Genomic DNA, 141,309 nt, shown 5'->3' on the forward strand with positions numbered 1-141,309 from the left:
GTTGAGCATCACATTCAGGCTCAAGATAACTAGGTTGAGCAACAGAGCAAGAAACTATCTCTACCTCATCATACACCACATCATCATCAATTACCAGGTTATCTAAAGATCCAGGAACATCAGTGAGTTTCTCAATGTAGAAATTCACAATATCACTCCCACTGTGCTCATTCAAGAACCTCAACACATCTGCATCATCAACAAAGGGTCTCAAACCATTTTGAAGACCAAACCCAGGTTGAAGGTACCAGACTTTAAATGAGCTATAACCTAGACCCTTTGCAATACAGTTCAACCCAATTGAGTTTAGGGTATCAATATCACATGTTTCGAGCTTCTCACATTCCCCATCAATATATTCAGACCTAGGGTGAGTCACAAACTTCCCTCCATGAAATATATTCACAGGTAAGTACCTAGAAGCCAACAACCACAGTAAAGACCTTCAATAAATTAACACCACCAACATATTCTATGTAGGAAACGACAGAGAAAAGGCCATAAAGGTACCTCGGAGGAGTGACCGAGTGGACCACAACAGGAGCTACAGGGACCGTTTGCCTTGGATTCCCTTCGACAGAAGATCCTCGCCGTCCACGACCTCTCCCTCTCCATGCCACACGCACCATCTTTGGCTGAGCACCGTTGGATTCGAAGCTTGAAGAAAAACAGAAACTTCAGGGGTTGAAGCCGCACCAACCTCTCGATCTCTCTTCTGTTGCTTGCTAAGTTAGGAATTGAGGTGAAATTAGGGTAAAATTTGGGGGAATTGGGTTTGTGTATTGAGTGGGAAATTCTTGGGTCAAAAATTTAATGTTAAACTAAAAAAGAAAATCCACGTCAATTAATGAAAGGGCCTCAGTTTGGTCAACTAACGGAGCTTAACAGAAGGGGTTGGATCGCACGTTTTTGAAACGTTGGGGTGCCTGACCGCTACGTTTAAACACGGGGGGCCCCGATCGCTCATTTCTGAAACATCATGAGCCCAAAGTGGAATTAAGCCTTGTTTTAATTATTTGGTTCAATTGTTTAGAAAGGTGATTGGCAATTTGGCACGAGGCAGTTACGAAGCTACGTGTAAAAGATGACGAAGATAACATCACGTTGTTTTTCAAGTATGTAGCTTTCTGTGTCGTGTTCTTAATTTTAGCACATAATATCAGTTCAATTGCCTGGAACATGTGGCAATGATTAGTGCTGGTATTTATCAGCTTTGTTATGTTTCTTTTTGTTTGTTTCAAGGAGCTTTTAGATCCTTTGTTTCACTGTACTATATATAATTCTTCTTTGACAACTTGCTTTCCTTGCACAAGATTGAAAAGGAAGATGCATGTCTCTGAAAGTCCAAATTAGCCATCTAATTCCACTGACCTTATTACTTTTCTTAAAATCTTTCACTTTGAAATCATAGTTGAACACAGATACAACTTTGATAACTAAGAGAGCAAAAATGACCCAAATATAGCCACAGGTCTGGAAAAGAAAAACCTACAACAGACAGAAAAAAAAAAAAACAGCAACTAGATAACACAGGAAACACGACTTTGATCAGCACAAAGGAACACAGAAAATGCAGCAAAGAAGACATAAAACTGTTCTGTTAGGATAGATAGAAAAGAAGCTTGAAGACCTGCTTTCAAAACATCTTCATAGGTATTAAGAAAGAGCTCCCAAAGCAGAGAGGGGATCGTGTAAAACACTGGTGTGTGTGTTTATTTCTTCCGCCTTAATGTTTTTAATCGCAAGTAGAAGCCACATCACATGTAAATTGTGGAGAAGAGAATATAAATCAAAAGGAATAAAGATAATCAACTTAATGAAGAATGAACTAAACCATGTAACCTTGGTCACATTTTGTTAATCTTGCTCAGTTAGTATCTAACATCTCTCATCTTGCTCCCAGTGGCCTTTATAGGGCTATTGACGCATATACGGAGGTAACTGTTCTTGGAAGGAGAATTCCTTGACTCAGATTAGCACACTTCAGTTTAAATTCAGCATACTATTTTCTACATTGTTATGTTTTACTATATTAAAATTCTATGCTCAATATCCAGTATTCACCACTAGCTTATGATATTGGCCCTTTTAGAAAGTCGTATGTGGAGGTAAATAATTCATTCCTTCTGTTTTACTTTGCATCAAAACATTACAAGAGCACCCTGGGATCAGGAAAGGTAAAAAAAAGAGGATATGAGATTTGATGATTGAAGAAAGCTATTAGTTGATGTCGCTTTTCATGCAGTGAAAAAATGAGAGGCTATCGTTATGGGTCGTTTTTCAGGTACTATATTCTTAGCACTTGGGGACTGCTGCATGATCAGGTGATACCACTCCTGACATACCTAAAGGAATCAAAGATTTTAGCAATGGATCCAATGGTAACTCAAGGTCAGAGACATCTAACCCAAATGATGACTTGGATGCAGTGGCCAGAGCTGAGGAGCTGAAGGCATTGAGAAAGAAACTTGCATCATTGAGGCCGAGCAATGGAGTTGGAAGCAGTGAGAACGATGGAGATAGCAAACCCAGCATAAACAAGGATGTGATTGGCAAGATGAAAGGGTTTCTCAAGTCAAAAAAATCCTTCATAAAGCTATGTTATATTCAAGGGGGATATGGGGAAAATCATCAGAGTATTGATTCTGCTAACTCAGAAGAAGCCAAATCTACCCCATCCAGTAATTGGAGGCATTCAACTTCCTTAAAGTAGTTGGTCCATTTTCGTTTCTTATATGCTCTTTCTTTTCTTTTTGTTAGTTTCCTACGGTTAGATCTCTTCATCTTGAGGCCTTGATTGGAGGTGTTTAACATATAGCTTTATTTAAATTAGTCAACTTATATTTATACATTAAATTTTTATGCAGTGAAACTGTTATTAGACTCTTTATTAATTTGTTTGCCTACATAAAACTCTCTTAACGATTTGACATATTATGATATTATGATTGAATGACTACATCTTAGAAAGTACAATAGGATTCAATAAAACTTGGTTAATATTTTTGGCTGTTTCATTGTGTGCAGGCTAAGTGCTCTCACAAATCAATATTCCTTTCTTGAACTTATCCAAATGCCTCAAACTTCGACCCAACTGATATAATGATGATGGAAAAATGTCTGGTTGAAGATGATTGATAATTTTGATAAAAGATTAGTTGGATTAATCATGTCACAAAATAATAACAAATTCATTTCCTTTTAAATAGTTATAAATTTTGGATGCATTTAACCTCGATTTAACTTTTTTTAATATTTCTAGGAGATTATATCACAAAACCATTTATTCCCCGCGCATCGCGCGGGTTTGAGTCTAGTTTTCATTATTCTGGCTCGATTTAGCTACAATAGTGATTGTTATCCTTCGTCTTCATTAATTTATAAGTCACTTTTACTTAATTCTCTAAGATTAAAAAAATAATTAATTATAATAAATTTATAAAAAGATTTATTAGTTTTCCTTAAGGTAATGAGTTTAACCAATATTAACGTCACGTCTTTTTTAAAGTCTTTACCTCACTAATACTTAATTAATGTGGGGTTGTCTAAATGACCAATGATAAAGTTTGAGTTAAATAACCCATCATCCAATCACATTGGAGATAAATGAGTTGGAAATAAATTAATAAATAAAATATAGAAATTCCAACTCACTTATCTTCAATGTGATTGGATGATGGGTTATTTAACCCAAACTTTATCATGGGTCATTTAGACAACCCCATTAATGTGGAGTTCTAAACTTTCAAAAATGTGGAGTTCTAAATCACACACTTAAAGATCTTAATTCTCAACATTGAGTTTGATGGGAAGCTAAGTGGCAGAACTAAGTTCAATGCGTGGTGTGGTAGAGGAGATGGCCCTTGAACTAGAGGAGGTAGTAGATATAGTGAACAAGTGGAGGCAATTTGGATTGAAGAAAGGGTTGTTAGGCAACAAGGTCTTTTAATACGAGAGATAGAGGAGATTGGCTTTCTATTATTTAGCTAATCATTTCAAAATGTTGAGTAATGTGGTGATTGATAGTAAGTGGAAAGTAATTATTATTAGTGGAATATGTGACCCTACCGTTTGTGCATATTTCTGATATGATCTGGGGTTGTTGATTTGTGGGATAATGAGCAGTGAAATTTCGCCCAGTTTTATACTGCTGTTTATTTACAAATTCTAGATGAATTTCAAAATATCATGATACTCGATGCAGCGAAAGGAAGATGCTTTGCGGTGGAAATGAACACAAAATGGCATATATAGTACGTCATCATCTTATGATTGGTTGACTAATGATGGGAATCATGGTCACATAACATGCAAAATGATTTTATGAGGCGTGGGAGCCTAATAAGGTTTACTTTTTCCTATGGACTATGGTTAATCTGGAAGAATGCTCTTCCAATTATCTCTTGGAACACTCCAGTTGATACAAAGAAATTAAAAGATGGATTAGAGTTGGTTTTTTATAATTCCCTTTTATATTTGCACTCTATTTTCCAAGTTATTACAAATTTCTTTAATTTCATCACCCGCACGTCCTCCCTCATTGACAACATCTAAGATGATCTGAGCCCGTGACGGATCCAGAAAACTTCATATGTGGGGGCAAAATATATATAACAATGATGAAGATTAAAATATTAAATTATATGGTGTTTTTAAGTGGTTACGTGATTATTAAATAACTTCTGGTATTCACAATTATATGTAATGATTATGCTTTCTTCAGTAAAATTAGCATAATAATATTCCTAAAAAAATATAAATGCATTCATAACAAAAAAAAATTCAAAGGAATATATGGTCTTCATAGTGTCTTAGATAAAAAAGAGTGAGTGACGAAGAAAAGCCTTAAGAAGTAAAAGTTAAAAAAAAAATAGAAGAAAAGCCTTAAGAAGTGAGTGACGAAGAAAAACTACTGAATGAAGAAGTAAGAACAAAATAATTCAAAGAAGAGGAGGTGAGGTTTTGGGGGCTATGCAGTTCATACGGTTGAAAGAAAAAGTAAAGGAAAGAAGTGTGGGATATACCCAGTGGATATTTGGAGAAAAAAAAATCAGAATAATTGATAAATTTTAACAAAGGCACAAGGCCATGGGGGCACTTAACAAATCTGTGGGGGCATTTAATCTCACTTAATATTATAATAGTGTAGTATATCATTGTAAAACATTGAAAATTTGAAATTCACGTGGGGGCACTTGACCCCTTAGCTCCTAAGCTGCATCCGTCCCTGATCTGAGCTGGTCATCATGTTGAGCTGGTCAACTTTTTTCCTGCGTTTGCTGGAAGGGGTGCTTGGAGGTATGAAATTGAGGATCTTAACTCATCGGTGTCATTGAGGTCAGTGACCTCGACGGTGGAAGAGGGAACATCGCCCCTTTTTCTTCGTCGGCGAGGGAGGGGTGGTGTCTCTTTTTTCATAATCATCGGAGAAGGGTTTTGGATTTTGGTGATTGATGATTCAGGGTAAGTGCTGCTCACTCTCTCATTTTGCTTCGATTGCTTATGATGCAAGTCTCTTAAATGCATTGTCACTAGTAGCAAATATCCCTAAAATTAGCCAATTAGGAATGAGAGTTGGATTGGGCAAATGATTTTTTTTCTCCTCTTAAGAGATAAACAACTGGCAGATATCAGACTAATCTTTTCAAGACTAAGAGATTACATTAAGTTGACAGGTCTCTCCTAATTAATCATTCTTTATACACACCGCCCAAATATCAAACCATTGACTAAATATTTGAGAAGTTTAACTATCTACCAAGTGTGATCTACTCTATTAATTGACAAATAAAAATTTGAGTACAAGGAAAACTATATCGCAACTTGAATTAAAAAATACATGTAAATAGGAAATTTTGGTATTAGAATTTGGTGCTGTTGGTAGAAGTTCATGCTTCCAGGATATTTTTTTTTTGTAATATGGAGGGGCATGACCCCGAAGTGAAAACAACGCTAGACTACATGAGCGCGAAGCGAGGCCAAAGCCTCATCAACGTTCTGGTACAAAATATGACGGCATTCCGCTATCGAAAACTGCAACATCTGAGTCTCAAACCCAAATACATGGGCTGATTTAGATAGAATATCCGCCACAGTTGGCTTCACGGAGAACCAGGTTGAACCGAACCTCCACATTCTGCGGGATCACACGGCGAATAGCACCCACCATGTCCAAGAAAGGACTAACCAACGACGTCGAAGTTGTAATAGCCGCCACAGCTTTCGCCGAATCTCTCTCTATCACTAGCTTAGTGAATGATTCCCGGCACACAACCTCCAGCGCAGGACGAATGCCCCATAGCTCAGCTAAAAGGGGGTTAGAGGTGCCAAGGCGCCTACAAAACCCCTGCAACCAGTGGCCAAAGCTGTCCCTAAGAACACCGCCACACGTCGCCTCACCGGTGCCCCAAACCGAGTCATCAACATTATACTTGACCCATCCAAACGCGGGAAACAGTCAGCAGGGACTTGAACTGCTTCATCTGTTACAACCATGGCACTGTCGTGAATACTCGAGTTCACTCACCAATGGACCTGATCAATGTCCACCGAGAGTGATTGAAGATCACGTCGTTACGCATTCGCCAAAGGCACCAAATACTAACTGCAAAACGCTGCACCCATAGCTCCTTATCTCGTGCTGCAGGTCCTCCCTGCATGTTCCAGAAAATCCAGTCGCGCAGATTCATGGAGAAGAACTGGTGGGTATCTGCACCCAACAACGCAAGGTGCCAAACATAACTCACAAAGGAACAATCACGAAGGGCATGTAGGACCGATTACACTCAGAACCACAGATGGGACAAAGGTCATCATCTTCAAGTTGGTTGAATCTTGAAACTATTTATTCCGTAAGTCAAATTAAATTTTTTTTAGGATCAAATTAAATATCAAGTAAAGACTCAAGTCGATAAAACCAAGAATTCAAATTATAATATGTCAGAAAATGTCTCAAGTTTGTTTTGATCGGTTCAATATACTCTCTAATCTTTCCCTGTATTGAAAAAACTGGACGGTAAACATTACTAACTTGGTTTTAAGCACAAATAATTAACGCTTTGGTGGCATCTACTTCAAAGTGGAGGATGACATTACCTTCATTTTTGGTTCTGATGGTTCTAGTGTGCTTATGGCGCATTTGTCTATAGCCTTATAGTAACAGCTAAAATCACCCACTTCATGAAACTCTACTTCTAACACTTGTTGCAGCCATAATTGAAATTAGGAGTTCAATAACCGTAATTGAAGCTATATCCACACCTGCAACAAAAAATAGTCGAAAATTCAAGCATCTATACATTGTTATTGCAAATACAACTGAATTAATATTGACAAATATAATGCAACAAGAAATGAAAGCGTGATGGACCTGCATCTAATGAAGCTGCAGCCACTTATTTTGGCAACATAGTATTTGCAATGGGGGCACCTCTTCCACCTCTTATCTTTAGCAAGCTTCATCAGCATCATATCTTCCTTCCCCCTCTCATCCTTACCCAGCTTCTGAAACTCATCGCACGTGACCTCCGCGTGCCATGGTACCTTGCACTGCGCGCAGAACAACCTCCTGCAATTGGGGCACTCCGATTCCCTGACCTTCTCCTTCCCGTCATTCACCAACAGAGCAGAGCAGTCCGGGAAGGGGCAATAGAATTTCTCCGACGCCGCGATCATCGCCTCGCACGACGCCATCAGCCACCGGTCCAGCACCTCCACCGGGAGAATGGAACGGCAATTCTCCGCCTCTAATTGGCCTGAGCATCCCGGAACGGGGCACTGGTAGAAGGCTCATGGGCTTATAGATATTGGGCTAAAATATAGTTTCATACCATATCTCTTTTATTATTATTGTTTTATGATTCCAGCCTTTTATTATATTTCATGTTCTAGAGTATTCTATTACTTAGGATGGTGCCACGTGTAAGGTCACTTTTCATTCCTTAAGTAAGTTAGTTACTATAAATTGTATTGCTTCCATTATGAAAGGTTAACAAGAAAATTGACAAACTTTTATTTTATCTTCTTTTCTTAGTTTTCTTTTGGTTTTCTTCCTTTGATTTTGCTTGGTAGAGTTTCTCTCTACCAATTTGGTGCTTTCATCATTCTGTACTCATGCATCTACCAACAAATCTGTATCAGCAAGCTCTGCTTCACTCGGATTTGATACATGATCCAACCATGATTTCACTGTGGCTTTCTAACATGAACAACAAGTTTTATGGGCACACTACTACTGATTCTGGGTTCAATGATACAGTTATAAATTACCCACATATTCCGCCTCAACCCCCACCACCCACACACCCATCACCATCTTCCACCTACTACCCACCACATCAACCCTCTTTTGCATACGCACAACATGCATCCCACCAATACCAACAAATTACTCATACACATCACCCACACCCAGATATGTCTTTCTACCATTCAAAACACCCAGCTTATTACTCACCGCCACAACTCCCACCAACCCCATATTATTACCCAAACCATAACCCACATATTTCACGAGTTCAGACGCACAAGACCAAGGATAGCTCAGAACTTCCCTCATTCGATGGAGCAAACCCAAGTTCTTGGCTATTGGAGGTTGGATTATACTTCCTTCAGAATCCCTACCCATGGGAAACCCGTTTCCAGCTGCTTGCTCAGTGCATGAGAGGACAAGCTTTAACATGGTTTGAGATAGTGCATGATCAGATTGACTCATGGGAGAAATTTAGGGATGATTTCAAGTGGCAATTTATAACAAACAGTGTTGTCTTCAACAGTAGAAACAACCGATCAAAGAAATCTGCTGCAAAGCCATTTACGAATTTGTTCCACTATGCAAACTCGGTTCCAACTTCAAGCAGAGCTGAAAAATCTCACAACTCTGGGTTTCAAACCACATCAGAGGTTGCATTTTCCACCACATCTGACCAAGCTATTCCTCAGCGTGTTGCTTTGTGCAGTGGGACTCTACAGACACCTGATTCTCTCTCCGAACCTGTGGACATTTCCCAAGATGATCCTCAAATTAAATCTGCACTCGTTACATCCCTAGATTTGGTTATGGAGAAGTCTAAGGTTATCTCTGCTCCAAACTTTACCCAGGTTCTTTCCATCCCGTCCCAGCTTAGGTCTGATACTATTTTCCCTATATTAGACACTGTTTCACAAACTGCACCCCAACTGCTTGATCAAATGCATGAGAAAGAATCTGAAAAGAAAAATGTTGTTGCTAATTCCGAAAATCATGTGATGACTGAGTTACGTGAAATGGATAACAAACTATTTGATCCTGGTATTTTCAATGCTACTTTCACTCTACCCGATGATGACCTCTCTCAGTGCGTTCTTGGAAATTCACAAGTGGTTAAATCTCGACGCGGCAAGGATCTCTTGCTCCAAAAGGAGGTGGAAGCACTCTCTACAGCTAGATCAGAGGACGAAAACAATGATGACTCTAGCCAGATTTCAATGTTGATAAATTCGTTCCCTGACTCTCGAGTTCAATCTGAACACTTTCTCGTCCAGGACAAAAATTCCTACTATGTGGTTCTGGCAGTGACTAAACATCAAGAAAAATCTATGAAGTCTTCTAATCAGATGATTGATAAGGGCCTTGAAATTGCATCCTTAGTGGATTCTCACCTGGATTCATCTGCGCAGTTGGTTCATTTTGGGTATGAGGATATACCAATGGATAAGACTAAGGGTAGGTCCTAAAAGGTTTCTGACCAGGTGATATCTAATTCAATTCCTAATACACACAACCTGTTTGAGAAAATGCCAAAAAGAGGGAATGCACAGACACACATTGATCACAACATAGCAGACCTGCTTATGGAATTACCCTTTACTAGTTTTCTTTGGTGGCAATTTCCTCACTTTATGCAATTAGACCCTCACTGTGAAGCTCTAATATCTGGATTACTTGAGCTATCCATACTACAGTTTGATCCTGGAATTCTTGTTGCAAGGTTTATTTTCTCACTGCCTATGCCTCAAATACTTGGTTTAATTCAGAAATTGTTTGATCCGGAGATTACTTTGATAACATGTGGTTCTATCTCTAATTGGCTTGATTATCCTACGTTGTACTTGACCCTGCACATGGGAGACTTTGCATGCTCCCGTTCACACACACTTGAGTTCATGGAGCTTAAGTTTGGTCTGTCTGATGCTGATTCTTCTGTCCAACATGGACTATCTAACTCTACATTTGATCCTGGTATATTGAATGCTCCTTATTTTCAAGCCTGTGACCACTATGCAATGCTTCATTATTTGCCAACCCCAATTCAAAGGCTTTCTCTACTAGCCAAGAGTGAATCTAATGGTATAGTCCCTAAATTGAACTCTGAAGCAAAAGCTGAGCAGGAAACAACTCAGAAGGCTGATTTTGTTGTGGAACCTATGTTGGTCGAAGAACTTTCTACTAGCTATGAGATACTTTCAACAAAGGTTTCTCTCTTACCTTGTGCACAAAGCTCAATTGAGGAATTATACAATACTGGTATTCTTGTTCATGGGTTGTTTGCATCATTGCTGATAGCTCCTAAGTTCACAGAATTCATCCCAACATTGGAATTGATTCTGGAAGTGTTTGATCCTGATGTCTCAATGTTTGAGAAGTATCCTAAAATTGATTTTCATTTTAACTCACTATTCACGCATCTGCACCTGGATGAAGCTATACAATTGTTGTTGGCCTATGGTGACTTCTTTAAACATGATATGGGAGATTTATCAAGTTACCTGAGACAAGATCAATTGGTTTATGAAATTCAGCATGCACCTTGTATTACCCAATACCTTCACTGGTATATGAGGCAAGCATATTCTGACCCTATGTTATATGTTTTTGTTGCTGGTGGGGACATAGTGCTCTGGCATAGCACAATATTAAAGGAGTTAAGTGCGATAGCAGTGGAGACTAGAAAGATACAACAATTGGCATCCTTCATTGATTTGTATGGTCCAATTCTGCTGCCATTTGATCCAGGGATATTAGCTACATTAGATAGAACTGACAGTATTTTTTTTCTGCTCTTTGTTTCACACAAAGTGCTACTCTCAGCAATGTCATCTCAACTCTTTTGCTACTGATCGTGCACACTTCTACAAGACTCGTGGATTACCTTTGACTATCCGAGATTTCCCCCACAAACATGACCCACCTGATCTTCTCCCTTGCCAATCACAGTTGGGTCACAACTTCTCTTCACATGAAGCATTGATTGAGCGATGGACCGCACTTGGGCTTTCCTTTTTGCATCAGCTCCTTGCAAATGGCCTGCACTATAAACTTGCTTCAACACACTTATGCAAGTTCCGCCAGTTGACCTTCATTAGGTGTTTCTATTGCAACAAACAGGAGACTGCAGAACCTTCCTCACTAACATACAGAACATATTGGGGAGACAACTGCTATTCACGTGGCTCACTTATGGAGCACTGGACCTATCTCCTTGGGTTCCTCGTTGACCGTTGGGATGCATCACCTGAACTATCTGTTACTTCTCAATTGAACCATGGCATTGTTTTCCCCTGGGACATGGTTCACCATATTACTTGTGTTGCTCTATCGCTATACCATGCTCCCTTAAGTCCCCCATTCAGCATGCTGGCCATTTCTTTTATATTTAGCCAAGTTGATGGTTCTCTTCTGACATGGATTCTACACATTGCTTGGTTACACTTGTGTTGGATATTGGGTCAGCTCGTTTGGATTCATTTTTTTTTCCAACCCATCCTTGAGGACAAGGATGCTCTTTGAGGGGATGGTAATGGTAGAAGGCTCATGGGCTTATAGATATTGGGCTAAAATATAGTTTCATACCATATCTCTTTTATTATTATTGTTTTATGATTCCAGCCTTTTATTATATTTCATGTTCTAGAGTATTCTATTACTTAGGATGGTGCCACATGTAAGGTCACTTTTCATTCCTTAAGTAAGTTAGTTACTATAAATTGTATTGCTTCCATTATGAAAGGTTAACAAGAAAATTGACAAACTTTTATTTTATCTTCTTTTCTTAGTTTTCTTTTGGTTTTCTTCCTTTGATTTTGCTTGGTAGAGTTTCTCTCTACCAGGCACCTGATGTTGGTCACGTTGTCCTCAACCTTGGTTCCGATGTACGTGGAAACACAGTCGGAGCAATATGCATGGGAGCAACCGGTGATGGTGAAGGAGTCCCTAGTCGTTTTGGTGTCCGTGCAGATTTCGCAGACGAACGGCGCGTCCTTTGAACTCTCTCCTCTTTCGAATTTTCTGCGTTTGGTGGAAGGGGTTTTTGGAGGTATGAAACTGAGGACCTTAACGTCGTCGTCGTCGTCGGAGTCACAGAGATCGATGACCTCGGCGGTGGAAGGGGGAACGACGCCTCTTTTTCTTGGTTGGCGAGGGAAGGGTGGTGATGGTGTCTCTGTTTTTAGACTCATCGGGGAAGGGTTTTGGATTTTGGTGATCGAGGATTCAGGGTAACTGAGTAAGTGCTGCTCACACTGCCACTTTACTTTGATGGCTTATGATGCAAGTCTCTTAAAAAAAAAAAACTAGAAGCAATCCCTAAATAGCCAATTAGGGTTTTATCAAGATATCGACGCAACTATGAGATTAATTCTTTCGAGCCATTACATTAAGTAAAAGAGATCTTCCAACAATCATTCCTCATACAAACAAATCAAATCTTGAGTGATTAAAGAGCTCAACCATCTACCGATCTACTGTGCTGGACTTGGTTAGTAAATGATAATTCCGGTATAAGGGAAAACTATATACCAACTCAAATTAAGATATACATAAATAGAAAATTTTGAAATTAGAAATATATTAAATTAAATTAGGATTATATACGGTAAATTAGATTAGTTTTCATATATTCCTTCTTTTTTTGAAATATATTCCTTCTTATTTAATTAGATTTGGGTGGTGTACATTAGTGTCAATACAGAAAAAAATTATCTTTCCGTTAAATATTTTAACCTTTATAAATAGAATTTGGAGCCTGTTGGTTGAAGTCCATGTTTCCAGGATCATTTTTTTTTTGTTACAAAGGAAAAGGATAAATTTCTTTGAATCTTGAAACTAATTATTCCGTAAGTCAAATTAAATATCAAGTAAAGTATTTTCCAAGTGTAACAAAAACTATCAAGTAAAGACACATGACGGTAAAACCAAAGATTTAAATTAGGATATCTCAAAAAATGACTCAAGTTTGTTATGATCGGTTGAATATACTCTAATCTTTCCTTGCATTTGAAAAACTGGAGGGTATACATTACTGACTTGCCTAGAGGATGATATTACCTTCATTTTTTATGTTCTATCCTTTAACTTCTTTTCATGAGCATAAAACATGGTTGAACTTGATGCCTAATTGTAATTGCTATTAATCATCTTATTCGGTTGTCCTCTCTATAAATATTAACTATATATCTTGATGTAAAAGTAAAAAGCTCCCTCATCGAAATCCATACAAACGACAGAAAAGTAGAGGAAAGACCATTCTCATTATTCTGGCTCAATTTAGCTACAATAGTGCTTGTTATAGTCTATCAATGAAAGTAACCAAATGTAACTACGATCTATTTCGTCTTCATTTTTAAGGCACTTTTACTTAATTCTCTAGGATTAAAAAAGTAATTAATTGTAATAAATTTGTAAAAAGTTTTATTAGTTTTCCTTAAGGCAATGGGTTTAACCAATGTTGACGTCAAGTCTATTTTAAAGTCTTCACCTCACTCATATTTAACCAATGTGAAACTCTAACTCACACTTAAACTCTTAATTCTCAACATTGAGTTTGATTGTAAGCTGCGTGGCAGAACTAAGTTCAATGAGTGGTACCCCTTGTTGACTTTGTATTGGGTGGCACCCCTTGTGCCTTTTAATTGATTAATTGCTTACCCAAAAAAATGAGTGGTGTGGTAGAGGAGGTGGCCCTTGAACTAGAGGAGGTAGTAGATATAATGAACTAGTGGAGGCAATTTGGATTGAAGAAAGGGTTGTTAGGCAACAAGGTCTTTTAATACCAGAGAGGAGAATGGCTTCTATTATTTAGCCAATCATTTACAAATGTTGAGTAATGTGGTGATTGATAGTTACTGGAAAGTAATTATTGTTAGTGGGGACAGATTATTGCTATTAATGTTAGTGGAGATAATTAGTGGTTATTGGAGTGATTTAGTTAGGGATGGCAATTTCCATCCGAAGATGGAGATTCCCGTGGGGACTGCCCCGTTTGTGGCCCTGAACTTGGGGAACTTTTCGCCGTGGGGATGGGGACGGGGATGAAAATGCCTCCGATAAGAATTTGGGGACGGGGATGGGGATCACTCTTCCTGCCCTGTGGGGCCCCCGCCCCGTGTATATAAGTAAAAAAATACAATAACGTACTTCCAAATATTGAATTACCTACGATGAAGACTTCACATTTTGGATGAGTTAAATGGAGTTAAATGCTTGAGAGAATATTTTGAGTTTTATACTTCCCATTTTAAATGAGTTTGATTTAGTACTTTACGTTTTAAATTGTTTATTTAGTAAACTTCACATATTGTGTGATGAATTTCATTTAATATTATTTTAACTTTGTTATATATTTGTATGGAATTTGATGCAGTTGCATTATCAATTGTATTTTTTAAATTTGTTAAATTAACTTATGTATTTTATATATTTAATTTAAAATTTTAATGACATATTGGGGATTCCCGTGGCCCGTGGGGACCTGTGGAGAGATAGGAAACGGAAATGAGGTAAAAATTCACCCCGCCATGGGGAATGGGGACGGGAAAAGAGGAAAGATGTGGGGACGGGGAGCGGGAAGGCTCTCCCCGCCCCCGCCCCGCGCGGGTGCCATCCCTAGATTTAGTGAATAGTTGTGATTCTTTAATAATTGTAAGTCTAACAGTAGTGAAAATAAGAAACATTCAGCCACTAAATACTTTCTTATACTATAATTTTCTGCTAAATTATGTTGCAGATATAGGCAACCATATTCTGAATTTCTTTGAGTGTGGTAGTTTCTATTACCACCTCTAGAATACCAACAACAGATACAACTAGTAGTAAACAAGAGGAGCTTAAATATAAGCTCACAAGTCTGTTCTTTATAAGCTATGTCATATAGAACATAATACAAGATAAGGAAGTATTGTTAGATGATAGCAGAAGATAAGGAAATGATAAGTGAATGCTTCTGCAGAGTCACATCATCAGGTCAGCCCCTGTTCTTGCTACACTTCCTTGCTACTTTGCATCTTCTTCACAACACTCACAAATTATTTGGATAGCAAAGAGGGGAAATTAAGAAAGAAAAATCTCATAATGGATTTGGAACTGAGTGTTTGATGATAATGAGCATATAGATTCTAGCAATGTGTTTCATTTCACAGTCAAACTCTAAATATTTTCTGGAAGTTGCAGAGCACAAAAGCAACTTAGTCACCATCAAATTTATGAGAGGAGAACAAGATTAACAGAAATTCAAAAACAATTAAACCAACAATCGATAACTAAACAGCTAAGTAAGCCGCAACTGAATAGCAATTAATCACATAAATAAGTTCATGATTAAGTTTAATTAGGCTAAACTAAGATGATGTGAGCTGGTCATCATGTTGGCCCTAGATTTTGAGCTTGACAGCATCTAAGTTGGGCGGCTGCACTGTTGGCCCAATTGTATCTCCATATCTGCTCAATTCCTGTCACTGAAAGCTTAGTTTTTTGAGAAAAAATAAAAGAAAAAAAAAACTGAGTTCAGATCAGAATCAGCATGAGAAAAGAGGCATGGATCTGGTTGTATCTTCAAATATCTGAGAACTTTTTACAGTTGTGGTGTAGCATAACTGATATCTGGACTTGCTGTAGATACAGTATTCTCTAATGCTTGTTGAATCTTGTTTTTAGGCAAAAAAACTATTATATATCTGAAAAATGAAAAAGCAAATGATGTTATGGGCTGATAAGATGCTATTGTCATCAACCTTAAAACAAACAAACTCTAGATTGCTTTATTGCTGCTAAAGATAATATTGACATTACATTAGGCACTCAAACTCACCCAAAAAAGGGAATTGTGTTTAAATATTTACAAAGATCAAAACAGGTATAATCTTTACATGATAATAGACAACATAGAGTCAATAGGTGTGATTTAGTAGGAAAGAGTTCAGAATTCGGATAACTTGCATCTGGTTATAGGTTTAACTCTACTTGCATTATACGGCTTCACAAAACTTAGTGTTTTTCGTTCCACGGTGCAAAACCTCATAAACAGAACGTAGGTTTTAGAGTTACCGTGCTTTCAAGTGTCCTTAGTACGTACGCCTACAGGTGTCGCAGTAATGGCTCTTCTTATTTAAGTTAGGAGTTCCACAGTTATAACAGAAGGTATGTCCACACCTGCAATTCAAAATAGAAGAATATTCAAACATCAAACATATATTCATATTGCAAATGTAAATGGAACACTGACAATAATCCACAAATTGTCCATTTCTCTAATAGCAACCAGCAGATAATAATCACATGTAGCAAAACATGCTAGCATCCAATATTCCAATGCTTTAAAGATGCTTCATATTAAGAATGTGAAACAGGTCCCTGGTTCTTAAGCACATAGAAACAAAGCCAACATGCTAGCATCCAATCCAAGATGGAATAACTATGTCATGTATCATATGTATGGTTAGTCAAAATTGGTCTGCGAAATTCAACAAGAAATGAAAGCATGACCTGCATCTCATGTACATGCAGCCTTCAGATTTGGCAACATATAGTTTACAATTGGGGCACCTCCTCCATTTCTTATCCTTAGCAAGCTTTATCAGCATCAAATCTTCCTTCCCCCTATCATCCTTCCCCAGCTTCTGATACTCAACACACGTGACCCCTGCGTGCCACGGCACCTTGCATTGCGCGCAGAACAACCTCCTGCAATCAGGGCACTCCGATTGACTAACCTTCACCCTCCCATCATCAATCAACAATGCAGAACAGTTGGCAAAGGGGCAGTAGAACTTCTCCGACTCAGCAATCATCGCCTCACTCGCCGCCTTCCCCCACCTGTCAAACACCTCCTCCGGGAGAATCGCACGGCAATCCTCCGCCTCCAACAGGCCTGAACATCCTGAAACAGGACACTTAATGTTGATCACATTCTCCTCAACCTTGGACCGCACGTACATTGCCACGCAGTCAGAGCAATAGGCATGCGAGCACCCGGTGATTCCAAAGGACTCCCACGCCGTTTTAGTCTCCGTGCAGATTTCGCAGATAAATGGCGCCGCGTTTGACGACTCTCCTTCTCCGGCGGTGTCACTGCACTCTGCATATCCACACCTGCAACAAAATTACCCAAATTAGAAGCAAAACCAAACCTACATTCACACAATCTGCAAATGTTACAGAAAAAAATCCACCAATTTTCCACAAAACCTGCATCGAATCACTTCACAGTCATCAGATTTAGCAATGTAGAATCTGCAATTGGGGCACTTCTTCATCTCCTTCGCAAGCTTCACCACCAACCCCTTCTCCTCCTGATTCATCTTCTGAAACTCCTCACACGTGACCTCGTTGTGCCACGGCACCTTACACTGCGCGCAGAACAACCTCCGGCAATTAGGACACTCCGATTCCGTAACCTTCTCCACCCCATCATCGATCAACATAGCAGAGCAATCCACAAACGGACAGTAGAATTTCTCCGACGCGGTGATAATCGCCTCGCACAACGCCGTCAGCCACCGGTCAACCACCTCCGGCGGGAGAATCGCGCGGCAATCCTCCGCCTCCAACAACCCCGTACATTCCGGAATGGGGCAAGTGATGTTGATCTGATTCTGTTGAAGCTTGGAGCTCACGTAGGTGAAAACGCACTCGGAGCAAAACGCGTGGTGGGAGCATGTGGTGGTGGTGGCGGTGAAAGACTCCCACGCGGTTTTGGTTTCCGTGCAGATTTCGCAGATGAACGGCGGCGCGTCGTTTGAACTCTCTCCGATGACGTCTTTTTCGGAATTGAGGACCTTAACGTCGTTGTTTTCGCCGTCGTAGTTAGTTTTGGAGTGGTCAGTGACGGTATGGAGGCCGTTACCGGCAGAGGTAGGTGGGAAGGTGTTGGTGCCGGCGGCGGGGGTGACCTTGACGGCGGAAGAGTGAGCAGCGACCCTTTTTCTTGTACGGCGGCGAGTGAGAGGGTGGAAACAAGAATAGGTGAGACCCATTAGAGTAACCAAAACTAAAGTGTATGTTTGGTTTCACGTTTGGCTAGTCGGATCGTAAGGCGGATTCTTGAATTCAAACTTCTTCCTTCTGAAAATGTGGATCCTAGATCTGTGTGAGTTTTCCAAAGAGTAAACACAACAAGTAAAATCAATCATTAATGTGAATTATGAATTGTGAAGTAATGAAATTCAAAACCCCATAGTTGTGAGTAGGGTTTTGAATTTTAGTGATTTATTTCTTTTTTTGTTTTGTTTCTGCTACAAAGTGTGAGTGTGTTATGATGGCTTGTTATGCAAGGAACTTAAATGCATTATCTTTCTACTTTTTGAAAATAAACAAAGTGTCAGTGCATTATTACTAGTAGGTAGTAGCAAATTAGGGAGTTGGGTTGGATAAAGCCTAAAGGAGAGTGTGGACAAATATGGACACATGGAATATAATATCTCAGCCCAGATAAGAAATATATGGTGAATTAGATTAGTTTTTCATATATTCCTTGGAGATATTGATATGTGTTAGGTTTTTTTTTACAAGTACAGCGATATGTGTTAGGTGATTCTTATTAAGGTATTGTTTAGCCCAATTTTTTTTTAGCTTAAAAGCTCATTAAAAGTAAAAGTTGGGCCAAACAAAATTTTAAAGAATATCTTAAAATAAAAATTACTTAATTTTAATAAAAAAAATTGATAAAAGATCTAAAATTAAAAGTTAATCTGAGTAACTTTTATCTAGGCCTGTCCAGATTTTTTTGGGCCGACCGAACCCGTCCGGCCCGCTGCCAAAAAAGGGCCTCGCGGGTGGGCCGGTTCGGGTCGCGGGTTCACGGGTGAAAAAAACCGGTCTCTAATGGTTTGGTTCGGTCGAGTTCGGTTTAATCTCTGAGCCGACCGAACCGACCGAACCAACTCTTTTAAAAAATAAAAAACTTTTCAGCCCAGCCCAATCCCACTAACCCTAACCCTATTGACAAAAAAAAAACCTAACCTTAGCCATATAAATATGCTCTCACTTCTGATTCACTCATCACTCTCTCACTCCAGCCGCCGCCACCTCTCTCACCTCTCTCACTCCAACAGCCACCACCTCACAAGCCTCAACCCTCAGCCGCCACCACCACCTCTCAAGCTTCAACCCTCAACCGCCACCTTCTCTTCCTCTCCAGCCGCCACCACCTCACAAGCTTCAACCCTCAACCGCCGCCACCTCTCAAGCCTCAACCCTAGCCTCCAACGATCGTGTTCCATTAGCCACAATCCGCACCTCCTCCTTTTCTGCGGTGGAGAAAGCGATCTCCGGTGAAGACCTTCGACGTCGACGGTGAAGATTGCTAGAGCGAGGACATGCAGCACCACCACGATGAAGATCTTCATCGATTTCTTATTTCTTCATAAATTGTCTCTGAAGATTGTATATTTTTATGTATTTTTTGAGGTATATATTGTTCATTTGTCATGGAAGTAAAATTTTATGTTTCTGGTGGATGTTATATTCTCTAAATTTCCTGGAACTCCTCCTCTCCTCCTCTCTTTTTTGTGATTTTTTTTTTTGGATCTGCAACCGTGAAAACCGACTGAGGTAACCGACTACCCGACGAAACCGAACCCGACAAATCCGATGCTACTCGGCGGTCGGCGACGGGCTAGATTTTGGTGTAATTTCACCCGTCCAAAACCGGGGTTCGGGCCCAAACCCGCCCGAACCCGTCCGGTGGACACCCCTACTTTTATCTAAAGAGCTACTTATTTTTTTTTAGCATATGCCTCTATTTCAACTGTTCCCTAAACAAATCGATGCTGCTCTTTTCGTCTTCTCTCCCAAATATCTTTTTCTTTCCCTCTCCTCCTTCCTGCTTTCATGATAACTAGTGTTTTTTACCCGCGCGTTGCACCGGAAATATGTCTATTGTATTTGATACATTAATTAATACTTTGATTATTAAAAATATATTAAACAACAGATGAAATAGAAAAGTCAGAATTGATGAGTAAAGTGGGCATAAAGACTTCTCTTCTAAGCCCAATTGAGACCAAGAGGAACTCGTTTCACATTCTTCGTAAATATGAAGACGATAACACAAATCATAGATATAAGGAATTATCAACATATTAATCTTAAAAAAAAATTAATGTGATAGTAGCACAAATCAGGATTGTGTAAGATATATCATAAAGTATAACATTATTGTGTTTATTCCAACTAAGTAGGGATGACAATGGGTAGGTACTATAGTACCATCTCCATTCCCGCGTTTTTAAAAATTACATGTGCCCGTCTCCATACTCACGTGGGTAGCAACTCGAAGCTCTCCACCTTTAGACAATTCAATGTCATTACAGGAAGTTATCCATCTTTGCCAAAATCTAAATCTATGGATGACAATGGGTCTCAAAATCATAGGGTACCCGCAAAAAATACTCATTATGGGTAGGGTAAAAAACCACTAAATGGGTATGAGGTTGAGTATAGATAATTACCCGTAAAAAATAGTGGGTATGGGTGCGGGTATGGGCACTATAATACCCAACCAGCCCATATCCGCACACATATGTTATTATTATTATTATTATTATTATTATTATTTGGGAATATATTAAGAAATTAACTTAAGCTATAGCTTTCAAACTCACTCTTTTTAAAAAAAAGTTTGGGAAATATTAATTAATACTCTAAAATAAAATAATAAATAAATAATAAATAAATTGAGATAAAATTAAGAAATAAACAACCTAAATCCTAATCAAATCTAAACTTTAAAGAGGTACTAAACATATTGACTGAATAAGGGATGAGCCTATGGATTTTGCAACCATGAGGGCTAAACTACACGAAGGGATGGATAAGACTCTAGAACAATTTGAGGTTTGCATCTTTCATTTTATTTCACATGCTCATGTTATCTGTCAGTATCAATTAGCAGACATGTATGCATAATATTTGAACCATCTAACACATGATATTTGAACCATTATACAGCATGAGCTGAATAAGTTTGGTGATAGTTGAATAAGTTTCTTAGGTCATTGTTGCAATTCAATGATAGAAATGATCTGAAATTGCATAGTCGGTAGAATTAAGAAGAGTACCGTTGTAGGGATGGGATTGTCGCTTCGCAAAACAAGCCTACAAAACTTGGAGTTTCCTGGCCAACAGACATGAGTTTCAAGTTTCAACATCCTGCTGAGGATGCCATGTTTTGAGTACCAGTGCTTCACACGCGCGGGTTGTATGACATCTTACAATTAGTTGAAGAACAAAATCAATTCATGAAGAAGATTGAAACAGAAACCCAAAATGAAGTCTTGAATAACAAAATACCCTCCTTCACCAATTTGAAAGGACTGTGGTGAAAGAATTGTATTTAGTGTATTTGTGAATCTTGGGGTGGAACCCTTGTGAAACAAAAAATCAAAGGCACATTTCAGTCAAGAGAAACAAAAAATGGTGTATTGCCCCATATGTGCGCACCCCAACAAATTATCTATATATGTGAGAAAAAAAAACAAAATAATTCTCCCACCCAAAATAATTGTGGTTACTTCACCAATAAACTTATATTAACAATCAATTTAAATTGAACTTAAGGAAATATATAGAGCAAAGTAAGATAAGTCACCCAATTGGCATACTAAAACATGAGTATATGCAAAACTAATGAGTTTGAGAAAAACATGAACCAACCTTAAGAATGGGCTAAACATACTCATGAAGATTAAATGTGAGCTCTTCATATGCTTTCATCAATTTGACTGACCTGTGCATCATTAAAAAAAAAATTTAGTAAGTTGTGCATCATTCACATACAGTGCAAATAGTATGCTTATACACACAGCTCAAACATGATGAATAAAAACGGGCAAAATTTGAGAAATGAATATAAATTCAGGTTATCCTAAGTTTCTTAAATTTCTATAAATTATACCAAAATCTAGTTTAGAATGGCTTCACACACATAGATTTCTACAAACTATACTAAAATATGGTTTAAAAAAATACAAAAGCGGAAGAAGAACAATAGAAAAAACATTACATCAGAATCAAAACATTACGTCTTCAACAATGATTCGTTAAAGGGTCTATGCAAAAATTTGTAAACTTTTGGATCAAAACACACAAAATATGTGAAATTTAAGAATCCAGGATTGAATTACGAACAAAGGATAAACTGAAATGACACAAACCATCAATCACAACATGATAAACTCTTCTTCATGTAACATCATCTTACGACATACCTCTGTCCTGATCACGACATGTGGCAGAGGTAGAAATAACAACTATCAAATCTCTGCGTGTCCATGGTAGCTTTGTGGACCCTCAGCACCAAATCAACTCCCCTTTCTTAGAATTAGCATTAAATAAATAATAAGATAAATTAAGATAAAATCAAGAAATAAACAACCTAAATCCTAATCAAATCTAAACTTTAAAAAGGTACTAAATAAAGATAGATAAAAACTACCAAAATCTAGCAAATCACAATAAAAAACTCATAAAATCATGAATTAAATAAAAATATGAAAATTCAATAAAAATACCATAAAAATTCATTTATACTCTAAAAGTAACTCTAAAATAAAATATTTCATGAAATTAAAATTAAATAAATAATAAATAAGGATAGATAAAAACTATCCAAAACTCATAAAATCCCGAATTAATAAAAAATTCGAAAATTCAATAAAAATTAATCAATATATTCTAAAAATAAATTAAAAGACCAAATCTTATCTTTTAAAATAATATCAATCAATTATTTTAGAATATATAAAATTAAAACATATATCAATTGAAAATTATATCTTCTAAAATAATATCAATTAGTTAGGTTAGAATATATAAAATTAAAACATATATCAATTGAAAATTATATCCTCTAACAAATTGACACGTGGAATAATTTTTTATGAGAATTAATCTGGTGCTGACATGTCACTAAGAATTAATCTGGTGCTGACACGTCACTATGGAAGTTCTTCTTTTCTAATATATATTGATTGATATTGATTGATATTGATTGATTGATTGATATTGATTTGTTTTTTCTTTCCCTCTTCTCCTTCCTGCATCCATGCCCCATTTTGCTCCATCTATATATCTCTATGTCTGCAAGTTTTTTTGTTTTTTTGAGAATTGGATGGGATTCATCAAAACATAAAACCAGAGATCAATGAGCGGAATATATAAGACAAAAATTGCCCCTAACACATTCACAGAATTATTGCTTTCACCGATCACCATGGTTTCTCTGTTTTAAGGAAAAACAAAATTTTCATGGAAGACGGGGTAATCATATTATGTTTTTAACCTAAAATTTTGAATATATGATTTTTTTATTATCACTTAAGCAATTAAATTAGTTTCATTAATTTTCAAATTCTACTTTTAAATAAAATTACTGCTTTAAAAAATCTTATGTCAAACAACTTTTAACTAAAAAGTAGTTTTTAAGCTATAAAAATAAAAAATAGACAAACAACTTTTATCTTTTTTTTAAAGCTCTTATTTTAAACTTTAACTTAAAAGTAACTTTTAAACTTAAAAAAAGTTGGGCCAAACACTACCTAATAGTGAGGGAAGGCAGCTCGACCGTATACAGTATGAGGGATTCGCCTTTGCCTTTTGGCACTAAGGAAGGCAACCAACGAGAAATTATAATTGGATTATTACTAAAATCTCTTTCCGTTCAATATTTTTAACCTTATAAATAGGATTTGGATGGTTATATATGTTAGTGTGGTTAATTTTATTTGAACAAATCTGAACTAAGTGGATTAGATTAAGATCATGAAACGTTCCGTTAAAAAATAAATTTATATGTATATATATATATATATATATATTACATGAATGCAAATTTTGTCTCATTATATTATTATCATTGATCAATTAGATTTTTTGAATTGATATATAAAAATTTATGAATAATTAGATTATTTTAATCGATATAAAGAAAATTATAATTTATTCCTGAGAATTCACTCATTTAATATTGGTTAAGTTCGTTGTGTTTTTAATTGCAATGACTATAGGAGACTATATCTTAAAAATTGAAAGACTTAAATGTGACATTTAAAACATGAGGTGCTAAAAATTGAATATTAGACATTTAAGTGCGCAATAATATTCACCCAAGGCTTCCTTCCTTTTGACTTTTGAGTGCTCTTTGCTACTTATGGAACAAGGGATTCATATGTTTGGAAGTGTATCGTGAAGGATGCACTTCGTCCCTGTAGGATAGCTCAAGTGGTAGGAGCTGAGGGACATATGGGTTGGGTAGAGGGAGTTTCGGGGATCAATTTCTGACAGGTGCAATTAATCTTTCTGATATACAAAAAAAAATGAAGGATGCCCTTCAGAATGAGTTCGGAGGATGTTTGAGGATGAACGCTCTTCACTTTTGGTACGAGGGCTCATTGGGGATATGGAGAATTTTTTATCCTATATTGTTTATGCATATTTTTTATGTGAATCTTCGGGTGGGTGATTTGTGGGATACTTTTGCTCAGCTCTGTATTGTTGTTCCTTTGCAAATTTTAGATGAATTTCATAATATCATGATACCCGGTGCAATAGAGAGAAATGATGCTTTGCGATGGAAATGAATGCAAAATGCTTATATAGTATATCCTCGACTTATGATTGGCTGACTAATGATGGGAATCATGGTCACTGGATGTGGAAAATGATCTAGGAGTGTGGGTGTTTGAGAAGGTTCACATTATAGTCGATTGGGAAGAATAATCTTCTAACTAACTTTATGAGGCATCATTGTCATCTAGTGCTACAACAACTTGCCCACACGTCCACCCTCTTGCACCACTGTTTATTTTGGAGTAGTTACTTGTTCAGAAATAAAATGTTTCAACATGTGTATCAATAAATGAAGTTGTTATTTGTGATGTAGAATTGAGTTGTACATGTTATTAGAGTTGGTGAGCTAAGCTGCTAAATGAGCAGAGTAAATGTCTTATAGTAATAACATCAGTGAATTATTTTTTTGATAAGCATAACAATGTGAAAATAAATGTGCACATAAAAATCTACAAAGTCTAAACCATATTGACAAACTCTTTACTAGCCTCTATCACTATAATCTTAATCTTAATTGTTAATATATGTGCACTTCTTCTTCTGGGACATAATTTCTGTAGAATGTTCATTTTTATACAAGTCTGCAATACTTAACACAGTAAAACTGACTGTGACCTGTTACATAAGTAAGTTCATGATTATGTCTAATTAGGCTAAACTAAGATTATGTGAGACTTGTGAGTGTTGGGCCAAGATTCTGAGCTTGACAGCATCTATGTTGGGTGGAACTGTTGGCCCAATTGTGTCTCCATATGTGCTCAATTCTGTCACTGAAAGCTTAGTTTATCGAACAAAGTAAAACTGTAGAATGTTCATTTTTATACAAGTCTGCAATACTTAACACAGTAAAACTGACCGTGACCTGTTACATAAGTAAGTTCATGATTATGTCTAATTAGGCTAAACTAAGATTATGTGAGACTTGTGAGTGTTGGGCCAAGATTCTGAGCTTGACAGCATCTATGTTGGGTGGAACTGTTGGCCCAATTGTGTCTCCATATGTGCTCAATTCTGTCACTGAAAGCTTAGTTTATCGAACAAAGTAAAACTGTAGAATGTTCATTTTTATACAAGTCTGCAATACTTAACACAGTAAAACTGACCGTGACCTGTTACATAAGTAAGTTCATGATTATGTCTAATTAGGCTAAACTAAGATTATGTGAGACTTGTGAGTGTTGGGCCAAGATTCTGAGCTTGACAGCATCTATGTTGGGTGGAACTGTTGGCCCAATTGTGTCTCCATATGTGCTCAATTCTGTCACTGAAAGCTTAGTTTATCGAACAAAGTAAAACTGTAGAATGTTCATTTTTATACAAGTCTGTAATACTTAACACAGTAAAACTGACCGTGACCTGTTACATAAGTAAGTTCATGATTATGTCTAATTAGACTAAACTAAGATTATGTGAGACTTGTGAGTGTTGGGCCAAGATTCTAAGCTTGACAGCATCTATGTTGGGTGGAACTGTTGGCCCAATTGTGTCTCCATATGTGCTCAATTCTGTCACTGAAAGCTTAGTTTATCGAACAAAAAGAAAAAGAAGAAAAAAAAAAGAGGCATGCATCTAGTAGTTTCTTCAAATATCTAAGAACTTTGCGCAGTTGTTGTATAGCATAAGTGCATAACTGATATCTGGCCTAGTTCTGGTCAGATACATAATCTTCAAATTGATCAGAAACATTGAAAAATAAATGATGTAAAATAATGGGTTAATAAGATGCCATGTCCATCAACCTTAAAATCAAACAAAACTCTACATAGCATATTAGCATTGCTGCTAAAGATAGGCATTACATACTCAAATTCACCCTAAAAAAAAGAAATTGTGTTGATATTTACAAAAGACCAAAAAAGGTAAGAGTTCACATAACTTGCACATTGTTGTAAGTTTAACTAATTAACTCTAGTCGCATTATAACACTTAATTTCTTTTAGAGTTTTTCGTTCCAAGATGGAAAACCTCATAAGCAAAATCAAACTTTCAGAGTTACCAAAAACACTTGCTGCAGGAAGCCAAAAAAAATCTTGAAACAGGACCTCCACATCTGTAACAGAAGACATGTCTACACCTGCAACCCAAAATCGAAGAAAATTCAAGCTTAGAAGAAATTTCAGGATTTATAGATATTTGTAGTGTGTGGGTGATGCCTACCAATTCCTTCACAAAGTAATAGATGTATCGTAATGATTACCAATTCTAAAGTAGGGTGGTAATATGAGCCCAGCATGTTAGGCAGCCCGTCCCGCCAACGTTTTTAGGCGGACTTAGCTTAGATATGCTAGTCTGCTCTTTGGCGGGACGTCACCGAAATCATGTTTTTGGCAGGCCACCGTCCCGTTAAACAGCCTGTCCTGCCAACATTTTTAGGCAGCTCGGAAATGCTAGTGTGCTCTTTGGCAGTAGGGGTGTTCGCGGATTGGATTGGATCGGTTTTGAGGAGAAAAATCATCCGATCCGATCTCATCAGTTTTATGATTTTGTCATCCAATGAATTTTTTACTAAATTCAAATCCGAACCAATCCGATCCAATCTATAGCGGTTTGGATTGGATTGTTCGGTTTTTGTTTCACTTTTTTATACTTTGAAATTGTGTTGTATAAATTTTAAAAATATATAATATATGATAAATACAATGATACATAATTTATAATATTAATATAACATTCATAAATTATAACATAGTCAACATATTTTAAAATTATGATTATAATTGTTTACTTTGATGCATGTATATAGTAAACTTTGATGCATGTGTGATATAATCAATATATATACAATAAATATGTACTATGTGAGTGTAAATGGAATGATATATGTATAACTAAAAGTATACATATTTGTGAATGTTCGGTTTGAATTGGATTGGTTCGGTTTTGGAAATCAAATCCGAAATCCGATCCGATCCAATAAATAATTTCGGTTTTTTCAATTTTCAGTCCGTTCGGTTTTCGGTTTGATTGGATTTCAATTTTTTTGGGTCGGTTTTGTTTGGATTGGTTCGGTTATAAACACCCCTATTTGGCAGGACGTGATTGGAGTCATGTTGGCCAGTTCAACCCATCTCATTTATAGCGGACTACAAGCCGGGGAAGGTGGATTGGGCCGGCCAACCCATATTGCCACCCTTATAATCCAAAGACATAAATTGGTCTGCAAAATTCAACAATGCAACAAGAAATGAAAGCCTGACCTGCATTTAATGGTGTCGCAGCCACTTCTTCTCTCAACATATATTTTACAATTGGGGCACCTCCTCCACTTGTGATCCATAGCAAGCCTTATCAGCATCTCTTCCCTTCTCCTCTCATCTTTACTCAGTCTCTGATACTCATCGCACGTGACCCCCACGTGCCATGGCACTTTGCACTGCGCGCAGAACCTCCTCCGGCAAACAGGGCACTCCGATTCCATAATCACCACCGTCCCGTCGTTGATCAGCAAAGCAGAGCAGTTAGCGAAGGGGCAGTAGAACTTCTCCGACTCCGCGAACACCGCCTCGCTCGCCGCCTTCCCCCACCGGTCAAACACCTCTACCGGGAGAATAACACGGCAATCCTCCGCCTCCAACTGACCTGAACATCCTGGAACAGGACACTGAATGTTAACCACGTTCTCCTCAAGCTTGGACCGCACGTACATTGCTACACAGTCGGAGCAGTACGCGTGGGAGCACCCGGTGATGCCGAAAGACTCCCATGCTGTCTTGGTCTCCGTGCAGATTTCGCAGATGAACGGCGGCGCGTTGTTTGAACCCTCTCCTCTTTCAAAACTGCTGAGGACCTTAACGTCGCCGTTGCCGTCGCCGTCGTCGGTGGAAGAGGGAACAACGACCCTTTTGCTTGTTCGGAGAGTGAGAGGTATCCCTGTCTTGTTACTAGGAAGAAAGCAATCAATGCATGATGATAGGTTGATACCCATTATACCCCTACCCAATCAGAAGAGGGTTTTGGGTAGGGTTTGGGATTTTGGTGATTGATAAAGAAAAAGAAAATCAGTAAGTGTTTATTGATATGCAAACTTTTTGTAAACTTCCACCAATATAAGAAATATATAAATAGTAACAGATAAAAATATAAATTTGAATATATGATAACTATGTGATAGAGAGAATAAAATAATTACATAAAAATAAGTGAAAATAAGCTGAGAACGAAAATAAAAAGTGAATAAATTATAAATATAAGATGTGATAAATATTATAATAAAATATGTGGAGTGATAAAAATTAAATTAGGTAGAAATTGAGTTGTACTGGGAAATGTTGCAGCACAGTGCCACATTTGGCTTCGATTGCTTGTTATATATCCAAGTCTCTTGACTGCATTATCTCTATGTTTTTTAAATTAAACAAACAAAGTTACAAACCCTCGATATGATGTGTAATCATTACGTGCAGGTAAATTTTGCAGTGCCCTAAATTTTTTTTTTTTTTGTGATATCCTTATTAAGTAATTTAATATATTATTATCATGTTATTCAAGGTAACTATTATATTTTTAGATTTTACTTCACTTGTCAATTAACTTTATCTCATGAAATTTATTTTTTAATGAGTAATGGACACTGGTGGAAACAAATGATGGTAATGGAGATGCACGTAAAATGATTATGATTGATGGATGAACAAAGCTCAGAAAACACAACTCGCATATCTCATGTCGCTAAGAATAGAATATTGCATTACTATGATAGAACAAAATCAAAATTTTAATCGATACATGAGTCTTTACCATAACAAGCACCTAGTTGCAAATATTAGTAATGTTAGGTATGAATGGAGAACTTAGTAATGATTAATATACATTTTCATTTCTTTTCCACTTTTATATATATTTCTCTCTTTTTTATTGGCAATCAAAGCATCTAAAAGAATAATGTTTCATTCACACCTCTTTTGGAGGTGGAATGAGATGCAATGAAGAGAAAGATGAAGAAAAGGAAAAGTAAGAGAAAGAAAGTATGAGATGTGATAGATGATAAAATGAGAGAGATATAAATAAAAATATGTGAAAATGAAGTGTTTTGAAAATGTGGTGTGCATACGTCATTGTTGAATCTAAAATTATGTTTTCATCACACCATTCTTACACTTTTAAAGAGATATGGGAACAAAAGAGGGAGGAGTGAAATGACATGTGATAGTAATAACATAAGAGAGACAGAAAGAAAACGAAGTGAAAATGAATTGTAAGATGAATTGAAGTGTGAGTATAACATAATTCATAATAGATCATATATAACAAATTTACCTTTTCTATCTTTTCTTCCTATCTCTCTATTCATTAGGTGGGCATAAGAAAATTCGGGTATAGGAGAAGCTACTATGTCCGTTCAGATTGAAAAATCAATCATATAGTATATAAAACTGACACTTATTGAGTGGGTCATTTTCTCACAACATTAAAATCAATATATTCCAATTTTTGAAATTAATTAATATAATATAATATAATTTTTTAATTAGTGCTAATTTTAATTGGCAATCTAATATGATTTGAATAACTAACAATATAACTAATTATCTTATTTTAACAAGATTAATATTTAAGAATAGCTCCATTATCTTGATTTAATTTTTGAAATCCAAAAAACCAGTCAAATTCAAACTATTAATTTTATCAAGATATAAAAGTTAACTGACTAATGTTTAAGTTCGTTGATTTTGATTTCTAATTTTATTTTTTATCTAATACAAAAAATCCAAATTCTTCTTAATTTTTTTTATAAAAAGATAGTTATTGAATTGGTACATCAAAAATATAAATTACACCCTCCAGAGGTTAATTTCTGGACTTTCCCCTTGCCAACTCATATGTCTCACAACTCTTATTACTTTAGCTATCATTCAGGGGCAATTATTAGATATAATTACTTAGCTTAACTTTTTTTTTTCATTATTAAATATTTATGTGTTGTAGAGTTGTAGCCACTGCGAGGATGCAAGCTCCATGGGAGGCGGCAAGGTCATTCGCAATGAAGCAGGTAGTTGGGTTTTTGGTTTTTGTCACATACGACGGAGTCCCTTTATGTGCAAAAGCGCAACGACATTCACATCCACAGGCAGGTGCTGAAGAGATCATCAAGTTGTTACGCAGGAGCTGGCGAGTGGAACTGGTTTGGGTGCCGCGTGAGGGGAACTCGGTGATGGATTGGCTGGCTAAGCAAGGCTCCCATCTTCCATCCCCTGAATTTTGTGTGTTGGAGACCCCCCACCGGGTTTAGGGCACCTCCTTTTGAAGGATTCCCTGAGTAGCTCTTAGTCTTTTCATTTGTTTTGTCATTTTATTTTCCGATGTATAAAAAAAATAAAGAGAATTTAATTTAATGAACTTTAACTAACTTAATTTCAAATAAAATAAAGTAATAGAAATTAATTTGCTGTTAATTTAATTATAATAAATTATTTTGGATGCATCATTTTAGGTATGAACCATATACTTAAAACATATGAATCATTTACTATGATCATCATTTCTAAATGCACATTCATGTCAAATGTGTGTTTCAGGCAGCAAAAAGACTCCTTAGACGCTTCGTTGGTTAAGGACATCACTAAGATGATTGATTAAATGGACATTCATGATTGATAGCAGCCAAGTCATTTAGAAGAGTATGAGATTTTGTGGCAAATGGTGACTCGATTATTTTGTCTTAGGCTATACCAAGGAAGAAATAAAGATAAAAGAGTTTTCAATTTACCAACAATCGATGAAGTGGCTGCCTTCACAGTTGTGGCAAATGCGAACGAGATATTGATGAAGGACATTTCAGGTGAATTTATGAGATTGCACGAGACTCATATTTCTTTCACCCCGTTGCAACATCCTTTGTTGTTCCCTTATGGAGAAAACGGCTTTCAAGATGGCATCTCATATAGAGAACCTGTAATTGTGATTAAGACAAGATACGACTTAAAGTCAGCCTTAGATGAGTTGAATTTTTTTAATGACATGTTTACTTTATAATCTTGATCTAAATTGTTAATATTTATTTTTGGTTTTTCTAAATTGTTAATATATGTATTCATCTTCTTTGGGTACACAATTTATATAGAATGTCCATTCTTGTCGAAGCCCCCATTACTTTTTTTTGATAGGCCAAATTTCTCCTTCAAAGATTAATCTCTAGACCTTCTCTTCTCTTACTTATATGTTCCCAAAGATCTGCCCACTTAAACTACTCCCTCCGGTCCTATTTATAAGCATGAAAGAGAAGAAAAATCTTGGTCCTTTTTATAAGAACCAAATGAAAGTTTGAGCTATATTAATTATTTTTTTCCAATGATGCCCTTATTAATTCTAACTTGTAAAATGTGTCTCATTAATTATTCTCTCTCTTTCTCACTTTCCAACATTAATAACAAAGGGTAATTTTGGAAGTTTATTTTGATTCAAGACATATTTAATGCATTTTACCTAGTTTAACTACATTTCTTAAACTATGTGAATTTTTTTTTTGTTGCTTATAAATAGGACCGGAGGGAGTATCTTTCACGGACAAGTTCAACACATTAAAATTAATACAAATGTTGCTTTTCAGCAGATGAACCCGTGGGATTGAGGGTGGTGGTGCGTAATTTTTTGGGCAAGGTTGTTGCTTCTGCTTTTGAGAAACAACCGGAAACTATGTCGGCGGTGTTGGGTGAATCTCTAGTATTGTGTTGGGCCATTACTGTGCCATTGGAGTTTGCATTTCTGTAAATGCGTTTGCAGACACTTTTCACATAAGGTAAAACTTTCAAGTGGGTGACATGTAAATGCGTTTGCAGAAACTTTTCACATAAAGTAAAACTTTAAATTACGTTAATACTAATCCACCCCTCCTGGTTTAATCAACTTTTTTCGCAATGGGATCTAAGTTAAAACAACTACTCCATAACTAACCAGATAACTAAACCAAAATGAAAATAATTTATCACAATAATAAGTTCATGATCAAATCCAATTAGGCTAAACTAAGATGATGTGAGCTGGTCATCATGTTGGGCCAAGATTCTGAGCTTGACAGTATCTAAGTAGGGATGCACTGTTGGCCCAATTGTATCTCCATATCTGCTCAATTCCGGTCACTGAAAGCTTAGTTTTTCGACCAAAAACTAAAAGAAAAGCATATCAGAATCAGCAAGGCATCGATCTGATAGTTTCTTCCACCATCTGAGAACTTTGCAAAGTTGTTGTATACCATAAGTACATAAATGATATCTGGCCTAATTGTGGTCAGATACAATAATCTTCTAATGCTTACTGCAAATGTCTTCTCCAGGCAAAAAATATATTACATATCTGAAAAATAGAAAAATAAATGATGTAAAATGGGTTAATAAGATGTCATTTCTATCAACCTTAAAATCAAACAAACTCTAAATTGTTGTATTGCTGCTAAAGATAGGCATTACACACTCAAACTCGCCCAAAAAAATGGAAATTATGTTGGTATAACCTTTACATCATAATACACAACATAAAGTCAATAGGTGTGAGTTAGTACGAAAGAGTTCAGATAACTTGCATTCAGTTCTTGGTTTAACTCTACTAGCCGCAATTAGCAATTATAGCACTTATTAAAATTTATAGTGTGTTTCGTTCCGCGGTGGGAAACCTCATAATCAAAATCTAGATCCTAAAGTTACCTTGCTTTCAAGTGTAGCTAGCGATGACACTTGTTGCAGTGATGGCTGGGATTCTTGTTAGGAGCTCCACAGTTGTAACAGAAGGCATGTCCACACCTGCAACCCAAAATAGAAGAAAATTCAAACACATTGCAAATGTAACTGGAATTTGACAATAATCCACCAATTGCCCACCTCTCTCATACCAACCACCATATAATAATCAAATGTAGGAATTTCATGCTTCAAAGATATTTGTAGTGTGTGGTGATGGCTACAAACCCTTTACAAGATGATATATGTATTATAATAGTTGCTAGTTCCAAAGACACAAAAGTGGTGAGTAAGTGAAAACAAAACAGATTTCCAAGTCCATCAAGTTGTCTCCAAATAACAACAAACCAGTTTTGTCATGACATGTGACATGGATGAAGTAAATGGGAAAAATGAAGAATACAAAACAAACTCAAGCCAAGCCATGATTCTTCAGCACATGGAAACAAAGCCAACATGCTAGCATCCAAACCAAGCTCTAAATGCATGTTAATTTCTTAAATATAATAAAGAAAGAAGCATCACATTATCAATCAGAGAAACATATGCAAGTGCCCACCACAAAATTGACACCTAAACAGAGGCCAGTACCCAATCATGAGTCCTCATTCCTCAATCACAAGCTTCAACCACTATGCAATATGCAGAATCTATGTCATGTTTGGTTAGTCAAAATTGATCAGGGCATCAACCAAATTCAACAGAGCAAGAAGAAATGAAAGCTTAACCTGCATTTCATGTACATGCATCCTTCAGATTTTGCAACATAGAATTTGCAATGGGGGCACCTCTTCCACTTCTGATCCTTAGCAAGCTTCATCAACATCATATCTTCCTTCTCCCTCTCATCCTTCCCCAGCTTCTGAAACTCCTCGCACGTAACCCCATCATGCCACGGCACCTTACACTGCGCACAGAACATCCTCCTACAATTAGGACACTCCGATTCCATAACCTTCTCCGCCCCATCATCAATCAACAGCGTAGAGCAATCCTTGAACGGGCAGTAGAATTTCTCCGACACCGCAAACAACGCCTCGCACGTCGCCGTCCCCCACCGATCAAACACCTCCGGCGAGAGAATCGCGCGACAATCCTCCGCCTCAAGCAAACCTGAACATCCAGAAACAGGACACCGGATGTTGATCACGTTCTCCTCAAGCTTGGACCGCACGTAGGTGGCGACGCAATCGGAGCAGTACGCGTGGGAACAGCCGCTGATGGCGAACGAGTCCCTCACCGTCTTGGTGTCCGTGCAGATTTCGCAGGTGAACGGCGCGTCATTTGATGATTCGGCTTTCTCGGTGTGGCGTTTTTTGATTCGTTTGCCGAAAGGGGTGTTTGCGGGGATGAAATTGAGGATTCTGACGTCGTCGTCGTCGTCGTCTTCGGTGTCGGAGAGATCGATGACGGTGGTGGTGGGCGGCGTGCGGCGGGTGAAGGAGATGGAATCGACGTCGATGATTTCGATGGAAGGGGGAAGAACGGTTCTTCTTCTTCTTGTGGTTCTGGTTTGGGGATTCAGAGTCATGGGATTGGGATTAGGGTTTTGGAGATTTGGGAATTGGGGATTGGTGATTGATGATGATGATGAAGGTGGTGGTGGTTCAGTGAAAAGGGAGAAGGTGGGTGCTTCATATTCCATTGCTGCAGCACACTCTGCCACTGCGGTTTGGTTGCTGATTATGCACGTTTCTTGTACAAAAGTTCAAACCCGCTTAATAGTATTTTTTTGAATATCACTACTAGCATCAATTAAGGTAATTCTCTTTCAAAAAGAAAACTAAACAATTAAGGTGATTCAATGTTTGATTTCTATGTTTGTAACACAAAAAAAGGTTTAATTTCTTTTGTTATTTTTATTTTTTATTTTTTTGAAATTCAACTGCAAATATATTAAAAGCCAGTCGGCAACAGGTTCATTACATCAGCATCAATAAGCGGTGCGGCGGCTAAAGGGACCTCTTCCACCCATACCGTATCGGTATAAGCTTCCGAGTTCTTAGCCAAAAAATCCGCAACAGTATTGCCCGTACGGCGAACAAACATAACAGAAACTAAATCAAAAGCATGACTCAATAAACGACAATCATTAATAATGGAGCTCAAATACGACCGACCATCCTCCTTTGCATGCCAGTGGTTAAACAACTGCAGGCAATCTGTCTCCAGAGAAATCCGTCGGAAACCCAAATCAATAGCGAGCTGTAAGGACCACCGCATGGCCATTGCTTCAGCCAGAAGAGGAGTGGTAACATGAACTGGATAGGAGCACGCGGAGGCCATCACCTCACCTCTGTGATTACGAACCACCATACCCAAACCGGCTGCTCCCCCATCAACGAATGAAGCATCAAAATTGCACTTATAAGTTCCACGAGCAGGTCCACGCCAAGCCACATTTCTCTCTATCGTAGCTGGAGCTGATGCACCAACACGCACCTCCGCCTGCACACTAGCTACTCGCCGGAGGATGAGCTCCGTTGAAGAAGGTCGTTGCCGGAACTGGTGGTGATTGCGGGCCTCCCACATCATGTATATAGTTGTCTGGACTAGAGCCATCGCTTCACTATCATGAAGCTCATGAGTGTGTCTCCAAAAATCTGCAAATGTGAGAAAATTATCAACGCGGAGAGACAGAGGGGATGCAAACCAGACCTGACGAGCCGCTGGACAATGCAGGAAAAGGTGCTCCTCTGTCTCATTCTCTTCAGCACATATATTACAGCCTAGGTCGACATCGACATGGCGCCGAAACAGCTTCGCCCTCAAAGGAAGATAACCAGAAACCGCTCGCCAACTCACTTCCTTGCATCGTGGTAAGGCCGTGGATGCCCAGAAGCCTTTCCAGAACGTCGCTGTGAACAAGACAGATGAGGAAGATGAAGGAGCTGCACGAGACGCTTGGTTCATTAGGAAGTTGTAACCTGCCTTGGAAGTGTATTGACCCCTCGAATCTGTGGGCCAAAACAGCACATCCGGGCCACCATTTATGCTCAAAGGGATTGAAATAATTTCCTCAGTTGTGCTTGGACTGAAAACATATTCTATCAAGTCTCTCTTCCAGCTGTGTTGCTCGTGGTTAATTAAATTGGCCACCTTAGATAGAGCTAGTGCTACAGCAAGGTCTTGCCTATAGATAGGGGAGGACCCACTAGGCAACCATTTATCAGTCCATAGATTTACTTGGGTTCCATCCCCAATCCTCCACATACCCCCACTATCAAAAATCCAACTGGTTTTCATGATACTAGACCATGCATAGCTAGGGCGAAACCCCTTTTTAGCCAACCTCAAATCACAGTTATTAAAATATACCGCCTTGAAAATACGCGCCAAAAGGCTCTCTGGTTTCGTATAAATACGCCACCAATTTTTTGCCACCAAAGCCAAATTGAAAGATTTAAAGTCTCTAAATCCCAAGCCACCATCTGTTTTATTCTTGCATAGGGTCTCCCATTTAGTCCAATGTAGACCTTGTCTAGACGGATCTCTGCCCCAGAAAAATTTTGAGACCATGCGGTCAATATCTGCACATAAACCATCAGGTAAAATAAAGCAAGACATGACATAAGAAGGTATCGCTTGCACTACGGATTTAATCAAAACTTCCCTCCCTGCTCGTGATAAAAATTTCTCTTTCCATCCTTTAAGCTTTTTCCAAACTCTATCCTTGACAAAATGAAAGATTCGGGATTTAGACTTACCAATGATGGTCGGTAATCCCAAATACTTGTCATAGCTTTCCACCGCCTTTACATTCAACAGCTGCTTAAGCTCATGAAAACAATTATCAGGTACATTTCGGCTTACAGAAAGCATAGATTTGTCAAGGTTAATCATCTGGCCAGAAGCTATCTCATAGATGGTGAGGATTTTTTTCAGGCACAGGGCCTCCTCAACTCTTGCTCGAGCAAACAAGACACTGTCATCTGCAAAAAGCAAATGAGAAATGGCAGGAGCATGCCTACTAATTTTAAGGCCAGTGAGGTCAGATGAAAGAATAGATTTTTCAATTAGAGCCGAGAAAACTTCCCCACACAGGATAAATAAATAAGGAGATAGAGGGTCCCCTTGTCTAAGTCCCCTGTGTGGCTCAAACCTAGGCTGAGGGTTTCCGTTTAACATGATAGAAAAAGACACTGATGTCACACAGTTCATAATAAGACTTACCCAGCTCGCAGGAAAACCCATCTGTTTTAAAACTGACTCAAGAAAAGACCATTCAATACGGTCATACGCTTTGGACATGTCCAATTTTAGCGCCATAGTGCCATTGCGGCCAGTAACTTTCTTCTTCATATAGTGAAAACATTCATAGGCAATCAACGCATTATCAGTTATTAAACGCCCTGGGACAAACGCACTCTGATTTTCACTAATAAGATCCGGCAGAATCAATTTTAGCCTATTTGCAATTGTCTTAGTGACAATCTTAAAAATAACATTGCATAAACTAATAGGTCTATATTGGTTCGCATGCTCAGCCTTTTTAGTCTTAGGGATAAGAACCAACAAAGTATGGTTAATAATACCTGGTGATAGACCACCACTCAAAATTTGAAGACAAAACTCTGACACCTCCTCCCCTATAACAGTCCAGAATTTCTGATAAAAAAGTGCAGGAAGACCATCAATGCCTGGCGCTTTTGTTGGGTGCATCTGGAATAGCGCCTCCTCTACCTCCTCCTTACTGAAAGGCTCACTGAGAATGGTCAAGTGAGCTGTAGAAAGCCGGCCTGCAACCAAAGAAGTTACCTCCTCCACCCCCGAAGGATGTGAAGTGGCAAAAAGGTTAGTAAAATAGTCCATAAGGACCCTAGAAATATCCTTATCCTCTTCAAATTTCCTTCCTCGGTCATCTCTGAGTTGTTCAATCATATTCCTCTTACACCTTTGGGACGCTTTCTGATGGAAAAATTTTGAGTTTTTGTCCCCATGTTTCAGCCATGTGGCTCTTGACCTCTGACCCCACCAGATCTCCTCCTGCTCCAACAAGTTGTCTAACTCTTTTGATGCCTCACTAGTTGCCAACCTCACTTGCTCGGTTTGGATTTTCCCCTGAAGGTTTTGCAACAAGGCTTGCTGATCAGCTATTTTCCTGGGTAGGTTTCCAAACTTGGATCTGCTCCAACCATTAAGAGCACTACTTACAGCTGCAATTCTGGCAAGAAAATTTGTTTCCCCAGTGCACCATGATTCAGTTACAACCTCTGCACACTCTTCTCCCTCCTGAAGCCATAACTCTTCAAATCGGAACATACGCGTTCGTTTGAGTTCTTTTCGCCCTCTACTGGTACCACACGTTAATAAGATGGGGCTATGGTCGGACTGGTGCCGCTGGAAATGCACAATAGATGTGACTGGCCAGAGTGCAGTCCATTCATCATTAACCAAAGCTAAATCAAGCCTCTCTTCAATAGTTCCCGGAACGGTTCGATTATTAGACCAAGTGAACCGCTTCCTTGAGAATTCCACCTCAAACAAGCCACAGTCTCTACACATCTGATTAACCCACTGAATATGTCCCAAGTCGGGAGGGTCCCCACCCAATTTATCAAAGGGGGAGAGGATATCATTAAAGTCTCCGATCACCACACATGCCCTCGGGTCCTGGGGCACCAAATTTTTTATAAGGTTCCATGTCTCTATTTTCCTACCCTCCTCCGGATAACCATAAAGGCCAACCATTGTCATAGGGATTGCCTCATCAGGGTGCAAAATAGTGCACAAAATATGGTGCAATGATGCATTAATAATTTCCAATTGAAGATCACTGCGCCACCATAGGCATAAGCCACCTGCTCTAGAATTCCCTCGCCCTGCACAATGGACAGGAAAAATGTTAGGTAAACCACAAATACCTCTATGTTGAAGAGCCTCTGATGTATACAACTTAGTCTCCATAAGGAACACCACGTCGGGATCTTTTGAGTGGATGAGTTTTTTCAAAACCCGTACTATCTGTAGGTTCCCAAGCCCACGACAGTTCCACGATAGGATCTTCATTGAGGTGAGCGGGACTGCTCAACCGCAGTCTCCGCCATTCCCAATCCATCATCAGTGTTTTTCTTCTTTAGGGGGGGTGAGAACCCCGTGCTCAATGGCCCAAGTATGGAAGATGACACACTCGACCTCTTCATTGGAGGGATATCATGCTTGGTTCCCCCTCCTGCTCCACCTCCCTCACGGATCACCACACCTCTTGCTTTATAGCTTTTGTCCCGTGCTCCTACTTTATTCCCTAGTCCAGGTGACGTGAATGAGAAATCCACCTGCTTGCCTTCACGGGAGTGCATCTCCTTGTTCATGTTTTGAGTCTCAGAACCTGTCCCCACGGTGCTTGATCCTTTGGAGAATTTCTCCACAGCACCCGCAACGAACTTTCCCACCTTGGGGGTATTGGTGCCATGAACACGTGAGCCTGTACCTACCTCCTCCTTGTCTGCAATTTCAGCACCAGTAATAGCATATGTGGGAGCCTCAGAGTCAACCTTCTCTTGTTGTTCCTCCTCTCCATCATAGAGTGCTTCCTCGCTTCTTCCACCGTGGCGTCGATCACCCTCACCTTCAGCTCTTAGCCAGTTTCCAAATCTGTTTGGTCTTCCGTCCTCTTGAATCTCACAGTCCTTGAGGACGTGATCCAGTTTGCCACATCGATAGCAGAAATTAATCAGTTTTTCATACTTGAAAGCCACCTTTGTGGAAGGTTTTCCTTTTGCCGTAATCAACTGCCCACGGCGGAGAGGGCCATCAATATTAATCCAAGCACGGATACGCAAGCACATACCATATCTATTGGTCTCGTACCTGTCCCAGTCCAGGAAACCGCCAAATGATTCACCAAGGGAGCGTGCCATTTTCTCTATGCGGAGAGTATACGGCAGTCCATGCACTTGGACCCGTAAGGGGACCCTCGTGATGGGGATGGAGTCTGGATTCATAGTGATATCAAAGGTGTTCAGGGCAATAAGTTGCCGACTGAAAAACCATGGTCCACCTTTGAGGACAAGGTCTCTATCTTTTGATGATCCAAACTTAATGGAAAACAGGTTTACTCCCACGTTGCAGATTTCCAAACAGTTACGGGACTCCCAGTACCTCCGCATAACACTGCGAAACACGCGCGGTTCCACCTTTGTTGCCGTCAGTACACGTCCTAGTAGCCAAACGTCCACCCCCAGGTTGGGGTCAACTTCTATCTCCCCAACGTCAAGGGCCTCATTCTCAGCGCCTTCAAGTTCAAAGTCTGGGATCATCTCCTCAAGGGCCATGTCGGCCATCGTTACTGGAACAAGGTGGGATGCAAAAATTGCAGGTCCAGGAAGACGTCACTGTTGCAAAAATAGCAACCTCGCTGCAGAGTTTCCTGGATACCTTCGACAAACACGAAAGCAGTTAGGGCAAAACGGAAGCGCCACTCGTGAATCGGCACGTGGGATGGCTGTGAGTGGTCTAACGCTGGTGTGGGGGAGAGCGGCACAGCTTTCTAGGTTTTTGGATCAAAACCCTAGCAGACCTCATGATCAAAACCCTCTTATCCTACTGGTGACTGTCCCCTTTTTTAATAATGAATTTCCAATCCAATGGGAGAAGTTGGTTGAGCATGGTTTGGACTCCGTCGAGGATTGGGGTAATGAAGGTGAACATTGATGGCAGCTTTGTTGATGACAACATGGGAATGGGGTTTGGGTGTTTATGTCGGGATGGAACTGGTAGTTGGTCGTTTGGGGTCGTAGGGCATGAGAGTGGTGGAAACCGATTTGTAGTAGAGGCCCTAGCTCTCCGTCGCGGACTCTATTATGCTTGAATCATGGCTTTCGGTGTTTAGAGGTTGGATTAGATTGTACATATTTGGTAGCTGCGATGGAAGTTGAGAACTCAAATAAGTTTGACAGTAATCTCAAGGAGACAAAATCTTGGATGCGGCGTGATTGGCAGGTGGTTTTATGTTGGATCCCGCGAGATTGTAACAAAGCTGCAGATTGGCTGGCCCGGGAAGGGAAGAGATTCACGCATTCTGGTGCTACTCTGATCCAGATGCCTCCTATTGAGCTGAAAACTCTCATGTTGAAAGATATCATGCTTCTTCCTTAGTTGTTTTGCTCTGTGTTTAATTTTCCAATGTATAAAAAACAATCAATTACACTCTCACACGACTCAATTTGTAAGGACAGACCAGTTCTCACCGGAAAGTTCTGAGTTCAATTTCCGCTACTGATATAAAAAAATGTGTTGATGAGTATGTGTAAGTACCTCTATAAGCGACCAAAGTTCCAAAGATATGTCACGTTTTTATCATTTATAAGATAATTTTTTTGCAAGAGACCAAAATACAAAAAATGGAATTTTTTACAAGGAATAAAATAAAACTAAGTAAATTTATAAGGATCAAAATCTTATTTGATCATTTAAAAAATTACTTTTTTGCACTTCAGAAAATAATAAGCCTTTAAAAACAACTATTGTCCTTTTTACAAAAACTGGAATTTGATTTTTGGTCAATGGATTTGTAATGATATAAGATAAAGCCACGTACAATTAAAAAGGTCTCAGCCCACCTTGATCTTACACTGCTAAAAAGATTAACAAAGCTAAAAAAATGGAACTGGAGTTATTAGTCAGGCCAGCGTAGCCACTTATACTGAATGAGTCCATTACGACAACCCACAGCAAATTGGGCTTCAAACTTTCACACCTGGCCCATACAGATACATCAATCGGGAGTGAATCACCATTTTGGTCCCTGAGATTGTAAGCGTCGGTCATATTAGTCCCTGGATTTCATTAATGGTGAAAAAAATCCCTGAGTTTGTCTCCGTCGGTCATAGTAGTCCCTAACCACGTTGGGCCGTTAGTCCCTGGGACGGAAAAGTAACATGTCACTTTAATTGACACCTTGGCTTGCCCCCGTGTCGTGCCACGTGTCATAAGTTACTTTCCCCCCAAAAATCTTTATTTCACAATGGTCCCTGATGACCTGGCACCTCCCCATTGGACCAATATGTGGGCAAATTAGTCCCTACCAACCTATGATCATAATACGTTGGAGACTAGAGAGAGCGAGTGTCAGACCATCTTCTTCTTCCTTACCCATTGCAGAGAGAAAAGCTTCAACCTTTGAGAGGATTAGGTTGAAAAACACTGGTTCCCGAGTGGCGGTGAAGTTGGGTGTGTTCATTGTTGTTGTCTGGTGAAGGACGACGGCCGACGGTGACGAGTTCCACGGTGTGTCTTCATCGTTCTTCACGACGTAAAGGTAGGTTTTTGCTTTAAGTTTCATTGTTATTTTCGTCTTCTATTTCTTGGTTTTGTATGTGTTAGTGTTCGAATTGATGTTAGGTTGGTGTTTGTGTAGTGAGATTTTGGGTTTGGTTATTGGATTTTATTTGGGGTTGGGGTTTATGATGATACATGCTATTTGGGGTTGGGGTTTCATGATATTACTTATAACTTTGTGTGTCATGCAATGCAGATGATTAATCGCAGGATGACTCTGATTTTGTACCATGGTGGAAATCTAGTGACAAATGCTGAGCCTGATGGTGTTGGTGTGTTGTATGATGGAGGTGAAATGTGTGTGTGGGAAGACATTGATGTGGATACATTCAATGTATTTACACTGGAAGCATTAGCCAAAGAACACTACTACCACACCTTTAGCAAAATATGGTTTCGGAATCATGGAGCTGAAGAAGGGATAATGGATCTCATTAAGGTTGAAGGGGATGATTCTATAAGAGACATGTTCATAGTTGCTAGGAAGAACAACTGGGAGATAGAAGTCTACTTTGAGCATATTATGAATCATGAGCCATTTATTGTGCATGGACCTCCTGATCCAGTGGTGCCTAGTGAAGATGATGATGATGTAGAGATCATACCAAATGCTGAAAATGTTGTAGAACCAGAGGGAAGCAAAGTAGCTGATATTGCAAGCAGAGTTCCTGATCCAGTTGTGGCTAGTGATGATGATGATGATGTGGAGATCATACCAAATGCTGAAAGTGATCAAAGCATGCATGTGGATAGTAATGAAGACAATGAGGACAATGTTGAGCTGATGATGAGTGAACAAATGTTGGCTGATATAGATGCATGTGTTGACAGATTTATGGAAAGGGATGATATTGCTAATGGGAAGGGGAAGAAGGGAAGCACAGAGGAGAAGGGGAAGAAGGCAAGCAGAGATGAAAAGGGGAAGAAGCCAAGCAAGGGGAAGAAGTCAGTCACAAAGGAGAAAGACATGAAGGGGAAGAAACCAATGGTGGGAAAGAAAAGGTGTAATTCAGAGACTGATACCAATGAAACACAATCCTATTATGGAAGTGGTTCTGAGAGTTCTGATGATGAAGACAGTGCATATGAGCCAACATTGGTTTCTGAGCAGGAGTGGTCATGTGAAGAACATAGTGAGAATTACCATAGTGAAGAGCTAAACAGCCCTGTCAGTACTGATGATGAAGGCAACTCAAGAAGAAAGGGAGTTTTCCCTCAATTCAAAGAAGGTTCAGGCTTTGGGCAAGTTCACTTGGAGCTTGGAATGGAATTTGCTGATCTGGGCATATTTAAACAAGCTGTGAGAGACTACACCATACAAGCAGGGAGACAAATGAGGTGGTTGAAAAGTGATAGTGTAAGGTGCAGGGCTGGATGCAGGGTAGAAAAGTGTCCTTGGGTGATATTCTGTGCATGGAGCAATGCAACAAAAAGCTTCCAAATTAAAACTTTTGATGACATACACACTTGCTGCAGAGGCTTCAAAAACAAGCAAGCAAATACAAGGTGGGTGGCTGGAAAGCTTGTGGACAGAATTAGAACACAACCAAACCTTACTCACTCTGAGGCATTTGATGTAATGAAGATTGAATATGGAGTTGTTTTGGATGACACCAAAATCTTCAGAGCAATGAAGCAGGCAAGGAAGACTGTGGAAGGAAGTGAAGCATAGCAGTATGGTAGGTTATGGGACTACTGCCATGAACTAATGAGGAGCAACCCCGGTTCCACAGTGAAGATGGATTTCATTCCAATCACTGATTCTCCACCCCAATTCCAAAGGATCTACATTTGCCTGGATGCATGTAAGAGGGGCTTCAGAGCTGGATGTAGACCTGTAATTGGGCTTGATGAATGCTTCTTGAAGGGATATTTTGGAGGCCAGCTCCTGTCAGCTGTTGCACAGAATGCAAACAACCAAATTTATGTGGTAGCTTATGCAGTGGTTGATGTTGAGAATAAAGACAACTGGAAGTGGTTCCTTGAGCTTTTGCATGGGGATTTGGGGGATTATAGGCAACATGTCTGGCATTTCATGTCTGATATGCAAAAGGTAAATTTAAGTCAATTATTTTTTCTATTTGCTCGAAAAGATGAGGGACTAATATGCCCTTTATATGAATAGTTTAGGGTCTAACATTGAATCTTATATTATTGTCACAAGGCTTGATTCCAGCACTGCAAGAGGTCATGTCTGGTGCTCAACACGGGTACTGTGTAATGCATCTTTGGAGAAATTTTACAAAGCAATGGAAGGATAAGGAGTTAAAAAATGTTGTGTGGGCGTGTTCAAGAGCTACCACTGTTGTGGAATTCAATAAGAAGATGGATATGGTGAAGAGGAAGAACCCGGCTGCCTGGACTTATCTGAATAAGTGGCCAAAAAATTCATGGACCAAGGCTTATTTCACTGAGTTCACTAAATGTGACAACATCTGCAACAATGCATGTGAAGTGTTCAATGCCAAGATTCTGAGGTATAGAGGGAAGCCAATACTGACACTACTAGAGGAGGTGAGGTGCTATATTATGAGGACTATTGCAAACAACAAGATGAAGCTGAATGGACATTTGGGTACTCTACCACCAATGCAACAAAGGAGGCTTGACATTGAGAAAGAAGAGAGTAGGAAGTGGAGTACAACATGGACAACTGATGGTGAAAAATATGAGGTAGCTATTTGGGATACTAGAGTTGGTGTGGATTTATTGGCCCAGACATGTACTTGTAGATTCTGGAAATTGAGTGGCATGCCATGTAAGCATGCATGTGCAGCTATTGGTTGGAAGAATATGAGGCCAGAGGACCATTGCCATGCTTGGTTGACAATGGGAGCTTACAGAAGCACCTATGAGTTTGCAATTCAGCCAACAAATGGTCCCAATTACTGGGAAGAAACTCCTTATCTGAGGCCAATCCCACCTAAGCTGAAGAGAAAAGCAGGGAGACCAAAGAAGAATAGGAGAAGAGATAGCACTGAGGTAGCTCCAAGTGGGACAGCACCTAGTGGGGCAACAAGATCTGCTCAAGCTGGGAATGCTCAGGCAGGTGGGAGAAGGACTAGGATTAGGAGAGCTTTTGGTGAAATTAGATGTTCAAGGTGTGGGTTATATGGTCATAACACCAGAACTTGTCATCATCAGGGTGTTGCACTGATGCCTAGGAATTGGGTTCCACCACACCCTGAGGAAAATGAAGGCAATGATCAAGGTCACCAAACTGAGATTGACCTCTCACAAATTGCTCCAAATGAAGAAACACTGTCTCAGCCTATAGCACAGGTATAATCATGCATATTATACTCTCACAAACTGCATATTATACTCATGCATATTATATCTTGTTTGTAGGCACCTAATTCCCAAGCCCAAGTTCCAAACAATCAAACTAGGCCACCAAGGAAGCCTAGGCAGCCTAGGGCTTCTGTGCATGTGGCTGGGCCTCTTGTGCATATGGCTGGGCCTTCTGTGCATGTGGCTGGGCCTTCTTTGCATGTACCTGGGCCTTCTGTACCTCAGCCTGGGCCTTTTGTGCCTCAGCCTGGGCCTCATGTGCCTCAGCCTGGGCCTCTTGTTCAGATTGGTGGACCTTTTGTTCAGGCTGGGGTCAGGGCACCTCCAATTAGAGCCTCTGCATTCAGGGCCCCTCGTTTTGCAAACAGGCCAATGGTCAGCCCCAGCTCCCCTTGCAGTCCAACCAGGTTTGCAGATCACGAGTTCATCCCCAACTGGACCAGTATCAAATGAGCCTCGTATCCCTACAATGACCTTCATACCAACTCCTAGGACAAGGCCAATGCAAGGTGATCAGAACAAGTGAAGAATTGCAGCATGGAAAGCTTTTTTTTGATATCCCTATCCATAGTATGATGGGATTGTAACTTTTCTGGAATAGTGGTGCTTTAAATTGTTGATGGGAACATAAATTATGTCCTTTTATTTACTATCCAGTAGGTAACTTAATTAGACATATGATGTATTTTGATGAGATATGATATCTTTGATGATCTCAGGGCATTACTTGATTTAGTTTGGCATCTATCCATGGTTCCTTCATTGGATATTTTTTGATATCCCTATCCATAGTATGATGGGATTGTAATTTTGAACAGAATGGATGTGCAATCTACAACTTTATTATCAATGACAAAATCCTTTTTATTAATTTGCTGTCAATTGATTTCTTATTTAGTATTATCATTTGCTTGAATAGACCACAAAACTATGATAGTGCATTACTTAAATTTTCATGTCCATATATTGATTGATTGCATCAGGTCAGCTTACAAACATATTTCAACCAATACAAACATAACCATGTCCCTTATATCCCCCTTATAACAACAAAAGACATGTCAATCACCATAAACATAACCAATACACAAACAAGACCTCTAAGCATCCTAAGTTCTACATTCTTAAACTTGTTCTGCTCCTCAACCAAGCCAGCATTCTTCTCCATAACTCCATTTGTCGTTTTCAACTCCTCAATCAGACATTCATTTTTCAGCATAACTTCCTTCATCATTGAGAGTTCCTCAAGCATAGCATCATTCTTGACCACAAGCTCCTTCAATAGCATAGAGTCTTCAGCCTTCATACCCAGACCACTGGATTCATCTGTGTCCGCTACATCATCTACCCATCGAAAAAAATTGCAGTTTGACTCATGGCCCTGTGACATGTGAACTTCAGAAAAAGAGGGATGAGAACAGAGGATGATGAAAATGAGGAAGAAGACCATACCTTGGGTAGATAGCAACAATAAAAAGCTTTCCCTGGGTTCGCGTCTGTCCTCGACACCCTCACCTTTGCCTCTTCACCGCATTTGCATCGAGGGTTTCCGCCGTTAACAGATGACCTACCGCCACCATTTCCCTTCGTGCTTGACCTCTGTTGAACGCGGCCTTTGAAACCCTCACCCATTGTCATGTTCGATTCAACAATAAAGAGCACAGGAATTGCAGTTTGGAGAGAAATCGAGAAGGAATTTTGGAGATTCAGAGGATTTGGGGATTTGGATATGGTTCTAGGGTTCACTGATTTGGGAATTTTAAACCCAAATCGAAGGGACTAAAATGATCGATTTAATCCCCTTATAACTTTGTCCTACGTGGCCGAGTCTATGTGTCACTTAACGTTGGTTCCATCCCAGGGACTAACGGCCCAACGTGGTTAGGGACTACTATGACCGACGGAGACAAACTCAGGGATTTTTTTCACCATTAATGAAATCCAGGGACTAATATGACCGACGCTTACAATCTCAGGGACCAAAATGGTGATTCACTCCATCAATCGGGTATCCAGTGAAATTCTCGTCGACGGCAAATCGTCTCTGTATCTGTATCGCTCCCTACCCTCGTTCAACCTTCTTCTCCGTCGATTGAAGCCATAACGTCTGTATCTGTAATCGCCTCACCCATTGTCTCAAGTATCTACACTATTGGCCGCCCAAAAAATCACCTCCAAAATCGCATCTGTATCGATTCCTCACCTCGTTCAAACTTATTCGCCGCCGTAACAAGCCATCGTGGCCGGTGTTTGAACCAGTCGCCGCCATAGCAACTCTGGCCTTCATGAAAAATCAGAACCTTTTATAACCTTTCTCTGTTTCTCTGTTTCACGAATCCAACGGAAATTAAGGTTTGAAATCAAAGACTGCTGCAGACCACCGCCGTCGTCGGAAACCAACGTTGAAGGGAGGGTGAAGGCCGACGGCGCCCAAAGGAGAAGGGACTGAAGGGTGAAGGCCGGCGACGCCCAAACCACGTTGTTCATGTTCACGTTCCAGTTCTATTTTGTTTCAAAAAACACTCAAAGCAACTAATTAAATTTCAAAAAAAATCAGAGCAACTAATTAATTATTTAATCTGTATTAATTAGTAAGTTAATTTAAACACTCACCTGCTATGGCCAGTCAAAAGTGTTGGTCCAAAATTGGACCACATTTTTACTAGTCCACATTAGGCTGAGCGTTAAAAAATCATAACAATAATGTAAAAATATCACTTTTTAATAAAAAATTTATTCAAGATCTAATTTCTTTATATTGATAATATTTTTATTCTTTGATATCTTATTCAACTTCTTAAATTTTAATTATATTTTGTTTGGTTCAAAAAAAATTATATTTTTTTATTGTATATTTATTTTATGAATTTATGTGAAGAAAAATGAACTTAAATATTTAATTCATTTTTAAAATAATTACCTAAAGATTATCTTTTTTTTTGTTACAGGAGAAAAATTAATGACAAAGAAAAACTAGCTCAAAGCATCTAATTACAGTGATGCAGTACGATTCATTTGTAAGATATAAAATTGAAGGAAAATCCTATTGTAATTTTTTTGGGTACATGGTGGGGCAAGGCCCCGAAAAGCAAAAAGCTACACTATAGGAACTCTAAGGGAAGCAAAAACAGATATAAAATTGAAGGAAAATCCTATAGTAATTTTTTTGGGTACATGGTGGGGCAAGGCCCCGAAAAGCAAAAAGCTACACTACAGGAACTCTAAGGGAAGCAAAAGCCTCAACGGCATCCTGATACAAAATAAAAGATGACGACATTCAATCAACGGAATATCCAGGATGTACACTCCAATTTTTTGTCACCTAATTAATACCATTTAAATTTTCATATTATTTTTGCTTTTTCTATTCTTAAGTTTTTCAATTTAGAAATTTATTTACTGTATTAACTCCTCAATTCGAATTCTAAAAATAGTCGTTAATTTCTGATACTAATTTCTGAGTACATTTTATTTACTATTATCATTTGTCAATTAAATTAATTACATTTTGAATTCGAATTTTAAAAATTGTCATAAATTAATGAGTTGTATCTTTTATTTAAAATTTCAAAAAATAAAAGATAAAATTTAGTGCTCTAGCACTAGATCGGATTTTGAAATAATTGAAACCCCAATCGGAATTTTCCTTTTTTTTAAAATAATATTTAGGATAAATTCAACTTTATTTGTTTTAAAATATAGCTAGCATACTTTCCAACTGTAAAAAAAAGCCTTAAAAATATTTTTGGTCCCTCTAAAATTTGGGTCTTTTGGTTTACACCCCTCTAAATTGTTTTTTTTGGTATACACCCTAAATGTAAAATAATATTGAGGTTTCAGCCCCTGTCGTCATGTTACATCGTTTAGAGGGACTTAAACCAAAGAAAGAACGTTGATTTAAAAAATTGTTTACTATGTTGGGTTTCATTGGGGCTGAAATAAAATATTAAATTTTCATTTGCAATTGCAATTCATAAATTATCATATTGCCTATAAATATTTATGGATGTAATAGTGCCATTTTGGAAGATTGAGTCCAACACAAGGTGAAATAAACCCCTAATCCTGGATCGAAGAATGCAAGAAACGAAAATAATAACTTATTGGATTGGCTATGTACAATTAAGATTCAGTAACATATTCACCTGAGAAATTGGCGCATTTGGCATTGGCAGGCATCACATCATAAAATAAGGCTTCAAGTATTGGTCCATCACCCTCTATAAGTAATGCCTTCAAATTTGAAAACGGTACCAAATTGCAGAACTCCATGCATGTGCCGGAATTCTATATAAGCAGAGCATTGGATTTGAACTCTCCATATGCAGCTGATAGAATGACTTAGTGCAATTTACAATTGTGACCAGAACAACTAGCTTAAACTGGAATACAAGTCTTGAAGAGCAGCATACAATGGCTCAGCAGCCTTTGGTCTGTCCACCATCCCTAATAGAATGTCAGATGTGGTGAGATAAGGATCACCATAGAAGCGCAAATTCGCGTCCATCCTGGTTGCAACGACATTTCCTTCCAATGATACTCCCACAAATGCACCTACAATTAGGGAACATTTAGTGTTAGCCAATATTTCAAACATATCATGAAGTAGAAAAAAGATTATCCAAAGTGAGTTATAATTAAGAAAATACTACAGAAAATTGATAATATTAGCCGGTTATTAAATTGAACGGCCAACCATACAATCTTGCACCTCAAATGCTCATGACAATCAGAAGAAGATTATGAGATATGCATCAAAGTTTCACTGCAAACTACCTTTGCTGCAACTATAAGTATAACACATGCTAGAACCTCTATCTCCGGCTCGGATATCTGCCTCGAGCACTCTTCCGAGAGGCCCTGCTGCAGCACTACAACCAGCACCAAGAGACAAATGCATGCGGCTACAAAATGTCTTGACAGCTTTCGTATCACGAAGCACAATTATAAAATCCATAAGTTCACCACCAATCTGAGTACATAGAATGAGCATGAATTCATCAGTCACAAAAGAGATCATATAACCAAGTAAACACATAGTAGTGCATGCCTCCAAGAATTTTGATTTTGATAATGAATTCCAATTATAATGGCAATGTTCAAGATTTTACCAATGGTAGAGTGGCATGCAAACACGGTTGCAAGAAAATATTCTATCAAGTATCAACAAAGAATTGAAGAACAAAAGAAATTTCTAGACTCTATACTATTCTTTCTTTTTTATTTCAATTTAATCAATATCTGAAACACAACAGTTGAGATATGTTTCCACAATCCTAAAACCCACGTATGGTCTCCTTACCTGTGCACCCCATCCTAAACCGAGGGAGAATATGGCTGATGGCGCTGACCACAATCCATCTGATCTTCGAGCAACAACCAAACCAGTACCTAGTTTGTAAGAGAGCAGTGCACCAGCTTTGGCAACTGTCAAAATTGCTAGCCCTTTGGCTCCGGTGAGAATGGATAAAGGGATGGACTTCTCAGGATTTGATATGGCCACCTGTTCATTGAACAAGTTATGAGTTAATAACAGCTTGCAGAACTAATGTACTAGTATTCGGACATATCAACAAGGCAATTACTTGTTCAAACCTAATAGCATTAGCAAATATCAACCACAATCTCAAACAAACATCATAGAAGCAATACATTATGTTATTACTAGAATATGAGAACAAGTCACTTGCTCAATGCATGACACAAAGAAGAAAAAACAACCTGGCAGTAGCTTCTTAAAGTGTTAGATGATTTATATATCTCATGCTCCATAGACAAGCCAATAGGAAGGTTAAGCCACCCTCTAGCACAAGTCCAGTCCATCACATCATGCTTTGCCAGCTGCACAGCATTGCTAACTGTATTGATAAGAACACCTTGCAAAGGGTCAAGCCTATCATAGCAGGCATCACACACCCTCTGTGGATTCCTTTCCCTGAACTTAACCGGCAACAAACATCGCCCTTGCGTACACCCGCGGCAGAAAACACCACCGCAGAACCGGCAGTGATGCCTGCCGCGGGTAAGCACAGTAAACGGAGCAGCACACCCCATACAAGCAGTAGAAGAACTATCAGGCAGCCACTCAGGAGGCTCAGCCTCCAGCACCTCTTTGTAGGCACCATAATCAATCCCAACCAGCTCGAAAGGCGGCGCACTCGGTGTGTAAACTGATGAGTCCATGACAGTATCTCCATTCTTTCCAGAGCCAAAAGAGGACACATTGGAATCAGTGGACAGCTGATTAGCAGTTTTAGTTCTTCCAGTCAAAAGGGCCAAGGCACCACCAGTAAGCATATTCTTCAGGCTCACCATCTCTGGAGTCTTTTTAGCCAAAGATGGTGTGATACCATGAGACTCGTCATTTGATTCATAACCCCCATCAAACAAATCTAGAGCATTAAAATTAAACTGATTCAAAAACTCTTTTTCTTGGTCTGGAGGCTTAGGTTCAGCCCTTGTAGACTCACCATAGCTACAATTATCATCATCATATGAGGGTGGAAATTCATCATCAGAGGCTGCCATTTCATTCACATCAGATTGCATTATCCAAAATTAGCAACCCGAGATTGCAATTGAAAGCTTCAGTCTATAATCCTTGTTGGAAACAACTGGGAAAAAACATTGAAACTAAAATTGAACAAGGCTATTACAAATAACAAAACCTAAATTGAGATGCGTATGCATATAAAGGGATTAAGCAAGGAGGCGCATGCTTATGGAGAATTGTGTGAGAGAATAGAATAGAGAATAGAATATTCTTCACCTGATCATAACAATTTTTTTAGCTATGATCAGGTGAAGAATATTCAGAATAGAATGGAAGTTGAAGCAACAAACCTAGGAATTTTCAAAATTATCTTGGAATTTGATTATCTTATCCGATAAGTTAAATGTCAGTTCTATCTAGTCATTTGAAATACAGAACATCTTAAGGTATCTTTTGGGCTATCTTTTTTTTTTTTCTTCTGCTAAATATGATTATGATCATATTCATATAATAAGGTGAGATATTTGTTATCTCCTTTATGTTCACTTAATTTTTCTCACACCTCCCATTAGAGGTTTAGATGCATGCCATTATTTAAACTCAAAAATTTTCCTTTCCTTACGTTACGTTATAATTTATATAATTTTTCAATTCTATTGTATTATCGCACTAATTTGTTATAAAATGTCACGCTTGAAAATTATAAAATATTTTAATTAAACTAAATAAATTAACTAATTTTACCATTTGTCTCAAACATGATTGACTTTTACTGTTTACATTTTTTTCAAATAAAAATAACGACCTCCAAATTTAACTTATATTTCAAAGAAAAAATAAATTAGATATTTTATTATTCACAAAAAATGAAACTAAATTTAACATATAAACTAAATTGCATTACTTTAAAAATAAATTAGGTTTTAGGCTGTAACTTCTCTTAACACTAGTTGATGTTAGATTTAACATCGTTTTACACCCTTCCTTTAAAAAAAACATCGTTTTACACACTCGGTTGATCTTATTGCTGTTTTTTCTTTGTTCTATGAATTCTATGAACATGAGAAAACAGCCTGAATAAAGATTCTATAAAAGGAAAAAAAATACATCATATTAGTACATAATCAACTTCAGACAAAATTAAATTCTCGTCTCATTCCATAAATATTATGTTACAGTGTAGTGACCGGGACTCATACTCTAAGCTTCTTTCCAGGTTGAGGTGAGTCATCATATTGTTGGCCACCCTCATCATTCCCACCATCCTTCTCCATCTTCTTTCTGGCAAGTATCTTATTGATCTTATGCAAGTCATTGTTGAGCTTCTGATCCTTGTTTTGCTTTCGTGTCTTTCGCCCATCTTGCATCTTCACACCAAACTGGAATGCAGCTTTTGGCATTGCTTCCTTCTGCTCATTGTATGTGGCCCATTCCTCTTCAGTTTCAAAGTCCCATCTATGAAGACGTCCCTTTGCCTGTTGAGAGTTCAGATTTCAATACTCCAATTTTCACCACATAATTGAGTTATCACTTCTAAGTGGACAACAATATGACTCAATCCAGAAGCAGTTTCAACAAAATTATTTTTGCCAACTAGTTATTTTGAGATAAAAGCAAGTATAAATGTACAATAGTCATGATGACAAGATATATTGTAACTTGTAAGCCACTTCAATTAAATAAAAAGAAATGCAGTCAATTTCCTCATCAGTAAGTAGAGGTTACTTACCCTTCCACCCATATCCATTTTGGACAAGTCGGCTTCATCATCACTGTCCACTACCTCACGGTTATATTCTTGATACCCAGGGTAACATTCAGAGTAACTCTCCGAGATGAAGTTGGGATCTTTTTCACGAGCATCTTTCTCCCTAAGCTGTTGAAGTCTCTGGTCATCTCGTTTAAACACTGATCCTAAACCTCGATCTTTTTCTTCTTGAGTCATGAAGCGTGGATCCTGTGGAATATTTAAATCTGCTTGTGCATCATAAGTCTGCATGTCTGGCTGAAGATATTGATCTGGGTAAGCCAGTTGTTCAACATACTGGTACTCCTGCCACTCTCCTTGGTAGCCACCAGCCAAGGCTTGTGTTTGCATTACATCATATCCATTCTGAGACCAAACAGCGAAATCAAAGTACACGTAAACTCAATACACCATTGAACATAAGTCAAGCATAATAAATCTTAAGAGAAGCAAATATTATAAATAAGGGGGCAGGAGTAGGGAGTTTTTTCCTATCATATTCCACTAGTAAATCAACGATCCAACACTAAAATAAACAGCACAAACTTACCGGTTCTTGCCACACTTGAGGCAGCATGGAGGGTGGGACAGGACCATAACTAGGTTCAGTGAAATATGAAGTTTTTTCTTTGTTCCTAGGAGACTCTTCCATGTCCTCAGAGACAGGACTCTGGCTCGGGTCTTTACCAGGTATCTCATACTCAACACCATCACCTACAAAAATGTCATCATCATCTGTTCTAGCAACAGCTGGGCCTTGTTTCTCTCTTGAATTAAGTGGATTTTTCTTTATGGGAGGTGGAGGTGGAGGTGGCGGAAGGAATTCACTTTCGGTTTGATTCTTTAACCCCCCACCTTCAACCTTTGTTGGCTTATCCTCTTTGTCATATCCATTACCAGCAGCCAAAATTTTACCTGGAAAAAAAGGGAGTGTGGCAGGAACCTATTAGCTTAGCTATTGATTCCAAGAAAAATTATTTTAAAAAATGTGCATGAGAAAGGGGACTAGGATCCTCTCATGCGCAAATTCTGTCATGTTTCCTCATGTTGAAATTGTGTCCATCTCTCTTTTCATAAACAGTTAAAGGGTCTCCCACCTATACCTATTTAATGCATAAATGTGAAGAGAGAGATAGACACAATTTTAACATGAGAGAATTTTCACATGGTGTTCTTGATCCACGAGAAAGGATACAATGAATGTTTATCATTCATTATCTCCCTGGTTATTTCTCTAACATTGAGAAATTCCTCAACATCATTGACCTATGCAACTCAAACTAATAAAAAACAAGAGTTTCACACTCATTTATAATAAAAGAAATTCACGTCGAACTATGGCTTAGAGTTATGAACAAACCCATCCTGATCTTTTACATAAAATAACTAAAATGCAGAAATACACCTAAGATACAGCAGCATGTTTTTTAAGAAAACTAAATGTGCGTCTAGAATATGATAATAAAAAATTCTAAAATGATCTGCTCAGGGCAGTATTACCTTTTACATCTTTTTCTTTCTTTTTCTTCTTTAAGACTTTCCCAGAAGAACCAAGACGAAGATAAGTCATTATTTTAGCAATTCGATCTAGAACAGACCCGTCAACATTAACTGTAACCATTTCCTGTGCAGAATGAAGCAAAGCATATAAGGCAATGTATGTAGAGACAAGCTGTCCAGTGTAATTGGGCAAATGTCAAAAAGGAATCGGCAAGATCATAAACCTCTGGCACTGGACAGTCAGCTTTACTGCGGTGCAAGGTTGTTGGAATATCATGATGAAATCCACTATCCTACCATATTAAAAATGAGAATTTCTGTCAGAAATTTGCTTTCAGGGAATTTAAAAGGTATAATATAAAAGAATTAGATCAAACAGTTCACAGACATGAGTTTTATTAACCCTGACTTTGCCAAATAACCACCCTATTCTTAAGATATCTATTATATCTGGTATATTGAATAACTCTCTGTTCCCTTCATTACTATGAGTATTATCATATCCAGGTATCATATTCCTTATGCAGACCCAAATAAAAACAGATAGATGCAACATGTAGTATTAGCCATAGGTTAACATTGCACAACAGCCACAACTTTTGTTCATGATCGATTCTGCATTGCATAACCCTGAGAATGGTGAAGATTAAAACAACATAGACCATCACATATTCTTTTAATGAAGTCACAGGACTTGATGGTTATATCATAAGTGTGAATACTCATATAAATATAACCTTCGGTATTCACTCCTCATTTCTCATATAATCACAGTGAAGGCTAAAATGAGTTTTCAAAACAAGCTAAATGCTAAATAAATATTACTGAAAAATGGGAAATAGCCATAGAATCTTTTGAAACATCATTAACTTGTCAACAAAACAGAAATTCTCACCATGTCATAAATAAATGTCATTCGACCAGGCAGGAACATCTCATTCGTCTTAATAATGGTCTGAGGCTTCACAATCCACTGATAAACTGACTGAAACACATATAAAAAGTATCAATATCAACGGGCTCTAATAACTCCTAACGTAGCAGTTTCAATTTTACAACTTAAATTTGCAAAATTATTCTCCAGTTTCTATTTTATATAAATCTACAAAAAGAACCTTTGCAGTTGCTGTGCGAATTGATACTTGTTGGTCTTCCTTAGATGCTCTGTCAAAAAACACAAGCACATATTAAAAGTAAGATTCACCAAAGATAAATATTTAGAATTCATAAAATCATTTAATCCATAACGGCACAACAACATAACTACAATCACTGACAATTCTGATTCGAAAATACCTGGATTTCCCATCAACATCATCAACAGCATCTGGCTTCTTAACAATCTCACTTCTTACTTTATTCAGCAAAGCATAATCCAAACCTTTGACCAAATGTGTGTGCTCCACATCACCTGACCAATATCATTAAAGCCAACATGCCAAGTTATTAGGATTACCATCTCAATTAAGCCTCATTTGTTAAGTTAAGGTACATGTCATTCACATATATATCAATTCCAGAATCATGCTTGTAATAATAGAGACAAATGTTCCATCCTAATGCAAGCCACAATATAATTAAGAAAAAAACAACACGTAGCAGAAAAGGAAATAGATTATGGAGGGACACGGTATAAGGAATCTAAATTCCAAGCACCCTGTATGCCTAAGAAGTCCCACTCAGTTAGAGCAACCTTAATTGGATTGGGTGGATCGACATCATCGAAAGCAAGCCGAACTATATTATATGGTTGAATATTAGAGTCTACGATATATGGAAACTTTAAATCACCTATGTTTGGGATAACTGTGACAAACGAAACGTATTGAATCGTGAATTCAATACATTTTATGCTTACGATTCCAATGTACTTAAAATCCGATTCCCCAGTAGCAAACCCTCTCAAATTTTACAAAGTAATTAGCATTTATTACACATACAACAATAAAAGAAACCAAAAACCTAATTAGTTAGGCGAAACGGGTAATCAAACACACTTCAGACCATTTGTTTCTAAGCAAACCAGGACAACAATTGGTTTATGCAGAACAAATAACATTGAATTACAAAGTTACAAACCTCCTAGGTACTTGCTCTTCTCAATAGATAATTTGTGTGCATCAGATGACCTACAAAACATCACCACATTGTTGTTAGAGAAAGACCAAACACTCTTTTCGGTTCGCGCTATAATCGAGAAACTCCAACCACAAACATGAACCATACAAATTTGTCTAATAAGGCGGCGAAAACCTTACCGGGGATCTACAGTACCAGGAGGAGCAACAGCATGAAATCCAAGTTCAGTTTGCTCATAATCAGGATTCTGATCCTCTCTACGCTCTTTAGCTCGATCTCTATATTTCGGAAGTTCCGGCTCTTCCGGTTTCTCTTCCCTGTAACAACATCATCACTATCAATCACAACATCACAAGAAAAACTTCATCAAACGCATGCATACACAAAAATTTGCAGAGAAACGATGTGATTGTGAAAATGGATGAAATTGGATTGAACTTACTTGCGGCGAATTGGTTTCTCCTTGTGATTTTTCTTGGGCGCGGTCATGGCGGAAGAGATTGAATGAAGCTATTGCTCGTGAAGATTGAACGGTGTTGGAATGGAAGAGAGGATTTGACAATGGAGCTAGGGTTTTGCGAGGGAACGCCAGAAGCATATTCAGGGGCCAAGGTCACGGGAATTAGATTTCCCACCCCTGGGTTTAGAATTGCCACCCTAGTCTTTTTAAAAAAATGCCGGGAATACCCTCCGGGACTTAAACCTCCATACCAGTCCAGAGGTTGATGTTCTGGACTAGTCCGAGAGTTAAACCTTCGGATTCTTTAATTACAGTTAAAATAACATGACTTTAGTCCAATTGCAGCAAATATAACATGACTTTAAAATTGAAAAGTTACATAATCCAATTTAAACAAAATTACAATACAATAATCCAAGTTAAGCATTAGAAAAGTAAAGCAAAATAACAATACGAAATCTAAGTTCAGCATTTCAAAAGTTACACAAATAGTCCTTAATATAGATTAGTAAAGAACTAATATTAATCTTCTGTTATGTTTGTGAAGCTTCCAGGTGGAGGTGCACTGTCCTTTGAAAATACCTGTATAATGAAAACAGATTCAAATGCTTTGTTGTAGATGTGGAAAAGATTCAAATGCTTTATTTTAGATGTGGAAGAAGATTATCATACCTTGACTACATTGGACAAGGTTATATTCAGATAACAATTAGACTTTCTAGGAGAGAACACAGCGACCTGAAAGCAAAGTGAAGAAACGATGTGATGTCCAAGTTGTCCAAAGAAGCTTAAAATGTTAAAGTTGCCTATAGATTAACCTTTTGGAGAAGCAGAACAGATCCAACAGTTATGTCTTTCGCAAATACGCTTTCAGTGAAGACCTTGTGATGGATACTAGCGCCAACAGTGCCCGTAGGGTCCTGAATCTCAATCTCAGATGTCATGAGAGAAACATGAATCATTTCACTGAAATATAAGGAGGAATAAGGAAATACCTTGAGTGTAACTGTTGCATCTCCAAACCCATTGGGATTGCAGGATTTGATAACACCGATGACGTGATCTACTCTTTCATGATGGTGAGTGATTGCGCCCAGAGGAGTGGCAGATCCGTTTAATTGCAGGGCTGAAAGCAAAGCATTGGATTGGAAATCGGGATCGGTGTCGTGGCCGTCTTGGAGGACTTGCCTAACGAATTGTTGGGTTGAAATGTTTGGTTTGTCGTCGGTGGATCTGCGGTGAATCATGGCGGCCTGGACGGCGCCAGCTGGGCCGGGAATGAGAGGACGAGAGCTGGAGGCAAGGTTGTCTTGGCGTTTGCAAGGGCGGATGAAGGTTGATGGTGGATCTTGTTCCATTTCTTCTGGTTATTTCCTGCAACAAGGGAAGAAGGGAAGTAATGTAATGGTGTAGGATGCATTTGGTGCATAGGGGACTAATATAGGAAGTAAAGGGATTTATGGTGTAGGAGGAATGAGTAATGGGGTTGGTGGTGAAGATTAATGGTGGTCAGAGTTGGTTGTGTAGGCAGTGATGGTGGTTGAGATTGTAATTGATGGTGGTCAGAGTTGGTTGTGTAGGCATTCTGCTGCTTGATAAGGGTGATCCAGGACTATAAGTTTCGGATCACTCCAGGACTTTAAGTTTCGGATCAATCCAGGACTATAAGTTCCGGACTGATTCATAATTAAATTTACCACCCCCCTTTTTAAGACGTCCGAGAGTTGAAAACCCGGATTAATATGAAACTTCAAGATTCGTACCTCTAAAACCAGATACTGTCACAGACAGAAACGTGAAAATGCAGTGACAATAATATGGGACAAACAGACCTCGTTACAATACTGGAGCATTGTCTTAATACATGTAGGAAAATATTCTTGCTAATAATATGGTTACAGACATGGTTACAACATTACAAACATGAATCATATTATCAATCTTCTGTTATGTCTGTTAAATCAAAGTTGGTAATAACACAAGGACCAATCCAAACAGTGTGTTCAGCCATAAATCTATCCAAACGCTCTTTATACGGTTTACACCATTCGGACTCGGGTTCTTCAACGTTGTATTCCCATTGGGGAGCAATTGGCGGCATAGGATGTCCAGACACCAACTTCAGCTACATTTAAGAGTATAGTAGTAAAATTAGATATATTTCAATATAAATTGTTTAACGTGACAAGAGAGTGTATTAATAAAAAAGAAGATATGTATTTAATTGAGGATATACCTGTACAAAGTGATTGGTCACATGACCAATAGCTATGACAGGATGTTCTAACGGTGGGTCGCCTCCTCTCATCGGAAGGTAAGTGTAACTAGATTTTAACGAGATGGAGATGAAAACCACCCGAAACCGGTTAGCAATAAGGTACCCCATCTCCGGTAGATGCATCCATTTGGCTTTAGTGGCTCTACCATCAGGAGGGAGAGTGAGACGATTGTGCATGGCTTGTACCACATCATAACCCCACATGCGTGTATAGTGTTTCTCATAGAGTGTGAGTTCTACAATCAGCTCTTCCCTAACCCGAGGCCAACCGTCCTGACCGTTCTGAAGGTCCAGCAATGCAGCGACGGCTCTGTATCCACAATTACCATCCCCGACAACATCTATCACTTCATGTATATATGGCCATAAAAAAGATGGCAACTCCGGTAAGTAGATTTTGGAGCCGGTGGCCGTCATAGCCATCTTGTTCTTTGACTTAGGAGCTTGCGATGTTGGAGTTGTTTTAGGAGTTTTGGTGAACCTAGGTTTCCTCTTGCTAGCTTTCGATTCTTGTTCTTTGGTCTGATTGTCAACATGTTCCCAATGTGAAAGGTCACGCTGGGTGGATCCTATTGATTGACCTCTGGGAGGTTTGGTTTTCCTCTCCTTGGACGATTGATTGTGCTTTATCTTCACTTCAGGAGGACACAATGAACTGATTTGAGGACAATAAAGCTCTTTAAGCTTCCTTCTCAGCATACTTTGGCCCGCATCATCCAAGGTATTGAAATGAGCCCACAAATCCTCAATCTCTAGCGGCATGCATCCACTGTTTGAGGTTTGACTCTCCACAACAGGCACTTGTTCCCAAGAAAGTATCTTCCATAATGGATCAACTGCTGCATACGGAATTGAGGCCATACTCTGAAGTGCACAAGCGCAAGGTAGTCCATGAGTGACTTTCATCACGCAACCGCATTTCTCACCATGACCCCAAAATCTGTTTTGTTCATCATACATTAGGTGAAGTGCATGTTTAGCAACGAATCCTCTCATATTCTTATACATTGGAGACTTGAAACGGTGCTCTACAATGTTAATACTGCGCTCAAACGATGCTTGTATTGCATTGTGGCGTACAATGGTCAACCTATCAATTGCTTCCCATGAATCGCACAGGTTACCCTTGCCATTCCTAAGCATCTTCTTCAAGCTTGCATGTGCACTTTCAGCCCTGCATACAAACATGAAGCTAGTCTATCAAGCCTATCAAATGCATACAAAAAATGAAACAAGCCTATCAAATGAATCAATTCTATCAAATGAAACAAGTCTATCAAATGCATACAAAAAATGAAACAAGCCTATTAAATGAATCAATTCTATCAAATGAAGCAAGTCTATCAAGATTGCATGTGCGTAGTACCTGTTACTTGTTGTCGTTCCAAAATGCTTCACTCTGTTTGTCCATGCCTTCACAAATTTCTCCTTGTGAACCAACCAAGTGTCATAAATGTACGATGTGAACCTTGGATGATCCTTACACATATCACACATGTCGCTCCATTCCTCCTCAAATTGTGTAGTTGTTTCCGCATATACCACTTCATTCCACTTTTGCATCACTAAGGCTTTAAAATCCGTTGTGTCAACCCACAATTTGCACTTTGCCTCAACATTCTTGTTTATGTGGAATAGGCATAGTAAATGGGTAGCCTCAGGAAAAATATTCCGAACAGCACTGAGTAAAGCCAATTCCCTATCAGTCACAATCACTCCAGGTAATCGGGCAGGGTCAGCAAGTAGAGATTTCATGCACTCCAAGGCCCAAACATAGTCAGGTGTGCGCTCACGAGTCATGTAGCAAAATGCAATGGAGTAAGTCAGACCAGTAGAAGTGAGGCCAACCATTTCAAGCAATGGAATTTGAAATTTGTTTGTCTTGTATGTGCAATCCATGATTACCACGTGAGGGAATGTGTTGAAGAGTTTAATAGCATTAGGATGAGCCCAGAAAAGTTCCATAATGACACCCGAATCTTCTTCATGTCTTTCAAAGTGAACATAGTTGGCTTCTGCCAACTTCTTCAGCAAATATTGCATCTCTGTAAGTGGCCCGCGGTCTAATTCTTTAACTTTTTTGATGCGATTATACACTTGAGTGATGGTAGACAAGTTACCCGGATTATTTTCCTTCAAAGTGGCCAACATGTGTCTCGGTGGGACCCAATTGTTATTCATGCTGTCGACTTGAACCTTCTCTTCTTCTGTTAGTCGACCAGCATAGGAATGGCCAACCAAAGATCCAGCTGGTTCATGGTTGTGTACCCCTTCCAACACTTTCAGCCACCAATTTTTATCACCCTCCGTAGGTCGTCCTTTAAGTTTAAAAGGACAATCACATTTTTGTGATCCGGTGGAGTTGTACTTGAAGGACTTAGGGTCCTTGTACGGGATGTACACACCATGCTTCGAGCACCGCAGAACAATATACATATTTCCACCTTTTCTGGAATAATCAGACCTTCCAGTCACAATCGCATATCCATTGTCCTTCCCAACATTCTTAGCCCATTGTTTAAGGTCATCAACAGTTTCAAATATCTGTACAGTGGTAACATATCATTTTAAAATTAGTAATCAATTCAAGCATCACTAAACAATAATGTCATTATGGTATACGCAATGAATACCTGATCGGTCGACCATAAATGAGTGGTATCCACACTTATATGCTGAACATTATCTTGTTGTTGAAGCAACATTCCTTCACTGACATCATTATCTTGTTTTAGAAGCAGCATTTCATCATCATAGAAAAATGTGCTCGTCATACTGCCTGCATAAACCAATCTGCCACTGGTTAACAGTCCGTATAATGAACATTCGTACTAATCCGAGACTATAACTCTCGTACTAATCCGAGACTATAACTTTCGTACTAATCCGAGACTTGAACATTCGGATTTATGTCGGGGCAGAAAAGTTGAAGTGATGGTGGTGGCACCTCGTGCCACCTCTCCACAAGGGCCGATATAAGCCCTGGATCCGTCTCTACATAGCTGCACCTGACCAGTGGATACAATCCGCTCCTCTCCACAATCAAGCGGACCTCCCTGTAATTGTCCCCCTCACACGTCATCAGCCCGAGCTTCGTACCAGCAGTGGCAAGCCTCAAATCACCTCGCTCAGAATAACGAGGGTCAGTGGTGCCTAGTAGGGTATGCCACGTCCACGGCGCTATGTGATCCGGGTAATGCTGCAGAAGTGACAACTCAACCGGCCCACCAGGAAACGGTGGATCTCTCTGGAGCGGCGGCATATTCGGATCCTCTACCTCTACATCCTCACCCTCAATCTCAGACTCAGACCCCGACTCCGACCCCGACTCCGACTCCGGCTCCTCAACTGCATCAATATCAAGTGAAGAGGTGGAAGGCTCAACAGTATCGTGGGCGGTAACCTCAGGCGTCGACTGAGGAGAAACCTCAGTAGCAGTAACCTCAGGCGTCGAGAGAGCAGGAACCTCAGTAGCAGGAACCTGAGTAGCAGGAACCTCAGTAGCAGGGGCAGGAACCTCAGTATCAGGAACCTGAGTAGCAGGAACCTCAGTAGCAGGGGCAGGAACCTCAGTGGTCGCCTTCGGAGCCCCCTTCCTAGCACCCTTCCTAGCCCGCTTCCGAGAAGTCGACACATCTGTATCATGATCACCTCGCCTATGAGAAGCGTGGAGATAGGCACGACGATCGGCCAACTCTTCAGACGATACCCTCTTAGTTTGCTTTGTCCTCGCCATAATCTATCAGAAAAAATAAGGAAAACAGATTAATAGCTATGTAATGAGTAACTAACTAGTTGAAGCAATCCACAAGTATACATAGTAAACTAATGTTATGAAATTTCAATACAATTCAAATAATGTTATGAAATTCAAATGTGAAATCTCAAGTTGGTTATGTCCTTAACCACTACCCTAAGATAGCCAAAAGCATGGAAATTATCTTCACCCCATTCATCTTATCATGAAAAACAATAACAGAAGCAATAGGAGAGACAGTACTGAATCTCTCAAGTCCGAATCTTGAAGTCCTGGACCAGTCCGAATCTTGAAGTCCTGAACCAGTCCGAATCTTCAAGATTCGGAGTACGAATATCCCCAAATTCGCACCTCAGAACCCCATATACCCCAGAAATCACAATAGGAATGAAATTTCACCAAATCAACTCATAAAAAGGGATTCGAAACCTAACCTAAACTGAAATACCTAAATTTGAAACCCTAAATTTGAAATCACAACACTAACTCATCAAAATACACATGATTCAAAATACACATGATTCTTGGTCGTGGATTCCAACAAATTACCTCAGTGTGGTCGGTTTTGAATCACAGATGATTCTTGGTTGCTTTTGGTCGTGATGTGTGGGTCGATTTGGGTGCCTCTGGGTCGCTTCTCCTGAACCAGTCCGAGAGTTGATGTTCTGTCCCGTTACAAATGTGAATCTGAATTGATAGTTTTGTATATTATTAACTGAGTCCGACATTTGAAAATTCGGAGGAGTCCGAATGTTATACATTCGGACTAAAACACGGAGGGGCAATATTGGTTTTTCCCCACTTTTAAATGGGGTGGCAATTCTAAACCCAGGGGTGGGAAATCTAATTCCCCAAGGTCACTGGTGTGATGAATGCAACGAACGGAGATAGGGGGCGATTTTCAAATTACTCAAATACCCTCACCCGCGGGGGTATTCATCGGATATGATGAAATCGACGAACCAAACCGAATCAATTAAATTGAATTGTTTTTTTGTTATTCGATTCAAAACTGATCGAGACGGATAAAAGTCAATGAAAATTGATTCGACTTACTGTTTGAAAAATTAAAAAGTGAAGAACCAACAAATAATATATATTTATTGAAAAAAACTTTAAAATAGAACATAATAAATCACATACATATTAAAAATCATGACAATTTTAAAAAAAAAAATCATGACCGTCTTCCGCTCTTTCTTTTCTCTATCCTCCCTCAGTCCCCTTCTGGTCTCCCATAGAACATATCCACCACCACCATGATTCTACTTCCACGGTCCACCACCATGCACGCCTTCAACCTCCACATTGCGGTTGGAGGTTCCACCACCACACCTCCACATCCTCGTGCGATTCCACGGCCACGTTTTCCTTTTGTTTTTCCTCTTCGAAAATTATTGCTATATAATTGAAGTTGTGTAATGGATGAAGAGGATATTTGCTTCTTTGAAGGTGTTTGATGGGGATCATTAGATTAAATTGGCTTTAGAAAAAATAAAACACATTTGGTTCCAATTGTTTTATTTATTTTTAGGCTTAAATATGTTAATTGGTCTTTGTATTATAGGAAATTATTGTTTTTATCCATTAAAATCTTCTTGTTTGACTTCATGTCTCATATTTTTAAAATAGTTAAGTTTGAGTCCCTAATTAAATCAATATCTAAAGAAAAAATATTGGAGGCTATACTTCTTTAGTTTTTTTTATGAGCAAACTATTTCTTTAATTATTTTCAATCCTCGAGATTGTATTGTGAACTTTTGAATTTTAGGAGAACATAAATGCAAAATTTTATGTTCTTTGCACAAAGGGAAAAATGAAGATTAGAGTACAAAATCTATTACATTGCGTGAAAGAAGTTTCAATCCAATCCCGAACAAAGCTCTCGATAACACTTGATGACAACCTCACACACTTGACAAAAAGTCATGAGTTAGGTGATATTTTATGTTCAGACAGGTTTTCCAAAAGGATATGACTTGCTTCATAGGCAATACATCAAACAAGGCTTCATCCAAATACTTGCCAATGAAAAAAAGTAATAAAAACCTGCCAATTAGCAATCAACTCCCCTTCAACAGTCGCCCATTGAAGCTTATAGGGTTTGGGATAAGGAGTAGCCTACATTGGTACAATTACCCCATAATAATAAGAGATCTAACTTTCTCTAAGACCAAACACTTTAAATTGATCCAAGAGGAGTAGTTCAGTTGGCAATGCAAATTGAGTGTGTGAGAAGAACTATTGGGTTCGATCCCCACACAATACACTCTGGAGGAGTGATGGTGAGCCTTAACTGTGACTAAATCTTGAATCTAATAACATTTAAAGGGTGACCGGATACCGAATGTTTATAAAAAAACACCTTAAATGAAAATTTTGAACATAATTTAACTTTGTGATAATAGTATATTTAGAATAGCGATACAAAAATCTTTCTAGTGAATAAATTGCCTCCATCACCTAATGAAACTATGAAAGTGAAATGAAAGAGTAATCAGAAATAAAATGCTAAAGGACATGCCTTTTACATGATAGTTTAATACTTTAATTTGACCTAGCAAATATGTGCATTACAATATTACCTATATACTCCCTTGATCGACAATTCCAATAATGCCTCAAATTTAAAATGTGGATAGATGCTAGGTTCGGCTAAGAAATTATTATAGCATTGTTGCTTTCAGCTTTCAAGTCTGTGGCATAGTCTCCACACGAACGTGTCTAATATGAATAACAAAAATTTCTGCCCATAATTATAGTTTTAGAATCAATCGTAAAAGAATTAAAATATGCACTAAATTAAGTATTTGCAAAATGTGGACTATGAGAAAAGTACTTTTAGTACCTCGCTGAGAGTAGTGTCTGATTAAAAAAAGTGAATTGTTATTCAGATTCCCCACACAGACCCCTCATTAATGTATGAAAAGTCTTAAATACCCTTAATGAAAAAAAATATAAAAAAATCCCCTCTCTTCACATTCTTTCTCTCTTCTCTCTCCTTACCTCTTTCCTCTTTCTTCCACCCCCACCACCCACCACCACCCACCGCCACCACCGCCGCAGCCGCCACCACTGCCGCCACCATCGCCGCTGCCACCACCACCACCACCACAACCTCCATCTTCTATCGTTTTTGAAAATATCCAACTTTAGTGAGTTGTTTCTGTCGTTTTTTATTTTTTTTTATGCAAATAAACGCATTTTAGAAGTGCGTAGTTAACGCACTGTTAACGTGCGAAGTAAACACACTTTGAAAGTGCGTTTTGCTGCAAGTTTGTACATAACTAATATTAGATGATTTTTAAAAATCGTGAGACTACTAGAAGGTGTAGGAATTTGGAGATTCTAACTGCATAATTGAGCTTAGAATGATCCTATTACCTTAACTAATAAGTGACAGTCCAAAATTCCTTCCGAAAATTAAACAGGAAAAAAAAGAAATATATGTGTTGCGCTCGCACTTTGAAAGTGTGTGACTATCGCACTTTGAAAGTGTGTGACTATCGCACTTTCAAAGTGTTATAGTGACAGACTTTCAAAGTGCGAGCGAAAAAAATTTATAAAGGATTTTTTTGGATTTTACAAATTTATCAGAGTCTGAATAGCTGTGGGGGTCTGAATAACAATTCCCTTAAAAAAATCATACATGTACCATTTTTTTTATTACTAATTACGTGTACCATCTTATTGGTGAGCTATAAATTTAAATATATGTTGGACAATCTCTTGAGATGAAGAGTAGATCTTATATAAGAATTAATGACTTTAAGAAATTATGATTGGAGTGTATTTTACTCTCTCCAAGTGGACAATCTTTGATCTCACTAAGCCTGCCATGTGAGTTGGTGATCGGACAAAAAATGTGCTATGTAAATACTCTGGCGTAATAAAGACTTATTTCAAATAGTTTTTTTAGCAAAAAAGTTTGTAGGAACCAATTTAGATTTCACCATATATTACAGGGATTAAAAACATATTTAACTTTAAATTTTTTACAAAATTGAATTTGCTAAAAATTAGTTTAATGATTTTAAATAAAATTTAAATATAAAAATGGAAAGTCTAAAAAGATTCAATAATTAATTGTTACATTTTTATTTAAATAAATTCATATATTAATTTAAAAAATTAAGTGAAGTAAAAATTGATTGACAAATTGATTTAAAATGAAAGCTTAAAAAATGGCATGCATACAAGAGAAATAACTTCACAGTGTTAAAAAAAATGAAACAAATAATCTTCAAATTTAATATATAGGGGTTGATAATTGATGTTCCAAACAAGGTACTTTGGGAAACAAAATAACAACCAAAATTTGATTCAAGAACATCATCGTCTAGAGACCGAACAATTAGAATAATGTCATCCATAGTATATACATTCAGGAAAAGATCTCAGCCCAGTCATCGTCTGCATGGCACCTCCTGATTGGTTAATATATGAAAAAATCCTACATGGCATGCAGTCCTTCATTCCTATTATCCTACACTTTTTTTTCTTAACCTACACCCACCTCTCTTTAATACTAATAATTAATACCAATTTTTCATTCATCAGCCGTTTCATTCTTAACCTATTCCTTTTTCATTCACCAGCATCTCTTCCAATTTTTCTTCACCAACGCCCTCCTCCTCTGAAATTTAACGACATTTTCGCCTGGAAGAATTAAGGCTACGGGTCTCAGGTGAGATGCGCACATTCTCTCTTTGTGAGTTTCTTTTTTCTCTGTAAACACTGATTGAACTCCTACCATTTTCTCTGTGTACTATTTGTTTTCAAATCTGCCCTACCCAATTATATCAGATCCGCGATGCATATGGAATTCAAGATTTGATTAGGAGCTTCCATTCTCAGGTACGAATTTCAGGCTCTTCGGTTTCATGATGTTTACAGTTAATGAGTTTTAGGGTTTTCATTGCTGTGCCGCCTCCTAATGGTATTGTTTACTGTCAATGCCGGCAAAGATTTCTGCATCAGAAATCTAGGACATTTCCACAAAAATACATCTTCTTGGTTCACTGTCCAGGTAAAGTTTTACTTCTATGTGTATGTATCATGTCCGGATTTTCCTAGTTGTTGGCCGTTTGGTTTAAATTGAAAATCCCTAGCTGAATCGAGGAGTGATAAAAATGAAAATGATGGAGCACTTACAAGAATTCTCTATGTGCTCAAGAGAGTTCAATGTGCATTGTTTGATGTAAGTCACTTTCTCATTATCCCATTTCAAGTTGGTTATTTCTGACAAAATACTAAAATTGTGGTGGTGGGATCCTTTTGTAGAAATTTGGAGATCTTTCCTTTCTCACCTTTTAATTTTTGAACTTGATTTTCAGATTTTTATGTTTTATCTTTGTTCAGTACTTCTCCCTCTCTAGATTCTCATCCTCTCCTTACGGCTATCTCAAGTAAGCCTCTTCTCTTTTCTCTATTCACTTTTATTTCAATTTTTTGTATTCCACTAGAAGAATAAAAAAATTGATTGTGCTGTTTGACAATGAAAATATGTGAATCTACAAAAGAGAGATGACACCCCCAAAGCAGTAATCATTACTTGACAGCAGCAAGGAACTTTTGGGTCCTCCTAGGTGAGAATGTATTTTGATAACTTCATTTGTCAATTTCTTCATGCTATTGAACTTGATATTTTATTTCAGTTACTATTCTGTAGTGTTGGACAAATGAGTAAGTTTGGATCATGGGTGAAAAAGTCAATTAGAATATGAAATCTTAATTATAATTGCTTTGGGCCAATCAATTTTATTTTCTCTGAAGAAGGCGACACATGATTGATAAACATGAAAGTTCTTCTTTATTACCCATTGAAACATTGAATTGTGTAGTAATGAGCATGATGTAGGAATCTTTTTCATCTCCTTTGATGGTTTTGTTGTAATTTTAGTAAATTTAAAACAAAATGTATTCATGTTAGGTGCCAATTAGCTAGACGAGAATTGTCATTATTCTGCCCTTCAAATTTTGATTCAGTTCCACTTAGTTAGTATAAGTTATCTCATTTTAGCCTATTGGTCAGTATACAGTCCAGCTGTATTTATTTTGAACCATTTTGTATCCTTTTGTTATTAGGTTTGGACCTTAAATTTAACATGTTTCTCTCTTTGGATTATAGGGGCTCATTGGCTCATCTTCCTATCAAGTTAGAGTGCATTGAGTTGGGCCTTTGGATGTTAGAAAAAGATATTCGTGATAATGAAAGCTAAGTTGCTGCAACTTGGAGGCAAGGAACTATTTTCTGTGTTGAAAATTCAAGATAATGAAAGCTAAATTTTTGTAGGATGTAATGGACAAGAACTAATAGCTATTAGGAAGATTACATACTTTGTAATTGGTATTTACTGAGTGAGTGAAGAGACAAGGCAGTTGCAATATGTAGTTATAAATTTTTACTTTAAATGTTATGATTAATTAAAGCATTGTTGTTGTACCTCTTTGTTATACTTAATGTGTTTTGGTTTCAAATCTGGAGAGGCCAAACGTGGATCAAACATGAATTCCGGATGAGTTTTTCAAACATGCACTTAGTCCTTTTTATTATAAAAACTCCAGTTCACTCATTGTGGATCTAAATTTCACAAGCCTCAATACATTTTGGTGCATTTAGATATGTAGATGTTGATTCATATTTTATGTATCATGTTCCTTCAAAAAGTAGATATTAAAATATATTCATTTTTGTGTTATATATTGTTATTAAAAGTTATTATTTCTCACCCAGTAGCTTAGAAGAGTTTAATTTCTATACACTGATGGAGTAAAGAATTGAAACATTTTTTATCCTATTTCCAAGTAACTAAAATAGCAAGAACAATTTTAAAATAGCATAATTTTTGTAAACAAAAAAAATATACAACAAAAAAAATTAAACGTTCAAAAAAGGCCTAAAATATCAAATTTATTATTAAATTTTTAGTCCATGACTTAAACCTAAAATCAAATTAGCCTCAAAATAAAATTAATGCTATGACTCTATAAAGTCTTCAAATTAGCCTTAGAAGTAGACCACGAATTAAACCCAAAAAATAGCTTTACAATTAGTATACGAATTTAACCTAAAATTAATACTAATAAAGTCTTCATGCTATTTCCTTCGAAAAAAAAAAAGTCTTCATGCTATTAAAATGGAAATTTATTACATTTTTGAAAAATGAAATCAATGCATAATGACAATTTATGCATTGTAATTAAATCCGAAATTTTAATGTGAAAAAGTCTTCATGCTATTAATGATAATAATTAGTGTTTTAATCATTCAAAATTTAAATTTGAATTTTTACCCAACATTTAATACGAATTCTTAATAGAACAAAATTTTAAAATCAACATTTTTCATAAAAAAATTATAATAAGAAAATGAAAACCTTTTAAAATTATTTAATTTCGAGTTTACATATATATGTTGTAAAATTTTAGAAATATCATATTATTATATCATATTATAATATAACATTAGTACTATTAATATGTAATAATTATATATGCTGTCAAAAAAATATGTAATAATTATATCTATTAAGTCAATCATTACAAACTTCCATCAATTTGAATTTTAGGTTTCGTAAAAAAAAATTGAATTTTAAGTAAAAGAGGAAAATAATATCCTAATGAATGATATTGATTAAAACTTTAAATTTAAAACGAATAAAAGGAAACAATCTCAAAATAATGAGACTTGATGAGCAATTATGTAAATTTGTTTGGAGATGCCACGTACTAATTTAATCAGAGGATGCCACGTACTATAAATAAACACTATCAAAATAATTATTTTGGTCTTATAATAGGAAGGTAGTAACTAATAATTGATACCCTTCAAGAATAACACATTCTACTGCATAAAAAAAGAATAATAAATTCTACAAACAAAAAAGCTTAATTCCTTATTTAAAAATTTAAATATTAAAAAAAACACATTACCTTTTGTCTTAAATCTATTTAACACGTTCAAAAAATATTTTAAGTCTATAGATTGAATAAACACAATTATATGCCTAAATTTTAGGTTTATAAAAAATTCCATAAATATGCATGAAAGCTGCATAATTCAAAAAATAAATAAATTGAAATACCATAATTAATATTAAAATAAATTATTCAATAATTAAAACTCACCTTTATAAGTTATAACGGTTTGACCAAAATATAAATATCATAAATACAATTAAAATTTACCCAATTAACAAACTTTAATACAGTTTGACCAAAAAATAAATACTATAAATACAATTTAAATTTGTCCAATTAAGAATTTTCCCCATTTATAATTTTTCATTTATATACCTAAATTTTAGGTTTAGAAAACATACCATAAATTTCCGTCGAAGCTGCAAAATTCGAAATGAAATATACCATAATTACTATTAAAATAAATCATTTGATTTCAATGACTAAAACTCACCTTTATAACACAGTTTGACTAAAATATAAATATAAATACCATAAATACAATTAAAGTTTACCCCATTAATAAGGTAACCCAATTAAAATATAATTACTATTTTAGAGAATATCTTTATAGATGATGTGACAGAAAAATTATTTATTAATTTATGTATTATTTATTTAGTTATTATTTAGTTTAATCTTCCAAGTTTATTTATTAATAGTTATTAATAATTACTTATTAATACAAGTATGTATACTGTTGAGTTTCAAAAAAGGGAACTTCCACATGCTCATATCCTGATATGGTTGGAAGAGGATGAAAAACTGAAAACAGGGAATGACATTGACAAAATCATCTCAGCTAAGTTACCAGACCCTACTTTGTTTTCTTCTTTATCAATTTTTGTTTCCAATTTCATGATGCACGGTCCATGTGGTTTAGCAAACAAGTCTTCTCCGTGCAAAAAAAGGTGGGCATTGTGAGAAATTTTCCCCGAAAGATTGTGAAGATTCAACGAGAATTGATGGGGAAGGGTATCCAAAGTGTATAAGTAGGCGAATTGGAATTCAAGTAACCACAAAAGGAGTGCAGTTGGATAATAGCTATGTGGTCCACTACAACCCTAAATTTCTTATGTGGTATCAAACTCATATCAGCATTGAATATTGCAACAAATCAAATGCTATTAAATATTCGTTCATGTATGTGAACAAGGGTCCTGACATAATTTATGTTGAGATTTATAACTAAGGTAAAGACAGGAACCAATATGAAGTTGTAGATGAGATAAAGCAGTATTATGACTGCACGTATTCATCCCTATGAGAAGCAATATGAAAAAATTTCCAATTGTATATTCATGATAAGTGGCCTCGAGTTTAACTGTTATCATTTCATCTGTCAAAATAGCAGTCTATCACATTCAGGGATTACGAAAGAATTGGCACAGTTGTTTGACGGAATGAGGATCTTGATACAATATTCTTAGCATGGTTTGAAGCAAACAAAAAATTTGAAGCTGGTCGAAATCAAACCTATGCAGAATATCCTCAAATGTGTTGTAAATATTGCAGTAGGAACTCAATAAAATTTCATTAATATGAAATTAAGATTACAATCATAATCACAGTTGTGTGAGACATTTCACATTGAAACTTTGACACTGTCCTAAAGAGTTTATTCACTAGAGATGCGAAAACTTCCCAGGATTCAGCAGACTCATCTAACCAATTGGTTAGGACTCGAAATTGGAGTTAACGAATCACTGGAATATAAACCCAAATAAAATAACAAAATGAATTCATAAAAAGAAACAATTTTCTACTTCATCCTCACTCTGTGGCAACTATCATCATATATATATACTCAAGCATTGAAACTTCACAGTTGTGCAAAAGGAACAAGACAGTTAAAGCATTTATAACCATCAAAACCAATGAGAAGTATATGTTTATAATACACTAACGTTGAATCATAGTTAATATCAATTAAATGAATTTAATAGGAAAATAAAAGTATATAGTAACCATGGAGATACAATTATTTTTACTTTTAATTTAAGAAATACTAATATAAACTTATTATTAATAAAATATACAATAAAATATTCATTTATAACCATGAGGCAATGATGTGGAGCCCCACGAAAAGAGACATATGAGACTTTTGGTCACTACCCAAAAATGATGCACAAGTTCTAGATGAGACTTTTGGTCACTATCCCTCCAGGTTGTGGATAAATCTTTTTTTAATGAAACTTTTGGTCACTATCAAAAAAGGATGCAGGAGTTTAGATGATGTGAAGACAGTTTATGGATAACTATTTGAAACATTATGTGATGAATGTCATGCTTTGGGGTTTCTGTCTGATGAAAAAGAGTTTATATACAAAATAAAGGAGTAAAGTGAAGTAGGTTCAGGGCACCAGTTAAGACAATTATTCGCTACTTTTCTATTCATGTGCACAATTAGTAAACCGGATTTGGTTTGGAATGCTACATGGAGGATACTAGCTGACGAAATTTTGTACGAAAGAATACTTCAAATACCAGGTTGTATATTACTATTATTTTTTGGGTTTTTTATTTTATTTTTTTCACTTTAATTATCTAATTACTCAATTTAATGTGTATTTTATTTTTTATGTTCGGTTGAGATTGAAAAAATTCTCCAACGAAATGCACGAGGATCAAGGATCTTAGTTGTTTACCATATTCGATATTGGATGATGTGGAAAAGTTTTAAAACAAGTTCATAGTGGAAGAGCTTAACTATAGTAAAGAAGTAATGACAGTTAAACATGCATCCTTTCTAAATATGATGACAGATGAATAGAATGGTGTGCATGACAACACAATGCAGTTAGTGTTGTCTGATAATGGTTGACTTTTTTTTGTATGGATATGGAGGAATTGGAAAAACTTTTGTCTAGAATAATTTATCTGCGACCATCCGTTCAATGGGTATGATTCATTTGGGATGAAACCCCTATGTTAAAGAGGAATTGTTTCGAGGCACTGGATATGACTTTAAGAGATATCATGAGACAAGAAGATGAAAGCAACATGAACGAGCCATTTGACAGTAAGGTTGTAATTCTTGGTGGTGACTTCAGACAAATTCTTCCGACCAATCCAAAAGGGGGTAGGCAAGACATCGTATCTGTTGCGGTAAATTCTTCTGATCCTTGGAAGCTCACTAGAAACATGAGATTAGGAATGACAAGGTAACCTAAGCAAGAATTAGTGATAAAAGAATTTGCTGACTGAATTCTCAAAATTGGTGATGGCAATTTTAATTCAAATGAGTATGGTGAATTAGATATTGAAATTCCAGCAGATCTTTTAATACATCATAGTGAAAATCCTCTTCTCGATTTCATTGACTTCACGCTCCCCAATCTATTTCAAAACAAGAAGAATGACAATTTTTGGAGGAACGATGCATATTGTGCCCTACCTTGGAATCTGTTGAGAAGGTTAATGACTTAATCCTTGAGTTACTTCCAGGTAATACTATGGAGTACTTGAGCTCCGATAGCACTTTCAAATCATATGAGGACCGAGTTCTTAATTTCTCATGCTTCGGAATTCCGAATCAACAAATAACTTTGAAGAAATGTGGTCCTTTAATGCTTTTGAGAAATATAGATCAAGCAACCGGTTTATGCAATGGAAAGTGACTAATTGTGGATGATCTTGGAACAAACATTATACATGCCACTGTAATAACACGAACCAACATTGGGGATGACATTTTCGCTCTAAAAATGGACATGGTGTCATCTGACTCAGGTTACCCATTTAAGTTTGAAAGACATCAACTTTCGATCTGTCTGTGTTGTGCAATGACGATAAATAAAAGTCAAGGTCAGACACTATCCCATGTTTGCCTATACCTTTCTCGCCCAGTATTCACACATGACCAATTTTATATAACTCTCTCAAGAGTAAGGTGAAGAAATTATGAGTTACAAATGTTGCTATTAACATCATCATAATGTCATAGGTTCGCTTACAAACGTCAGAACCGACAACTCATATGACCGAAATGGGGTGCTCGCAAAAATCAAAGAAATTGAGATTGAATTTGATGCTTATATTATTTATTATTTCACAAGAGTAAAAAAATGGTTATATTTCAAATAAAAAATTAAAATAATAATAGTTCAAAGGAAGTAAAGTTATTTATTCATTTCCTAGGTAAAAATTTAAATGTGTTTTGTTCGATGCATTCATCGAAAACTTCAACACGTTTCTAAGTAATGACGATGTCAAACATGTTGTTGTCATATTCATGGGAAATATGACTATTATTCAAGGTACATTTACATTATTTTGTCTTCTACATACTAAAGCGACTTTTACATATAATAACACATATTTTACGCATATAAACCTGACTACAAAAGAAAAATCTCCAAGCGAATATCAGGTACAAGCTTGGTTTAATTTCACTAAAGTTATGTTTAATCCGAACGTTCCAGAAACAGTGTCTTACAAAGATAGGTAAGTTCCATATAAGTTTTTCATAATCAAGTGGCCTATCATGACCGCAACTGTCACACAACTGCATACTGTGATGGAGAACTCTTTTTTTGTCCAAACTGTGAACAACACATCAAGCCTACCACCAGGTAAACATCAATTAACTTTGTATTTTAATTAATTTGATTTATATTCAATTTGTTTTTGCATTCATGTTTTCTGTAGGTATAAGCTACAGATTAAAGTAGTTGATAATATTGGCTCTGCATCGTTGATCGAGGTCGTACCCGATGCAAATAATTAATTAAGAAAGTTGTAGTAACTAGGAAGTGACTCCTAGGTCGTCTCCCAAGGATTATCGTTTGAACAAAGATTCAATACTTCAAGAACGCACACACACTAGGGGGTTATGATTCAGTTACAATAAGAAAGCAAAAGATAGTAAGCAAATTAACAAAATCAATTAAAACAGACGAACCCCTTTGTTCAGTATATCGTTGCTCAATCATTGGTACAAAAGATGAATTCTTTCTGATTAATTCCCTAATTCGTGAGAACTAATTAACTAAGCGGAAATTAATTCACAGTTTCCTAAAGTAAGCGATTAAGAAACAGTTAAGAACTAACATGAACTGAGCGATCATGAAGCAAACTTTATTTCTAAAACTACGGAATTAAGCAAACCCTAGATCAAAAACAGAGATAAAGAAGTCTAATTAAGAATGAATTCTACATTAAGAACTATACCTCAAGAGTAAGATATACTTTGTAAATGGATTCAATCCAAGGAAGTTAGCCTTCCATGGATGGAGCGGAAACAACAAAAATATTAGAGAAGATAGGGAGTAAAAGCATAAACCCAAGCAGAATCATAATAGTTAACTGAAAATTCAAAATTGTATTCAATAGAAAAAGTAGAACGTAGAAGGTAGAAGGTAATTTTTGTCTCAGCACAACTCCTTAAATAGAGCTGCGATCAAATCCTAATCAAAATCAAATCCTAAAAGATAAAATTTTAAAATAACAAACATAAATAAGATAGAATCTTAATATCACGAAATTAAATCCTAAAATATAATCTAAAATACAATCTTCACTTCAGCACAAATACAATCTTCATTCAGCAATTCCAAAAATGCCCTTAATGGCAAATATGACCTGAAAATAATAATAAACTTAATTAGACTACATAATAAAAATTCATTCCAAACAAAGTCAATTAAGCACAAAGAACCATCAATAATGGCAAATTAAGGTTATGAAAAGTGGGTAAAAGGTTGCTCATCAGTCGTTTGTCATTTTTGAACGAGATGGTTGTTCTCTTCTCAATCAAAAAAGCAAAGAAATTATGAAAAAAATGGAAAATTTGAGAATTTCTACTTTTTGGGTATATTGACCTCGGTGGTCATTTGAATCATTTCGACAATTTTTAATATTTCATATATTTACCACGGTTGTCAATTTTCAATAAATCGCTGTATGTTTGAAAATCTTCGTGCAGAGTTATATATATATGTGTTATTCACCAAAAAACAAATTGCTATGAAACAACCACCGAACAATTGCCCATTTTTTGGTACAATAAACTTATACACTAAACTAACAAAATAACAACCAAAATTCTTTAAAAAAACATAAAAAAACAAAGAACATAACTGTATTTAATAAATAAATAATAAAAAAATTGTTCAACAAATAAAAAAAAAAATTGAGAATAAATTACCCCGTGCAAGGCACGGGTATAAAACTAGTACCCTACAAAGTTCAGTATCTTAATTTCTATCTTCAGCCAAAACCACTTTTATGCAAATTGTAGGTGCATTTAATCAATACCGAAAGTGCAGTAAACATATTCTTGAGCAGTGATCATTCTAAAGTGATCTTGCATGACCGCCATAGATGAATAGGGGGCAAACAAAGCTGGTAAAAGCATGTATGTGATGAAGGTAGATAATGATCTGGTTCTGTAGATCTACAAATTTTTAAAGTCCTCCTCTCTAAATAACTGAAACCTTCAAATGGTAAATATTTCAGAGATGTCCAAAAAAATAGAAGAATCTTTCCTTCTTCTGCAGACATTCTCCGAACAACCTGCAAAGTTGGTTGTTACATGATACAATGTTAAAAATTTAATAAAAATAGAGTAGAGCGGGAGAAAAATCATGAAAAGTTAGGACTGCCCTATTTTGTTGCAGTGAAAATAAATCATGAAAAGTTATTGTATAACTAGAATATGACTCACGTTACTCAAGAAATAAGAAGATATATAAGAGTGGTAGATGTAATATGTGATATGACTCGAAAAGAGAGACAAAAGAGGAAAAAAAAAGATATATCCAAAAAGATATGTCCTATTTAATAGTACACATAACACATATCATTACTCTTATGCAATAAATAAATCAATTTATAATATTTCTAGGAGATTAATAAACGAAATATTAAGTATATTAAAAATAGTACTATTATTATTGTAACTTTTGTCATAATAGTTGAGATGATCTATAACTTACACATTTTAATAAAAGTTCAAACTTATTTCTATACTTCATGTTTAGCTAAACCTTAAATTGTATTTTTAGTGAAGCGTATAAATACAATCATGGAAGATGAAATACCTCTAAGCTCTCCATGCAAATAACTTAGTTAAGTGGATAGTGTGACCAAGTAAATAACAAGTTACCAATTTGAAATTTCAAAATTGAAGCAACTCTTGCCATCAAATAAATCATATAGGGGATATTATTCAACATCCTCTTGAATATTAAAGGAGATGTAATAAAATTACATCGATAAAAGATTTTTAAAAACCGAAGAAAAGGGGGGAAAAGGAAAGAATGAAGAAAGACATATGTAAAGACATTGTAAACCCACAAGACTAGTATCCTACGTACCTCCCAAAACCAAGATATCTGAGGATCAGTCTCTTCATAGCCAACATACTTAGTGTTTGCCTTCCAATCGTCAACAGATATTGCATTTTCTTCCCCATATAGCATCTTATCAAAATCTTCAAGATCTAAAATCCGAAAGAACTGTCGGAGCTTTGAGTCGAAAATGATTTCACCAAAGCCCTTGGCAAAATGCGATACCTGCTCAGAGATGGATGTTACAAATTGATTTTGTATAAGAAGATCAACATATTCATGCCTGTTCTTACTATTCACTATAAGGTTTTCCCCACCGGGGCAAAGCTCAATCACTTTCCAATGTCCTAATTCTTCTACCTCCCTAACAAATGTAAGTCCTAATGCATCTGAATCAACAAAATCTGCATCCATCGCTAATATTTTCTTATAGCTTCTGTACAGGTCAGGATCCACTTCTTGTATATCTTCCAAAGTAATATGTTCTCCAGCCAATTGCTTGAAAAACACACGATCGAAAGCAATGCCCACTTGCACTTCATTCATCAAAGCTAAAGCAATAATGCGACCAATGAAGGTGAAGTACTCAAGGTGCAAAAGATTTACTTTGGATGTTGCACACAAGTAGATGAATATTAAGCTAAACTTCATTGTGCATAAGTTATCGATGATACAAGATATAAATCAAAATAGGTCAAGAATCAAGACTAACTAAGAAACATATAGATTAATGTTTACAAATGGGAACTCAGGTTTAGTGACAAATACAAATGATGATACATGTTACACAATGTAAAATTTATAAATATTAATGAATAAAATCAACAGTTTAGTTTTTCTCTACAAAAGTACAAGAACAAACATAAGAAATCATGGATCTATAACCACACCCTCAAATTTTTCATCAATTCCTACCACTGCATTTCACCCCCACTTTAGTGGATCCAATCCTACATATGTGTAAAAGAACAAGAACAAGACAAACACACATTAACAATGGAACCTATAAACATTAACAAATAAGAAGCCACACCATCATTCCTTAAAGAGGACCGTAGTACTTAAACTGAATACACATGCAAAAGCATTATATTTGTCATTAAATTAGATAATAAACATTAACTTCTATATTATATAACTATGCTCTTACATGTTAATTTACCCTTGCAGAAACATTAATTTACATACATAATAGATTTACATAAGCATACCATATGAGACATGCTAATTTTGGTAATTGGTGAAAAATTCCCCTATTTCATTACTGGCTTAAAGGAAGCAACACAGAGGAAATGTATCAAAATTTTATGAACTTTTGGTAAAATAATAACAACACGAGCAACTTATGCTTCAAACAAAAAATATATTATCCTTTATTTTATCGAACACATCATTGAATAGATGAAATCTATGAATTCTCAAACTTCTATAGAATTCTCTAAAGTAATGAAGATTTAAACAATCATAACTTCAATAAACAAATGCGCGAATAATTATGATTAGAATCAGATAGTGGTTGGAGAAGACATCACAAATACTAATCATAAAGATTCCTCAATTTAAGATTGAGGGTTTGGTATGTATATATCCTAAGACCAAATATACCTGACCTCAACTAAAATATTTAAACTATTGTGGTTGTAACATAGTTGCTTTCTATCTAATGTGGACAGACCAATATTGCTACTTTCAATTAATCATATTGGAAAGAAAGATTTACAATTCTAATGAGAGTAAATTGATTTTTACAATTCCAGACATTCCGTTGCTAGTATATGTTTAGATACCATTTGAATGCAATGTGAAAATACTTTCATCACAATTCATATAAAGAGTTTCATTTATATCATTTCTCGAAATAAGTTTGTTTGCACCAAGTTCATTGCCCTTCAGCTGCAACCTAGCGCTTTATTTCCATACTTTTTAATGTCTTTAAGCCCATAGCCCCATATGTCATTCATGAAGTAGGCTTTGCTTACAATCCATTTTTAGACACAGAAATGCACATATTCTATAAATATTTTTATATCTAAATTTCTTTTAGGAAAAGACACGTGAAACTTATGTATTCAGATTTGGGGATGGAACTCACCAGGATTAGGAAAAAATCTTCTGCGGTCATCTGGGCATGCCATGAAAAGAGCATTTAACGGATTAAATATTTCTTGACACACTAAAAGAAACCACTCCCTCTTCACACCGTCCCCTGTCCCTTCCTCATGCAAAAAATTTACAGAGAGGCCATGTCGCAGAGCTTCAGGTCTTTCATACACTATGTCACGGAAAGATTCAGCTAGTAGATCAGACCTGTCAATAAATATGGCATGCATTTCCTGATCTTCATTCTCTTCACTAGGAAATAACTTCACTGCCAATTGCCTTCTAGCTATGAAGTCTAGCATACTTTTGTACTCCAGAATCCACTCATGATCCTCACGTATTAGAATAGACAAGTATATCTGTCTGTGTATCAAAAATCCCCTAAGCATCTCTTCAGCGCCGTCTATTAGCTTAGAGAGTTTAGACATATGCTTCAATATGGTAAGGTAATGAACCCACGACACATGCCACTGCTTCTTGTTATCCAAGTAATCCTCAATGTCCTGAAAAGCTACTTCCATTTTGTATACTAATTTAGTGTACATAAGATGAAGGTGGTAAATCTCATTTGCAAGCGATGGATCCTCCTCATCTTCCTCAATAGTCTCAGACCGAGTCTCCCAAGGTTGCAACCCCTTAACCTTGATTGCATTGCTTAAAGGGACTAAGAGTGCAATGAGATTCTGAAAATTGCTCATCAACGATAGCTCAGGGATCATCATACAAATATCCAAATCCCTAAACACCAAATTCGCACTCTCACGAACATGATTGAAAACACCCTTAAGCAGAACCTTCTGATTAGGACTTATATCATTGACACACTCCTCCATCACAATCCTGAGAGTATTCATAAAAGAATTGTAAAGATCGCCATCATTCCCCGCGTCTATTCTAAGCAGATTACAAAACCCCACCACTACGGGAAGGCAAAAAACATGCAACCCTTTCTTGAACATGGAGCTGCAACAGTCCAAGAAACATCTCATGGTGAATTCTGCCATGGCTTTGTTACCAGGTGATGATGATTTGGACCGGTAGAGCGTTACCAGCTCCCCAGGAGCCGTTGTATTCATGAAATTGTCCAATGCGTTAAGCTTGAACAACATTTTTGTGCGATGCTCCAGGATGTCGGAAAGACCACTGCTAGTACTGCTCCCTGTTTTCCCATAGGAGAGGTCCCAAATTAGCCAAAACATGTTGTCCACCGCCACATTCTGCTGATAGCCGGTTTCTCCGCTACGAAGGTGGGCCACCAGTTGAAGGGTGGTATCGTTTTGGATGTCGCAATCACCGAGACTCTGCTCCCAACGGAGCTGCTTCCCTGCATGAATCAATCTCTGGTTCTGAATTGGAATTCCAGTTCTACTCTCGATCCTTTTGTGGACTGATTTCACACTCTCTTCAGTTGAACCCTGCATCACTATGTTGTTGCCGTTTGGAATCATGCGAATGAAGAACTGCAACCGCGGTGCCAACGATGCTATCTCCGGCTTGCAATCTGGGGTCGTCCAATTTTCCATTGGAGTGGTGATGGCGGTGGTTGCACACTGCAAAACAATGATCAGCGGCGAGCTTAGAGTGAAGAACAATAGTAGTTCGAAGCAAAACGAGCTTTGTTTGTTTCCCTCTGAGAACAAGGATTTTATCACTCAATCCGCGACATTCTCCACGTGCAATGTGAATCTGCTACGGTGAAAATATGGTGAAGTTTATGCGGTCAACAAATCAGAACTGTGTATCTCATTCTACAAATTGGAAACAAAACTTGAACTTGATATCCAAATGTACGAATGGCTAAAATTGGATGATTCAAGTGAGTGCACCATTTTTAAAATGCACAAAGAAATTCAAATAAGGTTGTTTGTTTATAATAAATGAGTAATAAATTTTATCATTCAATATCATTAAATATATGAATATAAAAGTAAATTTGACTTGACCATTAATTAATGTCATTTTGACTTTTTTAGTTTCACATTATTAATTTTATATAGTAATTATAATACATCATTACATCTCATGCATATAAATGACATATTTAATACTAAAATTATTTAAATATTAATTATCAATCAAAAAAATTCCTTGAAAATATTTCACAAAAATGAGATATTTAAATAATTTACTTTTATAAATAAAATAAAAATGAATTATTTGATATATATATATATATAAATTGACTTGAACCTTGAATTAATGACAATACTAATAAATTATTAATGGATTTTTATATTATTAGTTGTATTAAATATTAATTTTAAAACCTCTAATACATATAATTAAAATATATTATCAATCATAAAAAGTACTACATTAATGAAAATACTAATTAATTATTAATGACTTTTTATATTACTAATTTATACAAAATATCTATCTATACATATATATATATATGTAAAACTCACTTATTATTAATTATTAATTAGTCATTATTAAACTTTTCAATTTCTCATATTTTAAATTAAATATTAGAGCAATGTTATATGGTACGACAAAACAGATACGAATTATGCACGAGAGTCATTTAGTGGCGGTTTTAAACTGCCACAAAATTACAACTGTCAAAAAAAAAAGTTACGGTTTCTGGCGGTTTAAAACCGCCAGAAAGTGCTTCGTGCGTGGTGCACGAGGCCCAAGGTCGTGCCCCACAGCATTTTCCTAAATATTAATATGATTTAAATTTTAATTATTAATTACTACATGAGGGAAACTTTTAAGTAATAATAATAATTGAAATTGACTAACTTTACACTAATAACAATATTAGATAGTTAATAGTAATTTTTAATACTTCTTTCTAATTGTAAAAATTTCTAATTTGTTATATATTACAATTAAAATTAATTTAATAATAATTATTTATCATAAGTTGAGGACTTTTAAAAAAATAACAAATAAAACTTGTTGTTTCTTTTTTTATGATTGTCTACATTTTAGCTAATGTATCTGTGTGCCAACATGTCAGACACGATGTCGTAACATCTTGCCTATGACATTTGTCCATGCGCAGCTGTTGTGTGTTTGGCTGATTTAATTGTGAAGCTTTGGATTGATTTCGAGATAATCAAGTTAGACTTTTTGAAGAAGCTTCTGTGTGCTATCTGGAATATATAATAGTGGAATCAAATCTGCTGAAGAGGATTTGATTTGGTTTAAATTGTGAAAGTTGTTATCTTTTGTTCAAATCTTATTTGATAAGATTTGTTATTGTTTTAAAAAGATTTGTTCCAGATCTGTTTTGTGGACTCTATTTTTGTGCAAGTCCATTGAAGATCAAGGCCTGCTAAAGAACTTGTATTTAAGGAGGCTTAACCCTAGTTGTTAAGTGTGCGTTGGGCACCCAAGGATTGTGCTTTTAGGGTTTTGTTTTGTGAGTCCTTGTTCTGTTATTTTGTACACCTCTCTACTGCCTCCATTGATAATCATATGGCTTAGAGCTGGTTTGTTTAGTTGAGTTGTAATCTCTTCATCTTGTTGTTTATTGTTTCAATCACTGTGGCAGTGATTGTGTGTGAGAAAGTGAGAGGGGGTTCTCATTCTTAGGGGGAAACCTAAGTAATAAACCACGGGTAGGAATAAGTAGGAAAAGGTTGTGAACATAGGCTGCTCAATTAAGACCTTTTGTGTACTTGATTCTCTATAATAATGGATTATCTTTCTCGGGCTGAAGCCCTCCAAATGTAGGTGATGTTGCACAGAACTGGGTAAACAATTCTCTGTGTTCTTGTTTTTGTTGATTTAATACTGTGCTGCACTTCTGCTGTTATCTACTGTACGTTGTGCCAAATGTCTCAGACATTTGGTTCGACATCTGTTCTGTGCGTGAACCAGAATTTCAAAACGTATTACTAATTTTTTACACCACCTACTAAAATGTAAAAGTTACTCTGAACCTTTGTGTTAACATTTTACTTTATATTAAATAAATTAAATTAAAATATTAAAAATGAATAAAATTTTCGAAGTCATTAGCTATTCAAACACCTATTAAATGTCGAAATTATTCAAATATTAATTATCAATAAAAAATATTAAATTAATTAATTTATATATGTGAAAAATATATTAAGTATTAAAAAATAAAATAGTTAATTACAAAATGTTTTTGCCAACAATATTAAAATATAGTTAAAAACTTTATATGGTATTACATGTTATTTACTTTTAACTCTTATGTATGTGCAGTTGTGCACAATATTATTGAAAAATAATATTTAAATACATTAAATAAACATAAAATAATTATACATATATATATATATATATATCATGTATCTTATGAGAGATGTGACTTTTTATGTTAGAAAGTGAAAAAAAACAAATGAATAGTCATAAAATATAATATATATATATATATATTTATTGAGGAAACACAATAAAAAAGAGTTGGCATATTTAAGTTAAAAGAAATTATAATTATATTTTTATAATTTAAAATTATTTTAATATTAATTCAAAGGATATAATGTATATTAAATATGAAATAAAGTAATATGCAATGCAAAAGATTATTACTATGATAACAAACATATTAGTCCCTTTGGGAACATCAAATATTGAATTTTTTTTTTGACAACATAAAACTTTATTGAATAAAAAACCAGCATGAGAACAACCCTCTCATGACAATGGGGAAATTGTAATATACCAAAACAAAAATCCCCCTTAGAAGAACACCTTCGAGATTATGCTTCATTAAAACTTTACTAGGAAAAACCCAATTGGAATAAAAACTTAGTGAAGAAAAAGAGTACATAAATCGCTAAGGAGCCTTTGTGTCACACCTACCAAATACATAGACTGACCAATATCCTCTACATTTTCAATATGAAACACTAACCCCCCCTGAGACCTTCCATGTATCATACCAGCAATGCATATTGTCTATACTGTTTGCATTCAATAACCTCCTAAAACCTTCCATAATTCACTCCATCACTGTCTATATTTGTACCTCATGTACCCATCGTGAACTAATGGCCATATAACAAAATGTCATGTTAATCACTTTCTAATCCAGCATCTAAGTTTGCAACTCAAAGTTGCTCACACCATACAATACCATACCAGATCCAGTAGATACCACAAATTGCAGGTCCAAAAACCAGATGGAGACAAAGTTATCTGTTTAGCCAAAATAAAACACCAATTCATACTCAAACAACATATCAGTGCCTTAGAGTGAATCCATACTTGACCTGCAATCTAATTTTCTCTCATTGCTCAAGCACCTGCCATAGAGTTACACGCCCATATCTACCACTCTTTGCCAAGAAGTCTGCTACCTCATTTGCTTCTCTCAGAACATGGACCACACCCAAGCAATTGACTTCAGAAATTAGCCAATCTATTTTGCTCAGGATCTGATATAGCTTCCACGGTCTTCTATCACTATTCCCCACCCATCACTACTACAGAAAAGGCCTTTCGTCACGGTTAAAACCGCCCATTCGTCACGGTTTAACAGTGACAATAGAAGGCGTGACAATTGCTCAATTGTCACGGTTAAAGGCAAGACCGTGACAATTGATACGCCTGTTATCACGGTTTGCAAAATCTGAGAAATCAACGACTGGGACTGCATGAAAATCTACCCTATTCCGAGAAAATGCAGAGAGCGAGAGAGCTGATAGCAAATCTGCGAAGAGCACTTGAGAAGAGAAGACCAACGAATGTGATGCGATTCAGAATGGAATTCGCACGGTGGCGTGGCCGCGTGGGTCTGGCCATGGGTTTGGGAGAAGGAGAATTGGAGTTAGAGAGGCAGAGGCGCGGCTGGGTCCTAGGCAAGAATCTGCAACTTTGTCGATCTAGAACCGGAGCAACACTGAGCAAGCACTTCGTCCTGAACAAGAGTAGTACCCAGCAGGCTGTAGATGGAGAACGATGAGGGTTCCAATCGAGAACGGTGAGGGTTTAGGTTTGGGATGCGAGAGTGCGAGAACTGAGAGGGAAAGGGGAAAAGATTGGCGCAACCAGGGTTAGTGAGAAAGAAGAAAAATAAAAACTTGGGTAGCGTATAACCCCCTATTGCCACGGTCCCCCCCAAAAATAATAAAATATTTCCCCTCCTTGCCACGGTTCCGTCCATAACCGTGGCAATTGAGCTATTGCCACGGTTCCGCCTATAACCGTGGCAATTGGGGCGTGGCAATAGGCCATTTCTGTAGTAGTGCATCCTACCGCCAAAGTGGAGTCACTCTCAATGACAACCGTCTTGAAATTAAATTGTTGGCAGAAAAGAAGTGCTTGATAGATAGCAAGTACTTCTGCCTCATAAGCCCACATTTCTCCCACTTTCAAGGCAAAATACCCCACAACCACCCCATCATGATTTCTCAGGACCCCCCCCCAATGCCACTCTGCCCCGGACTATCCAAAGCCGAACCATCCACATTAAACTTAAGAATGGATTCTGCTGGAGCCACCCACTGTAGCTGTTTTCGAATTTTTACTGGTTTGGGTAACACAATATGCTGCATTCCTACTGCAAATTGAGCTGCGGTATACAGACACTTTCTCCACCAAGCTTTTACCCACCAAGACATTCTTGCGATATGCATGTCCCAAACTGTATCAATGCAGAAATCCTTGTTATTAAAAACTACTCCATTCCTCTCCAGCCACACTGTCCAGACAAATGCGTAAGGGATCATATCCCACATAACTCGATCAGATATTCTTCGGAGATCCCCCCATTCCATTAATAAATCTGCCAACGAGTGAGGCATTGGCCAGTACACCCCCTCCCTCCTCAAGATTGAAACCCAACTAGGCCATATCAAATTACAATGCAGAAATAGATGTTCTGTTGTTTCCATTTCTACGAAGCATAAAACGCAGCACCCATCATCAGGCAAGACAATCCCTCTTCTCATCAAATTTGCCTTTGTAGCCACCCTATTTTTCTGTAGTTGCCACATAAAAGTACACACCTTTGTGGGCACCAACTTCCTCACCATCCTTGGCACTACCCAACCAGCTTCACAAAACCATTTATCCTCCAACATACAACAGAGACCTTTCACAGTATAAATTCCCATTGAATCACCTTTCCAAAATAGATTATCCGACGTACCGACAGGCACCACTGAATGAATGAGTTGCTGTAACATGTTATAGTGCTCCAATTCCCACTGAAAGAAACCCCTTATGAACTCCAACATCCACTCCCATCTGCCACCCACACGTTTCCCCACCTTCGCCACTGCAGACTTCTTCTGTGTTGACATAGCATAAATCCTTGGAAACATAGTCCGTAGAGCAATCTCACCAACCTAAACATCATCCCAAAACCGTACACCCATACCACCCATTGAATATATGATGATGAAAAATGATTTTCATTCGTGTACAATGAGCAAGTTTTGATTTTGATCCATGGCCGAGGTAAAGCTAGGAAAACATCCTGGTATTTAGGGAAATAACATGGTTTTATTCTTCACCTTAGCTACTTTTTCATGTGTCCTACAAAGCTAATGTGACAAGCTTAATATTTAGTGTACACTAGTATTTTTGACACGGGAATATTTATTTTTGTTTATTGTGTCTATTTTTATTATTTGTGTATTATTTTTTAAAAGATATTTTTGGTATTAAAATAATTAATGTTTATTATATCAAGAAATTTATAAGTTTTGTTTTGTGATAAATGTGTTTGCTTTTATAAATGGTACATTGTTTTTAAGTTTTTTTTATGATGAACGTGTTTGTTTTTGTCCTGTAGAAGAAAAATTATTAATTTATTTGTGGTTTTCATCATTGTTGACAGATAGTATTTTTTGTTGATAGCCTGTAATTTTTTAAAATGTGTTATTTTTTATGCTTATTAAAAGAAAGTTCAAAATAAAAAAATAAAATCAATTTTAGATATAAGAAAACATAAACTTGAATGTGTTTGATTTTTTTTTACGTGAATGTGTTTGAATTTTTTTTTTTTTTTGAATGGAGTGTTTGATTTTATTTAGAAGCACAATAGTTATATTTATTTGAGTTTTTTTATTTGTTTGTCTAAATGTTTGCTTTATTTAAATTTTTTAATATAAAAATTTAATAGTTTATTAAGATAAAGTGACATATATAAGCTTATAAAAGTCATTGAGTAAATCGTCATATATATTTTTTCCCCTCGCCATAACAAAATTGAGAATAAAACTGAGAATTCTGTTTTTTTAAGCACTTTTAATATTGTAGAATCTTTTAAATTTAATTTTGCTTATTAAGATATTTTCTATATCATAGTTTTATTAAAATATTTTACTATATAAATTTATTAAATAATTTAATATTATTAAAAATTACTTTAACCTCACAAAAATTTGTTAAATATTTTCCTTGGTATGAGTAAAATAACTTTTCCAAAAGGAAACATTTTTTTTCATCTCAACGACACCAAAGATAGAGGGATTATTTGTTGCATCCAACAACATACCAACAACCATAAGATTAATCTCTCAAGGCTCAGAGATTGCATTAAGTGGGTAAGAATTTCCTGGTTAATCTTCCTTCATATTCACAATTCAAAATTAATTATATTTTAATATCTAAATAAAAGTACCTTTTTGTTTAATATTTTTTTAAAGGAAAAAGATATTACTATTAATCCATAAGAAAATGACATGAGCACAACGCTCTCATGAAAATAGGACCAAACACCTAGGTAAGGTACACTCAAGAATAAACCTCATTAAAACCTTAGTTGGGACAACCCATTGGAAAAAACACAAGCGAAGGAAAAAAAAGTACCACATTCTCAAGTAATAATTATAGAAAATAAAGTGATTTGCATTTATCAATTGAAAGTTTTTATAAAGAAAGTTTACACAAACGGTGCATAGAAGTTTGCTTCTTGTTTCGATGAGGTTCTCTTCAACTTAGTTATAGTCTACTTCTTCGGTCATGAATAATTATAGAACTAAATATAAACTCCAATTAATTCACAATTCATCAATCACATACGTAAATTACCAACTCCAAATTTTCTTATTAATGATTTAGAACTTAGTTTAGAGAAACCAAATACACATAATCATCCAACATCACTTCGCTATGCTCTTTTTCTACCAACGAAAAGGTTTTAGATGGAAATTTTAAAGTTAATCACAAATGACGCAAGCTTTAATCTCCCTCACACTAATCCTCTTTTTTTTTTCCACCTTACATTCAACCACAACATGAAAAAATAGGATAAGGAATCATGATTAATATAATGATGAATATATGTCATTGCCAAAGTAGTTTTTCTATTCCTGGATGCCTCGGTCAATTAATAACTCACCCTCTACATATAAGAGAAAGTTGAAAGAATATGTAAATATCAAGATGAGACTTGAAAAAGGCTAAATCTAAAAAAAAAACTGAAACATTTCTAATATATAATATCCAAGTATCAAATATCTTTTAGTACAAAGCATGTTTTGTATTAAAATCGCATGCATGACCCGCAAGTCTCTCCGATCTGCTACCTCAGACGACATCAGAACAACGATTAAAATTCAAGGGAGAAAAAAAAAACAAATTTGCTAATATTGAAATTCAGAATATGACCTTGGAGCGGGAAGAACAGGTGAAGACATAGCAGTACTTGAGTTCGCAGCTCCTTGAAAAATGGAGGAGTACCCTATTGATTTATCTGGGAAGCTTGCATATGCTCATTCCGAAGGCAATCCAAATGTGCACATGATTCAGTATAATTCTTAAAAGAAAGATGACAACAAAAATTGGATAAGAAGCAAAATAACACGAAAATGATAATTGTTGATGCTTATCCAAGTTATCATCAATAGGAGGCATATTTGAATTGCTACTTATATTTCCAGAAAAATCCAGTAGACTGATAAGCCATTACAGGATCAATATTAGCATGGCCATTAGCATGTCTCGAGCTTTCACAAATTATATCATCCATAGCTACGCCATCTAAAGGCCAATTAGTAACTTTAGGTTACCAAGAAAAAACAGTAATCACAACCTGAAAAGAGTTACGCTTTAATAGAATCAACAACCTTACTTCTAATATTCTAATATCAGAACCTGTTGGACTTCTTTAGCTTGAATACTAAAACTGTTCATCTATCAAATGAGGTACTTTCAGAAACAAATTATAAAAAAATTGGCTCAAATTTTTATTTAGAAAGTTGTGGTAAGACTAATCCTTAGTAACATATTTGTTTAGTCTATATAAGGGGGTCTAATGGCCGTATTATAAGAGAATGCAGATTACATGGCAGAGGTCTTTTGTTTCTTTTCGTGAATAGCTCACAAAAACAGATTGTAGTTATCAAAACAATAAACACTTTCTTCTACTTCCAACCTGGGTGAGAAGTGTTTAAAGTCTCATTCTTCTATCAACATTTATAGCAGCCTATCCAAACTATTTGGTGCTAAGTAGAGTGGAACATTAGAACAACAACCACATAGACAAAAATGAAGTTCTCCATGTTCCCTTATGAATCATCATTTAATCTAAGAAAGAAACTTTATCACTTCCTCAATTTGCACATGCTACATGACATAATACTCAATTTATTAAAGAGTAATTTATAACCAATACATAACACCTCAATTAAAAATACTAAATAGACATAAAACTAATGCTTAGTGGTTAGCTAACAAATAATGATGACCCTTAAACACACTTAATGCTCCTTAATGCATAATAACTCATGACCATTCATTTCTATAACTGTCAAACCTTAAATTTTTTAATTAAAAGTGACTTTATTACTAACAGTAACTCCCGTTTAAGTGATTTAATAGTGCTAAAAGCAGAAGCTGAAAAATGATTAAATATCAAGACTATTTTTAACGGAAGAAGAGTAACAAAACTGATTTTCTTAATTCTTTAAGATATATGTATTTATGAGCCTCAAATTTACACTGGCCACATACATGAGCTTTCAGGACAATAATTGGGTAGTGACATAAACCTATAGGAATCTTTTTGATACTACATTTAATTATATAGCATAGCTCAGTTTATTATCCTCTATACACTAAATAAGACTTTTAAGTGTGTTGAAATAATAAGACTAATTAACATGAAGGAAATATGACTACAATTTTCCGATAAAAAAAAAAAGGAAATATGACTACATGTATCGTAAGGAAGTACTTAACATCCCTGAACAAAACTTGTATCCTATATGAATATGAATACATGAAGGAAACGCATGTATCAATGATTCATAGATTATGTAGACCAAAGAAGGAAATAAGTCTTTCTACTCACCAAAAAACAAAAGGCTCCAGATAGATGAAATTGAGAAACAGCACAGCAGAAGAACAAAGCTTATGCGACTGAATTCCTAGCAGAACACAGTCGACAAAACAACACATTGTGTAAGAACAAAGTAGTGAAAAAGCAAGGAGAACAAAGAATGAAAAGGTGAGAAAAATCAATATGTAGCCTTAAAAATAGTCACTTCGAGCAAAGGTGAGGAGTAAAGTGCCAAATAGAGAAGAAAAAAAGGCAAATCACCACATCAAGGTATATGCCAATTTAGAAAGCTCTGCTAGCGTTAGGCAAGACATGTGCTTGTCAACCAACATAATTAAAGAGGAAAATGGAAAGAAAACTACGTAATGACAATAAAAAGCATCAGGTCTATATCAGACCTTCAAAGGCTTGCACATGTCAAGTGCATATATCTTTCTTGTTTGACACATCCATGCTTCTAGTCATAATTAGACAACAAAAGTATTACATAAAAATCAGTATGTAGCCTTAAAATTAATCACTTTGAGCAATGTGCAACATGCATAAAGTGCCACATAAAGAAGGAAGAAAAGATAAATATCACATCAGCATGGTCTAGACAATTTGAGAAGCACCGCTATTGACCACTATAATGTTGCCAAATCCAAATTCGAACTCTAAATCATGCTCTTGATAAACGTCGTCATCATCTCTAAGTCACTGAACATAATAGGAACATCAATACAGGTTTCAATTTCAGTAATTAATAGATGACATTCAGCAGTGAGAATGAGGAGGCTTGTGACAACATGTTTCACTCTAGAGAAAATCCTAATGCTAATATTTAAAAATTAATAATAAATTAACTGAAAGTGGGGAATTGGTTTTCATCCATCTCTTTTCATTTCCAATCAATACAATGTTTTGTTTGTTATGGTAAAAGCCTTCTCATGCAAAGATGGAAGAGTTGGTTCCCAATGTTTCATCATAATTCTTTCCAATAAAAAAGAAACCAACCTCAAAATGCAAAAATAACATAGTGAGGGCAAGGATGAATCAGGACAAAAAAATGAAAACAATTCCCCACATACTTTGATGAATAAGAAGATGAAAAGAAGAAAATTCACCTCGCGGACCCTCTTACGACGTTTGGCTTCAACTTCATAGTAGCCTTCACCAAGAACATGAGCCCAGTCCCAATCCAGGCACTGCAATCCCCTCTACATGTTCTTGTCCTTCAATGGCAGTTATTTCACTTTTCCAAATCACGCTCATTTTCCCTCCATACAGTGTCAAGATCAATTGTGGCGATTTCTCGTCAAGTAACATGCTGCAGGAGTTGGTTCTGTTACATAGTCTGATTTTGATTTGAAACTAATCTCAAACGGAAAAAAATATGAAAAAGTATGATGTGAAGCATTCTATGTAACTGTTGCAAAACAGAAGTATGTAAGCATGTTTGGTAATTGGTAGGATGAAATTTGAGAAATAAATAACAAAATAAAGAATCATGATAGCAAATATTCATACAGACTAAGTCTTAATTTAACTTGAAGACAATCATTATAGAACATGCTTAATGCTTGTATAACGCAAAAGCATATATATAGCTTTTTTAGATAACCATTCCAAAATTGAACTCATTTAGAGAACACCATCTAATTAAGATATCTATTTTTCAACCATTTCAATTACGTGAAGAATTATATTACATGCTCTTTACCTTAACTTTCTTGTTGTCGTACCAACTGAATAAAGCAGGTGGGCATTAAAATTGGAGCTAGAATCTGTGATGGTTGTGCAGAAGATGACTCTGATGATAACTGCAAAATGAAAACCAAATAAGAATTAACACTAAGCAATCACTGAAAAACAATTTCAAAGTTAAAATGTCTGAACCGCAAAAACACCTCATAAATCCTTTGGTGATGAAATAAGAAACTAATGAAAACCATGTTGAGGGAGAAGAGGTCTCGATCCGAAGCTGTTGTTGGGGTGGCGACAGGGAGGAGATGAAGAGGTCTCGATCCCATCCCCCATCTGTAACGCCCCGATTTTCGGGTGTCACTTTAGTAACCTATTAAATTAAATATGCAATATTTTCCAAATGAATTTATAAAGCGATTAATTTTTTTTCTTTTGAATTGTTTTCAAAACATGTAATGCCTACACCCAACAGTAAATAAAATCTACATCACGCCTTGACCAAGGCTAGTTCCCGAATGTATGAACGCAAGAACACAACTACAAATCTAACGAATGAAATCAGATCCAACAAGGAATCTGTTATGCCACGACACCCTAATCCGACCTACTCCCTACGATCTCCACACCGGGGAACCGCAAGAAAGCAATGCATCGGAACCTACCCGAATCTCAAATGCAAATTCCTAAAAATTATTAGGCAAGCTTAAACCAATAACGGTAAGCTCTCTAACCCAAGGCTCTAACCTTCAACCCGACTCTACTCTTCATGTCTTCCACTAATCTTCAAGTCTTCAGCTCGAACTCGCACGAAGGTCAACCTTCATCGAAGATTCTCCATCGCCTAATAGCGTTAAGCGCCCAAACAACAAGTAGCAAATAGAAAGGGTTAACTCCATGCAATTACCACGTATAAAAGGGAAAAACATGTTATTAAAGTTTAAGTGCATAACATGGCACATAAGCTAGCAACTTAATTCCAGATAGATGACGACATATATCCAATGACATAAAATCGAATCAGATATCAACAATATATGTTTAGATCAGATATCAGCAACATAACAACAGATTTAAATCAGATAATAATAACCTCAACAATATAACATTTAGTCAGATATCAACAACCTCAACAATATAACATCAAATCAGATATCAACAAACTTCAACAACATAACATTAAATCAGATATCATCAACCTCAACAATATAATATCAATTCAGATATCGACAACCTCAATAATATCGCATCAAATCAGATACCAACAACCTCAATCTATATCATCTAATCAGATGTCAACAACCCCAATAATATCACCTCAAACCATTTAACATATTAGATGACAATAAAACCAACAATATGAGTCAATCAATAATGTCTCAAAAGACGGGACAATGATAGGACCACACCTCCTCATTGCCACTTTCACATCATCACACAGACAGGACAATCATAGGACCACACCTCCTGATCGCCACTTATAGCGTCTCACAAGACGGGACAATGATAGGACCACACCTCCTCATCGCCACTTAGCGTCTCACAAGACGGGACAATCATAGGACCACACCTCCTGATCGCCACTTAGCGTCTCACAAGACAGGACAATCATAGGACCACACCTCCTGATCGCCACTTATAGCGTCTCACAAGACGGGACAATCATAGGACCACACCTCCTGATCGCCACTTAGCGTCACAATGGACGGGACAATGATAGGACCACACCTCCTCATCGCCACTTATATCACCACACAGGGCGGGACAATGATAGGACCACACCTCCTCATCGCCACTTTCACCTTAAGCCTTATATGCCAAGTCAGACAACAACAAAGCCCAACCAAGGACCAATCCAAAGTAACCACATGTTATTCATAATCATAACATTCGCACAACCACATCAAGCTCTACTGAGCGATGAAACAGTAATTCAGTGCTGTAAAACATAATCATGTCCAATCCACTAGAAAGCAGTAATGACAGAAACCAGTAAACGGCCGAAGCCTCTCAGAAATCGGAGACACACGTCTCAATAAGTTCACTCGGCCAAAGCCTCCAGAAAACATTTTCCAGGTTCAACATAATAATCATAATCATCTGCCAATCAATATAAACATCTTCATCTCAAACGCATGCAGTGCGATAAAAGCATGCAGGACTCAAAGACACTCTAAAACCGAGTTACCCTTACCTTAGCCAATTTCTCCATCCAAGCTCAACATCCCAGTCCAATCCAAAATAAAGCTCCCGAACTCAGCAAGTTCCCCGCGCGTCCTTCTCAGTTGTGAAACCTCGCAAAATTGCTCCAAAGTCTCTTTCCTCAGCTCAACTCGTTCCAAACCTTAAGTAAAGTATCATTGCTTAGTCGCTAAGAAACAAAACAACTAATAACATTATCAAAACCCGAAAAGAAGCTTTCGAAACTCTAGAGTTCGACATTTAGGCACGAATGGACAATAAGACATGTTTTCGCTAAAATGAGCATAACTCGAGCTACAGAACTCGGAATGACACGAAACCAACGCCAAAATTTTGACAATTGAAAGAGCTACGCAATGGATTAGGTCATACAGACCCAAAAATTATTTTTGGACACGGTACCCTAACAAACAGGTTTCGGCCACTTTAGAAAATAGGGTTTCTGAACTTTTTCTTCGATCTAAATCAATTCCTAGGTATTCTTAGGCGATATCTAGGCCAGGGAAACTCTAAGAAAAATTATCGGATCGAAAACTAGAACAGGGGTATTTTGGTCAAGATTTTTAGCTCGGAAACTCAAAATCGGAATTTCGAAAAATAAATTGGATGGGCTCGATGCCCACGACGTTTATGACAACTAATCCTACTGACGCTAAGCTCAGTCGAGAGTTTTTGATTCAAAAAGCGGAACCTCAGCATAAAAATGGGTATTTCTACAGAATTTGATCTCTGCGGAGATTCGGCGAGATTCAGCAGAAAACAACTGGATATTCATGTTCTTGGGCATGCAGGCAATAAGTTTAGACATAGAAATCAAGTTATTTGGACAGTTTTACAAAAAGCTCAAAACTTTGAGCACAGAAAGACACAGAGAAAAGCGACAGAATTTACGATCAGAGGTAAGGAAAAGCATCAGTACCTCGAGGCCTACGTATAGCAACTGTCAGTGCGACGATCAGGCAAGAAACGGCGAAAATCTTCCTCCTCCTTCTCCTCTTGAAGCTCGCGGCCTCCATGGGTGAAAATGGTGAGGATTTTGGTTTTTCAAGTTATTTATAGGAGAGGGAAAATGCGGGAAAATGAAAATTTCGCGATTCCGATTTTTCCTGTGCATTCCTCGGTGAATTATAAGTTAGAATCCGGCGACAGAATTCTAGAACTTGAAACAGGTTTCTTGGAATTTAAGCAAACGATCCAAAGTCGGTGTAAATCTATTTTACCTGAAAAACTACTTTTTGCAGTTGATGTCGGATGAGAAAACTTCTTTCTGAAGAAAGGTCGAAAACATTGAAAGAAATGGGTGTTCGCGTGTGGAATCTTCATTTGAAGCTTCGAATAGAAAAAGTCTTCATCGACAGTTTACTTTAAGGTTCTTGAGCTATCAGGGATTCAGTTTCGGCAAACTACCGAGAATCGAAATCGATCATTCGAACATTCCAGGGTTTCGTGTCGAAACACTCGTCAGGGAAAGGAATAAGAGAAATTCTTATAATCCTCAGAATATTTTTGAATTCCGCTTCTATAGTGCTTTAAGAGAGGATTAGTCTTTTACTAACGCTTTCGCCCTAAGGCGGAAGTGAATAAAGCTCGTGCTATAACCTATAGCGACTATAGAACTATTCTTAACCATTTCCTGAACTTTCTTCTTCATAACGCTAATCCAAACATTAAACACAAGTCAAGTTCCCCTCACGCTTACACAAAATCCTATGCGTGAGTTGGAAATTAATTATTTATTTAATTCTAAAATCCTGGGTCTTACATCATCTCTGTGACCGCGGCGTGAGGAACAACAAATGGGGGTTTTAACCGAAGAGCGACCCAATCTGAGCGGCCTCATCGTTCTCACCAGAAGGTAGGTTTTCCAGAGCCACATTTATATGCAAAGAGGAATGAAACAACAAAACGTATGGAATGCAAAGAGAAATGAAACGGCAAAACGTATGGAATGCAAAGAGGAATGAAACCGCAGCGAGATTGAAAGGAACAGACGGCTGTGATTCAATCTGTTAAAATTAAATTTCATTTTTACTCAAATACCCATGGAAAAATTTTCAGTGTAGTGCAATGAGTTATTGATTTCCAAATTTGCCCTCAAAGCTGCAAAAACTCTCCCTTTATATAGTTTATAGATAGATAGATAGATATAGATATATATAATTAATAATTAAAATATATTGAAATTATTAATTTAAAAACCCTCAATCCCCAATTTTTAAAATCCTAATTCCTCAATTAAAACTACTAATGAATCAATCACTCCATTCATGAGTGTTTTTCATTTCATGAGTGTTCATAAGTCTCATCACTCAAAATCTAAGAAACTCAGTTCCACCCATTTCCCGTTAATCTTCTTCTTCTTCTTTCTAATCAAATCCCACGCATTTCCATCCTCATTAACTTCTTCTTTTTGATCAAACCCTTACGACCTTAACCAACATGCCTCCTCACCAAACCACCATCTCCGATGCGAACCTACCCAACCACGTCTTTTTCCATCTTCATCATGGCGTTAGAGGTTTGACGCTTGAAAATTTCTACAATGAATATATGTATTCAAAATTTCTACGTACAATAAACAGTTAGGAGACACAAAGTGATGAAGATGGCAGTGGCACCAGGGTATTTCCAGCTCAGCGGTGAAGATGGTGTCATGATGCTTTTATGACCAATCCATCTGAACTTTTCACATCACTTTTGATTCTTCTAAATTTCATTAATCACTTTTGATCCTTATTCTCCCTTTTTTTCCTCTTCCTCTTCGTCCTTCCATTCAACCACCACCCAACTCCCACCCCAACCCCTACCTCCTCTTCCCCTCCCTTGCCCCTCGCACAAAACATATATACAATCATTTTTTTTAGAATCAACCGTAAAAGACACGGGTGTAATTGGGTCGGATTTAAGATGTTTAAATGTCCCAACTAATTAAACATGTTCGATTTGAATTGGTTCAAATTTCCTGATTTTTGCTTTTGAACCCGAACCAAATCAACCCGATCTCAGTTTGATTGGTTCGAATCGGATGATCGAATTCAGAATAAAAAAATACGTAGTATATTATTTTAAAATTTACATGAAATTTATTCTTAAAACGTGAAAAACTAAAAAAAAAAGAAACTTCCTGTAATCTAACATCTTCAAAAGAACAAAGCATTACATAATTCATATAATTCAACATAAACAAACTAAAACCAACATCTCCATTAAACATAATATTAAACCTATAAGTAACTTAGTTCTTAACTTAAACATACATTATGTAATGAGATAGTACTCTTTGTGCTGAATGGTAAAAAAATTGTTCCCAATATTATTGGGTTGGTTCGGATTCATCGGATATTTAATCCCTAAATCTGATACTCGAACCGATGATGTTCGGATGGAGTAAAAAAATCCAAACCGAACCAATGACTCAATCCAACCCACCATAATGTATTTAATTTGATTAGGTTCATGGATCAAACCATACACGCTTACATCCTTAGTAAAAGAATTGAAAAAAAGAAATAATGCACTAAATTAAGTATATGCAAAATGTGTACTATGAGAAAAGTACTTTAAGTACCTTGCCCAGAGTAGTGTTTGATTAAAAAAATCACACATGTACCATATTTCTTTTAATATCGAAAAAATAAATTACATCCTCTAAGGATTGATCCATGGATTTTCCTCATCCAACTCATATGTCCCCTCTTACGACTTAAGCTATCTGGGACATTTTTTTTTATCACCATCTTGCTTATATAAAAAAATGTACCACCATCTTATTGGTGAGCTATTGAATTAAATGTAGGCTATAGGCTTAATTGCAACTTTGGTCCCCGACGTTTATCAATGTCACGATTTTGGTCCCCCACCTAATTTAATTACATGGATGGTCCCCGACGTTGTAGGCCGTGTGCAACGTTAGTCCTACCGTTTATTTCTTAATGGAGGAGGTTTACGTGAACGTCCAGTTGGAGAGAAAAATGAGATCTGAGGAGAGAGGGAAGCACGTGAGTATCACGTGACCCTTATCTGAACCCATTATACCCAAACCCCTGACCTCCCTGGAACGAAGAAGGTAACGCGATTTAGATCCCTAGGGTTTCAGATTTGGGTATAATGAGTTCATATAAGGTTCACGTGAGTTCACGTGATACTCACGTGCTTCCCTCTCTCCTCAGATCTCCTTTTTCTCTCCAACTAGACGTCCACGTAAGCCTTCTCCATTAAGAAATAAACGGTAGGACTAACGTTGCACACGACCTACAACGTCGGGGACCATCCATGTAATTAAATTAGGTGGGGGACCAAAATCGTGGTATTGGTAAACGTCGGGGATCAAAGTTGTAATTAAGCCTTAAATATATGCTGGACCACTACACAGATTGCATCGCCATTGAAAGCATTGTAAAACTGCTATATAAAAACAACGCTGGAAAGAGCATGAGAATAGTGGATTAATTGAAAAGTTCTCAAAATGTCAAAGCTAAATTCTCCTTTGTTTAACTTTGTTGTTTCAATAACCTTGTTTCAGATCATTGCTTCATTTAGTCTCAGCACATCCCAGAGTCTCATAAACGAGATTAGTACTACTACCACTAAAGCCCTTTTCATCTTTGGGGACTCTACTGTGGATCCTGGCAACAACAACTACATAGACACTGTTCCTGAGAACAAAGCAGATTACAAACCTTATGGACAAAATGGTTTCTTTGAGAAACCCACAGGAAGATTCTCAGATGGCCGTGTCATTGTAGATTTTATAGGTATGATGCATGAGTATCCCAGTTTTCTTCTGTTTTCAATGTTAAATATCAATTGCAAAACTCTAATTAATTCAACAATCTTTGATCCAGAAAAGAGACTATGAGACACACTTATACTATGCTTCACATAAAGTGGAGATTTAGTCAAATGAGTGTTTATATAAATGATTGAGCTATTATCACCTCTGAGCCAAACTTTTGATTTCGAGTTAGGTATAATCCAAATTTTAAGATGATATCAGAGTCTATATTTCTAGCTCTAAACACGATACGGTGTGTTGAATAGTCTCACATTAATTAAAGATATAAAAGAATAAGTGTTTAAAAATATAGAACAACTCACACCTCTTAGGCCTAATCCAAAATTATAAGACAAAAACTGTTGGTTACAAAATTATGTTCTTTTTTTTTTCTAGCTCTTTTGAGGCCATTGTCTTTGGTGTGTGCTAAACTTTTATTGCTTGCTGATGCCTGCAGCTGAATATGCAAAGTTACCCCTGCTTCCTCCATTTTTACAACCATCTGCTGATTCTAGTAACGGTGTCAACTTTGCTTCTGGAGGGGCTGGTGTTCTTGCTGAAACCAATCAGGGATTGGTAAATCCGTTAATATAGTATTGTATAAGCATTTGATATTTGATACCTTAGATGATGATTTGTGAACCAGACTTATTTTTCACTTAATTTGATAAAGTTGCCCATTATGTAGGTAATCGACCTTCAAACACAATTAAGTAGTTTTGAAGAAGTGAGGAAATCACTAGCAGAAAAGCTTGGAGAGGAGAAGGCAAAAGAATTGATCTCAGAAGCAATTTATTTCATTAGCATTGGAAGCAACGATTATATGGGTGGTTATCTGGGGAACCCAAAAATGCAAGAAAGCTACAATCCTGAACAATATATTGGAATGGTTATTGGAAACTTGACACAAGCAATCCAAGTAAGCCTAATCACCTGCAAAATTAAACTAACTGAATAAATCCCAAGTTAGCTTTTTAGTAATATAAGAATGTAAGAAGTTGTTAATTCTATGTGTGCAGATTCTATATGAGAAAGGGGCTAGAAATTTTGGTTTTCTAAGTTTGTCTCCTTTGGGATGCTTGCCAGCTCTTAGAGCACTGAACCAGGAAGCTAGCAATGGTGGTTGTTTTGAAGTAGCTTCTGCACTTGCTCTTGCACACAATAATGCTTTGAGCAGTGTTCTCACAAGCCTTGACCACATACTTAAAGGGTTTAAGTACTGTCATTCTAATTTCTATGATTGGCTTCAAGATAGAATAAACAACCCTAAAAATTATGGTATGTATTGCAATTTGCAGACCACTCATTTCCCAGTAACGATACCTAGACAGCCAAATAGTTTAGACACTCAACTGACACCTCATTTTTCACTCTGGGTGTCTGCTAGGTGTCTTCATTGTGCGGATGTTCATGAATCATTACTCTTAATTTTCCTACTGCCACTGTATCAATCACAATGTATGTGACCAATTCAATTTTGATTTTCATTGAAGGTTTTAAGGAAGGAGCTAATGCTTGCTGTGGAATTGGCCCATATGGGGGCATTTTTACTTGTGGGGGCACCAAGAAAGTTAAAGAGTATGATTTATGTGACAATAGTGACGAGTATGTATGGTGGGATTCTTTCCACCCAACAGAGAAGATCCATGAGCAATTTGCTAAGGCCTTATGGAATGGACCACCTTCAGTAGTAGGACCATACAATTTAGATAACCTCTTCTCCAACATTAAGAACAAGCTCACTATTGCTGATGTGGTTGATAACCCAGAAATTGAGGAAGGGCAATTTCACTTCTGAGTTTGGGTACAAAAATAGTAAAAACATATGAAAATAACACTGGATGACATGTTCAAGTTCGAAATATGAGCAGAGTCTGTGTCATGTTTGGGCATGCTTTATCACTTGGCTTTCTGTTTTCCCCTCAGGAAGTGTTTCAATAAAGAATCTTCTTAAATAATTGCATTTTTCAGAGGTTCAAGTTGGATAATTTGCTCATTGTTATACCTGTACTTTGTGGAGTTGTGGTGTGGATATAGCTGCGTGGAGGACTAGCCACACTCTTTTTAACACTTTTATGTGAGTTCCATTAAATATGATGGGTATGAATTTCAACTAATCAATGAGTGTTGAAAAGAGATGGTTTAAGAGAGTATTGCTTTCGCTCGATGATAACTCAATAGGTAAGAGTTAAGTGACATAAGATAACAGGCAAATCTAGGGGCCAATTTTTAGAGTTGATAAAAAAACCCTTCGAAAAAAGTGTTGTTAGCATTTCTCTTATATAATAAAAGAATTTTTTTAAGAAATATACTCACTTACATCTACACTTTTACTAGGAAAATGAAATTGAAATAATAAAAACTGAATTTAAAGTGATGACATATGAAACCAAGATGAAGAAGAATGCATATAATTATGATAAGTGACAAGATATGTAGTGCAAAAATGAATTCATAAGAAAGGCCAAATGTAGCTAGTATAGTGTTCCCATCACAATGTGACAACTTGTGAACAGCTAATAGTGTTCCCAAATCTAGCTATATTATTCAGAGGCTTAGACAAAAATTAAGTACAAAGAATCAAATTTCAGAAAAAGTCATGAAGATATCTTTCAGTAGCAGATTCTTTGATTTTAAATCACTTATATAATAGTGAGATTCTGGAATTGAGTGTCTGTGTCTTAATATAGCCAAAGCAAAGGTAAGTAAGTGATCAAAATAGTGTCGAGTGTAAACCGTGAAGTATTTTGAAAATTTTCAATAAATGAATGTTATTTGCAATGTCTCACATTTAGATAACACTAATACATATTTTCCTCTTGTAACCAAAAAAAAAAAAGATAACACTAATACATGAACCACTCAGGACACCCATTTTTACAGTAGCTTTAGATTGTCACAAAAATAAAAAATTTGTTAAAAATAATAGAATAACTTTTTTTAGCAATTCAAAACCGCGAAAAAAAACTTAAATGCCACTTTGGTTTTTATTATACGGTGATTCACTAATTATTTTTAATTTGTACAGATAAATGTATTGGAACAGGTCAAAATCCAAATAGATGAATAATTGAGTTCAAATATTCACCACATAGATTCATAGTGAAAATAGCACACTCCAAACATTTCACTACATAAATTTATTAAAGGATAGAGACTATACTCTTGAGTTAATATAACAAGACCCAATAATACACTCTTTATATTTTAAGACACCAATTTATTTTTACAACCGATAATTATGAGAGAATAATCACATCGACATTCTGAAATCACATTAAATAAGTATACATCTCACGACAAATTATTCTCGACACACACCGTTAAAATCGATCAATCGCTCTAACTAAATACTTAAAAAATTCAGTCAGTCATGTATTAACTCTACTAATAAAGTATAACAAAAGAAAAATAACATCAAATGATCATTATTTCAGATATTTTTCTCTTTTTCTAAATATTTAATTTAATGTACGGCTGGGGCGGTCACCAAAAGTAGTGGCTTTCATTTCATGGTTCTTCTTTGGATCTAAGAACACTGAGCTGTCAAACCAAAAATAAAAAACCATAATTTTATATAATTAAATTAAAATCTGAAAAAAATATATAAATAAAAAAATTATAAATGTGAGTAATAAAATAAAAAAATAAAATAAAGAATAATCGAATCATCAATAATTACCTGTTGGTTGTTCGTTCCCGTGCTTCGCTACCTTTTCTTCCCGAACCTCCCAAATCTTCTTCATCTTCTTCTCGATCGTGTTCTTGGTTCGCGTATCAAAACGCTGCGTTTCGAGCTTCCATTTTCAAAACACACGTTGATTATTCTCTCTGCATTTCCATAGAAACTCGCGATTCGCAATTTGAAGATCTGTGCTGTGACGAGCCTTCGCGTACGTCGAGCTTGGGTGGTGATCGGAAGGTGAATATCTCAGGCGGCCGCGTACGGAGGCGACGATAGCGGCGGCGTTTCTAGCTGGTGGAGGAGGTGGGTAATTGTGATCGGAGAAGAGAATGCTGTATTTGAAGCAGCCTAGGATTTCGCAGAGCATGGAGTTATTGTTGGTTGTTTGCGTTTCTGTGTGTGGTTGTTGCTGTGATTTCTCCTCCACCTTGTGTTAGAGGTGGTGATCGTGTGAAGGGAAATTCAGGTGGTTGCTCTTTGCATGCAATTTTGATGGTTTCCCTCTGAGCCTGTGGCTCGGGGGATCTGAGGATAGCTATGGCGTCGTCAGAGAATGAGGCTTCTTCTCCAGTTGCTTCTGTACCTGCCTGTATGAACAAGTTTAGGCTCTATGAGACTCTATCGGTATGCTATGCACTTTTCTTCTTCTTTCCAGTGTTTGTGGATGTTAAGTATTCTAGTGAATTGATTGTCAGTGGTGGTTCTTCTTTGTTTTGAAATTGCAATGTTAAATGTTTGAAACAGGAAACTAGGCATGTATGTTTTGAAATTGCAATGGCTTATTGGATTTCTTTTGTGACAGGCCTCAATGTATGTTTTTTTAGGGTCACTATTTTACAGGATGAGAACTAGTTGACTAAGTAGATAAATTGGTAAACTAATTCTTTCACTAATTTGATGTTTTTACATGTACCCATTTGGATGCAAACCAAAGAGCACTTATTGGAGCTTATTTAGTGCATTTTCTAGTAGATAAGCTCCAATAAGCCCATATATATATATATATATATATATACCCTTTACTTCCAAAGTGAATCTGAATGTAACTTTTATTCCATGGCAATGTGAGCATCTATGCTAATACTTCCTATTTCTATTTGACCTTGAAATGGGATTTGCCTTAAATTTGAAAGGGGTTCTCTTCTGGCCTCTGTTTATGGTTTAGATGCTTGGTTTGGAAATATGGCCATATAATTACCATGCCTGTCTAATCCAATGTGTATCCCATTTGAGAAATACTGAATTACGTGCTTGGACGTGCTGATGGAGTTGCCCAGTTTGTCATTTGTTTTTAAAAATGTTTAACCTTGTGCTTTTGTTTTTATGTTTGTGCCACAGAACTTTTACATGATAGGTAGGGACAAGAACAGGACATGTTGGAGAGTGCTAAAGATTGATCGGCAAGATCCAGCTGAACTAAATGTGTGTGAAGATTCCACCACATATACAGAAAATGAATGTTCTGACCTGTTGAGGCGTATCCATGAGGGGAACAAGTCCACAGGTGGACTGAAATTTGTTACAACTTGTTATGGAATTGTTGGTATGTAGATCCAATGTGTTTTGTTCAGTTAGCTCTTGACAAATTATCAGTCCTTATCTTGACATTTTTTTTTTCTGAATTTAGGGTTCGTAAAGTTTTTAGGGCCGTACTACATGCTGCTTATCACCAAAAGAAGGCAAATTGGTGCAATCTGTGGTCATGCAGTATATGCTGTCTCAAAGAGTGAGATGATTCCACTACGGAATTCTTCGGCTAATTCTAACATCACGGATGCTAAAAATGAAAACAGGTCTTTACATTCTTGCACGTATATCGATTTTACATTTGTACTTCAGGAGAAAAACCGAATGATAGCCTAAGGGATGCTCATCATATATTTGCATTCTTATATACTATTTCTGAGTGCTGACATGTTTCTGCTTTTTCCTTTCATCATTTACATCAGGCAGTCACATCAGATTTACTCTCACTCGCTTGCATTTCTGATGATTTTTCACTTTACCCTGCCTGTCTAATTTCTAAATTATTTTAACTGTTTTTGAAGTTCATGGATCTTTGAAGTCAATATAAAAGCTTGTAGAAATCTTGTATTGAAATTGCATTGCTTCTCTTTGGTCTGAATGGAAAAAATGTTAAGAAGTGCTAGATTTTTATTTATTTATTAGAAACATCTACTGATGTTTTAGAATCAGGTTTGATTAGTTTTGTTCTTGATGGAAATTTGGCATAATAGGTGATTCTTATTCTTCATGGTAACTAACATCTTTGTATGTATGGACGATGTTTTGGTCTAATGACAAATCTTATTGTTCTTCTTAATATTGTCAGGCTTTGTCTTAATTTTGTAGAAATCTTGTGTTGAAATTGCATTGCTTCTATTTGGTGTGAATGGAAAAAATGTTAAGAAGTAAAAGATTTTTATTTATTTATTAGAAAATCTACTGATTTTTTAGAATCAGGTTTGATTAGTTTTATTCTTGATGGAAATGTGGCATAATAGGTCATTCTTATTCTTCATGGTTACTAACATCTTTGTATGTATGGACGATGTTTTGGTCTAATGACAAGTATTGTTCTTAATATTGTCAGGCTTTGTATTAATTTTTTAAATAAATATTTGTAGATACAAGAAGCTGCTATGCATGGTCGACCTTACAAAGGACTTCTTTTTCAGCTACTCTTACCATATTATGCGTAGTCTTCAAAGGAACTTGTGTGAGAATGAGACTGGCCATGTCCTTTATGAGACCATGTTTGTCTGGAATGAGTTTTTGACCCAAGGAATTAGGAATCACCTCCAGAATACTGTTTGGACAGTTGCACTAGTGTACGGCTTTTTTAAACAGGTGACTATGAGTTACTCTTTTAAGGATATTGTAAGTGATTACATTTCATACTTTCTATACGTTTTTCTCTTCATCTTTGCAATTGTTGCGAGATTGTCCACACACACTTCGAGAAACAGATATAAGACTGTTTTTCTGATAAATTTGCAATGGATGATATTCTTATATATCTTATTCAAGTGACAAGTAAAATATACTCTATTTGTACATCACTGAAGATAATTGCTTATGAAAATTTTATTTTTGGTCTAGATACTTAATACGTCAACTGGATAATCTTGTTAAATATTTGGCGTTTGTACTATATTTCCTTATATGTTATGTAATGTCTATCTGGTGGCTCTATTAGGACACACTCACAATATCTGGGCGGGAGTTCATACTGACGCTCATTTCAAGACGATCACGCCATTATGCTGGCACTAGGTATGTAAAGTGTAAACTTGATCACATTTTATTCCCAGGCCCATCAAATGATTTTTCGGGCATTATGATGTTTGCCATTTGTTAAAGTAATTATGTGGTGCCTATGCCTCAGCTGGTTGTGTTTGTATGTAATTTGACATTGTCTCTCCACAAACTTGGGAGTCTATTAATCTCTTCGGATGATCTATTTTCTGTTAATTTTGCATTCCTGATTCTTGTCATGTGACTGAGAGGTCACGGGTTCAAGTCCTGAAAACAGCCTCTTGTGTAAAAAACAGGGTAAGGCTGCGTACAATACACCAAATGGTGGGACCCCTTCCCGGACCCTGCATATGTGGGAGCTTTGTGCACCGGGCTTCCCTATGCATTCCTGATTCTCCAGTTATTTTTTGTATATTCTAGTTGTTTTGGATTGTCATCAACTCCCTATGCTTTCAAAGTTTTAGTATAATATATCAAGTATCAACATGATCCATAAAATTGTTTTCTTGAATTTTTATTGTAATTTTCTATCTGGAGAAATTAACCTGATTAAGTTTTGACAAGCAACTGAATATTGGCATATTCTATTGCACTCTATTTGATGAGATATTAGAGGATGGTGAAGACTATGGTTGATGTCCGGGTAAAGGAAGTTCAGGGGAGTAACATCAAAGAATCTGTCTTTCATTTTTTGATAGAGGATCAGGCATCTCTATTTTCCATTCGGATGTTGATTGCAAAGAGCTGAGATTTGTAGACTAAACATAAGAGTTTAGTATATAAACTGTTTTATTCGCTTCACAAAATTGATTGTCACTGAAACTTGGAAAGCAAGCAATCTCTATGCAAGACCTTCTAAAGTAATGATGGATGCAATTTACTTATTCATTTGTATGGTTATTGTATGTAGGTATTTGAGACGAGGTGTTAACGAGAAGGGCAGAGTAGCTAATGATGTTGAGACAGAACAAATTGTATTTGAGGATGTCCCTGAGGGTCTCCCGGTCCAAATAAGCTCTGTGGTCCAGAATCGGGGCTCAATCCCTCTTTTCTGGTCACAGGAAACTTCACGTCTAAATCTTAAACCAGATATCATATGTATTTCTTCTGATTTCCTGAATATTGTATTACTTTTGACTTGCAGTATGTTTCTCTTATATTTTCTACATCAGTGCAGTCAGCATATGTATGCTTATGTGGTCATTTGTTCTTCCCCAGTGTCAAAGAAGGATCAGAATTATCAAGCTACCAGACTTCACTTTGAAAATCTTGTCAAAAGATATGGGAACCCCATAATAATTTTGAATTTGATAAAGGTAATTTGTATTTCTTTATCAAGGAAATGAACTTTTTTGCCCCATTTATTAAACATTTATAATTTACTCGATATGCATTTTTCTTTCTTCTTCTTCTTCTTCTTCTTCTTCTTCTTCTTCTTCTTCGTCGTCGTCTTCTTCTTCTTCTTCTTCTTTATTGGGAAGACTCTTTAAGTTATTGATATTTCAATTTTTTTCCACCAGACTCGTGAGAGGAAGCCTCGCGAGTCCATACTTCGTACAGAGTTTGGTAACGCTATTGATTTCATCAACAAAGATTTACCGGAGGAGAACAGGCTTAGGTTCCTTCATTGGGATCTGCACAAACATTTTCAGAGGTTAGCTCTTTTGTAGTTTTGTTATATAATTGTTCTTTTGGAGTATATCATTAAAATATAAGCGTGCTCTGAATAAGCTGATTTAATTTTTTTTTTCCTTTTCTACTTCCAGCAAATCCGCAAATGTTTTGCTACTTCTCGGCAAAGTGGCTGCGCATGCCTTGACACTAACAGGTTTTTTCTACTGCCAAGTGACACCAACTTTTAGACCAGAAGACTGTATAAAATGGCCATCTACTGAGTAAGTTTTTCATTTTCTTTCATTGACCTTCATCATTTCTTTGATACATTTTGTAACCTGTGAATTGTGATGTCTTGAGAAAGAGAGGAAGGATGATTATGATATAAAATTTGCTATTGAATAACTACGAACAGATGTTAATAAAAAAAGTTAATGCATGTCCTATATAAAAAGGGATTAATGCTTGATGAAGATGTAGAATGCCTTAAATTCATCCGCTGACACCTTTTGCTTACTGATGTTAAGTTTTGCATGCGGCAATGCTGATGAGGGAAGCTTTCAACCCACAAGACATGTGGGTGTTGACGAAGAGGATGCTAATAATATAGGGAGGAAACCTAGTGGAGAAAACAATGTTATTAATGGAAACCATTCTCTCAAGCAGCCTATGTTCCAGAGGGGGGTTCTCAGGACCAATTGCATAGACTGCATAGATCGGACAAATGTTGCACAATATGCATATGGGTTGGCTGCACTTGGTCACCAGCTTCATGCTCTGGGAATTATTGATCACCCAAAAATTGACCTTGATGATCCTCTCGGTGATGATTTGATGAGATTTTATGAACAGATGGGTGACATACTTGCACACCAGTATGGTGGTTCTGCTGCACACAACAAGGTGATTAATTATGATATTCTTTGCAATTGCTTCAGTCAGCAATTTTAATTAGCTTGGGAACTGGCATTTTTATCATTTTCTTTCTTGATTTCCTTAAGTCTTTCAAATAAAACTTATATTTTTTTTGTAACAAATTTGTAATAAATAAATAAATAAATCATCAATTTAAAAACTTTAAGTAGGAAAAAAAAGATATATACAAAAAGGAACCTCTCTACTACTCATCCTTTGAAAATTATTTTGGGGTAACAACACTTTATATCTGTTTAAATGTCTAATTGTGTTTTCTGAGTTGGTTGGTATACTTCAGCGTTGTTAACTTTCTTATTGGTACTGTCTGTGAGAATGGACTTCTCTCCTATATTACATACGTGGATGGTGGATCACTTTTGAGAACATTGACAAAATTGGAGCTGTGACTCCCACTAATGAATATTATGATATATTAAAACCCCATGACCACAATTTATTGAATTTGCTTTCACGAGAATAGAGTTTCCCATTGATAGACCGGTCAATCTTTTGAATTTTCTTTATGTCTTGGAGATATTATATTCCACTTCATTCTTAAAAAGTTAAGTGCGTGGAGGTAGTCACAGGGTTTTCATGTCGAAACTTGAAAATGTTAATTGATTTGTATATTTGTATAACAAGTTTTTTTAGAATGTTTTAAGACTGTCTTTTTCTTTAACGTCTGTTGCTACATTCCATGTAGATATTCTCTGAGAGGAGGGGACAATGGAGAGCTGCAACACAGTCTCAGGAATTTTTCAGGACTCTTCGACGCTATTACAGCAATGCATACATGGATGCTGAGAAACAAAATGCTATTAACGTGTATGTGTTGTAGCCATGCATTTCTTAGTTTTTATTACCACCGAGTTATATTATTGCCAGTGACTACATTTATAGTTTGTCTGTGAATAGTAAAACATCGGGCGGCATAGCTTACCCCTCTTCTCCCCTGCCAAAACTGCTAAAGCTAATTAAAAAAATGTTGAACCTTGACAACTTTAAAACTTCATAACGGGGAAATGATGTAGAGTAGAAAAATGACAGGTGAGGAGAAGTCTCTGCATGGGTTGTCCATCAATGTATCCCTGATAAATGACCATTGACTGAAGTGAATTGTTGAGGTTAATGCATTGGCATCCCATTTAGAGGGAAATGTAAATAATAGGATTCAAGCTTGGTGGATGAAATGAAGTAATGCTTCAGCTTTAACTTCTGTGGTAGAAAAGCACCATCCAAGCTTAAGGGAAAATTTTGCTGAATAGCTATAGGACTTGCTACATTGTAGATTGAATGCTAATTGATAAAATGCCAAAAAAGAAATTAAGTTCAATGTTGCAGTGATAAGAATATTCTTATGGATGTGTGGAAAGTGGAAACCCAAACTAAGATAGGGTTGAGAATGACAGCATTAGGAAAAGCTGGGATAGCATCTATTGTGGAAAATATGATACTTTGTGCATGTATTGAGAAGACCCGTTGAAACTGGACTAAGGAGGGTAGATCACTTGAAGGATTGTCCATTAGTTAGTCATAAAGGTAGACCAAGTAAAGTTGTAGGTTAAAACCATTAAGTATGCTTTAAATTTGAAATGACCTGTCAGACATAATTTATGACAAGATATTATGGCGTTGTTTGATCCATAAAATTGACTCTGCCTTGTGGAAAAGGATAATGTTATTGTTCTCTATAAATTTACTAAATTTATTTCATCTCATGCAGTTCGTAACCTGTTTTCAATCTTCCAGAGGCTTCCCGTTTTTCATTTTATTTTTGACATTATCCTGTTTCAAATTTAAAATTTTCTTCAGCTTTGTGGTAGTCAATATTGTAATCTTCTGCTGTTGTTATATATCTACTTTTTTTGCAAAGATGGTTTTCGTGTTGTTGTTTACTAATTTTTTTACTATTCATAAGATAGTTTTTCTACTTTCTTGGCACAGATTCCTGGGGCATTTTCAGCCACAACAGGGTAAACCTGCTCCATGGGAGTTGGGTTCAGATCAACATTATGATGTAGAGAAGCACGGGGATGATGATGCGAGGTATTTGAATACCTTCTTCAATCCTATCAAGATTTTTTCTTGCTTTAAGACCTGGAGTTTTGTTTGGGTTTGTCCAACTGTAACTTCCAGTCTGCCTTCCTTTCTATACATACATGATCTGTGCACCATAGGCATTGAAATACAATATAATGTAGGATATATAAGCAGACATAGTTAAATTGTTGCACTTGAGATATTGGGACAGAAAAGAAGTAAAAGAGATCAAGTACCCAGCCCATTGAGGGCTGGTCTTCTGGTTAACATCCAGGGCAATGTTATTGCATGTAAGAGACCAAGCATGAGATATGTGAATTCATTGTATACAAGCCTCTCCACTGTTAAATTTGAATATCAGCAAAGTGAGTTTTAAGGATTTATCATAAATGTTGACTTGCTGTGCATGTTCACGTGTGCAAATCTGTATCCTAATGAAGTCTGATACTTCTTAGCTGTCTTATAAAAGTCATCTAGAGCACCTAGAATTTATCATGAAGATTCAAAGCCTGTGTTGTGATTTTTGGGGATAGCTTTTTAATTCCATTTGAGTCCAAGGTGGAGGGTTGGAGTCTTCTGATTTGAAAGTTTAAGTGTTCGAACCTTGCACATGATTTTGCTGAATGTTAGCAGTATGGCATGGTCTTCTGTTTCCTGTTAAATGAAAAATAGCATAAATTTTATTATTGTTATTAAAAAATCATTATGGGCTTGCTGTGCATATCATTATAATGTAAAGCATATACGTTGGAAATTTCTGTTGATGCAGCTTATGTGGTAACTCCGAAGTATGGTTTTTTAGGTCCATTGTCAAAATTTGTTTCTCAGATGGAAGCATTCTTCACGACAGTTCTACAGCTTTGTCTGCCCAAAATCCCAAGCTGGAAAAATTCTCAAAGCTTGGATTGGTTGACCAATCTAAAGAAGGAAGTGAGGTTTTTTGTGAGTCATCGCCTGAAATATCAACTTCTGAGAGTGACATGTCATTTTCAAGGTCTGTACTCTGAATTTATGTGAACATAATCATGTAATCCAGTTCATGTTTAGAGGATGAGATAACACGGTACACCTAAGTACTTCTTTGGGTTATCCCATCTGGGTTCAAATATCCGCTCACCATTACCCTAGCTAGATCTTAAGCATCATTTTGGTGTCTTTACTATTTCCTTACATGAAACAAAATACAAAGGTGATGTAATTATAATTGAGAACATATTTACTGAACATGAAATTAGAAAATAAACCAATCACCACTCATGTTTCCTGCTTGCATATGTCTATCTAGTCCACATGTGAAATTGTGAATGTTAATTATTTCTTTTTGTTTGTATAGGTCCACTCCCTCAGTGCCTCGGAGACATCTTTTTGGAGACATACAAAGAGAGCACTGCCTTGAAACTGATCATATTCTGTATTCTGGGCATAAGGGGTTATCCAGCTCCTCCAACTTTGTTGACTTAGACTGTCTATCTTTTTCAGGAAATTCATGTGAAGAAGAGCCATTTGAGAGGTAACGCATTATTCTGTTCCAGTGAAGCAATTGTAGTGCCTAGCTAGATTCTTTAGTTCCAATAATTGTAGGAAGTGTTACCCGAGTAACAAGATAGGGTAGGGATGGGAAAATGAGGAATATAGTTAAGAATTGCAAATTTGGGGTGTGAATATGGATGTCTAGGGTCAATGATGTGCTTATAACAACGCATCTCTGATGTACTTGTACATTCATCCCACAGTGGCTTTACTTCCGATCCTTCATCCTTGTAATAGATGTAGAATTTTTTTTTGAAAGTCCTATTTATACTTAATGCAGGTCGTCGATTACAAACTCAACTGTTGCTGGGTTTTCTTCAGAAAATGTTGTTAATGGAGTTATTATTGGAGGAGATACAACTCCCTCCACTAGTGATTTGGACTCCAGCTCTAAGGTACCACCCCAGCTGCCTGACATTGTTATAAAGCATAGACATATCGTTTTGGTGCTGACTCACGTATGCAAATTTATGTTTCTGTTACTCATGGGATTTGGATTCCTTGCAGTACATTCCTTGCAGTACATTTACCAGTCTGCTCAGATTCTGAGTTTATACAATTTTACTCAGAATCTGAGCTGTCCGAGTTTGATCGAACGGTTCCAAATTCTTGATTGCGTGAATTTGTGATTTCCTTCACCGCAGGGAATCCAAATTCCTTATACATGGCACAATGACAAGTTGATTTAGGTTTTTCAAATATCAACAGAAGTGAGGTTCCTTGTTTTTTGGGAGGGACTTAAGAATTATAAATGATACCATAAAATATGTGTGTGGGTGTATATGCCATGTCTGTGCTCTACAATTCTTATAATTTGATGTTTGAATGTACATGTCCATGCTGTGTTATTGTTTGTGTTTCATAGATAGTACAATCACATCCACAATTTAGTTTACCCATACATTTGTTAGACCTTTGATGTAATAGCTTCTATAATTTTGTAGGTTGAGATTTTTATGAGGAGATATATAGATTAAAACATTTTAGGCTGTTCTTGAACTAGTAAGTGGTTCTGCCACTTGCTGTGATCTCAGCGTATGAATATACCTTCTATCTTTTTGCATTATTATTCATTTTGGATCTGCACGAGTTTGATGTCACTACATATCAGTCCTCCAATAGTTAAAGTGTGTTTGACTTTTTTGTATCATATTTCAGTTTCACTGACTCATTTATATAATTTCTCAGGGAAGCCATAGTGGACGGTCCAAAGTTCTAGAGGAATTTCCTGATACTTTTGTACACTGGGTGACTAATGGACAGACACTCCATTGAATGTTCACAATTGATCCTTTACATTGATATATAATGTAAAATCATTTAATTAACTGGGATTGTCCTGAAGATGCTCGACTAGAGAGCTTATCATACAGAAGCGGCTAAAAGAAAGAAACAGGCTTCCAATCAAAGCCTCTCTGTGATGCTGATCCAAGAAAAATCGTAGATTTTCATCGTATTGACTCGCAGCATTAATTCTATCACGGAATTATCGATTCTTAAGGTATAGTAAGAAATAGTAAATAGCAAAAGGTTGTAACATTTTTTTCTTCACTTTAATTTCATCAGTTCATGATCACTCTAGGTGCATTTCTTGTATATATTGTTAGAGTCTATTTTCTGAGCTCCACTTCAGAATTGCAAATGATTGATCCTTTTAAATAATTTCGCCTCTTTAATGTGTAACTCTAGCCCACCCTAATACTAACATTACTTGGAACTGCAATTATTTTCCTTCCATTTTCAATTTTTGAGGTGCTTTATTGATGCTTCTTATCAACCTGACAGTTTGTTAACTAGTGAATTTGTGCCAGTTAAATTCCAACAATCAAAACAGTCTTTCACACCACTTTGTTTCAATTTTAACTATGTGATTTTGGATTTTGGATTTTGGATTATGCATTCCTAATTTTGACAGATGTAAAATAAAGTAAGTAAGTGGTCAAAATATTTTTTTTTGGTCACAATATATAAAGATACACATTAATTTACACACACGTGTGTAATGGAATTTTGATTGGTATAAGTAAATAATAAACCTCACTTTACATAGAATCTTTCTGCAAAACAAGATTCCATTGAAGAAAGAAAAAGAAGAAAGAAAGATGCTGAAAGCGGTGTTCAGCCGTCAGAAGCAGTCGCAGTCACAAGGGTTCAAGGAGTACTACTCGGAGTGGTTCACCGCCCTGAAGAACAACCTCCTCCCACTCCTCCGCCGCTCCATCTCCGGCGACTCCCCCACCATCCTCTCCACCCACGTCGAAATGCTCCACCAACACTTCCAATCCTACTACCACGCCCTCGACGCCGCCATCACCTCCGACCCCACCCAACTCCTCTCCCAACCCTGGCGCCACCCCCTCGAAATCCCCCTCCTCTGGCTCGGCGACCTCCACCCCTCCATCTTCACCAACCTCGCCCGCTCCTTCCTCCACCAGCAACAAGATCAAGAAGACGACGACGACGACGATCAAGATCAACACCACCACCACCACCACGACGATGACAACCACTCCCTCGCCGACCAAATCGACCGCGTTTCATCATCCTCCTCCTCCCTCAACCTCCACCGCCCCTGGCAGGTTGCCCTCGCATGGCGCAACCCTCCCGAGTCTCTCCTCCTCCGCATGGACGAGATCGAGTGCGGCCTGCGCGTCATTGTCCCCACACTCTCCGACCGCCTCGCGCGCGCCGAGGCTGGGTTTGTTCACCGCGTCGTCGGCGACTGGTTCCAGTGCAGGGAGAGCAAGGGCGCTGCTAAGGTGGCTGTGGGTGAAGACGTGAGGGCTCACATGGATGAGGTGGTGAGCGTGTTTCTCTGCGCCAACCGCGTCCGGCGGAGCGTTCTGGTGGATATCATCAGCGCCGCGACGGTGTACCAGGCGGCGTTGTTTCTTGAAGGGCTGGCCCAGTTCCTTATTGGGTTCAAGGATCATGACTTGCTCACTTCGGCCCAACACTAGATTTTTTTGGTTCAAGGCCCAATACTAGCTAGTTGAACAAATGTGTATGCAAAAAAAAATTGTAGATGTTTTGTTTTTCTATTTTGCTTCAGGCATATACTACTACATGTGTCATGGTTGAATTGAATTGTTGATAACACAGTCTGTGTTTAGGTTTGTACCTATATCTTGTTTTCTGAGTAGAATTGATACCTGAGTTTTCTGATCACAATGGAGATATTAGTGACTAGTTTTCATGCATTGATTGATGAATAATGCATGAGCTTATGATTAATCTTTGTTTCAATTTTATGCATTTATATTTTCTATATTTAATAAAGGTAGTATGTTTATTAGAGAAAGAAGAATAGATAGGAAGGTTTTTTATTTTAGCATCAGGAAGAAATTCAGCTTGATCTTCAATAGAAAGTAGATGACTGGATTCTCAACCCAATTTTGGAGGGACCAGAGCCCTGAAACATTTTGAGCCCATCATTGTGATATTCTCCTTTGATGTTGGACATTTAGCTTTCTATGATTTCTTGCTTTTAACTTTTCAAATTGCAAATGATTTGCCATAGAAAACAAAAATGAAATTCACTAAAGTCAAATATTCCTTTTCGACAAATGACAACGATTCACGTCTTAATTGTTCCAAAGCCAAGTATACCAAACTACTTGGTAGTGCTCTGTTTCATTTCATAGTATGTTATATGTACTTCTTGGCTTTTGGATTTGGTGTGGAGACTATGGATGAGATGATGAGACAATTTGGCGATATATCAATTGGTCGGAGCCTCTAAAGAAATAAAGGCCACTCCAAGTGAGAGTTATCCAACATACCAAACAACACTTGCTCAACTGGCCTTGCAATGCATGTACGTGTTTGGCCTTACAAAAATTACTGCTAACTAGATCATGCGGAGGAAATGAAGGCAAAGAATGCATTCCTAATCTACGTCACCCATTTGGCTTAACATCGAAGCTCAAATTCATTAACAGCTTCAAACAGGTCAACACCTCTGATTGTGGATAAGTGCTCTTGGTTGTCGGTGGTGTCGTTGATCATGAGTGCTTCGAACTTGGTTGACATGGATTCAGTGTCCCTGAAACCGCTTCAAACAGGTCAACACCTCTGATTGTGGTTAAGTGCTCTTGGTTGTTGGTGGTGTCGTTGATCATGAGTGCTTCGAACTTGGTTGACATGGATTCAGTGTCCCTGAAATTGTTGTCTTAGCTTGATCTGAAATACTCTCATTTTGTCACCTTAAGATCACCTTTGAACTTAGACGAGTACTTCTCAAACCTATATTCTTCAAGCATTTGATAATAAAAAATCTCATATGAGTATGATTTCGAATAGACCTAAGTACTTTGATCTTGTGTTTTAACTTGAAGCTTGAGCTAATAATACTACCCTTCGAATAAACTTTATAAGAGCATGTTTGTGTTTGACTTTTTACCCTTCTCTTCAACGTAATTCCTCAAATAAAATAAGTTCCCTTGAATGAGCCTTCAATTTAACCACATCACTTACATACTTTGATTCTTCTACCTTGTGCCTTTGTCTTCTAAAATAACTTTTCAACTTTCTTTTGTATTGATAACAAGGTTTTCCTCTAATCCAAGTAATTTCGAAAATTTATTATTGACACCTATAATTACCTTGAATTTACCATGTATTACTAACAGCACAAGAAGGTTTGAATAGTAACATTTCTTATTGTTTTACAGCAATATTATCAGTTCTTTAATTAGACTAATTGGTATGTTTTGAAAAATACAATATACACAGAATGAAATGGCAGAACAATGTACGAAGTATCTTAAAAAAAAAACTCATGATTCTGTGCGTGCATTTTAAGCAAGAGAAATTAAGAAATATTAAGTGAAAGTTTATCTGAACTGATTCTCAAGCAGCAAATTGATTCTGAGACTTGGTTACAGAACACGTGGGGTCATTGACCACCAAAAATATGATAATTTTTCTGACTAATCAAATCAGTGGTTAAGTAAATGGGTTTTGTGGGGACAGTGATCTCAATCAACGGCTTTTTCATTTGCTGGTTAATTGTGCAAATTAAAATTACTTTTCTTACACTCAAAGCGTTGCATAATGTACTCATTAACGTTGCATTATCATTCTGTCCTTTCTCTATTACGAGTTGGATTTGGATCCTAACTCTCAACCTAATCTTAACTCATTACATGACAGTCGAGTGGAGCTTTTATTTTATATATTTTTAGTTTGAAAAATAGGTCCAGAACACATTAGATTAAAAAACTATGGTAATGAGGCATAGGCTAGGGGACGAAATTATGTATTTGTATAATCAAAATTATTTGAGTTGGATTAGATTTGGACTTAGTTTATTTAAATTTCACTGTCGTAAACAATGGATATCAAGTTTCAACGGCTTATCCAAACCACAGACCAGCCACCTAGTACCTACTCTCATGACATCCGTGGGCCCTTCTTGGTCAAGCAAAGCTATTTAAGTTTGGTAAATGATCTTTTTTATCTTGTTCTTAATAAAATTACATCATGTAAAATTTACGTTTTTTTTTTCAATTTCAATTAATTTAAATTTTTTATTCAATGCACAGTCAATGTCATGAAATATTGTAAGATTAGAAATTAATGTGGGTAGTCGATGGTTCTCCCACGTCAAACTGACACCAACGGTTCAACGACTAGAACGGGAAATTACCCAGATCTGTATTGGCTCAACTCCAACATACCAGCCCACCAATCATTCTATGACAACACCTGAATTATGTATATATGTTAAATCTTCTAGAAATTAAAGTAACAAATAAGAATTTATTCAATGGTTTTTTATATAATATATTTATAAAATATATATGATCTTAGTATATATTAATCATATATCAACATTTTCAATTAATTATTCAGTTAAAGTTGTTCAAACAGAATGAGATTTTGGTTTATCTTGGTGTGGAGTGGACTATAGATCAATTCTTCAACAGACAACATATGTTTCCTCCTCACTATACATTAACTACATGAGTAATGAATAGTGTTGACCTAGAGTCAATTTTACATCAGTGCCATGAATGCATGACATCCTTTGTTGACTTTGTCAATGCCTCTTGTGCACCATCAGCTCTAGTCACTTTAACCTATGGGTGTTCGTGGATTGGATTGGATCGGTTTTGAGGAGAAAAATCATCCAATCCGATCTCATCGGTTATATAATTTTGTCATCCAATGAATTTTTTACTAAATTCAAATCCAAACCAATCCAATCCAATCTATAGCGGTTTGGATTGGATTGAATTGTTCGATTTTTGTTTTACTTTTTTATACTTTAAAATTGTGTTGTATAAATTTTAAAAATATATAATATATGATAAATACAACAATACATAATTTATAACATTCATAAATTATGACATAGTCAACACATTTTTAAATTATGATTATAATTGTTTACTTTGATGCATGTATATAGTTCAAATAATTACTTGAACTTTTTTTTATTAAAACGTAATTTTATAAATAAGCATGTGTGATATAATCAATATATATACAATAAATATGTACTATGTAAGTGTAAATGGAATGATATATGTATAACTAAAAGTATACATATTTGTGAATGTTCGGTTTGGATTGGATTGGTTCGGTTTTGAAAATCAAATCCGAAATCCGATCCGATCCAATAAATAATTTCGGTTTTTTCAATTTTCAGTCCATTCGGTTTTCGGTTTGATTGGATTTCGGGACCGGCCCTGTTGTTGATGATATTTACAATTTAAATAGATAATGTTCTTTAAAAAAATATTGTTAGGGGTCTATTTTTATTATTTGCCCAGGGCCTCAAAAATGTCGGGACTGGCCCTGCTTATAAGATTTGATTGATGCTACTCATAACAACTAGGTGTATCTTCTTTTTCGGAGCCTAACTCAAAAAAAAAAACTCTAAGATTAAGTTTGCTTAACTTGAATAAATATTAGGATATATGGACGACTTCTTGGAAACTTTTTTCAAGAAGCACATGAGTAAGGAAAAAGCGTGCTAGAAAGACACGTGTTGTTATCATGAGGACAATCGTCAAATCGGGATGTTATGTACGACAATCTTTAACGACGGATGACGACAAAGAGAGCTTCTAAGGGATGAGGACCATGACCTAGGGTCACGATAGTGGTGTTGGTCAATGATGAGCAACAATGTTGAAGGACAACGACGACTCAAATAAGAGTGAGGGCACTGGCAGCTTTAGAGGCAAGAGACGACGAAGGTTCAAGGACGAGGAAGATGGTGGAGAATAAAGCGACGCTTTAGGGTTTTGGTGAGGGAATAAGGAAAAATGTGGTCTCTTAACGTGGAAGTTGCATATCAATTTTTTTTTTAAAACAACATATGATATACACTATGTTTGCTTTAAGAGAGTTACAACTTGAGAGAGAGAGGGAGAGAGAGAGAGATCGAGAGAGGGTTCCACCTAGGAAAAGAAAAGGGGATACGCCAAGAGCATATGATTTCACAATTAGCCAAAGAAAATATGTTTGCAGCGGTAATTCCCCAAAAGCAAGAGCTGATATGGCAACAACGTCTATGAGCCCCTTATGTCAATTTTAACTAAGGTTTATAATAATTCATTTTAGTAGTTGTTTGGAACACACCAATAGGATAGAGAAGAAAAAACATTAAACAAGTGTTAGTAACTTTAAGCGTCTCATCTCTTTTGCAAAGAAAGACGTATGCTTCTCAATGCTGATATTATTGGGTAGATTGGTCACAATGCATCTTTGCATGGTGGGTTTCACTTCACCTTTGCCCTCGAGTGAGGCTCACTTAGTTGCGGATTGGCTTGCTAGTGCAACTTTACTTTTTAGCTTCGGGGTTCATATTTTCACTACTTCGTTTGGTAGTTGTCATCAACTGCCTAGGCTAAATTCAGGCGGTTAGTGCTTTATTTTTTCTGGGGCTTAACCCTGTCATGTAATAAAAAAAGTATTAATAGTCAAATTAGTCCATGAGTTTGTTATCGAGTTTGATTTTAGTCCCTCTGAAGAAAAATAATGTTTAGTGGCGGTAAAAAACCACCAGTAATTATGAAAATGACTGTCACTAAACGTCATTTTTTCTCAAAAAGATTAAAATTAAACTCGCTTGCAAACTCAGGGGTCTAACTTGACCATTAACCCTAAAAAAAAATTATAAGGAAAAAAGGTTCAATGAATAATCCTCCACCTAAGCATGTTGCCTAAAAATAAATTTAGAAACTTCTAGTTAGAAAATCAGCAACGACATTGAATTAATGGGCGTCAACTTGTTATTCCCTGAGTGAAGTACTATAATCTATAATTAAAAAACTAGCAGCATGTGTGAATATATAAATGCTGTTAAATTAATAAGAAGAAGTACATAAAACAAGTCAAAAAGAAGCAATAAGAAGTCAAAAACAAGAGGTACCACAGAAAAACTAAGCTGTTTATGCAAATGCATCGTATTAATCAAATTAGTTATTATCAACTACAAGGAGAAGTACATATATTATCAAGTTAAATAATCAAAACTGGAAAAAGGAATCAAAGTGGTTTTGTAAAAACAACAAAGAGAAACCGCAGGAAGTTTGGCTTGGCTGGCAGTAATAATGAATGGCATGCACTTTCTTGGAAACTGAGGCAATGAGGTTCACTAGCTAACACCGATCATGGCGTAGCTAGGAGGAGGATTGAGGAAGAAAAGTGAAACTTTTGCTCCTATTCAGTATAAAAGGTGCTTCCCAACCTATCATTTTTCACCATTCAATCCCACTTTTCATTTCCTTTGCGTTTGCCTGCACTCTTTAATTTCTTGTTTTGGTCTCTGCCTCCCTTAGCTACCTTGTCTTATTCAATTTGCTTTATTTGCTTCCTCCTGGCCGGTGCTGGCATTTATTCAAATTCAAGGTATTTACTAACTTCCAGTTTCAGCAATTAAAATTCCAATGTCAGTTTTTGTCTTTAATATTTGCATTGCGTGCTCAAATGATCATGTCTTCCAAGCTCAACCCAACCGGACACATCACACATGCATCTAATTAATTTATTAGCTAGTAGTTTTGGTATTATTAAAGTACGTTTAATTCGTTAATTCAAGAGTTATGAGACTAATCATTTCGAAGCTCGACTCAAAACTCAAAGATCATATTAAGTGAACAAGTTTGATCTTGATATGCACTCTACATGGATTGAGTCCTTGATTAATTAAATGTTTAAGACCTTAATCTTTGGTTTAGACTTTAGAGCTACTACTGCATGTATATACTATGGCCCCGTTTGGATAAACAACTTAATTAAGCGCTTATGGTCATAAGCGCTTATGACATAAACGCTTATTCATAAGCTATTTTTAAAAATTTATTGAAATAAATTAAAAATAAGCTGTGTATAAGCATAAGCTGTTTTTCATAAGCTATCCTGAGTAGCTTATGAAAATAAGCTGAAAATAGCTTATGGCAGACCATAAGCTGTTTGCATAAGCTCTCCCAAACACTAGCATAAGAGCTTATGCTGTCAGATAAGCTCAAATAAGCTCTTCCAAACTGGGCCTATATATGATTAGCACGCACGGTACTAATGCCATAAGCTGCATTAAATGTTTAAGACCTTAATCATGGCTAAGGGTCGGTCTGGACCAGACCAGCTTCTATTTTAAAATACGCCAACAACTAGGCATGGGGTCTAGTAGGTTACACTGTATCACCAAAAAGACATTGCTTTAGTTGTGATCACCACCAAAATGCACCCACCGCTGTGATCATATCAACACAGACAAAATCAAAGGGAAGCATAACGGGGATGTTTGATTTGTGTAAAATTATTATAGGCGCATAACTCATTCTATTAAGTATTTAACGCTCGCAATTGCATCTATTAAAATTCAATTTCGACACCTCTACTTAAGTTAGAACAATCATATGTCAGTTGATCTATGTGTTTGATAATGAGTATAGAAGAAAAATATTTTTAAAATAACCAATCACATTATGGCTTATTAGCACGCGACTTGTTAGCCTGTTGAATATAAACCTATTTAACATGACATTTTTTATTAAATAATTTTATAAATAGATTAGTAGGGTAGGCTAGGCTAAACCGTTTAAAAGGTTATATTAGACCTTAAAATTTGACATCTTAGATGCCACAAACCAACTTGAGCTACTAAATTAGAAAATAAGTTAGATTTGGGTCGCACAAAAGACATGATATATTTCACCCTAAAAACCTCAAATTTTAAAAACAAAATCCATTAATGAAAAACGAATTATTTGATTTTACTGCTAATTGATAAGTTTCTTGAGCACCAAGACCGATAAATATTGGGCAAGTCCCAATCCCATGTGCAATTGTAGAATTCATGTTTTTATATTTGAGGGCATAAAACATACAACAAATAATGTCACTCTGCCCACAAAAAACACCTCATTTTTTATACACTTCATTTTCACATATTTTATTTCTATTTCTCTTCTTTTATCATCTATCACATCTTATACTTTCTCTCTCTTATTTTTTCTTTTCTTCTTATCTCTCTCATCATCTACCTCTTTTCACCTCATTTCGTGGTGTGAACAAATAATTATTCCTCTGCGCATGTCTTGTGGTGATCAAGACTTGGAATATACTTTGCGAAAGTTTTAAAATATTTGACTCGTTGGATAAATGTCTTGAGAACCAAGAATAATATATATAAAGAACCAATCGGTTAATATATCTGCATTAATTGACTATTAATTTTTATTGCAATTTATGCTTGCAATCGTTTTATTGGATTGGAAATTTAATTCCTAAATATTGTCTTAATTTTCTTTTTTAGCAATAATTGGATAAATGTCTTGAGCAGCAAGAAATATTTATATTGAACCAATCGGTTAATAATATCTGCACTAATTGTCTATTACATTTAATGGTGTCTTAATTTTACTTTTTTCTACAGATAATTGGATAAATGTCGTGAGCACCAAGAAATATTTATATTGAGCCAAATTGGTTACTAATATCTCTATTATATTTTGAGCAAGATTTATAGCAAATATTTAAATCTACGTGGCAATTTTTTTTTTTAATTAGTCATATCCAAAATTAATAGAATGTTGGATAAATATAGTCCTCCAAAAGGTAAAAAACATTTTTTTGTTTTTTGAAAGACAAAAGGTAAAAAACATTACTAACTATAGTATGTTGTCATGTGATAAAATAGTTGTCCTTTACATAGGTTAGCACAAAAAGTTTAAAGTAATTAGGTAAGTACCTTTTCATTGATCCATATTTCAAACTAATTTTGTCCCATTAAGTCAGATAAAAAAATTCTAATTACTATGGTGGATCAATATAGGAATATTCTAGAAACACATTCAATGAAAATCATTTATTACATTCAAAATATAAAAAAAGAAAATCCTTCTAAAAATATTTAGTAGAAAAATAAGACCCGTAAAAATAGAAGATAAACACTAGAAACTTCGTATATGATGCTTATGCATGTACTCAAAAAGAAAAGAAAAAAACATTATCAACATAAATATAGCAAGATCCGTGTAGAATATAATTTTTTGGGTTGAAAAATATTTCATGTTTTTTATTTTAATTTTGATACGTTTCTCTTACTCTTCTTTCGCGCTCCTAGCCTATAAATAAAGTCCTCCACCACTGCAATTTCCATTCATTCATTTTCTCTTCCTCCATTTTCCCTCTCATTTTTTTCGTTCACTCTGCACTTTCTTTCTACAGGTATTCTTTTCTTTTCATTTTCCCTCTTGTTTTCTCTTCTTTTTCTCTCTTCTTCTTGTTCTGTTCATTTTCAGTTCCATGCTTCCTTTCCCCAATTTGCTTGTAGCTTTCACTCACTCTGAAAAATCCAGCTTCTCTGTGACATGATCCTTGGTGTCTAGTAGTACTATGAAGTTCCTTCATCGGATTCTGGGAACACTGTTCTGTAGTTTTGTCGTTTTTCCATTTTTTTTCTGGGTTGGAAAAAATAAAAAAAATAAACAAAAAATAAATCAATTTTTTTGTCTGCAGCATGGCCTTGAACTATGATCTTCTTTGTTGGATTCATGCTGGTACTGGGTTTTAGCTGTTTTAGCTTAACAATGATCAATTCATGTTTATGTAAAAAAAAAAATCTCGCTTGCTTTTTTTTTTTTACATCGGAAAGATAAATTGTAGCTCCAGATATTGATCGCTGGACCTCCCCACCCGACTCGCATGTCGTCTAGCTGTTATCGCTTGAGCTACCATTCGGGACAATTTTGTTTGCTCTTGTGTTCTAAATTCTAATTAATGATTTTTTAAAAAAAAAAACTGGTATATCATGTATGTGGCTAAAAGAATTTGCAGTGTGTTTAAGCTAAGATTTTAGTTCAATTAAGGTGCTGCAATTAATGTTTTTGGTACAGGTGGTTGGAATGGGTGTGTTGGTCTTGAATTCCAATAGGGTCTTCTAGAAGTCTATTATTTTTCCACATTCTTTTGGTTTGATTTTTGACTTTTGGACTTTGGTGATTGATTGATTATCTTTATGACTTTTGATTAATGGTGACTTGTTGATTACGATACTGAACTGTTTCTTTTCTTCTGCTGCTTGATTTGATTTTCCTTGTTGTAGTTCAGGTTTTTCACCTGAGGATCTTGTGAAGGTATGGCTAATGACTATTTGACCCGTTCTCACTCTTTCAGAGAGAGGCTTGATGAAACCCTTGCTGGTCAAAAGAATGAAATTTTGACTCTTCTGTCAAGGTAGATACTAGATGCTAAATTTTTATTTTGTTCCCCCTCTTGATGATTACATTTGGGTTAAGGAAGTAAAATAACACTGAAAATTTCATGGTGTTACAGGATTGTAGCCAAGGGCAAGGGAATCCTGCAACAAAATCAGATCATTGCAGAGTTTGAAGAAATCCCTGAGGAGAGTAGGCAAAAACTCTTCAATGGGGCCTTTGGAGAAATTTTAAGATCTACCCAGGTAACTCTTTTTTTCTTCATGTCTTTTGGTCTATATTCAAGGTTTAATTTGTGGGTTGTGTTGTTTTTTTTTTTTTTTTCATTTCATTGGTTTTGGTTGTGTAGGAAGCTATTGTGTTGCCACCATTTGTTGCTCTGGCGGTTCGTCCTAGGCCTGGTGTTTGGGAGTATCTGCGAGTGGATGTGTACTCCATTGTTGTTGATGAGCTGCGTCCTGCTGAGTATCTGAAGTTCAAGGAGGAACTTGTTGATGGAAGGTAAGGTTTTGAGTTTCCAGTGATGACTAACATGTTTAGAAACTTTTCCCGAATTGATTTTGCCTATAGAATCAATTGTAGAAACTTCAACAAAGGCAATTTAACATGTTTCTCTGACCCCTTGTAATGCAGTTCTAATGGAAACTTTGTGCTTGAGTTGGACTTTGAACCATTCAATGCATCCTTCCCCCGACCAACTCTGAACAAGTCAATTGGGAATGGTGTTGAGTTCCTCAACCGCCACCTTTCTGCCAAGCTTTTCCATGGCAAAGAAAGTCTGCAGCCACTGCTGGAGTTCCTCAGGCTTCACAGCTATAATGGACAGGTATGATTTTATTGACTTATTTGGTTATTATTTATTATTTGAATTGTATGCTTGCGGAGTTTCCAGCGAAATTTCCAAAAGTACAATGATTTGTAGACATCTGCAAACATCCTACAAACACTTAGATTGAAAAAGGAATAGAAGTTGAATGTGATGTATGATTGTGATAAGAGGATAGAGATAGCGAAAAATGAGGAGTCTGTTTGGTGTCTAAGTAACATTACAGCTTCCAAATTATCAGTGATTGACATTGTTTTGCTACTTGTTTTGATGTTTACTGAGTAAAGATTTGTTTCTTGCAGACTATGATGTTGAATGACAGAGTTCAGAACTTGAATTCTCTGCAACATGTTTTGAGAAAAGCTGAAGAGTATCTGATATCAGTTGCTCCTGAAACACCCTACTCTGAATTTGAACATAAATTCCAGGAGATTGGTTTGGAGAGAGGATGGGGTGACACTGCTGAGCGTGTCCTCGAGATGATTCAGCTTCTGTTGGATCTTTTCGAGGCACCGGATCCTTTCACCCTCGAGAAATTCCTTGGAAGAATCCCTATGGTCTTCAATGTTGTTATCCTTTCTCCCCATGGATACTTTGCCCAAGATAATGTCTTAGGATACCCTGATACTGGAGGACAGGTTAGTTGAGATAACTTGCTACATTTGTACTAATTTTCATACTAGTTCACCCATCAAAATTGAGTGACATGCTCTTGTTGATTCTCTAATCCAGGTTGTTTACATCTTGGATCAAGTTCGTGCCTTGGAGAATGAGATGCTAAGTCGCATCAAGAAACAAGGCTTGGATATCACCCCTCGTATTCTCATTGTATGTTCTAGTGTAGTTGTTGTGAAGAGTTATCTTATGTATAGCAAACTTATGGATATTTCTCTAATTAACTTTGTCTGTGAATGTGATTTCTGTTAAATGCAGCTCACCCGTCTTCTCCCAGATGCAGTGGGAACTACTTGTGGCCAACGTCTTGAGAAGGTGTACAACACTGAGCATTGCCACATTCTTCGAGTTCCCTTTAGAACCGAGAAGGGAATTGTTCGCAAATGGATCTCAAGATTCGAAGTCTGGCCCTACCTAGAGAGATACACTGAGGTGAAATCTTCACTCATAATTTAGGCACGGTTCAAGCATTTTATGTTTTCCCTTGAATTTAACATCAACTGTTTCTTGTTGTTAGGATGTTGCCACTGAACTTTCCAAGGAGTTGCAGGGCAAGCCAGATCTGATAGTTGGAAACTACAGTGATGGAAACATTGTTGCCTCTTTGTTGGCACATAAATTAGGTGTAACTCAGGTTTGTATACTACAAACTTGGTATCTAGTTAAAATTGTTACACTTTGGACTCAAGTATCTAATTTATTTACATTCTAATGCCAATTGCAGTGTACTATTGCTCATGCACTTGAGAAGACAAAGTACCCTGAGTCTGACATCTACTGGAAAAAATTTGAAGAGAAATATCACTTCTCAGCCCAATTCACTGCTGATCTTTTTGCAATGAACCACACAGACTTCATTATCACCAGTACCTTCCAAGAGATTGCTGGAAGGTGAGCTATTAGCTTTGTTCTTAATTAAAGTACTATTCTACCTATTAATTATCTTACTAAAGTTCTTGTATCTCTCTATATGCTTCTACAGCAAGGACAAAGTTGGACAGTACGAGAGTCACACTGCCTTCACCCTCCCAGGACTTTACCGTGTGGTTCACGGTATCGATGTCTTTGATCCAAAGTTTAACATCGTCTCTCCTGGAGCTGATATGGACATTTACTTCCCATACACTGAAACTGAGCGTAGGCTGACACATTTCCATCCTGACATTGAAGAGCTTCTTTTCAGCTCTGTGGAGAATGAGGAACACATGTTAGTCTTTCTCCCTCATTAATTTCTTCAAATCCACCCCTTCCTCACTGTTATGTGTTTGGATACCATCTAAGTGTAATATCAACAAACTTTTATCCGTTCAATTTTTGTCTTGAGTTGAGTGCTAACGTTTGTTTTCCTGGTGTCAGATGTGTACTGAAGGACCGCAACAAGCCAATCATCTTCACCATGGCAAGGTTGGACCGTGTGAAGAACATAACAGGACTAGTTGAATGGTACGGCAAGAATGCCCGCCTGAGGGAGCTGGTGAACCTTGTGGTTGTTGCTGGAGATAGGAGGAAGGAGTCCAAGGACTTGGAAGAGATAGCTGAGATGAAGAAGATGTACGGCCTCATCGAGACATACAAGCTGAATGGCCAATTCAGGTGGATTTCCTCACAGATGGACCGCATAAGGAACGGGGAGCTCTACCGTGTGATCTGTGACACCAAGGGTGCTTTTGTGCAGCCTGCAATCTATGAAGCTTTTGGTTTGACTGTTGTTGAGGCCATGACTTGCGGGTTGCCAACATTCGCCACCTGCAATGGTGGTCCTGCTGAGATCATTGTGCATGGAAAATCTGGTTACCACATTGACCCTTACCATGGTGATCGTGCTGCTGAGACTCTTGTTGAGTTCTTTGAGAAGAGCAAAGCAGACCCATCTTACTGGGACAAAATCTCCCAAGGAGGTCTCCAGCGTATTCATGAGAAGTAAGTAAATTCCAATGAACCATAATAAGTCAAACTATATGAACCTAATAAGTTGTTTGAGTTATGATTATGTTGTTGAGTTTTCTTTTTTGTGCCTTTATTCTTACTCCACAGGTACACATGGAAAATTTACTCTGATAGGCTTCTGACTCTCACTGGTGTCTATGGCTTCTGGAAGCATGTGACCAACCTTGATCGCCGTGAGAACAAGCGTTACCTTGAGATGTTCTATGCCCTCAAGTACAGCAAATTGGTATGCATCCTTCTCTAACTACCTGATTCAAATCATGTTTGGATCAGCTTATGTTTGCACAGAATCAATTCTCACTGTTAGAAGCTTCTAACAGTTGAAGCTACTCTACTCACCGAACTTTTCCCCACTTTAAAATCAATTGTAGAATGATTTTTAAATGGAATGCTTTGCACTGTTTTTCCTGAGAGAAATGCATAACCTGTTATCAATTTTCTTCTTTTTTGAATATAAATCCTCAACTAATTAATTTCTATTTTATGTCATTCTTGTGAGTCCAGGCTGAGTCAGTGCCCCTTGCTGTTGAAGAGTAAAATCAAGGCATGCAGCTAAGTGAAGAGAAGCGGCTTTTGGTCTTTTGAAGTGTCAAGGAGCTTTTATTAATAATACCCTCGATTTTGGAAAAAAAAAGTGTTATTGTTTGTTATTGTCACTAGGTTTTAGATGAAAAAAGTGTCTTGTTTTTCTTTTCCTTTTCCTTCTCTTCATTATTGGATCTGATTGGAAATCTTTAAATTTGGGTGTTGCCCTATCAATTCAATTTTAAGATGTGCCTTTCTATTCAATTTGGTTGGTTACTGATCCACATCTCTCCTCCAACTCTCAGTTTATCATTTCTAGCTCCTTTCTAAAACATAATTATCTTATCTATATTTAACATAAAATAGCTAAACTAAACTAGGTTTGACTAGTAAGTATGGAATGATCTCTATCAGAAAAAAAAATGGGAATGTAAAGATTGAACCATTTGAGGAATGCTCTAGAACCTGGATTAGATTAATGATTTAACAGTAACAATTGACTAGAAGCATGTCCTTTTCAACTGAACTTAATTTATTTGTCGGGTCAAGTATGTTACACGTTGTGCCAAAACATTGCATGGATGAAAACTGAAAACAAAGCTAGCTGACAATGCTTTTTAGCTGGCTTCATTCTTGTTATGAGTCACATTCAGTGGGAGAAGCATCTTGATATATTTACCACATCGGGTGTCTAGACTATAAAGGAAAAGCCGAAAGAATAATTTTTCTTAGCAAAAATGGATTGTGAAGTACATAGATTAAAGAAGAACAGAAGACTCAGAACTAACACTTGTTTTGGCAATGATTCTGATGAAATAACAAGTGAATCAATCACTGATGTTGCTTATTTGAAGCCATTGGGTGTGATGTCCACCTAGCAGTGGGTCCTTGTGAGCATTAGTTCCTCAAACCTTTTTAGACTTGTATTCCTTTTCATCCAAAATTCAAGAGCTATCATCCAATTTTAATGGATAGAAAAGCAAACAATTTTATTCTGCTGAACTTTCAAATAGTGTCTATGAAGCCACTTCCGCGTACAAAACAAAAAATTGCCTGTGCAGCTGTGGCAAGTCCACGTATAAATCTCTTAACTATTGACAACAAGACATCAAAGTATCAAACTCCAACCAAGTTTTGGTGAAGGTTATTTTGATTCATTAGTGTCCGTGTCTATTTCAGCTGGTTTTGGCTTCATTGTGCGGATGCCAGTAGTGAGGTGCTTCCATTGTTATTTTATTCTTCGTGCTTGTTGAAGTCATGTGCTTTCGTTGGCTCTTTGACCTTGCTTTCATCGAGTCTATTTTGAGACCTACTTTTTTAGGATGCGTTTGGTAGAACGTTGAGAAATACATTCCTGGGAGTTTGATTGTTGAGAATATCATTCCTGGGTAAAATTTAATGTGTGTTTGATTAAGATTTAGGATTCCCAGGAATATTTTTAAACTTTATTTAATTTAAAAATTCAAAAATTCAAAATGATAAAAAAAATATGATGGAATTTGTGAGTAGTGGGAAGTTACATTCACTTTCCCATGGGAATGCAAGATTCCCAACCCATTTCATGGGAATCAGATGACGGAAGTTATGTCATTCCCGGGAATGTTTTATGCCCATGCATGCAATTTCCAACCTTGTAACAAACACGGGAATATGATTCCCGACCTCCACATTCCCGGAAATGTTTCCCAACCTTGTACCAAACGCTTCCTTAGGCTTGGAAATGATAATCTTATTTTTTATTATTTTTTGTCTTGACCAAGGTATCCCACAGCCGTAAAATTAATTTCTCACCGCACGGTCAGCGCACTACGCGGGAGGGGATGATCAAGAGTTTTTTCTTATTTATTTGCTGTTATTCACAACTATTATCTTTTATTCGTAAAATTGATAATTTTATGGCAAATTGTTTGCCAAATTGTTCTTTTTTTATTGGTGACTTTTTTTGAATTGAGGAAGTTAGTCTGAGTTTATTTCTTTGATCTGGGTTGATGGACTGGTACCTATGTCCATTATTAGTTTAAATCAGTTTCATAAAAGAACATGTATTTCTGGGCCCAAAAATAAGTTGCTTAAAACAATACCAACTATGTGGGAAGCCCATACTACGTTTAAGAACAGAAAAACAGTAAGGCCTGTCATGCCTAACAGCCCAAGAAAGTTCTGTTCTAAATTCTAATGTTCTTTTGATGATATGACTTATCAATTATCTTAATCTCTTTCTACTTCTAACTGTTAGATTATCCTTCATCTGGAAATCAATTTTGCACTTCATAAACGAAAAGTTTGCTCGTAAAAGACAATTTTGCTAGTTTAAACTTAAATACAGATTTTGAATTATTAACACAATTCTGACTTTCTATATTTTGAATTTTATATTTGAATGAAAATTAACTTTAAAACATGTAATATTAGTATGCAAAAGAATAAAAGAGAAACTCTTTAAAAGTTATGTCATTGGTGTATGAAAGTAATTTTTGTATCCTTTGTTTAAACCAAGTTGTAAAGGTTTATTAAGAGTTGACAACTTGTGACTTGTAAGTCACTCACTATATCCAATTATATTCGATGTTAGAGTTGCTCCTGACGTGACTAACCCATCATTCAATGTTATGGACGAAATCATTACGTCTGCTAGGAAATTACGGAATCAACCCTACTTCTTTAGGAGTCATACGTACCACACCTAAATGCTATGTTTAGTAGAGAGTAGAAAATATAATTAGAGAAAAAGAAGTGAAAAATAAAATATATTTATAGGTTGATCTCTTGAAGTTAACACGATGTATTTATACTAATTCTTCATTAAGGTCAAGTATTTGAAATTCTAGACAGAAAAAAATGTATTTGGCACCCTCAGTTCCTGTAACAAAGACAAAGTACTCTATTTCTAATTATAAGATATGTAACCAATAAAAATAATAAATAGTGAGATTTTATTGTTGTCCTAAATGGTTACAATTAACTATTCCTTAATTGATATAAATAAATAAAAAGTTAATCGGTGATGATACATAAATCACTGATAGACGACGGTACATACCCAATTTTTTTCTTATTTTTTATTTTAATCATTATTTCTTCTTCTTTTCTTCAATTTTCACTTTAGGTGTTTAAACCTCTTAGCGGTTTACCAAAACATTTTCCAAAATCTAATAACGTCATTGATGAAGCCACACCTTTGTCCATTTATGGTAAATCCAGTTTCACCTTCAAAGTAGGAGACAGGGATTAACTACAGCAATTGAAAATAGATCGATAATTATATAATTAATTATTTAGAAAAGTACTTAACTTTCTCTTAATTAATCAGCATAGCATGTAGTCATGTACATTGTTCATGCTGGTCACATCCAATTAAATAATACCAAACATCTTATATTCAAGATAACATACTTCCTACACAGCTCGAAAGACACCAACAAGAGAAAAAAATATTGAGAAGTAGACCAAGAACACTAGTACAACTTTGTTCAAACAACGGTTCACGATTCACAACCACCAAAAAGCACAGCTTTCGTTTTGGCCACTTTCTCATTCTTAATTAATTGATGTGGTATGACCATTTCATCCTTCCCCCTCTCTTAAATACTAATGGAACCTTCCCTTCACTTTCTCATTTCATTTTCTCATCTTTCCTTTCCTCTGCTCCTTAGAAACTTCCAAGCCAAACAACAACATGAACAGAGGTGGTAGTGGAAAACTAACAAAGCTCAAGTCAGTGCTCAAGAAATGGAACTCCTTCAGCACCAACAACAAGCAGAGTCGCGCCGTCGCCAACAATGAATCCTCTTCTTCCTCACCAGAACGGGAGTTATGTCCCGTACTGGTGGGGAAGACGCGAAGACGCTACCTTGTTAGCTCCGATGTTATCGGGCACCCGCTCTTCCGGGAGCTGGTGGATCGGTCACGCGGCGAGACCAATGAGGAGGAGGAGGACACCATCAACGTGGCCTGTGAGGTTGTCCTGTTCGAGCACCTGCTATGGATGCTGGAGAATGCTGATCCTCAACCAGATTCGTTGGACGAACTTGTCGACTTCTATGCATGCAGATAAATAATGCTTCCTGAGTTTTCAATTTTCAAATGCATTTACTGCAGCGGTTATATTTTCCGTTGCGAATGCAATTGTTGTTCTAGTTATGATTAAGATGAGTGCGAAGCCTCTTAAGCTTAAAGCTATTAGGAGCAAACCCTTAATTATAATATCCTTTATATCATATATATATATATATATATATATATATATATGTATACATAATGTGTTATCCGTTTTAGTGACTGTAATTTTGTATTATAGTAGTCATCATTAAGTTCATTACTAATAAGATTAATCAAAGAACAACGATTGGTCATTCTGTGGCACAAGCTTAATTTGTTTCAATGTAGTGTTCTTTCTTACTTTTGTTTTGTATTTTTCCTTGAGAATTGTCATCAGTAACATCTTTTAAGGTTAACTTATATTTTTATAAATCAATTTCTGGAAGAACATGATAATGCAAAAGGTGTACGTCTAAGTTAAAGTTAAAAAAATGACTTCCTGAGAATTTTATTTATGTGCTTAATTAACATCAATTAAAACTTTTTTTGGATTAATTATATAGATAGTTTGTGAGATATATATATATTAGAGCCTTCAGCCTCTATTATGTAATGTAATATTTAGTTTTTCTTGTATGTATTTTTAAGAAATTAACTTTACTTTCAAGATAGATTTATCATTTTATCAATTATCTAAGCTTTTATTATAGAGATATTGCATTAAACAAGTGGACTGATGTAACACTTCATTTCTTTAGTAAACGACTTAAAAAAATGTTTCATTTTTAACTTTTGTGAATGAATACAATTTCTTGGTCATTCCCTTCTGCTTGTGCAGTAATTGTGAGATAATGAATTAGTGTCACAGCTGCTACCAACTATGAGAGAATATCTTCTTTAAGAAAAGTATTGTGTGAGGCAAGATGAAAAAAGAAAAGAGAAAATTAAATGTGAGATAATGTGTAAATTTGGGTTGCGCTTTTTATAAGAGTTTGTGATGAAAAAAGGCAAAGACAAAAATATAACATTTTCTCTTTATTTATTTGGATGGATACAAAGTGAAAAAATGACTTTATTAAAAGGTGAAACTACCTCTAAATATTTTTTTTTCATGCACACATAAAAGGTATAAATTTCATGTGCATAACAAAATCACACTTCCTCCTGCCCACATATATAATTTAATTTTTTTCTATCTATATTCTCTCTTCCTTATTTTTAAACCAAACATAGCATAAGGGGACAAAATGGAGGTTGACATTGCTTAAACAAAGAAATGCCGTGAGTAATTTAGAAATTGATTGATTGTCCCCGAATAGGGTTGGATTACATGACACAGCATATTCACTAGTTATCTCCTACAGTAATTAGAGATAAGCTAACATCCTTTGTGTACTGCGATGCCGGTTCAAAGTTGCACTAGAGTCTGCTTCATTGCTCTTACAGCATGACAATGTCCCCCCCATGATAAAAAGAAAATAGTACAACTATCACAAGATTCTTCATCCTGATCAATCACTCCTTTTTCTTTCCTTTTCAAGTAATTTAGTTTATAACTACTGAAAATAAAGGTAAATAACTCATTTTACCATAAGCAAAAAATAAACAATTGGTACCTTTTTATTAATTCTCTAGCTAACCACAAGGTGTGATGTGGTGATTCAATGATTGTTCATCTCGTAATTACAATGTTAAAAATTTGATTATTACCTATGTAAATGAAGTGCATTTTATGACCAATCATTTCCAGTGATACTGTTTAGTGTAAGAACTTAAGGTTATGGAATTTGCCACTACTCCCGAGAATATCCTAGTCTAACAATAGCTGAATAAAGGATACACCCTAGTCTAACAATAAGTGAATAAAGGATTGCCCAAGGAATTGAACATATATTCTTATCTAACTAGTTAACATCTCCCATAATAAAGTACTTAGAAGTAGGTATTAAAGAAAAAGCTTAAAGGTAGCTAGGAAACCTGTAGGCAAAGTTAGCAACAAAAATAATCCATGAATTTATAGACAGCAATGAAGTCAACAGCTTTTTAGGATGCAGGCACCAGAAAAATGCTTCTCCATCTAAATAGTTGTTGAGATTAATATTAATATATTATACAAGGTCTAATGTCGTTACATACATAAAGGGTAGAGTTATATACATACAATTCAACTTGCCAGAGAATTATATCAATGATTAGTTAGTTAGAGGTGTTTTTTTTTATCCCCAAATCATAATATATACTCACACGCTCTCTAGCTAGTCTTAGTTGGTATGAAAAATTAAGAACAAAAGCAATGTGTGAAACTCTTCTTAGTCACTTAATTAGCTACATATCTTTCATGTAATGATCATATCATTGGATTTTCAAACATTACACGCACTAGAACGTGTAAGCTGTATGCAACGCGTTGCCAAGCTGCCATAATTGCGGTGCTGAATTATCTAATTACAACACAATAATGGTACTGTACGTGTGTTTATATCCATTATCATTATCATTATCATATCATTATCATTATCCAAAAGAAATCATAATTTAGATAAGATAGAGATGTATAAGATATATATATATATATATATATATATATATATATATATATATATATATATATTGTGCTGTTCTTCTAAAGACTAAAGTTTGCTTTTTCTTTTTTGAATTTTTCTAATGACATGTTTTAGCGGGGGACATATTGCTGTACAACATCAATATTAATTGACACAGTGACAGAGTACTCTGTGTTTATCTGGAATGATCGAGTGGGTTTGGAATTTGAACATAAAAAGAGTTTGCATAGCAGCCTGCCAGCTATATATGTTTTATCGTCAAAAGTTTGAAGAAACCACCCCCACCTTCCACCATTAGAATACTTAAACGAAAAGGATGAACAAGTCATGAAGAAACATAGAAAAATAATAGAGTTGTGTGACAAAAAATTGGGAGAGAGTTTGCTTTTTTTTTTTTATTACATGTTTTTATTAATGCAATGTCTTAAAAGAGTCCTATAAATAGGAACGGATGAATTATAAGTTTGTTTTGCAATGAGATAATGAACACTGCTCTTTGAGAAGATTCACATTGATTAGAGATATGACAAAGATGACATTTATATATGGAAAGACATTCATCATCTCTAGGTCTCCTGAATTCTAAGATGATATCAAAACCTATCCAAATTGTTTTGAACACATTATCAGTGACCCATAATACAAAAATTTGTAAAGTCATAAAAAGGATTAATAGAATCCTCGTTAGAAGAGGAATCACTTCAATCTTCGTCAATCTCTTTGATAAATTCAATTGTTTCAACATTGAGTTGCCTAAACTTCTTATGAACATATTTTATCTTCTCTAAATCCACCAAACGGGTTCTCTAGTTTGCAAGGGAGTCGGAGCAAATTTCAATTTCAAGTTCTAATTAAGTTAAGTTACTATTACAACTACTTTCACCATGGTTTTCTACCAATAAAGAATAGAGAGGAAAAAGGAGTATACCTGAAGAAAATAAACTTGCAAGTTCGGAATATGAAGCTAAATGATTAACTAGCGGATGAATACTAAGGATTTCACTCATTAAAATTCACTTTTCAAAATGATACGAGAAGTCGAGTACAAAAATTTGTGTTACACATGCATTTATAAGAACGGGAATGAAAGAAACTACCCGAATCTTCTCAACATTGAGTTGCCTAAACTTCTTATGAACATATTTTATCTTCTCTAAAACCACGAAATGGGTTCTCTAGTTTGCAAGGGAGTCGGAGCAAATTTCAATTTCAAGTTCTAATTAAGTTACTATTACAACTACTTTCACCCTGGTTTTCTACCAATAAATAATAGAGAGGAAAAGGAGTATACCTGAAGAAAATAAACTTGCGGATGAATACTAAGGATTTCACTCGTTAAAATTCACTTTTCAAAATGATACGAGAAGTCGAGTACACAAATTTGTGTTACACATGCATTTATAAGAATGGGATGAAATAAACTACCAGAATCTTCTTCCCCCACCCCCCATTTAAAAAGCAAAAATTTAAAAAAAAAAAAACTTAACAAAGTGAGAAGTTATAAAAAGCAGTTATATTGGAAGTATTGATTGAAGGTATGAAAAACGGTAGAAAGGGGGGGTTTGAATAACGTTTTCAAGATAAAGCTTCCACCTTAAAGATTTTGACAAATCTTTCGAGAACTTAAGTGCTAAAGATAAGAGATAGAAAAGCACACAAGGATTTTATCATGATTCACTTGATAAATCACTCAAGCTAATCCAGTCCACCCATTAAGGTGATTTCTTCCTTCTTAAAATGAAGGCAATCCACTAATCAGGTAAGAGTTACAACTGCACTTGAAACCTACAAGTGACTAACAATTACACTGACTTAGCTCACACTAAGATTCACTCTCTTAGTCTTCTCTAGGATCCGATCAACCTTGATCTCCTAAAGGAAAACTATACAACTGTATATGAAGTTCTTGTTTACAAAGAAAGTGCTTCTAAAAAGCTTATAGTAAACACAAAGAATTTCAGATGAAAGAAAGCTTAGAAGAATTTGAATTTGTCTTGCGCGTATGTGAATGCTTCTAGCCGCTTCTTTCAGTCTTCAGCCTCTTTTTATACTCCAAGGATTAGTGTTGAACGTTGCATGGGAAATGCTACCGTTGGAGGGCAGTTCTGGAAAATCCAGCTTCTGCTATGTCTGAGACTGTTAGGTAGGTCGTCAGGAAGGTACAGTTGCTTTTGTACTTGGATAGTGACTTGACCTTTAAACCTAGGAGACTTCTGATCAGGGGAATGCTTCATATTGGGACTTGTGAAGCCGGTTGATCAGAGTCAGAGGGAAAACACAGATCCTCTGATCGTTGTATCTTCTGATTCTGAACTCAGAGGGAAGTACATGGTCTTCAGAGTATCTTGCTTCTGGAATTCAGAGTTTCCACTATTCAGCTTCTGGATCTTCAGAGTCTTCTACACCATCAGAACATCTGAACCTTCAGTGTTTCTTGGTTATCAGACTTTCTGGATCTTCAGAACTTCTAGTGACTAAGTCCACATCAGAGTTTGTATAACTTCAGAACTTCTGAAGCTTTTCCACTGTTCATACTGAACATGGTGAATGCGAAAGCGTTGCTTGGGACACTCTTTAAGCACAGTGCTTCTGATTAGTGTGAGATTGAATAGAGGTCAGAGCCTGTAAATAGCACACTCAGAAAAATACGTTAGAGTACCACAATTGTTCATATCAAAAGGTTAACTTGTAATCATCAAAACATAGAGTTGTACTACTAGATCAAAACTGATCTTACATTGATCACTTGATTACCTATCTTTAAGATCAAATCATAACTGTGACACTGATTGTTCTCTAATCATAACGATTGTTTCATAATCATGTCGCTACAAGTTTCAAAAACTTAAAGAACTGGGCGGTTAAGAACGAGTAATGATATGTACACACCTCATTTTCTAATCACTTCATTTCCACCTATTTTTATTTCTATCTCTCTCCTCTTATCATTTATCACATCTCATACTTTCTCTTTCTTACTTTTTCTTTTCTTCCTATCTCTCTCATCATTCCACCTCTCCTAGAGGTGTGGAAGAAACATTATTGGTTAAGAACAAATGTTAATAGATTTTATCTCTTATATTGTATAAGGGTTGGGGCACCCCTTGTGCCCCTTATATTTATCTATATACTATCAATTGCTGATAAAAAAAAAATATATTTTATCTCAGACTGGGTTAGGTATTTAAAGTGATTGTTCATATCGTATTTCATACATTGCATCTTAGACTAAATATTTAATTTATAAATGTTCCGTTGTATTTGATATGTACTTGTCAAACTTGGCATTGCATTACATTACATATCAAGTTGGACAACTCTTGTTTTGGCCGGCGTAAATGGCCAAAAGGTTTAATATCATCCTGGACTGTTCAAATCTTTTCCCAACCAAGTGAATGTCGA

The 141,309-nt window shown here is 36.4% G+C and overlaps 15 protein-coding genes, 1 long non-coding RNA gene and 1 pseudogene across 23 annotated transcripts; 6 read left to right on the plus strand and 11 right to left on the minus strand.

Annotated features, from left to right (window-relative positions):
- Positions 1-6,073: 6,073 nt before the first annotated feature.
- LOC130725539 (uncharacterized) lies at positions 6,074-12,435 on the minus strand. The gene is made up of 5 exons (XM_057576759.1): positions 12,085-12,435; positions 7,370-7,776; positions 7,238-7,260; positions 6,606-6,709; positions 6,074-6,430 (listed from the first exon to the last, which is right to left on the minus strand). The coding sequence occupies exons 1-5, from the start codon at positions 12,433-12,435 to the stop codon at positions 6,074-6,076; spliced, it is 1,242 nt and encodes a 413-aa protein (XP_057432742.1).
- A 2,988-nt stretch (positions 12,436-15,423) lies between these two features.
- Positions 15,424-18,478, minus strand: LOC130726481 (uncharacterized). The gene is made up of 4 exons (XM_057577759.1): positions 17,438-18,478; positions 16,736-17,341; positions 16,298-16,402; positions 15,424-15,927 (listed from the first exon to the last, which is right to left on the minus strand). Exons 1-3 carry the CDS (start codon positions 18,223-18,225, stop codon positions 16,315-16,317), a joined length of 1,482 nt encoding a protein of 493 aa, XP_057433742.1. The 5' UTR covers positions 18,226-18,478; the 3' UTR covers positions 15,424-15,927; positions 16,298-16,314.
- Positions 18,479-27,915: 9,437 nt separating this feature from the next.
- On the minus strand, positions 27,916-28,742 carry LOC130725540 (E3 ubiquitin-protein ligase RSL1-like). Its single transcript, XM_057576760.1, has one exon. It carries the CDS (start codon positions 28,740-28,742, stop codon positions 27,984-27,986), a length of 759 nt encoding a protein of 252 aa, XP_057432743.1. The 3' UTR covers positions 27,916-27,983.
- A 3,940-nt stretch (positions 28,743-32,682) lies between these two features.
- LOC130726306 (E3 ubiquitin-protein ligase RSL1-like) lies at positions 32,683-35,189 on the minus strand. The gene is made up of 3 exons (XM_057577546.1): positions 34,215-35,189; positions 33,454-33,549; positions 32,683-33,106 (listed from the first exon to the last, which is right to left on the minus strand). The coding sequence occupies exons 1-2, from the start codon at positions 35,129-35,131 to the stop codon at positions 33,471-33,473; spliced, it is 996 nt and encodes a 331-aa protein (XP_057433529.1). The 5' UTR covers positions 35,132-35,189; the 3' UTR covers positions 32,683-33,106; positions 33,454-33,470.
- Positions 35,190-35,382: 193 nt separating this feature from the next.
- LOC130725541 (uncharacterized) lies at positions 35,383-36,048 on the minus strand. Its single transcript, XM_057576761.1, has one exon. The coding sequence runs from the start codon at positions 36,046-36,048 to the stop codon at positions 35,383-35,385; it is 666 nt and encodes a 221-aa protein (XP_057432744.1).
- A 14,089-nt stretch (positions 36,049-50,137) lies between these two features.
- Positions 50,138-53,028, minus strand: LOC130726779 (uncharacterized). The gene is made up of 5 exons (XM_057578083.1): positions 52,903-53,028; positions 51,781-52,673; positions 51,362-51,562; positions 50,836-51,031; positions 50,138-50,613 (listed from the first exon to the last, which is right to left on the minus strand). Exons 2-5 carry the CDS (start codon positions 52,606-52,608, stop codon positions 50,432-50,434), a joined length of 1,407 nt encoding a protein of 468 aa, XP_057434066.1. The 5' UTR covers positions 52,609-52,673; positions 52,903-53,028; the 3' UTR covers positions 50,138-50,431.
- Positions 53,029-53,508: 480 nt separating this feature from the next.
- LOC130722575 (suppressor of mec-8 and unc-52 protein homolog 2) lies at positions 53,509-58,512 on the minus strand. The gene is made up of 11 exons (XM_057573341.1): positions 58,321-58,512; positions 58,058-58,195; positions 57,879-57,928; positions 57,096-57,210; positions 56,915-56,963; positions 56,695-56,784; positions 56,024-56,092; positions 55,800-55,923; positions 54,850-55,214; positions 54,282-54,665; positions 53,509-54,027 (listed from the first exon to the last, which is right to left on the minus strand). Exons 1-11 carry the CDS (start codon positions 58,365-58,367, stop codon positions 53,746-53,748), a joined length of 1,713 nt encoding a protein of 570 aa, XP_057429324.1. The 5' UTR covers positions 58,368-58,512; the 3' UTR covers positions 53,509-53,745.
- LOC130722576 (uncharacterized) lies at positions 58,316-59,933 on the minus strand. Its single transcript, XM_057573342.1, has 4 exons — positions 59,334-59,933; positions 59,157-59,258; positions 59,011-59,076; positions 58,316-58,920 (listed from the first exon to the last, which is right to left on the minus strand). The coding sequence occupies exons 1-4, from the start codon at positions 59,694-59,696 to the stop codon at positions 58,861-58,863; spliced, it is 591 nt and encodes a 196-aa protein (XP_057429325.1). The 5' UTR covers positions 59,697-59,933; the 3' UTR covers positions 58,316-58,860.
- A 288-nt stretch (positions 59,934-60,221) lies between these two features.
- On the minus strand, positions 60,222-60,742 carry LOC130722577 (uncharacterized). Its single transcript, XM_057573343.1, has 2 exons — positions 60,575-60,742; positions 60,222-60,463 (listed from the first exon to the last, which is right to left on the minus strand). Exons 1-2 carry the CDS (start codon positions 60,737-60,739, stop codon positions 60,275-60,277), a joined length of 354 nt encoding a protein of 117 aa, XP_057429326.1. The 5' UTR covers positions 60,740-60,742; the 3' UTR covers positions 60,222-60,274.
- Positions 60,743-60,749: 7 nt separating this feature from the next.
- Positions 60,750-63,390, minus strand: LOC130725542 (PKS-NRPS hybrid synthetase cheA-like). Its single transcript, XM_057576762.1, has 4 exons — positions 63,250-63,390; positions 61,983-63,160; positions 60,803-61,790; positions 60,750-60,758 (listed from the first exon to the last, which is right to left on the minus strand). Exons 1-4 carry the CDS (start codon positions 63,388-63,390, stop codon positions 60,750-60,752), a joined length of 2,316 nt encoding a protein of 771 aa, XP_057432745.1.
- A 5,541-nt stretch (positions 63,391-68,931) lies between these two features.
- Positions 68,932-70,827, plus strand: LOC130723477 (uncharacterized). 2 transcript variants are annotated; one of them, XR_009014289.1, is made up of 6 exons: positions 68,932-69,060; positions 69,180-69,230; positions 69,341-69,573; positions 69,710-69,781; positions 69,896-69,961; positions 70,504-70,827. It is a non-coding gene; the product is annotated as an uncharacterized LOC130723477 (long non-coding RNA). The 2 variants fall into 2 exon arrangements; XR_009014290.1 differs by having other exon boundaries at positions 68,948-69,084.
- Positions 70,828-78,555: 7,728 nt separating this feature from the next.
- Positions 78,556-83,253, minus strand: LOC130725543 (E3 ubiquitin-protein ligase UPL5-like; annotated as a pseudogene).
- Positions 83,254-101,240: 17,987 nt separating this feature from the next.
- LOC130723371 (GDSL esterase/lipase 5-like) lies at positions 101,241-103,576 on the plus strand. The gene is made up of 5 exons (XM_057574381.1): positions 101,241-101,593; positions 102,071-102,189; positions 102,302-102,532; positions 102,633-102,891; positions 103,107-103,576. The coding sequence occupies exons 1-5, from the start codon at positions 101,305-101,307 to the stop codon at positions 103,409-103,411; spliced, it is 1,203 nt and encodes a 400-aa protein (XP_057430364.1). The 5' UTR covers positions 101,241-101,304; the 3' UTR covers positions 103,412-103,576.
- Positions 103,577-105,293: 1,717 nt separating this feature from the next.
- LOC130722105 (phosphoinositide phosphatase SAC3-like) lies at positions 105,294-116,331 on the plus strand. 4 transcript variants are annotated; one of them, XM_057572735.1, is made up of 16 exons: positions 105,295-105,922; positions 106,637-106,841; positions 106,926-107,091; positions 107,926-108,148; positions 108,498-108,574; positions 109,467-109,654; positions 109,775-109,872; positions 110,077-110,210; positions 110,323-110,451; positions 110,698-111,073; positions 111,789-111,910; positions 113,030-113,131; positions 113,895-114,119; positions 114,459-114,635; positions 114,936-115,050; positions 115,844-116,331. In XM_057572735.1, exons 1-16 carry the CDS (start codon positions 105,836-105,838, stop codon positions 115,928-115,930), a joined length of 2,511 nt encoding a protein of 836 aa, XP_057428718.1. In that variant the 5' UTR covers positions 105,295-105,835; the 3' UTR covers positions 115,931-116,331. The 4 variants fall into 4 exon arrangements, with proteins under 4 accessions (XP_057428716.1, XP_057428718.1, XP_057428717.1 ...); XM_057572736.1 differs by having other exon boundaries at positions 105,296-105,922; positions 113,928-114,119; XM_057572733.1 differs by having other exon boundaries at positions 105,294-105,922; positions 109,467-109,872.
- Positions 116,332-116,509: 178 nt separating this feature from the next.
- On the plus strand, positions 116,510-117,826 carry LOC130722107 (protein INAPERTURATE POLLEN1). The gene has a single exon (XM_057572737.1). It carries the CDS (start codon positions 116,758-116,760, stop codon positions 117,613-117,615), a length of 858 nt encoding a protein of 285 aa, XP_057428720.1. The 5' UTR covers positions 116,510-116,757; the 3' UTR covers positions 117,616-117,826.
- A 5,550-nt stretch (positions 117,827-123,376) lies between these two features.
- Positions 123,377-131,569, plus strand: LOC130724306 (sucrose synthase-like). 4 transcript variants are annotated; one of them, XM_057575506.1, is made up of 14 exons: positions 123,377-123,520; positions 127,226-127,351; positions 127,451-127,577; positions 127,682-127,833; positions 127,966-128,158; positions 128,461-128,796; positions 128,891-128,986; positions 129,092-129,265; positions 129,351-129,467; positions 129,558-129,724; positions 129,816-130,040; positions 130,190-130,753; positions 130,868-131,006; positions 131,285-131,569. In XM_057575506.1, exons 2-14 carry the CDS (start codon positions 127,254-127,256, stop codon positions 131,315-131,317), a joined length of 2,421 nt encoding a protein of 806 aa, XP_057431489.1. In that variant the 5' UTR covers positions 123,377-123,520; positions 127,226-127,253; the 3' UTR covers positions 131,318-131,569. The 4 variants fall into 4 exon arrangements, with proteins under 4 accessions (XP_057431489.1, XP_057431492.1, XP_057431490.1 ...); XM_057575509.1 differs by having other exon boundaries at positions 123,406-123,520; positions 127,221-127,351; XM_057575507.1 differs by lacking the exon at positions 123,377-123,520 and adding an exon at positions 126,203-126,343.
- A 3,341-nt stretch (positions 131,570-134,910) lies between these two features.
- LOC130723744 (auxin-responsive protein SAUR76-like) lies at positions 134,911-135,553 on the plus strand. The gene has a single exon (XM_057574868.1). The coding sequence runs from the start codon at positions 134,982-134,984 to the stop codon at positions 135,357-135,359; it is 378 nt and encodes a 125-aa protein (XP_057430851.1). The 5' UTR covers positions 134,911-134,981; the 3' UTR covers positions 135,360-135,553.
- The last annotated feature ends 5,756 nt before the right edge of the window (positions 135,554-141,309 follow it).

Source organism: Lotus japonicus, chromosome 6, assembly GCF_012489685.1.
Source record: "Lotus japonicus ecotype B-129 chromosome 6, LjGifu_v1.2".
NCBI lineage: Eukaryota > Viridiplantae > Streptophyta > Magnoliopsida > Fabales > Fabaceae > Lotus > Lotus japonicus.

Bases quoted from the DNA above. Each gene is read 5' to 3' on its own strand.
- LOC130722576 (XM_057573342.1), bottom strand. From the start codon at position 59,696: ATGGAACAAGATCCACCATCAACCTTCATCCGCCCTTGCAAACGCCAA. The intron at 59,259-59,333 runs GTATTTCCTTAT...ATTGAGATTCAG, and splicing joins ATGCAACAGTTACACTCAAG to GACCCTACGGGCACTGTTGG. The intron at 58,921-59,010 runs GTATGATAATCT...TTCATTATACAG, and splicing joins CCTTGTCCAATGTAGTCAAG to GTATTTTCAAAGGACAGTGC.
- LOC130722577 (XM_057573343.1), bottom strand. From the start codon at position 60,739: ATGCATCTACCGGAGATGGGGTACCTTATTGCTAACCGGTTTCGGGTG. The intron at 60,464-60,574 runs GTATATCCTCAA...TCTTAAATGTAG, and splicing joins TGACCAATCACTTTGTACAG to CTGAAGTTGGTGTCTGGACA.
- LOC130726306 (XM_057577546.1), bottom strand. From the start codon at position 35,131: ATGGAATATGAAGCACCCACCTTCTCCCTTTTCACTGAACCACCACCA. The intron at 33,550-34,214 runs GTTAAGCTTTCA...TTTGGGTTGCAG, and splicing joins TGCATGTACATGAAATGCAG to GTGTGGACATGCCTTCTGTT.
- LOC130726779 (XM_057578083.1), bottom strand. From the start codon at position 52,608: ATGCAATCTGATGTGAATGAAATGGCAGCCTCTGATGATGAATTTCCA. The intron at 51,563-51,780 runs GTTGTTTTTTCT...TTCAATGAACAG, and splicing joins CTTTAAGAAGCTACTGCCAG to GTGGCCATATCAAATCCTGA. The intron at 50,614-50,835 runs GTAGTTTGCAGT...CCCTAATTGTAG, and splicing joins TACTTATAGTTGCAGCAAAG to GTGCATTTGTGGGAGTATCA.
- LOC130725541 (XM_057576761.1), bottom strand. From the start codon at position 36,048: ATGGCTCTAGTCCAGACAACTATATACATGATGTGGGAGGCCCGCAAT.
- LOC130723744 (XM_057574868.1), top strand. From the start codon at position 134,982: ATGAACAGAGGTGGTAGTGGAAAACTAACAAAGCTCAAGTCAGTGCTC.
- LOC130723371 (XM_057574381.1), top strand. From the start codon at position 101,305: ATGTCAAAGCTAAATTCTCCTTTGTTTAACTTTGTTGTTTCAATAACC. The intron at 101,594-102,070 runs GTATGATGCATG...TGATGCCTGCAG, and splicing joins TGTCATTGTAGATTTTATAG to CTGAATATGCAAAGTTACCC. The intron at 102,892-103,106 runs GTATGTATTGCA...TTTTCATTGAAG, and splicing joins AAACAACCCTAAAAATTATG to GTTTTAAGGAAGGAGCTAAT.
- LOC130722575 (XM_057573341.1), bottom strand. From the start codon at position 58,367: ATGACCGCGCCCAAGAAAAATCACAAGGAGAAACCAATTCGCCGCAA. The intron at 56,964-57,095 runs GTATTTTCGAAT...GTTTTTTGACAG, and splicing joins GATGTTGATGGGAAATCCAG to AGCATCTAAGGAAGACCAAC. The intron at 54,666-54,849 runs GTAAGTTTGTGC...GTTTGGTCTCAG, and splicing joins CTCAAGTGTGGCAAGAACCG to AATGGATATGATGTAATGCA.
- LOC130726481 (XM_057577759.1), bottom strand. From the start codon at position 18,225: ATGGGTCTCACCTATTCTTGTTTCCACCCTCTCACTCGCCGCCGTACA. The intron at 17,342-17,437 runs GTTTTGTGGAAA...ATTTTGTTGCAG, and splicing joins TGTGAAGTGATTCGATGCAG to GTGTGGATATGCAGAGTGCA. The intron at 16,403-16,735 runs GTCATGCTTTCA...TTTGAATTGCAG, and splicing joins TGCATGTACATGAGATGCAG to GTGTGGACATACCTTCTGTT.
- LOC130724306 (XM_057575506.1), top strand. From the start codon at position 127,254: ATGGCTAATGACTATTTGACCCGTTCTCACTCTTTCAGAGAGAGGCTT. The intron at 128,797-128,890 runs GTTAGTTGAGAT...TCTCTAATCCAG, and splicing joins ACCCTGATACTGGAGGACAG to GTTGTTTACATCTTGGATCA. The intron at 130,754-130,867 runs GTAAGTAAATTC...CTTACTCCACAG, and splicing joins CTCCAGCGTATTCATGAGAA to GTACACATGGAAAATTTACT.
- LOC130725539 (XM_057576759.1), bottom strand. From the start codon at position 12,435: ATGAGTCTAAAAACAGAGACACCATCACCACCCTTCCCTCGCCAACCA. The intron at 7,777-12,084 runs GTAGAGAGAAAC...GCCTTCTACCAG, and splicing joins TGACCAACATCAGGTGCCTG to TGCCCCGTTCCGGGATGCTC. The intron at 6,710-7,237 runs GTTATTGAACTC...TGTTGGGTGCAG, and splicing joins TGGATATAGCTTCAATTACG to ATACCCACCAGTTCTTCTCC.
- LOC130722105 (XM_057572733.1), top strand. From the start codon at position 105,836: ATGGCGTCGTCAGAGAATGAGGCTTCTTCTCCAGTTGCTTCTGTACCT. The intron at 105,923-106,636 runs GTATGCTATGCA...TTTGTGCCACAG, and splicing joins GGCTCTATGAGACTCTATCG to AACTTTTACATGATAGGTAG. The intron at 110,211-110,322 runs GTTAGCTCTTTT...TTCTACTTCCAG, and splicing joins CTGCACAAACATTTTCAGAG to CAAATCCGCAAATGTTTTGC.
- LOC130725540 (XM_057576760.1), bottom strand. From the start codon at position 28,742: ATGGGTATCAACCTATCATCATGCATTGATTGCTTTCTTCCTAGTAAC.
- LOC130722107 (XM_057572737.1), top strand. From the start codon at position 116,758: ATGCTGAAAGCGGTGTTCAGCCGTCAGAAGCAGTCGCAGTCACAAGGG.
- LOC130725542 (XM_057576762.1), bottom strand. From the start codon at position 63,390: ATGACGAGCACATTTTTCTATGATGATGAAATGCTGCTTCTAAAACAA. The intron at 63,161-63,249 runs GTATTCATTGCG...ACCACTGTACAG, and splicing joins ATTTATGGTCGACCGATCAG to ATATTTGAAACTGTTGATGA. The intron at 61,791-61,982 runs GTACTACGCACA...GTTTGTATGCAG, and splicing joins GGAACGACAACAAGTAACAG to GGCTGAAAGTGCACATGCAA.